This window comes from Acipenser ruthenus, chromosome 22, assembly GCF_902713425.1.
Source record: "Acipenser ruthenus chromosome 22, fAciRut3.2 maternal haplotype, whole genome shotgun sequence".
Taxonomy (NCBI): domain Eukaryota; kingdom Metazoa; phylum Chordata; class Actinopteri; order Acipenseriformes; family Acipenseridae; genus Acipenser; species Acipenser ruthenus.
The window spans coordinates 26528904-26650799 of NC_081210.1; the positions used below are offsets into that span (position 1 = coordinate 26528904).

Here is a 121896-nt window from a genome sequence, read left to right on the forward strand (position 1 = left end):
GAAATGCATGCAAACCCAAATGACCTTTTCAAACTGCATTTCATCTGAAGGGAACTTACCTGTAAAGGCTTGTACAGCATGTCAGCGAATCACATAAAAAGAACAGACTAGACTTTGAATGAAAACACCAAGTATGAACTGTGATTTAATATAGAAAATGGGATGGGCCTTTTTTCAATCTTTGTTCAGACAGCAAATATACACCCACCCAAAGAAAAAATTGTTCTATAAAATCGCCACTCACATTTATTTATTGTATAGGTCTCAAATGTGTAGGTTTGAAAGAAACACATTACAGCAATCATGAATTTTCATTTCAAAACCGGGTATCTGCTTCTACAATAGGTTAAAGAAACTCTGTTTGGAGGCCATGCTTTTCCACTGTTTTGTACTTCCTAGATCATTTCGCCTGGAGAGTGATCTTTTTAAATGTCATAGTGTTACTTATTTGCACAGAATGTGTCTACATTTTTACACTCCAATCTCATAAATGCATATCTTTAATTGCTAAACAGGAATGGTTACTGCTAGCTGTTTCAAGCATGATTTTTTTTTCTCTCTCTGTTTCACTTTAAATATTTCTTTGACCTTTTGAGTACTCCATACCATTCAGGGGTTCGTAATATTCATGTTTTCACATACGTTTAATGGTAAATTCCTCAACATGGGAAATTACTTGGGTCTTTAAAAAGTAATGAGAATTTGAGAGCTCGATGGACGCAATATATATCAATTTCTGGGAGACAACTATAATAAATGACCAGCACGGAGCAGGTGAGCCTTCTCATCTGCTTTCCAAAGGGAGACAGCGCATTGATAATACATTTAACTATTTTGGAAACAAAAACACATTCAATACACAGACATTTAAAAGTCAGAACAAAATAGAATGAATCAGAAACAGAATTCTTTAAGCAGGACATATATCCGCTGCTTACTGCTTACTACTAAAATTCTCCTGAGACAAAACTAATAGTCCTCCTACAATCAATATCTGAGCTAGACTGTACAGGAAATAACATCATATCACCTTAGCAAAACTGATGCTGACACAAGGAAAACAAAGTAAACACATCTTCTAAAATGGAAAAAGCCTTTTGTTGGAGCCAGTAATGGGAATTTAAAATGAAGCTATGCTTTTACCCTTCAGAGGCACAGTTTTGTAATTGAATTTTCTTTTTGAAATAGAACGCTTCAATTATATGAATGTTGGGCCAAAGTATTTGATGTTCTGTTTCTTGCATCATAGAATATACAGTTAGTTATAATGGAACCATTCTAAGTAAGGATTAAACAATATTGTAAGTTATACCCCCATTAGAACCTTTTAGTGGCAAAGAGACATACATATGCCAAAAGTGTAGTGTACTGGGTAATGAGTTACCATTTCAGCCCATTGAATTGAATGTAAAGGCAAGGGATAGATGAGAACTGCAGACAATACAGTTTGAAGATGATCCTTTTACCATTTAACTAAAGAATAAGCTCTATAGACAAGAGGTAAGTACAGGTCTTGTGTTGATATCAGTATTATTAAGACACCAGCTGCTGGGAGGAGATTCGTTACAACTGCAGAAAAAAGAAAATAAGATTCTGAACATAACATTCCTTGTCTGTTTACATAAATGCCAAGTGGAAAATGGAAACAGCTAAATTTGACTAAATGTGAAAGTTAGAGATGGTTTGGCTATGCAATACGAAATGCAAGATCACTACATTCATCTTGATATTAAGCTGAAATAGATTAATATCAAGACTATAACAGCCCTTAATATTCTTTAACTAATTCTATTTTATTTCGATAAGCTGCAGCTAGATTGACATTATGTGTGAAGTTATCTCACCAAGGAGGATTCCTCAGCTTTATATCCCAGTTTCACACAAACCATTAATAAGATATTCAAGTGCAGCGCACCCTGGAACAGCTTAAAGAGTAGAACCTTTTTCTGAAGTCCTAAACAGAAGTTATTAACAAGTCAACCTCCAAGGATTAATGGAATCAGTAAATCCCTAATCCTAACAAATCTAATCTTGAAGTAGATTTTAATCAGCTATTACAAGATGTGTCATATTGCTTCTTTACACCTTCCCTCAAAACAGTACATGACTTTCCGAGTCACATTGATCCCACTGTCCAGGGTCCTCCCGGAGATGCTTCAGGAAGTGTACATCTGTCAAGTGCATTCTTCTTCCGCCCCAGGGCACTCTTTCTTAGACATCAAGCCCGTCGCGTGTAAGAAGAAACAGTCCACTTCATGTTTTGTCTTTTATTTCTTTGTGTTGACCTTGTGATGAAACAGTTTACAGAATGGCAGGTGACTGACACCCTATATATAGACCAGTCAGAGGAATGGTTACACCAATGTGATCAACCAATACTGCATTTTTTATAGCATTGTACAGTACAAGGAAATCCATCTGGGTTGCTTCCCGTTTTTTGAAGGGTTAACCACAGGTAAGTGGTTGATGAAACCTAGGGTGACTCACCAGTGCAGTAAAATGCTCTAAAATCCAGTCTTATCAAAGGAACCCCAATGTTCCATCAATGTATGAAAACCAACCGGTCATGTGTGGACCACATTCTAATGTAATATACAAATAACACAATCATATACAGCATCTAGTTTTATTATTATAATGTATTCACACATTAATCAGTATTAAATCAAAATTGATGCTTAAATGGTTACAAAAAAAAAAGCAATATGCTAAAACTTACTAAGTGTAAAATGCATGTGATTTCCATATTTACAGGAAATGCTGTATATACCATCAGTGCATTATTATTGTATAATATCATGCATTCATGAATAGGTGTAAGTGAATAGTTTGTGGATTTTATTTAAAGATTAACTCGATTTCTCCTGCAATTGATGTGCACAGTGGAGCCTCTGAGCTCCATACCAAGGTCATATTTAATGCTTTATTCAGTCAAAAGACATGAAATGTCAGCTCAGAAGGAAGCCCTTCACAGATAATTAGAGACATATTAGCTGGAAAAACTCGCCGGTGTCTCTTTATTGCCTCAGAGAGAGATTTAATTGCTATCCATATGCAGAGTCTGGGCTGATTGGAGCCCCATGCTGCTAACTTGACTGTGTTATCCAAAATGAACAACTCACATGGGCCATCTTCACCTTGATCTACAAGGGTAGCATAACATGTTTGGTCACAATCGAGGTCCTCTCTCGCAAAGCCTCTGGTATACGTGACACACATAAAAGTATCACATCAATATCCATCACTGCAGATGCGGGTAGTGCTGTTACATTTTGTAATGAAGTCGCATACTGTACCTGATATAATATGTCAAAAAATAATGTTATTCAGAGCAAAGCATTTTACCGTCTTTCATTTCCAGTATACATATATAACCATTCATTTAGTGAATGTTTTTCATTCGTTTGTAATTATTTGAAATGTGTTTAGAACCAGGCGGCTATAATGAATATAATATCAGACTGCACAGCCCCATTGCAGGACAATATCTTCAAAAAATTATAGATTTTAAGAGCCATAATGCTTTCGTGTTGAAAATATTAAATATCTGCAGTCCTAGATAGTAAATAATTGGAACTCCAACCATAAGAAAGCACTTGAAATAAAGAGAGTATACATATTACCCCATACCACAAATTAAAAATCTTTAACTCTACAGACTAAGAAATAAACGAGGAACAAGGTGAAAAATAATTGGTAATGATACCATGTTTCAATGTGTGAACTCTTTACTTTGTAGTAATTTTGTTTGTGTGGTAAATTCGATTTTTTTTTTTTTTTTTTTTTTGCCTAGTAGGGTAGAATCTCCATATAATTTAAGTAAGCTAAATAATACAGTAGCTCATTTTGACTTGAGGTTGTTCTGTACAAGTATCCAGCCAATATGTCTCTAATTGGATACCTGTTGACATCACTAGTCTTAATGGATATGCATGGTGGCATCGCTCTTAATAGCTATGCATGCTGGGATCACTCTTAATAGACATGCATGCTGGTTAGCTGGGATTAGAAGTTAGGTGGGCAATAGTATCTTGCAGGTTTGGTTGACAGTTGCATTGCTTATAGGCTAAAACACATGCAACTTGTTAGAGCAATGGTTTCAATGGTTGGGAAATCATTTATTGCATGTATTCCATTTGTTGTACATAACAGGATTAATATTTTTTCCAGCTGACAAGTCATTAAATGGGGACCAAATAGAGAAGTTACACGATCACAGTGGTCTGCAAACCCTTAAGGGTTGAGCTTCAGTGAACACTCAAGACAGTCTTCAGGGGAGTACACCAGACTGTGGCTCAGTCTTTCACTGCTCAGCTTGTTTTAACAAAAATTCTACTCAAACTCTGGTGCCATGTATTTAAATTTGCTTTGCACATTTTTAATGTTATGCAAATGTGCATGGGAAGTGACAGAAGAAATACTTGGGATATTTGGGATATCCAGGGTTAATAAAGAAAAACTGTTCCATGTTTCCCAGGAAAGGACTACATAGCTATGACAGCAATGCCAAATTAAAAGCGCAACTCAATAGAAGAAATGTTTGAGTATATTATTTTTATTTTAAGATAGGAATAAATAAAGGGCATTGGTATTGCAACTTGTAATTACAAGCACTTTCTGTAATTAAAAGCTGTAGTTCCCTAATGAGAAAAACAAACGCATCTCGCTTCTGACAACGAGTAGCTTCAGCAATTGGAAAACACGTAAATACACACACAAGGTGTTTACTAACCAGTTTGCATTTACTAAATAAGATTTTAGTTGAGTGAATTCCCCCATGTCCAAATACTAACTGGAGTATCCCTCCTATCCATCAATCTCGCTGCACTATTTTAAAGTCTTCACACACCTTCATGACCCATAACCTATCATCACATCTCAAAGAACTGGATTAATTTATAGACAGGACAGAGCAGGTTCCCTTTAAAAACAAGTGCAGTGCACAAGGGTCTATTCAAACAGCACCAATGAACACCTCATTTTGTAACTGAAAGCAGGCACAAATTCATTCAAGACTGTGTTTGTTTTATTTTTTTTTATTTTTTTTTAATCTTGCATCCAAAACTAGGTTAAATATTGGAAATGTTCTAAATGTTCTAAACTGTGTGCTTTTTGAAGTGCACGTCACTCCAGTTTATGATGAAAGCCATTTGGGTTTTGCATTCATAGTTTCAGATTGCAGGTAAGTCTGCAAATGAAAACAACCTAATGGGGCCAATTCTTAAATATTAGGGGAAACAAAACTTACACAATGCAATACAAATAAGTCATTCATTTGTGCAGGGCTGTTCATCAAATAATAAATAAATGACGGTGCTTGGTGCTGAAATGTAGCTTTCAAAGAAATGTTTGCTCCCTACATAGGTATCCAAAAGCCTCTGCATTGTGCAATGTTATCTCCAGAGTGCTGACCCATGCATTGTCTACTGTTGTTATTTCTGCATGCCAATTTACTTTTTAAAGTTGCAGTGACAGAACTGTGCCCAAATTCCTACATTTATTAAATAATAAAGCACTTGAGCAGCCATTACATCGCCCCCTGCACTACACGGCAATTCCTGGACATTATTAGTCATACCATTTTCAACGCTTGCTGGTATCATAATAGGAGAAACTGCTTCTCAGCTAACTGGAATACGGAAAAGCCAATGTACATTGATACCTAATACCTTATTCTTTTATAAATGGATGATATATTAACCACTACTTACTGTAAAAGCCTGTAATGTGTTTTACATTGTTTTATTCCCACATACTCCGAACTTTGTAATTATAACACATGTGTCAAGGGGTTAAGTCAAGGGGGTTGTCTAACACTATACATCTAAGGGTCTGTAATACTTTTTGTCTCTTTGTCTATGGGCTATCAAAAGTAAACGAATGTTGTCATTAAAACCACCATATTGTTAGCAGCACTCATAGCAACGAAAGCTACCTTCAAGGCCTGCTAAAAGAAACAGCGAGGTAAGGTTTTACATGGTATATATTAAGTCTTTATGGTCTTCATACATACAGCACTCCATGTGCTAGTAAACAAAGACAGACAACCCCAGCCTTTAAACTGTTACTACTATTTTATTACAATCATACCTACTACCCCACCACAGACTCACCAATAACATAAAATATGTCTGGTCTTTTATTGAGTTTACTGTAACTTCCATATGAAAATGTCTGGATGTTTAAACAACACATTTTAGTTGTTAGTTGTTGTTGTAGCACCTAACCATGTAATAGCATGGTGATAACTGGGTAACTACAAGGATTTCTACTCTTACATGGTAACTATTGGTGGAACTACAGTATATGGGGAGAAAGTGGTATATTTAGTTATACTAAAATAAACAGGGAAATAAAATGATATGACAAACGTATTTTTCAATGTCATAGTAATATTTGCAGAAAGCCCCACAGATAATGACAATTAATTCACATAAGCCCATAGCGAAGGTTCTGAACTTACATGTTGGACAAGTAAAGGGTATCAATGTATCACTGCAGGTCCAGAGGTCTGCTATGCTAAATAAAGAGAAAACTCGCTTGAATCTTTAGTCCTCATGAAATAAAACAGCTGTGGAAATAAGCATGCACTGTAAAACCTTAGGTTAATGATGCAGCATAAATTAGAGACAGCAAAGTCAGGAGATTTTACACTGCAGGAAAAATGATTGTGGACACTTTTATAGCATTTGTGTCCATGCTTCAATGGGTTCTGAGTAGCACTAGTGACAGCCATACAAATGAAATGTCACCATTGGCTTGTGAAAAGACACATATTCTACGGGGGTTTTACCTGATAATACACTCTAATGTGTGCCATTACTAATATCACCTCCAGAGGTGTCAAGGTAGTCCAGGAAAAAGGGAAAATCGGTTCAAATAAATATGTATAATCACAAGCTGTCTATGAGGAAGCCAAGAAAGTAATTTATTACCTGAGTGCCTCTTGCGTACAGCAGGTTATTGCTTGTGTGACATACTGACGGCCATATCCCACTAAAAACTGTTTACAGTTTATGTAGAGCAATGCCAGCTTGGTGCTAAATGCTATAGGCAATGCAAAGTAAAGTCCTGTGCAGTGTTAGACATCGGTATAAGTGCAATGTAAAGTACGGAGGCCAGGTTTTGTTTTTTATTTCAGGTTGTTGCATTATGTCAGATGTGCATTTTTTAAATGCATGTAAAAGTCTAGGATGGAATTTTCCCCAAAGGAAAAACATTTTATTTTGCAAAAACATTAGGAATAAAGTTAGAAGCAGACGTCAGGCTTTAAACTAACGTTTAGAGGGAGTTTATCCCCGTCGGTCACATATTTTTTATTACATAGGAATCTTGACATGGTACAATTGTGCACACAGTGACTGAAGGAGATGTTAACAGGGCATTGTGTACTGTGGCTCTAATCTGAAAAGTGTACTTGCAAACTTGATTTGATTGAAACATAATTATGGAAAGATGTGCATTTTTTCTTTCTTTCTTTATTTCAAAATGTATGTAGGTGTATAAGATTCACCAAAGTGGGCTGACAGCCTTCGTGCTATATCTTAACATTATTTCTTTTATATATTGTTTTATTTCTCAAATAAATATGCTGTGAGTTTTTCAGCTTTGGCTGTGAAATGATCTCCTATTGCCCCCTTTTGGTGTTCCTGCTCATCATTATAATACTTCTCAGTATGCGCTCAAAATGTTATTGTGTTAAATGAAATCCCAATGTAATCAATAAATACTTTTCCAGCTTAAATAATACAGTTGGTGATTACATTATGTCTTAAGCTATAGAAAATGAACTGGTAACCAGGGGATTATGAAGGTATTGGCATTGCAATATATATATTTGTTTTTTTAAATAGACCATGCTTAGTGGATTCTGTCTAATCGTATTAAATAAGAATTGTTTATTGGCTTTCTTGCACTGTGCCTTCAAAGGTATCACCTCAACAGAAATCTAATAGAAAGTATAACAGCATCTAAAATGCTTTCATTTTTAAAACAAAGATAAATGCTTTACAGGTGGTGCTAACGGAGAGGAGGTTTTGCTCATCATAAATATTTGGATTACGTGGTTGTTTTTGTTGGAATCGAGGTATTGGCAGATGAACAGCCAGGGAACATCCATCTCAGTTTGTGCTTCTGAATGGTCAATAGCAGTGTCTCCCAGGACACAGAGTGCTACTGCTTGGAAGGTTACAATCTGTAATCAAAGACATTCAATGCCATGCCTTCTTCAAAATCTAAGGACAATTCCACACATTGGTAACTGGCTGCACATTGAAGTGGAGTTGGAATCCTGCAGTTATCCCAGAGAGTTTTGGGTTCATGAAGGGGTCACAAGACTTGGTGACTATGGTAATGCATGGAGTGAAATAGATTTTCTAGGCATTAAAGACTGTGGAATTATTTTTAATGTTTGTAGAAAAAAATAGTTATTTATCAGTGGGCCACAGAATACATTTTGTCTTCAAATCAATTTGCTATTCAGCAATACTTTTGGATTGCAACGGAGGTTTAAATTATGAGCTTCCTTCAATATTTAGTGCACAGAGCAAGTTATTTCATCCATTGCTTCGGCCATGAATGCTATTTTATTTATATCTAAGCACAATTAAATGAAAGCAGGCTTAACATATTTTGAAAAGATCTGTTTCACACCACATATTGGGTTTACATTAATAAATATAGAAATTAACCTTTTTATTAGGCTTATTTTATTTTATTTTGTTCAGAATTTTGTTTTTACAACCTCTACTTCCCAGTACTGATCCTGAGCACTCCAGTGTAAAAAGCCTACACTGTGATTAGCACCATCCAGAGATCTGGTCCGAGCTTACATTTCAGCAGCACACTTGAAATATGTTTGCACAGCAGAAAGCTGTAATTTTCCAGCCTGTCAAAGTGCTCCCTGATGTGCCTCGGTTCTGTTTGCTCTAAGAATGGACCACAGGTGCACAGAGCTTCCTGACATGCTCGGTACTCGGCTTTGAATTTCAAATTTCCCTTCTGAAGAAGAATAGAATTTTTAAGAAAGCAAGCCGTGCTTCAGCAGTCTCAGTAACCCTTTACTTTGATGCTTCTCAATAAGAAACACCGTTCCATATCAGAAGGAAAACTGTTTTTGTCCTGTCTGTCGTCCAGCACTATACCAGGGTTAAAAGGAATATAAACCCAACCCTTGAAACACATAACAAGTGTCTGCCTGTTACTCTGGCTGTTCTATGCAGGGGTGAATGACAATGACACAAGTTTGGTTTAATTGCATTTTTCAATTGATCCATTTGAAGTGTGTGTTACTAGTGTCACTCTGAACCCTTCGATTTGTGATATGGTTACATTTCAATTTCCCCATGTAAATCCAATACCGATACAGTATATATATACCAGAGAACTCATTGAGGTTTCATAGTTCCAAGAAATGTCCTTTTATTGACTCTTTATTGGCTTCCATATTTATTATTTTGGGAATATGGGAATTGTTATAGTGGACATGGACATAAACTGACAAAACCCCTCAAAGCTCCAGCAAATTGGTAAACGTATTAGACTGATTTTAGAGGTCCAGTTATTCTTAATAAAGGTGTTTTATTGGCATTAGAAAGAAAGTCTTTTTTTCATTTTACTGTCGATCCATAACTGCTTTTCTGCAAGTAACTGTGACGAAGTGCCCGCCCCTGTGTGTATTTTCTGTTATATGTTGCGTGTGGTGTGTTAAATGTTGGTGTATAGTCATTGGTACACGGGATATAAACGGGTCTGTGTAACACGAGTGTTCAAAATGTATATTTGTATTTAGGCACAAGGATTGCACAGCACTTCACGTGCAAGTAAAAATGTAATATGTGAGCACGGGGAATTGCACTTTATTAATTCATGTGCAGTTGTACCGCGACTCCAATTGAATGATTGATTAGCAGTCGAATCTCGGTACAGCTGCATAAAAATAGCATCTTTTCATATACTCGGGTGGTGTGTTCGGTGAGTGGAGAACGGGATTGGAGACGGAGGTAATGAGAATAAATAATAAAATAATAATCATTAAAGAAGCTCACTGTGTTTTGTTTAGTGATAGTCCGTTTTGTTTATCTCTTTTGTTTGGCGAATGTGCCGTGTCCTTGTGTTTTTGATTGTTACCACCGTTTATTTTCTGTTCTGTTTATTTATTAAATGCTGAGCGAAAGCATTCGCTCAGCTTCACCAAACTCCACATCTCTCTCTGTTTATTTTCCTGTTTCTGATCTGACGCCACCCACTCCGGCCGTCTTTGTGACAGTAACGCATAATTACCATAATTATTTTAAAAAGTAGGACTTTTAGTAGCACATTAGAGATGGATTCACAGAGTCTTTCTACCATGATAAATGTGTCATAATATCAAGGAGGTCAAGTCGAAGGGGATTTTGAATCATGCACCAGTATGAGATCATAGATTTCAGGTGTTCCAAATAGCTTTTTATTCTTTGCATCATAAAAAGTAACCATATAACCTTTTGGAGCCTGTTAATTGGGAAAGGGCCCTTACTTATGCTTTGTAATTGATTCCAGATAGTTCCAAATAAGTCCTGCTCTGAGAACTGTGATTCCAGAGCACTCAAGTAGGGCATTCAAGCCTAGATGTATAATAACATTGTAGTAAACACATTTTTATTTGTATTTGTTTTGTTTTATACAGCAGCAATCCCAGGACAGCTGTTCAGACGCTTATTAAGGAAATAGATTCGGTCAAAAAGTATTAAACATCGGTGCCATTATAGAAAATTGCCTTGCAGTGTGTTCTCTAAAGTAATTTAATTGAACCTAAACGTTTTGTTGATACTCATCGTACCTACTTTCAATTTATTATCTCCAGCATACATTTGCAAGTTTAATTATTACTTCATTATAAATTTTTGCTCTTGTATTAGTTTTTTTTTTATCTCAGCAGAATTGAAACAAGTTTCTAGGGTACCAAAAAACTGTACATGTAAAATTCAGTTGCCATAGGTTACACAAATGCTAAGGGGCTGAACAGAACACAAAAGATCCTTCTGTTCTTTTCTGTGTTGACAGAGCCGGGTAAAATGAAGCTCCCGTGTATACTTCATGATCCAGCAGAAATGTACATTTGGTATTTGTTGTTCATGTTTTTTCCTGTATTAGAAGCCATAGATAATAAAACAGAGAAAATGTTGAATTGCATCACCAATATGTTTTGAATGAAGGTTTTATTCACTGTAAAAGCAATACAATAAACTACTGTATATAAACTGCCATTCTTATTCGTTATGTATGTTGTGCAAATCCATTTTCAATGCCATGGCCATTTAGTAATGGTGTCATGGAGTTTTCATACAGGTTGTTGGCCTACTAAAATGTATTTGTTTTTCACAAAATTATGTATTGTGAGTATATTAAAGTTACTTTTTTCCCCAAAAGAGACTACAGGGAAATGGCTCACTTGTATACTCAGATGGGTGTTGCAATTCTACAGTAGGTGGATGGTTTCTTTGTGTGTTTTTCTGATCATCACATGTTATGTTTTCCCCTTCCCTAACATTGCAAAGATGTGCTGTTCTTCAGAATCCCAAGCCCTCACTCTAGCTGTGTTCCCATCTCCAGGCTGTGCTATGTTCACTTTATACCTGGGTAAACAGAATGCTGGAAAGATAACACCAATTAACAAACACCAATGCTCCTACAGTCCTTATTGACAGAGATCCTCTCAAGCACTGTGGGATTTGATGAAATGTATGCAATCCCTTTGAGTTACCTGGCAGACCCAATATAGATGCAATGTTTGGGATAACAAAGTTGTTTTATGATAGGTCATTCAATGTCACATGGTTGGAAAGGGATCATCCTGAATAACTTTTACTGGTAGGAACCTTCACACACAGAGGAAGTATGGCTTGCTCAGGACCACACAGCTGGTAGGTGGCCGAGCATTGATTTGAAAGCAGGGCCTCCTTGCTCGCAGTTATTGAATTCTAGCTGTTAATAGAGTATGTTGCATCGCAAGAGCCTTGAAAGCTTCGCTCTACTGGAGAGGTGACCCCTGATCTCTCCACTTTTCAACACATCTGGCCTTGAGATAATGACTCAGCAAGAGCACTGCTGCTCAGACTAGCTCTAGCAGGCATATCCATGGAAGGAAGTGAAATGAATCATTTCTTTTGTCATGACATGGTTGAACTGACAGTACTAATCCAATCAAGATCTACATTATTCAGCCCCTCACAACACCCTGTCATGCCATAATAAGTATAATTACAGTACAAGCTGTGAAAATAGCAACATATCACACAGATCATGTGATGTATTCTGAACTTAAAGGCTATTCCAATCTCTGTTACTGATTTTTTTTTCAGAAAATAGCTTATTAATAAAGTTTATTAACCCAATGCATTCAATGTGAATAGCTTTCTTTCACACTACACTTGAAAGAATATTTTTCTTTATGTGTATTTCCCAGTCAGAACCAGTATTTGCGATTACAGAAAAACAGGGGGGTGAAGTGGATGAAGTAGCACAAATAATACAAAGGAAGAGTAATGTCTGACTATTTATAATGTAAAGGATTAAAGCCCATAGAACTCAGACTCTTACATAACAGCGAATGAAGGACTACTAATGTAAGGTAAGATTATAATATTGTGCACGTCACTGTAGCCCTTCAATGCTTACTAGTACTTAATACATTGGAGTGGTAGCCTTTTATTGGTATTAATGGTAGCCTCACAGAAAATGCCCCCCCCCCCCCAAGTGCCTTCACTGTACAATGTTGAATTCACCCCCAGAAAAAAATCCTCAAGAAATTTCAGTTGAGTGTTGATCAATGGCTAGCATGCTGTTTTATCTTCAGTCGGCACAACTGTTGCAATTTAAAAAAAATAAAAAATAGAGAATAAAAACAGCTGACATGGACCAATGTTTTGACTTGCTTATGTTGTTGTCGCTCGATGTTGCCCTTCAGGACACTTGATGGTTTCTTGTAATTTGTATTGACATCTCAGAGATAGGAAGGGAGGCACAGTCTGACTGCCAGCCCCTGCTGGCGAGGTGGAAGTTGGAGAGGAGGTAAACAGAGTATTGGACTGGCACTCAAGGTTGACATGGGAATGACCTCTTTAGTCCAATGCCTACTTGATTTTTGGTGCTAGGTTGACTTTTGTTAATTGATTTTCCTGTCAATAAAATAATCGTATCTGTAAGTGTATTTGGAGTTTACTGCCTGAAACTTTGAATGTATTTACATAATGTGTGATGTTATGGGTTCACAAAGGTTTGGATGGATTGAAGTATCAGTACATTCCATACGTGCAAAACTTTTCTACACTATTGTTGACGAATCAACCAACAATTTAAAACAGTTTTCCGAATGTTTCTTTTTGCCTTAATGTAATCAAAACCACAATGAGTGCATGTTGTCCACCTTCAGCAAGGCCATCACATACAGCAGTATTAATAATGAACTGCAGGATAATAACCAACCAAGGGATTTGAACAATGTTCATTTGATTGTTAACCCAAAGGAATATTGAAGTGTTTTTTTGGTTTATTTTTTTTGATTAAGTACAGTGTGCTGTGTACTTTTATCAAGTAATGAAAGGATGTGCTTTAATAAAGTACAAATTTTAAAAAAAAGTTTACAATATAACATGTGTGGCTGGCTAAAGGTTAAATCACATTGAACGAGATAAAGTAACCGTAGCATAAAAATGAAATACATTGTGGGAGAAATTCGCAGTTGTACTTGAATGTACTTTATAAAATGACATTGTGATGTTAATTAAGTTTGTCTTCCACCTTCCTTCCCCCATAACATTCTAGATACTTCAAAAGACTAGATATTAGTAACAGAGGTTTGTAAAAATTTAAATTGGGGAATAATTGAGATTACCTACTGTGCTGATCTTTACAGGCTGGTCTAAACAAAGATAGCTGATTCGTATCTGTTAATTAAGAATGTCTGTCTGAAAGACAATATACAACTTTCTTCCTATAAAGGGTTAAAAAGTGTGACACATGGTGGATACGAGGTGCCATGACTTTTGCCCATGAAATAAATTGTTACCATGAAACATGGAACGTTTAAGTGAATAGAAATTCCTAATTTCCTTATTCTAAAAGTTAATTGAAAAACAATCCTTTACAAGGGTATAATATTGACTTGTTTAACAATCTCGGGGTTTAGATTAACAAAAACTATGAGATTCAAACGTAGTTTGACGAATAAGTAACAACTTAACTGATTTCAATTAATTTTAGAATCATTTTAATAACAAAGTTTAAGAGTTGTTTAAGTATGTTTCCCAATGACATTCATGTCTATTGTGTTTTTTTCTTAAATTATTTTAATGTAATTTTTGTATAACGTGTTTTATATGCTTCTAACGGTAATGTAGTCAGGAGAATGGAACTGAAATCTATATTCTTCTATGATCAATACAGCTAAAGTTAGAACAAAATGAAGTTTTGTTTTATAAATGTTGTTTTTCCTGTGTCCAGGTGCTGAAATTGACGTGGAGCTGTCCAGGTGCTGAACGCGGTTGCTGTCTCCCACAGAAAGAAAGACACCTCATTTACGAAGCGTTTAACGTAAGCCATAAGGTGTTAATGCGACACTGTGATTTATTTTGGTGTAATTGTAAGTAGACTAAGATAAAAAGAAAATATGCTGAAATAATTTAGTTTCAATTCAATATAATATTTTATTATCTACGTGTCCTACAACAATTTGAAGCCTACAATGCACCAGCGCGATTTGTTTTGTATTACATGTAGGATAGACAACAAAAAAATTCCTTCTAGGTATTCATTTGATTTTACTGCTGTACTGTTTAAGCCTATTGTACATATCTATACTTTTACAGAGAACACATCAATGCCAGTTTAATATGCCGTAGTGCCATAGTGCTGACTAAACAAACAGACCAAACCGACCTTTATTTCCCATACCTTACAATAAACACCTATCTTTATTCTTAAAATCACCCGATGGGATGAAAATGATGCACATAATAAAAGCATAAGTGAGTATAACACAATGCTATTTGTTTGACACAATGTTACAAGATCAATCACAGTTTTAATTAAACAGTTAGTAAAATTGTATACTAATTAGAATTTCTTTAGGGAAATACATTTTAAAGAAAACACAGCTCGTTTTAGATTGGCCTGATCCTCAGTTCATCTTTTATTTCATGATTAGAGGATTTCTGTATGGCATACATACTGTATAACTTGAATCTTTTGACTTTTGACCCTACCTTTTAAGAGTGACTGTAGTTGGCACATCAGTAGATTTAAAATATTATCTCATAATTGAAAGTAGCAAACGGCTGACCTACTTACAGCATATATTTTTATAAGCAGCACTCTGATGAAAAAAGGAGGCTGCTGTGCTTTCTCAATTGACAAAGACTCTTTATTAATCAGAATATAACAGATACTATTAAAATAGTTTCACTTAAGGTAAATGCTATTCTGGAGTTATATCTGGTGTTGCTAGGCAACCACTAAGGAATCTCATAAGAGCTAGTAATTTATAGACTATGATATTTTAGACTTAATTTGTAATTATTCTAAAGCAGAGATGTAATAGGTGCATTTAAATGATTAAGTACCACAGAACCTTGTTAGAAGTTTAATTAGTTTAATTGGAACTAAGGCCTGGACTGGAAAGGCAAAAGTTGCCTTCTCCTGTATATTTGCCTTAATACAGTGATCCTTTCACTGTTTAAAAATTATGTTTTTAAGAGCTAAAATCTTTTTGGAAATCAATGCAAATATATTGATATATATTTTAAAGTGAGTTTTGGGTCCTGCTAATTGCAGTTGTTATCTGCTAGGAATATTTGTTTGAGGGTATAATCTTGGCTGTTCTACATTAAAACGAATTAGCTGTGAAATAGTATGTCTTCATAATGCTACTTGGTCCATCAATTATTGTTCAAATGATTCCTTGGGATATTCAAATTGGGTCCTAAACTGAATATATGATATCAGTGATTTAGTTAAGAAATATTTTCAACTGAATTTATCTTATAATAATCAGATGTGCAGGGTTTTCAAGATGTCTTCAGTTTCATTCCTAAAAGCCATTAAGTAATAGTTCTTACTATGCAAGGGACTGTCGCCAATTGGTTTTGAAAGTATTATGTTGTGCATGTAGTGTAAAAAGCTGTCCAACATTCATCCTAATTTATGAAACATTTATAAAATGACTTACTGCTAGTAACACTGAGTTTAGAAAAAATGTTGCGCCACTGACAGAAATATGCTCAAAGGAGGGGTGACAGTACAATGTCTATGAAAAGAAAAATACAGTACAGGGTCAACTACATGGTAACTTATGTAAGCTCTTTTGAAACAATTTATTTTCTGATGGTCACTTGCCCTTATAGAAAGAACGAAATCAGGTGTTCCCTGTCAAAAGCTTTACCTTCCACTCTGAGTATTTCAAGTTCTGCCACAGACACATTCTTTCCATCTCTCTACCCATGATAAGGAAAGACACATGCCACAGGTAGCCTAGCTATATGTTTGCTAATGCAAGGCTGTCTAGAAAAATTGTGTATTCCACAAAAAAAACAGAAAACAGGACTTTTGTAAGTAACCCATTTTACAGCAAACAACACAAAGATGATTTGCAGTTAATCTAAGGGAGAAGATACAGAAAAATGAAATGATGTTCTCCGCTTCTAAAAGAACAAGCACACGCAAAGGTTACACAGCAGATAAACTCTTATATACAGCTGTCAGAACATGTTGTTCATTTCTGACTATGGAACACATTTTGTAAAAGCAAAGCAACCATACATTGATTTTTCTACAGCACCGTTTTTAAAAACAGTAGGAGCGTTAATTAATGTTCAAAGATAGGTAACAGTGTGTCCTGCCGGGCCAAGTTGACAAATAAACTGAGATATTAGTACGTCACGTGTAGAGTGTTGCTTGTTGTTGTGGAAGATGTCATCTGGTGCAGTTTGGGGTTCTGGCTGCTCAAGCTGTGCAGAATGACGTCTCTTATTATAAGACGGACACAGTAGACACGATTTTATAACCTCGTTGTTAAGGCTGCATTTTTTCCACGGTGAACACGGATTTCACAATTACTGTGAAATTTGTTGTAGTATAACTATAATAACTCAATTTTGAATGTGGCAAATGCTATTTTTTCTGCTGTAATATTACGCTTGATTGTGAAATATCTAAGTTTGTATTTGGAAACTATTAAACAAAACAACAAAGTTTATTTGTTTAATTTTTTGAGCTGTGCACTCTAGGAACTTCAGTCCACAGGATAGAACTCTGAAAAACCCTTAAAGGTGATCAAAATAATTGTGCAAAAATGCCTGTTCAAAAGGGTAGAATCTGAAATAATAGATCCAAACTTTGGAGAGCAAACTTTATTAGCCCCCCTCTCTCCTGCTACCATCAGCTCATGTGACCTCTCACCCTGCAGGAGAAAAGATTCATTCACACCAATCCCTACCCCTGATCAGCACAACACTGTGCAGTATGGATGGCAAAGGACTAAAGGTGTAAATAGCTTAGAGCTCACTTCCAACCCACTAATGGTGAAGGATGCTTGACACCAGACAATAGAGAAATCCAATCTGTCCCATTGCCTTCACAGCATAAGATGCTAGTTGCATTAAAAAGAACCTCTGTAGCTCTAAAGCTGTTTAAACTAACGTCAGTAAAAGAGAAACTGTCATCACAGCAATGGAGTAAATAGGCTAAAAGTAAGTCATGCAGAGTCACAGAGGCCGAAACAAATGTACCAATGTGCTATTGGAATTATTTGAGAGAGGAAGTTGCTTCGTCTAATGATACTTTTGTTTTTTATCTAAAATATCTATGAATTATTATTTTATTAAAGCAGGTCCTGTGTTGCGTGAATGTGAATGTAGGGAGATATACACTGAAGGCGAGGTTTAAGAACATATACATTCATGTTTTCCACTCCCCTTTAACTAAAGATCCATATCTTTGCATGTAAACAGCTCTTGGGAGCTGGAATTATATGAAGGATTCAGTGCTTCTGGGTATAGAATTAATGAATAAACCAACAGACCTCATGATTCATTTGTCACTCATGACCCCCAGCAAATGCGTTTCCTTGATTTTGTTCCTTGATGTATTAGGAATGTAAAATATCACCTGCCTGCCCCAAATACAAAGTTCTGAGTTTAATCATTTTGACATTTGAGTAAAAAAATGTAAAAACTTTCTGTTATATTGTGAAACCAGGTTTAACAGATTCAGACTGGCATGTGCACTCATTTTCAACTGAGGTTTCCAATTTTCCTCTTTGCCCCAAGATAAGGCTCTCTCCTCCCCTGCTCATATACCAGTAATGTCTTCTTCCAGCACCTTATCTACCCAGTTCAACTAGAGGTTTCCATGGAGAAAAGCTCAAATTGCATTCGGAATGAAGTTAAAGAAAGATTTATGTTACAATGATGTCCAGTACTGTTAATATCCTGATTTTAAGAATTATCCAAAAATGGCAGACCAGTTAGACAATACTAGTATTCTCAAAATCACTAATCCTTTTTTTTATTGTTGAGTTCCTGGTAAGCAGCGACAACAAACATAAAGCATATCATGAAAGAAGCATTGTTTAGCTAAAGGCATAGTGCAGATGGTAAGCTCAGCTCAATCTTTTTTTGAAAACTTGAACTTAAATCATTAAATGACCCTTTTCAGACGGCAATGTTCCTCTGAACCTTTCTCCCAATGACTGTGCTGCAGAAAGTACACAGTGACAAATCTCAGCTACAGTGTCACTATCACGTGAACACTGGGACAATCACACAACAATATATTGACAGAAATAAGTGTTGTGGGTTTTTTTAAGGGATTAGAGAAATATATTCATGGTTAAGTCATGTTTTTTACCAGGATTTATCCATGTAGAAATGCGTCCCCAAACAGTTCATATACCCGGCTACCCTCAAGAAAGCCTCAACATGTAAGTTATATTCAATAAACCTAACAACACTTTTCTATATTATATAGGATATTGAATATGGCACCAGTAGTGCTTTATTAGGTATTAAAATAACCCACTCATAATCCCCACAGTGTGATAGGCTACTTACTTTATTGCCACTATGGGCTGGGCACTCCATTTCATTAGCATTTCAATCTACTTTCTACATCCACAGTCTTTATACTCCCTCACATTTAATAGGATTCTTAATATCTATGTGAATGCCATTGGTCACTATGATTGGTCCACTGAAGTACTGTATAGCACCAGGGATATATATTTTTTCTAAGGGCAATATGACATTGTTAAGCACAACATGAGTAATACATGTATACAAGATTAAATCTTGTTCATAGCATCTATTCCAAACAAAAACTATTATACACAGTATGCCTGTATTTATACCACAGCTTACAGCTGTACTGGGAATATTTCAATACATGTTGGTACTATTGATGGGAATGTAATGTTTATTTTTTTGTTTGTTTGCTTTTTTATCAGGTGCAGAATTTGAAACAATTGTCATTAAACATGAGAGATCGAAACATCCTATTACCTTATAGTGGCTATTGCTTATAGTGCATTTCTTTCTTCATAAGAAAGTAATATAATTACTGCACACATTTTTACCTCATTTAAAGAAAATATATCCCTACAATGCTTTAAAGGTTTTTATAAAAGATTAGTCCAAGAGACACAAAGCCATGTTAGAAACATACACATTTAACAATATGCTAGCTAGAGACCTCATTTAGTTTAATGAGAACCATGATAATCAGCACAGTAGTGCAAATTGCAATCTGTTTACAGCCAGCACAGACCACCAACAGGACTGAAACCCAAGTCAGTAAGCCAGCTTGTTACTGCAAACCTTAAGATGCTATGCGGTTTCAATATGGTGTGTGAAAGACCAGACTCTCAGTTGATGAAGCAATGGATAAATACATCCATCTTTCTCTTCTGGAGGTCTGTTCTCAAAACCATCACAAGTGCAATAAGTTTGGTGACCTTGCCCCAGTTGCTGGTTGAGTGGCTGTGGAGAGCTTTCAAGTCTATATTGATGTTCAAAGGCAGAGCTTTTTCAGAAAGCTAATTTGGGGTCAGTCCAGAACTTTAACCAGCTGTAACAAGCTTACCATCTCTTCACATCTCCATTTTCATCAGACCTTAATTTCCAAACAACAACACAAAGAGGTGTGTCTTATTTAAACAAAGTCATCGCTTTATAAATCCGACAGCAACGATTGTCTGGAAAAACGTTTCTGATTTATCAAAAATCTGAAAATCCTACACCATATATCCACACTACCTAAACAATCTGTGATCAACACACTTTGAAACCATGTGCTTGCCATACAATTCATTCACAATCATGTTTCCAAAACATGATGATCGCCTATTACATAGGTAGTGTGAGTAGGATATCTGTAATACTGAGATATGAGGCAGCATCAGCTGACATGTTAATTAAATTAGCAATGCCCAGAGGAAGTAACATCTGTTTGTGGTGGGTGCAAGCTGGGATATGTTTCATGTCCTCAGACACTGTACTGAGCAAAGTAATTAAAATATTCAGGGCAAGAAGAACTTGCTCACCTCACATTGGGTCAAGCTGTGTAAGTGCAGATCATAATATTCTGGAGAGAAATGATACCGCATTATACTGTGTACTGTAGTCTACAAGACAGCCTTGGTCAAATCTTTTTTGTTTGGGATTTTTGGCAGACTTAGGTAATTATAATTCATTAATATAGTATAATGTTAAACCTAATACAAGTATTGCAGTTTTGCAGTTTGGCCCATACTTCTGAGTCTTGAAATAAAGTACTATTCCTCTGGGTATTGCCAGGCTGTTTATATGACTTTCTTTACCTCTCAATTGCCTCCATAATTGTTGATCTTTGGACAGCAGGAGGCATAAATCGATCATCTGCATTGACCTAATTTCAAAGTGCAATGGCCTTTTTATCTTGTATCCATGTCTGGTTGTTATACTTAGATATACTGTTTAAAAGTCAAAAGACAACATTCTATGATGGGCTGAAAGATTACCAATAACAAAACATGAACTTTTTATATAATTTTTTTTTTTTTTAATATCATGTTGTGACACACTCTGTCTAATATTGGTGACACTGGATATTGATTTGCATTTTTCTTTTAATGAACATAGCAGATGACACTTACTAAATTGTGCTTTACTTAACTCACAGCAGGTAAAGGCACCGAATTGCTCAAATTCAATGACTACTGGAAAGCAGTTATTTCGTTTCCCAAAAGACCCAGTAAAAATGAAATAAATGGGTGGTTAATTGCCAGCGAGATTTTATACCTAGCAGATGTTTCAGATTATGCGAGGATCACTTTGAGGCGAGCCAGTTTGAAGAAATCGCAGTCCCCTGCAGGAGGAAAGAAGCTAAGCCCAAATGCTATCCCTGCAGTATCTGATGTGCCTGATCCACCTTCACCCATCCCTATGAAAGAACTGAAAATAAAATTGGAAAATGCTGATGAGATGACCCTTGACGATCACGGTTATGCTTGGATGCAACAATGCAATGAAACCGGAGAGCCTGAAAGCAATGTCTGAAAACAATAAAGAACATTACATCTGTAGGAAGCTTGATCAGTACAAGGCACATTTAGAACAGCAATATCTGAACAATGCTATACTGCAAAGAGAGAGGTTGAAGAAATGCATAAAATAGAGGAAATCCTGCAAAATGTCCTGATTGAGGATCAATGGGCCCCCTCACACTAACAAAGTGCTCTAGTCATGCTGTGTGGTCAGGGAACATGAGTTTTTAAGAGAATTAGGCTATCCACTCCCTTCACTCAGGACTCTGTGTAACAGAATTTAACTTGTTATTTTAGCACCAACTGTGGTACAAGAATAGACGAGATTTGCGCTGAACAATCTCCTCTCACTTTCCTGCCAAGTTCTAGCCCTGCTACTTTTGCTGGGAGTTAGTGGTGGTAGGATGATACACTCAATCTAGACTTAGAGCCCTTAAAACACTGTTTTTTTTTAAAGGCAGTTTTGATTAAGAGAATAAGGTTTTTGATTAACTTTCTTGGCTGTTTCAAAGAGGCTGTGGTTTATATATGTGTTTTAACTCTTTAAATAGCTTGGCACCTACAGAGTTACAAAGAGAAAAATACATACAAGTGAAATTATGTAACATTGTGCTGTTGCTGAGACCTCACTGCTGCTCATGTTTTTATGCTAAGCTTTTATTTTTTTCTTTTATTGTAATTACTGTCACATCTTGGCTTGTGGAAATAGCAATGGATTTTTAAAGCTTAGCCATCTGTAAGTTAATATGTACAATTTACCCTGTCTATTATGGGCTGTTCTGTCGCACAGTGTTCAGTATAAAAAAAAGAAGTTAGATAATAAGATTATAAATGTTCCTTAAGAAAAACACAATAAACGTGTGGTTAGAAATGTAAGCTGGTTTGGTTTTTTTTTTTTTTTTACTGAATTATTCAGTTCATCTTCCTATGAGAAATGGTATATCAATGATGAGATATGGACAAAATATATACTATCTATCTTGCAATCTGTGTAAAAAAAAAAAAAAAAAGCAGGACCGTTTGATTGGATGAACTTCAAGCAATACACCTGATGGGCGTCAGAAATTATGTTGTGTAAAACAACTGTGTATAACTTACTTTTAGAGAGAGAGAGAGAGAGAGAGAGAGAGAGAGAGAGAGAGAGAGAGAGAGAGAGAGAGAGAGAGAGAGAGAGAGAGAGAGAGACTGGAAAATAAACTTGTCATTGAGGGGAGGCCTGGTTTCATCCTGGTTTCATTACGCTGTTAACAGTTTAAACACAAATTAAGTAATGTAGAATTACCAGCAAACAAAACCAGACCTTTGCACAATATCAACTGAGGAATAACTACCTTTGCTTGCAGGTGTACTGCCCTGTAGATCTTTGCTGCAGTAGAAGGTTATCAATGGCATATAGTTCAGCTCTGTTATTTTATATTTATTATATCATTGCTTGAAGTTATTTCTTTCTCAAACTTTTTTTTTTTATTTAGAAACATGGTTCAGATTCTTCTCTAGAGCTTTAGGCACCATATCTCAAAATGCATTGTTAAATTTCTTTCAGTGTGGGGCCTTTTGATCTTCGACTGCTGGAGCAGCAATTAATTATTGCAGTTCAAACTTGTGTCTGATTTAAATTTGATATTTTTTCAATTGCATCTGGCATTAATGACTGTCCACCTAAACTAAATGTTATAAATCAGTGAATTCTTCAGTGAAAAGGAATTCAAATAGAAGTAATAGTACATTCATTCGCTGAGATAATATAGTAACTTTTGACACTGAAATGATGCATACCTTTTCAAGGTCCTCTTTTGGAAGGATTATAGATGTGGATAAATATGTATTCTTAATCTGAAGCTTGAAGAGTTCGGCAGCAGCCAGCTTTGCTGCAGTTTAATTACTACTCTGCAGACTGTGCTAGGTATGTATATCTGCTCTGACTTATAAAATGGTGTTTTAAGTAACAGTTTTCTGCATTTGAAAAAAAAAACATTTTGGAAGAGTTTTGAAAATGGAGCCACGTTCCTCCGACTGAGGTATTGAATCAACACTGCCACCCTCAGGCCATATTAGGTACTGAAATGATCTCAAGGTTAAGTAAGAGAAATTAAAGGCTACACAGGACACAGAGATACACCTGTGCATGTAGTTAAATGAGAATGTGTAGGTTTATTTAGCTGTTTAGTTGTTAATAAAATGTATTAGTTAAGTGTTCAGCGCTACCTGCTGTACTTAAAGGTGTGCAGAACCTGAATCTAAAGGTTTAAGCAGGCCGAAGTAGGTCTGCTATAGGCAAGGTTTCAATCTGTGATTTTACAATGTCAGCCCAATCTGAACTGCTGTACGCAAAAGCATGTTCACTTGATAAAGGCAGCTGTGCCTTGCAATCAGTTTCATTGAGGTGTTTTCATCTCCGTTTCAATTTGTTTTGTTTAAAGCTCTTTTTTTTAAGCTGCATTAAGGATAGCGACACAGTAATTGGGATATTGCATTCGGATGTGATCCCCTCAGGATGACTAATTTATAAATGATTTGCTTAAACTTTTCATTCTCTACTGTTGCAATATAAGCAGGGTACACTGGTACGGAGCAATAATGGATGTTATTTATAGTTAATGTTTTATAAAATGCAGTCTTCTGTGCAGTAAGGATTAAAATGCTTACTTACAGATAATTATGCAAACCACCAGCAGCATATCATTCCTAGTAACTGTTTTCTCTTCTGTTCATTAAATGCAAACAGGATCAGAATTATAGCAATGAATCTGCTGCTAAATATACTTCTTAATCCTGCTTGCCTCTGCAGAGAGAAACAACTGTTGAAGTGATATTGCTGTTGACTTTTAAATCTGCATAACTTTTCATTTGGGCACTAACACTAAAAGGGCACTAAAATAAAGTGTTTTCATCTGTCACAGCTGATAAGAACATTAAACATCCCTTAAACATACATAAATCTGCTTAATGGCAGGTCTTTTTTGTAGCTGCAGTTGCAGTGCTGTCAGTAATCTTGGGGTCTATTCAATGGATCTCAACAGTGGCCGATTCTTGTTAAAAACCATCACTTATGTTTTCAACGATATGAAGTCTTCATCAATGTAATTGTGTATATGACTAAATAAAGCATTGGTTCAAGGTGCAATAAAAACTGAGGATGATAAACAAGTTCAGTTTAGAGCAGAACTGTGATGGCGTTACTCCACAGGTCCAAAATGTTATACACTGTGAACCTATCAAATCAAGTCTTAAGGCAGAAAAAAACAAAGAACTTACAAGGTTTCGGTCTTTATATTTACACTCCAATCTGCTATTCATGACAAACACTGCTGCAGATCAGAACTGTAACACCAGCATGAAGTTTATATAGAATTGAAGTACACTCGAAAATATTAACAGGATTTCACATCACTGCACATGCTTAATGGTTACAGTAGCACAACATTTGCCCACCAACATGTGTTAATGATTCCACTGATGAAATAGTTCCATTGACACTCAAAATAGAACTGAGAGTGTTAGAAGATAAAACTGGTGTGTAAATTTTGCAAGTCAAGACTTAAATTGACTTTGATCTTCATTTTCCAAAAAAAAACTGTCTATGATACTGACCAACTATTTTGTGACTCATTTTCACACATTTATGGGGTTGACAGCTTTAGAGAAAATCCTGTTTGTCTACAAACTGTACCCAAGGTGAGACTGGAACTAAACTTGTTTGACAGTGTGCAGTTAATTAGATTTTAGTTTAGGAAGTTTGGTTAATTGTCCAATTGCTGCCTTTGCTTATTCTTAACTTGATGATGTAACACAATATATATTTTTGGCTCTTAAACATGACATTTTAAAATGGCTTCTGACATGTGGTCTGTAAGGATTATTGCACTCTCACAGCCGTTTGTGAATATTGTCTTTCATCTCTTTAGTCTTTTATTGCGGCTTCATTCAGTGTTCATTTAACTAATCATATAATATTATTATTGTTTATTTATTTTTTTCATATTACACATGTACTATTATGCATTGCTTTTGTTTGTTTTGCCATGTAAGGCACTATAGAAAAGTAATGTTGTTGTTGTGAAGCACTGGGTGAGTCTTGCTATTGAGAGTTTGCTGATCCAATCTTCTAGGCACAATTCACCTCACTTTGCTACAGTGACCCCCGCTGGTCAGATGACCAACGAGCCTAGCAGACTTCCCAGACTGGGTCTTGTATCCAGAGGTCACTAGCTTTTGATCTGCAGCCCTCCTAAATAAGTAAAAATAGCAATCAATATGTAAATAAATCAAATTAAATCCTGGCCAAACACATGCAGTTTTATGTATATGTCAAGTTTTATCTTTATAAAAAAAAAAAAAAAAAAATGCCCTTTTATTTTCTCAGAGAACATTTTGGAGGATTAACAAAATCCATTTTAATCCTGGCATTGTTAATCTTTCATAAAGGCAAGATGAAGGTCAAGAGTGAATAATTAGCTTTTGAGTGTGTATAATGAAGACTCTTAAATCAATACTGTTAGGATTCTTGCTGAGTTTCAGTCATCACTTCAGGCAGTAATATCCCTGGACCTGATTGGCTGATGATTTCGGGGTGCTAGTCTGCTAGGACCTGGTGTACATTATAGGCTGAATTTACTGTTGGAAATCTGAAGTAATCTGAAGGCACCTTTTAAGATAATGGAAATAATTTGCTGACATACTTAAGTAAAATCACTATCTGAAAAGATGGCATGCAAACTGAACTTTCTTTAATCTAGTACCAGAAAATAAGGTGTTCGTAGGAGCTATTAAATTAGTAAAGTTCTTAATTAAAGCCATTACTTAACTGTTTTGTAACATTTCTATATTATTATAATTTTGTATTTAGTTTGTTCACAGCAGAAACAAACAGCTTTGATCGATATTTCACATTGGACATCCTAGACAGGAGCCCCAGAACATGCATGTTTAGTACAGCATTTACAAGGTATTGAAAACCACATCACCCAGGTCCCTTATGTCTGGTTTGCATATTAGCAATTGTGGAGGGAGCATTGTACATGAGCTCAGCAGGTAAGAGATTTGGGTTGTGATTGTTGGTGGAGGCTGTGTGGTCCAGTGGTTAAAGAAAAGGGCTTGTAACCAGAAGGTCCCCGGTTCAAATCCCAGCTCAGCCACTGACTCATTGTGTGACCCTGAGCAAGTCACTTAACCTCCTTGTGCTCCGTCTTTCGGGTGAGACGTAATTGTAAGTGACTGTGCAGCTGATGCATAGTTCACACACCCGAGTCTCTGTAAGTCGCCTTGGATAAAGGCGTCGGCTAAAAAAAAAAAAAATTATTCACATTGTAAAGTATCTGTGGCTGCAGCTGGCTCACAGAATCCTAACTTCTAAAACATTCATTTGAAAATGATTACCAACTCATAGTTTATTGTGTTGTCATTTAGGTACATGTTGGAGACAGATTTCATAGAAGACAAATAGGTTAATGATGTCACAATTTGCTACACACAGCATACAAAAAGCTTTAAAAACTAAAACGTTTATGCATAAGCAGAACCATACAATGAACACACACTCCCATCCCCAGTATATGTACCAATATTACAAAGGCTTATCCAGCAGGAAAAATGAAAAAGATACCTTCCGGCTGTTTAGACCAGATTGCATTTCCCTTACCACTTTTCCAGAAAAACAGAGTTAAAAAAAAAAAGTGGATGGGTGGAGAGAGGTTGACAGAGTTATCAGAAAGTGCAACCTACTGAGCATTCTTGAATAAACTGACAAGTGACTGAGAAGCAATCAAAAAACACTTAGAGAGCACTGCTGCAATACAGCGTGACCAAAAGGAGGACCAGAGGCTTTGAGCTGCATTCATTGTCTTTTACAGTTTCAACGCATTAACACCCCTTGTGGTATCGGTTCATTTGTTAATAAGAAACATCAAAATGACTTTCAGCATCCTGCAATCAAATTCATAATTTACCTGCAGATGCAACAGGAAAAGACAGCTTCTGGTCACTTTTTAAATAGCTGCTTTATCTTAGTGCCATCAGCTCCATCTCCCAACAGTTACAAAGTGGAGAACTATCCTAGCTCTGCTCATGCTGTATGTATGTTCTTGTTTCCATAGCTTTCTCTTTATCTAGTTCCTAGTTTACCCATTCATATGTTCTGTTGGTTTGCCTTTTGCTCAAGCGTATATTGGAATACACATTCAATATTCGAAATCTCAGAAACACATTTTCAATCAGTGAATAGCTCCAAGTAGTCTTTTACTTGTTTAAAATGTTATCAGCTCTGAGTCTATCACCGCCTGAGCAGCTTCAATTGAAGACAAAGAGGAATGGAAGTAACATTCAAAGGTACTGGAGAGCCATCTGCTCAGAATTTAAATGAGACCATCCGGCACAGAAGCAGCGGCCACTGATCCAGTATCGCCACTCACAAGAAGTGTCCAGAATGTCAAAAGATCCAAGTGCCATACCTGGAAAGTGAAAAACCTGTATTTCAAGTTTAGACAGCAATTAAACACAAACTAACAGAAGCATCTTTGATACATCTGTAAAGCTCAGCATGAAGCAAAACCAGTTAGAGCTGCTGGTGCTGTTGAAAAAATTACAATTCAGATACATTCAGAGTACAGTCAAAGTTACATTACAGATCCACACAGAAACACGGTGCATTGCACAACAAACTAGACCCAAAAAAATGTTAGTTGTTTGTTTTATTTGTGTGTTTGTTTGTTGTTTGTCAATTAAAATGCCTTTTTATGCAAAAACCAGTTCAATGCTTTCCAAATGTAAATACAGTTGCTTTTTTTAGAACCAGGTAGAATAAAGCACTAGGATCAACAAGTTGCATTTTTCATGTTAGTCTTCAATATTGCACTTCTCTTCTGGGAAAACTTTGCATGGCTAAGATATCCTGACAGAAAATAACCTGACCACACAACTGTGAAAGAGCATTCCTGATCAGATGGGTCACTACAGAGCAAGCCAAGCAAATAAGAGTTCACCCAAGGCAATATAAGAAGGTCTGTTGAGTTCAAAGAGCAGCCTTTGAATGTGTGCATTTGGGTTGTTTTGATGAGTGCACACAGCTGAGTGTTGTCAGATCAAAGCATATAAGGATTCAGAATCTGATCATTTAACACATCCATGTTTTTGACAGGTTAAATACTGTTTTTGCTGTACAGTATACATACAAATTGAATAAACTCTTGCAACTCATCAGTTTCAACTGCTTAATATTTCTATCCCATACAGAACTGGCGATATTCTGGGCAATGAACCCAGAATATCTATATTGGTGTTTCCACTCCAGTGTTAAAATGTTTTAATCAAAACCAGCAACTTTCATTGCATGCTACCACTCAGGGGAATAACATTAATGGGCACTATTGCATATATATTATATTGTATAGTTTGACCAAGGGTATCAAGTCTCCATTTATACAATGTAATTACAGTAATGGAAAAGTAAAATACAGGTAAACCTGCCCAACATGCTGAACTAAGCGTTTTTTTTGTGGTGCTCTTAATGGAAAAGGCCCTGGCATCTTCTGTCTCCATAGGCAGTTACCAAGATGAATGCTCATATTGATGAGCCATTAAAGGAAATGACTGTTAAATAATCCTTATTGTCAGTAAATGTGGCATGCTAATCATTTTCAAGTTAAATCAATGAACACGTGAACCACTAGTTAAAACACTACTTAGAAAGAAATATAAACCATGCTTCCATATCCAGGATTAATGGATGCATAAAACATATGCAAGCACAATGCGCTTCAAGTCCCCCTGGGGGACCTTGATCTTTTTAGATAAAGAATTCCTGTAATAATGACTGAATTAAACAGAGGAAGGTTATATGGGGGCAGACTTATGACTGGTATAACTTCAATGATCGCTCATAAATCTGTTTCTTTACAACACACGGAATGGAGCTTTAAAACTCACAGAATTGTTTTTCTAAGGTATTGAACACTGAAAACCGATGAGACATTGAAACAGCTTTTGTAACTAGGATGTTATTTTGAATATCCTTCTTTCTTTAACATATTTGTTAACTTCTAAGTATGGAAATATTTTTTACTATAATAAACACTCATTTCTGTCGTAGCCCGCCTTCTCACTCTTTCCACAGTTAGGTATTTTTTCCTCTTTGAAGGAGCTCGAAACAAGTACTTCCTGACGTTTAGTTTTGCTTAAAATCCCTTTTTTTGTAACATTGTACAATAATACTTGTACTATAGGAGGCTGTGTGGTCCAGTGGTTAAAGAAAAGGGCTTGTAACCAGAGGGTCCCCGGTTCAAATCCCACCTCAACCACTAACTCATTGTGTGACCCTGAGCAAGTCACTTAACCTCCTTGTGCTCCATCTTTAGGGAGAGACATAGTTGTAAGTGACTCTGCAGTGGATGCAGTGTTCACACACTCTAGTCTCTGTAAGTCACCTTGGATAAAAGCGTCTGCTAAATAAACAAATAATAATAATGGGCCTAAAGCAATATCACAAAAAGTATATTTTTTTTAAATATGAGTTGGTGCGTTTATTTATTTATTTATTTATTTATTTATTTATTTAGAGAGCTTTTTATTTTTGCTGAATAAATACAGCCAACTTGGAGCTTCTGTATTTTTTTATTTTTTTTTACTGTGAGAACCCTGTTGGCAAATATAAATGAGTAAAGCTTTGAGAATCACCCTCTGTGTGTAGAAAGAAGCGTGGCACATGTTACCTACAGTAAGTTACCTTAAGCAGTAGCACGGTATTAAAGGAAAATGGAAATCCTGATAACACTAGAAATGATATACTTACAACAGAAATAACCCTAATATGGAACAGGCAGTGTTGTGTGATGCACTAACGAAATGGATTCTGACCCCTGAAAGTTTGAACTGGGGTTCAATGCTTAAGTACACAGGTAGTACAATGGTACAATTCATAACATTTCCTTTTAAAAAATGCCATTAGAAATACATCACGCTATTGTAATTGCTCTTTCTCTGTATATTTTAATGGTGAACTACATACTGCCCCTTTAAGGAAAAGTTTCTCCTTAACAATTGTTTGCTTATCAATTCATTGGAAGCGGAGTCTATTCATATGTACTGTAGAAACTGGAAAAGAAAATGATAACCTTGTTTAATCTGCCAATCAAACCATTGAAACAAGCCATCCTTCACAGCGATAAAACGATGAAATGTACACTCGATTTGCAGTTTAACGATAAACTGCAAGAATAAAGTTTCATAGCTGACCCATACATTTATGAGCTGGTTCAAATTTCTTCTTCTAGCGCTGTTGAATTACTCTTTTTACTTAAAGGAAAATGGAATACACTGTTTGTAGAATAATATTTTTGGTCTTTTCATCATTATAGAAGTGATGAGATCATTCAAGAGTTTGGGCAGTCCCCTCTACCACACCACCTTGATGACTTACTATGAATATATATATATATATATATATATATATATATATATATATATATATATATATATATATATATATATATATATATATATAATGGTTATATGGATAATTGTGTAATATCATAGAAACTCTACATGGAATGTTGACAGCAAAAGCTGCCTTGCCCAGATGCAGTTTACCTTTAAAGTTATCTCAGGTTTGTAACATGAAGGATATGCTGATCCCAGCCCTGTCCAGATATATTGATCTATTGATCTACTGTATGTATTGTGCCCATTAGTTTTATTCCATATTCACCTATTAAAGCTATTAATAGGAGGCTGTGTGGTCCAGTGGTTAAAGAAAAGGGCTTGTAACCAGGAGATCCCCGGTTCAAATCCCACCTCAGCCACTGACTCATTGTATGACCCTGAGCAAGTCACTTAACCTCCTTGTGCTCCGTCTTTCTGTTTAATGACCAGTTTTATAGTGAAACAACCATGGCACACAATAGATATTCCTCATCCTAGATGTGAACTGTGCAATAACAGAGATTATTCCAATTTGAATAATCTTGTTGTGAATGTGAAAGCATGAGCACAAACTGTAATTTGCTGTAAAGGAGTTCATTTCTCTTTCCACTGCAATGAAATCACAATGGGTTAATATGCGAAAGAACATTGGTAAATCATCAAGTAAGGCTACAGAAATAATACATACACGCAGTTGGTGCTTTGCCTTAGTAAGATACATGTACTAGGTTATATTATAGCGTATCACCACAGTAGCAGCAATGCAGTAAAGGCATCAGGTATAGGATTTGATTAGTTTTGCCACCAATGTCGATTAGGGATCAACCAAGGCCAGGTGATGGAGGACTATCGTCTACCCAAAAGTGAATCCTGGGCAGTACCGTGAGAAAACACAGTGAGAAAAAAAACTCTGGTGATCCAGACCTTTGAGTAATCACCAGTTCATGGTTCATGGTTCAAGGATGTGGTGAGGAGGTGGAGGTGAAAGACTTTTAAGATGTGTTCAGACTAGGCTGAAAAAACTCCAGACCAATCTGACTGTTCCGACTGACGTTCAGATCATTCTGAGTCCGGTCTTAGATATAACAGTTTCACAAGATCACTTCAAGAAAATTCTGAACAGACAGACCAGTTATATAGTAAATACCTGTCTGCGTATTTCAGCATATTCCTCTTTCACAAAGAAATACAGCAGACCATATTATAATATGAGCAGTTAATACCCATTTTTATGGTGGCTCATTTTTTGTTGCCATTGAAATGACAAGAGACAGACAGATTGATTAAACATGTGTGACCTTAATAGATCTGAGACTGGTCTCATCAGAACCGTTCTCAGCTGAACTGGTGTGAGATCTGTTGTCATCTGAACACAGCATTAGAACCTGTGGGCTTGATCCTTGTAAGTTTGGGTAGGAATTTGTAAAGGGAGCTGATGGAATAATCAAGTAGCAGCACTTGGTTACAGATGGAATATTTACACAAGGCCAGCATTAGTAAACACTTGTCATTGGGGCTGTAGCATAACTGCATGGCTATAAATACGCATTTAGCAGTATAGCAAGGTTGGTGTACTCTGGGTTGGGCTGGCTTTGCGGTGTTGCTACATAACACATAAATGGCTAGCTGTGCTCTGATTAGCAGAAAAGACATTGATTGTTGCCTATACATAAATAATTTTACATCTACTTTACTCCACGTGTCATTGCTTATGTATCTTAGTTGTTTAACATTGTATAATGATCAGTCATGCTGGATATCAAACTGGCACATGCTGCAATAATGCTGGTCTCACAGGGCTCCAAACCTGACAAGGCGTTCTCCAGGTTGTGTCAGGGAGCGTTAAATTTGAAATGTGCAGCTGAATGTAGGAAGCTGTCTTGAGCAGCTCTGTTTGTATTGCAGCATGTGGCTGTCACTGCTGCTTTTCACCACACGTTATGCCTCAGCGAGCCTTCAACATGTTAGGTCCCTCTGGAGCACATGGATAGAGCACAAGTTCAAGCCATGTCACTTGAGGCACCATTTATAATAAATGAGAAAAAGGAAAATACTGAATATCACCAATCAAGAGATCAGATATCTAATATTCTGAAATACAAATGGAAAAACTCTGTGTGCCAAGAAAGCTGAAACAAAACAAAAGAAGCATTCCAGTGGGGATGAAAACATTTACAAGAAAATAGAAAGCTGATATCTGAAACATATCCTTATATCCTTCAAATATGTCCAATGCGTTTCAAACTGTACTGAGCACTACGCCTTTAAATCTGGTCTTGGTCAATGATGGTTTCTTAAGGACGACAATGGCAGAATGTAGCTCAGGAGTTGTCTTGTGTATTGCTAGTTGTAAAAAGATTCAATTTCTTTCTTTCTTCCATTCATTTTATTATTCTTCTGATAGTAAACATTAAGATTGCACTGTGGTTTATAGTTTTTAGTTTTGTGTGTCGCTATGTTGATTTGCAACTGCAGTAACTAATTGTAATCATGTCAGAAACCCCATAACACTTGCATCTTGCGCCTGAATGCACAAAAGCTATTTCCATTTTAAACCATTTAAATTCACAGAAGTTCTGAGTCAACGTTAAAAAGGAGGTCAGTGGCCTCGAAGCTTGACTTAAACCACATCCGATGTTAATGAGCGTGGCTCATCCATTTAATTACCGCCATACTCCATCGGGAACTCTCTGTTTTATGAAACACCTGCTTTATCTATATTTAACTGGGGGGGGGGGCAGTGTGTTCATAATTAGCAGCAACTCATTATGAACGGCTTAAAAAAGAAAGGGTAATAAATAATGCATTTATTTGAACTTCAATGGTATTTAGCTGTTAAAAGTTATTTTGGGTGAGCTTAAAACAAACTTCCAACCTGACACATAAGAAATAGACAGGTGATCATCCATCACAATGTGAAGATCCTGCAGTAAGATTGCTAATGCTCTTTCATCACCTCCGGCTGAAGCAGCTATCTACTCCCTGTGGTCCAATGACAGCACACTCAAGGTGGTTAACCAGAAATGCCCTCATCTGACTGGCTTCAGAAACAGCATGTACTCTAATTGACAGTCACTCAGTGTTAGGTGAATCATATATAATTCATAAAACAGCAAACTCGTGAATAAGGAATAATAGTCAGCCGGGTGACACAGGGTCTTGCAAACAGCTGACGGCTCTTTTTGTTAAACAGAATAAGAATTAAAGGACGTGGGAGGAAGTGCTTCTATCACTGCACGGGTTTCAGTAAAATGATATATGTTTAGTCCCCACTCAACAGATGGGCAAGCGTTTTTAAAATTATTTATTTTGATTGGCTTTAATTACACTGAAAGAGCGGGCCAGAAATGTCCGATCTGTGCTCCGCTCCAGCAACTACCCCGTTGAACTCCCCTGCTCCATATAAAATTGCTGCGCTCCGCTCCCCACTCCTCTCCACTCACACTCTCTGTTAGGGAGTGGTCAGAAATTTAATTGGGTGGGTGGGCCTATGCAATTCTGTTTTAATGTTTATATATATATACAGTAGGTTATTATTCTACAGTACAGGCACAATAGGGTATAGTTTTGTATTGTATGTGTCTATAATTGTACATATTTTTTAAGTGAAAAATATGTGCACATGTGGTTTCGATGAACTCTTTGAACTGGAATATTTCTTGATTACACTTCCTTAGTTACGGCACCTTTAGGGTATGAGACCCCATCACTCCCAGCTTTTATACCAGGTGTATGGTTCCTTTTTCTGTCTTTTCAGAACCCTGACAATTGTTGAACAGCTGCTCTAACTGCATGGCAACACTGAATCAGGCTGACGTTCCACCACATTGAACAATTTATCAAAGGCTGTGTGGCTTGAGGGAAGACACAGTAGATACTGCACTAATGGAGCTGAAGGGTTGAGAAATCCTGAGCAACCTGTCCACATGAAGATCATTCATTACAGTATTGTCCAATCAGTACCTAGAGAGCTGGGGATGGGATTCGCTTTTGAAACCAGATCGGTCTCCATTCATGCTGTAAAAGACATATCCCACCCAACTCTTTGCAACAGTTTGTTTTACTAATATATTCTGTGGATCATGGCTGCTCTTTATAGCGATTTAGAGTTGTTGGTTTTCCATGCAGTCAGCTGATTTTTAAATTTGCACTTCAATCTTTTTTAATGCTGTTATCCAGATTGTTTTTGCTGGTTTCCCACTCTTGTGATCTAAGCCCATGTAATGTTGCGGAAATCTGCTCGGAAAAGTTAAATGTCAATATCATGAACCCATAAACATAGTAAAACCTTGACAGTGTACCATCCCTGGCTCAATAACTTGCTCAGAAACAGTTTTATCTCTCTATAATATTTTGTTTTGTATCTAACGTAATTGCTGTTACATTCTGAATGGTCTGGTTCTCTGCATGCTACATGTTATGGTTTTCCTATTGGCAACCTTTTATTTTTCATCCGTAGAAAAGAATACAACAGAAACTTTTATAAAGACGGATTCTGTTTTAAAATGTCATGTCGGCAACCAAAATGTAGAAACAACACCCTCCCTCTTTGACAGCACTCTAATTGACTCGAACCTTTCACTCCACACCTTGGGCTTGATTTGAAATGCACTGGTTAAAACATTTAACTTGGAAGCAACCTATTGAAATTAACTATATTGTCTGCAAGGGTAAACTTGTACATTGCACTCTGAACTCCCATCTCACACATGCTCATTATAATATTAACTATTCTTTTACATGAGGGGCAGTAGGATTCAAAACTAGCTGATGCCTCATAAACAACACATAATAACCCATTCACTGCCTTTTAAAATTGTCAGCTTATTTTACCTGTATAAAATAGTAACACAGCTTTGTTTTAAACAGATTGAAGCTTACATAACGCTTTTGCAGAACTTAAAAGGTTAAAGTTGTGTTATAAATCATAGGCTAAGACTTAAATTATCCCTGGCGAGACATATGCCATTGCTGCCATCTACTGAAAATCATTTCCAGTGCTGGTTCACTACAGAGATTAAAGTCCTCATGGCAAAGCTTTTAAAAACCAGCCAATACATTTTCTGCAAAATGCAATTTTAAGCTTGAAAGCCCACTTTTTTTTAATACTTAAAGTGCAATATTGTAGGCAATAAATAAGCACATGCTTCTAAAAAAAAGGGTTAAATTGACAGCAAAATATGAATTAAAGCCTTTAAAAAAGAATTGCATATACATGGTTCAAAATCCAATTATTTATTGAGTGTTTTAAGTTTGGAAGCATCTGTGTAGGAATTAGGAGCTACAGTACAGTATATACATTTAACTCTCCTTTCGAAGTCTTTGTACCAAGCTGAATTCACCTGCCCTGTGGACAAGAGTATCAAATTACAAAGTGTAAACTAAAATAATGCCAGTCACTAAAATAAATACGACAGCATGCTAATCCAAAGGGCTTGTTTGCTAACTAATAAGTATTATGTTTGGTTCAACTTCAGAAAAGCTTTACACCCTTACAAATAGTGTCCAGCTCATAAGCATCTTGTGCTACTGATGACATGTAATGTAACATCATCAATATTCACAGCAGCAAGTGGCATTTCAAAAAAGCAAAACGCCTGATATGCCCAGATATACAAACTTGAATTAGTGTGACCTCATGTCAGTATCAATGTTCTCAAAGGAAAAGGAAAATACACAATGTACTATGATATTTTTTGGGCTCGATTTTAATCGCATGCCAGTGTCCTCATGCCAGAATTCAGCATGACTGACACGCACCTATCTGATGAAAATCAATAACAGGAAAATAAGTGGTTTGGCACACTGTTCAATGAAAAGCCAGTAGAATACATGCTTAGTGTATATTCTACAAGCCTTTACAGAAATTAAAGGATCTAAAATTTGAGAGGATGCAGACAAGTTTACATGATATAGATACAACATGGATTTCAGCTTAAACTGCTAATTAAATAATTTCATCTCGGTAGATGGTGTGGTAGTGTGGGGTATTATTCAGAGCCAAGCACAGACAGACAGACAGACAGACAGACAGATGGCCCTGGTTTGTAACGTGAACTCAACTTCTGACTCACTGTATCACCCCTGAGAGCAAGTCCACAGGTACACAGTTTTAAAACATATGTCAGAAAGGAAAGCTAGATTTATATTGAACATGCTTCCGTTTAGACCCTGAATGTTCATCATATTTTCACTACTGCATTCCAGGACTTCCATTTAATAGTATATTTGAGTTTTTATATTTATGTACAAAAAAATGAATATTAACACAGACTTATATTTATATTTCTAATCTATGAAAAAAAAAACTATGCAGAAATGTTATAGTGTTGAAAAACAAATAAACCTACCTGTAATGGAACAAAATCCTTAACAACCATGAAAGATACAGCTTATTAATACCATAAAGTTTATAAGGGCACTAACCTTCTGGCCCGTATGCCACTTTGTATTAACACAGCTTTATGAAGAGGCATGTCAGGTTTCTAGCCTCAGTCACATAACATCAGCATCGCAATTATGCTTGCCTGTAAATAAAATACATATACTGTACCTACGACTTCACATTTTACAATGTCTGTGCGCTATGCACCATTAGCACTTTCTGATCTATGAAGCGACGATGTTGTGAAACTGTAGAGAACAGTGCCAGCAGGTGACCTCGTAATTAGTTATTCATTCTGATTGCCTGGCGTTTCTCTCCTCTTTATAAAAAGTTTTAAAAAATAATAATAATCTTTACATTTGGTTTGATATTTCGAAAGAAAAGGAAAAGTTTAAAAGTGCTAATTCAATAGAATTTTCTTTAATGGCCATTGTCAGTTGGTGCTTGTTTAGGTTTTACATCGTGGCACAAAACCTTGTTTTTATTTCTAAACTATTAAAAGCAACCCATGGCACTTGGGAAGCTATTCTTTTACCTTAAAGTGTAATCTGCACCAGTAGTAGTGGTTACCAAACAGGGCATTAGCGGCCATGTAATTACATTGTAATAACTGGATAACTAACAATGGCTTTTTCCCTTACAATGGTAACCACTGTGTGATTATAATAGCATGCCCATGCAGAGATAGATTTAAGGATAAGGGTTTAAGAATAGTGTTGCATAAGGCCGTGAAGTGTTCAAAGAATGATCCGAGTTTAAAATACTGTAGATCTATATACAGCATTTCCACTTAGTTGAAATGGAATTTAATACATTTCATTTTATTAGCTGTATGACTTTTTAAACATGTCCAGTTCTCTATAATATTGTAGTTGTGGGCATTCAGGCATTTCAAATGTGTTTCCCATTCCTTCAGTAAATGGATAGGTTATTCCACCATCAGCACAGAAACAGTTAACCAAGTTAATATTACCTTTGCAGTGAAGCAACATTAGATCATATGTGGGATGCTTATAAATTAATAAGAGTCATTTAAAACGCCTACATATTCCTTCTGTTTCATTGCTTTGTGCTAATGGTTTCAGGTTTTAAATGACAGTAGTTAAAGTAGTCATGGTTTTCAATGATTTATTAACAGCATGTACTCTGAAACTCTTAAAGAAACTTTAGCGATTGTGAAGACAACATACAGTCAGCGTTTTCACTGATTGTATGCACTGACTGTATGTTGTCTTCACAATTGGATCCATTAAATATTCCACATCGGATTGTAGATAATAAAAACATGAGGATGCTGAATAACATAACTCTTAGAGACTGACTTACAGAGTGATCTTTTGAACTGGGTTCTAAAATGAAAAAAAACCTGTTACATCCAATTAAAAAGACAGCTAGAGGTAAAAAATAAATAAAAACCTTGCCAGATCTGTTGGTCTGCTAGTTTTTCTGTAACACCAGACCCAGTCATACCTGTATTATCATTTTTTGGGGGGTTTTGGGTTTTGTTTTTTTTTATAAATATCGTCAACACAAAAGGTTAACAAATGGATCATGTGAATAGAAGAGGAGCTTCAGAAGTTGTGGAAATTTCAAATCTCCAAGAACAATTCGCTTTAATATTCCTTGTTTACAATTACCCACCGGTCAGAAACTTTAGATCCCAAGTTAATTAGCACCTCAATTTAATTAGATGACAGAGCTCTTGGGAGTGAATGTTTAATTACCTTGCTGTCAACAGGGTGCTGCCAAATAGATGCTTGTTTCACCAATTCAAAACTGTTGATAAATGTATACAACTTTATTGCAGGGGTTAACGTAACCTTTTTTTTTTTTTTTTTAATATTCCATGGGTGGCTGATCACACACACAGAGTGGTTTGTGACACCAAACAATGCTCGATGGTATACATTAGAAGACAATTATGTTCATGAAACCAGGGTAAGTAATATTCTATATGGCTCATTAAGTTAGAAATCATATCTGAAAGTGATAGGGACCCAAGAATTTTGGCAGTGATTCAATGTATTATTCTCAGTAGATAAGGTTTGTGGTTTAGTAGCATCTCGGTCAAGACTGAAACAGCAAACCCAGACATGGAAGACTGCAATTCAGCTCTTTCACGCACTTTTATTCTTTAACTCTCCAACAAAACAAAAGCAGCATCCAATCTGCGGATATCTAGGTGCACACACATGGAGCACAACCTGCTGCTCCCAGCCTTCTCTCTACACTGCGCTCATCCTTCTCTGCCCAAACAAACAAAAAATCCTGACATGTCTTCTCAGGTGGCTAATTGACTGATTGATCAGCCAACCAGGAATTGCGTGCCTAGCATTCTCGGGCTGATCAATCAGACAATCAACCTCCCCAGAAAGACACCACACCGAACCAGTTAACTCAATTACCATGTGGCAGTGCAGAGGATCTTAGCTCCAAGATGTTCCTCCCACTCCTGAGCCAAGATGGCTGCCAACCACAAAAACATATATTTTAATGTGCGGGGCCTCTGTCACAAGGTTGTATGTGCAGGACACTAACTGCTCATAATTTATGGAAAGGTCATCTTATAGCAGACCCCACAACATAAGGTTTCAGACATTTCTAGAATATAATTACAGTGTTAAAAGGCGTTAAAAGATAGCTGTCATTCTGGGGATCACACAAGCTCCTCGAAAAAAGGAAGTTGATTACTTCCTTCACAAGCACTGCATCTGTGGCTCACTGCAGCAAAGCAGAAGGTCGAAATGACTTCCAATCTCAATGCTGTTTAAAGATGCAGTCAGGTGTCCAAGTTTTGATCTATGTGATGGGCTAAAAATTCTCTTGAGGCACAATTGAGGATTATAACAGATCCTTCCCCATCAATCAGGCAGCTAGCTGCACATTTGAAAGAAGTGGGCAAGCAAAGGTTATAGAACAGCCAGTAGCTGTTCTGCAACAATAGGTCGTTCTTGTACTGCAGTTAAGCTACAGTAACCTGTAACTTTGGCATGTCCTAACTGGAAAGCCTGTTGTTTTGCAAGACTTTTTTTTCATTTTATTTTCATGCCTAACTGATACACACAGAGTTATACAAGTCTAAAAGAAACGTCCACCCTCTGCAAAACAGACATAGCCCAGTTTCAATGAAAACTGATAGAAATACAGTTTAGTCTTCTGGCGTGTTTCTGACCTGTCATTTCACAAGGCAGCAATGAGGTGTATTCCCACAGACACATTGCATTAAACATTGTTGACCGGACATGATTCTTTGGGTAGAAGGTAGGCTATAAAGACTCATCTTCAGCTCAAAGGGAAACATCCTAATGACGTATTCCTCTTCCCTTCTGAGCCCTGGGCTCTTTGTTAATATCTAATGGAAATCAGCTGCAAAATTTCTTTCCAGATTCGATTTATAATGCTACTGCTGTTTAGTTTCTTTCTCTAATTTAAATTTAGCATATTGGGGTCGTACCACATTCTTAGGGATGTTGAAAGCAAATGCAAAACCCTGAAAAACATTTTAAATGGTGTGGAGTTGGATGTCACAGTGCCCCTTTTTTTAAAGCTGAAGTGTTTGGACGTCTTTCTAACTGGCTTATGTGACAACGAGAGGCTAAAATGACTTAACCTTTTAACAAAATGACAATAACAAAAGATTCTGTCAGAATCTTGGTAATAAAAAATCGATATCTGGCAGTAATTTGCAAATCACCTCAGGACAAACGAGAATGAACACCTGAATGCAGCTGCAGATGGAAATGTTGTTTCTTATAAATAAATGTTATGCTGCTGAATAGGTCTTCTGACACACTGGGATCAATATCCAATAATGCAACAATCACCGTTATTGTCATTGCAGGTGTACAGAAAATGTGAAGTATTCCTTTAATTAGCAGTTAGTTTAATGTTTGCATGTGAAAAGGCAGGCTATACATGTAACAGGGTCAATACTACCCCTGCTATCTTTCATGTATATACTGTATTTGTCAGTTGTATCTTTTGTTTTTATAATTTTACTTTTTGATTTGATTAGTGCATGTTTTATATGTTATTGATTAACACCTTGTAATTGATTTATCACTTTTTAGTAGCTTCTCCACGCCATTCACCTTTTATGCCTTATTGGGTACTGACTAATTGAATAAATTACAAGAAACATACTTGTTGTGTGTCTGGAATTAATAAATGAACAAGTTGATTCAATTTGAGGCAGATTGAACAGCACTTTATTATTTTTCTCTATACTCTACAAAGTGTTTTTTTTTTTTTTGGAAACTCCATAAAGAAGCTTTAAATTAGATGTGTACCTGCAATCTTTGTAACACAAGTAATGTTAAAACTCGCTCATTCTAGTTAATGAAGTTTAACCCTAATATAATAATATATTACATTATTCCCAGACACAGTCTTTCCCTTTCTAAAGGTCCTGGAACAGACAGAAGCATTGCAACTTTAAAGAAATAACAAGTCTTTACTTGCAAGGCAAATATTGATTGGCCTGGTTTCTGGTAAGCAGGGCAGGTTGGTGGTTTTAAAGAGACACACAACTCTCGGTGGACAAATGGGAAGGAAAGTAGGTTAAGATGCACATAAAAAGAAAACTGGGAGGACAACTTGTCCTTTAAAGAAAGCAAGGTAAATTAACCATACAGTGTCACCTATTGTGAAGGTCTCCTGATTGCAGCTGAAATGTTCTGCAGCAGAACAAAAGGATTGGGCTTGATGAGTTTCTAAGACCTCCAAAATGGAAATAGAAAAATGTTTCTTAACATTTTTATAGCAACACTTCAAAATAAAAAAAGAAACTCCAGTGGGTCTATTTGGAAGCAAGTGGGAAGAAAAGGTTTTCAGTAAGGTAGAAAATAATATCGACAGTATAAATCTTCACTAATTCCTCCTTCCTGAAAGGCGTTTCTACCGTTACAGAGGTTTTATTTCATTCAGAGAATATGACTTCGCATTTGCTTCAAAAAAGGTCCTGTGTTAATTTCACTTTTGTTTCGAGTTTACTTATTATTGCTGTATGTATTTATAAAAGCTGCCATCTGAATTCACAGGAGCACGTATGTTTTGTGGATGTTTTGTGCTGTGACTCCCAGCAACTGCTACTGTTTAAACCTGCATTTCTACCACTGAATGAGCCTTCTCAATATTCAATTCAAATTGAAAGCCTACATCTAAAGGAAACAGTGGGTACGTGTTTTGCATAATAGGGTGATGCAAAGTAATACTGAGAAACACTGAATTCCTTTGAAGCTGTTTTTTCTTAGAAATAGCCCAAAGTAGCACCGCAGCATGGTGCATCAGGTGCATGTTGAGAGCCATCCTGAGGTATTAAGGCATTTGCTGAGAAAAGAAAAGGCACTGCAATATCAAAAGCAGTGCACGCTTACCCTGGGTGCCTAAAATACAGAACGCCAAAGTTTGCTTCCAAATGAATTAGTCTCTTCTCTGCATGCCTCCACATCTTCTGCATCCATGTGGAATAGTTTCATTTTCAACCTTTAGATTCTTTGGACCATTTATAAATATGTATTTAGTTTTATGCTGCTATATTTTTTTATGTGGTTATATGACATTAAACAATAAATCATATGGGTGACACATACCTTTTACATGCCATTGTGTGGGTGCTATCCATCTCAACCATATTATTATGTTTATGTATTCAGCTTATCAGATTATCAATATGGATGTATTGCATATTTCATAGCTAGTACCCAGAACAGGATTTAGATTATTCAAAGCTGTATATTACTTATGCATAGGCAATATTTAACTCCCCTTTTATTATTATTATTTTATCGTTGTGTAATATGTTAGAGAGTAATGGGGGCAAAAAAAAAAAAGAAAACATTTTTTTTTCTATGGGGTTTCATTTTCCCTGTTTCTCTGCATGAAATTTCTTACACATCTCCCCTAATTTGTGTCAGACACTGTCAAAACCCTACAAACGCTATGAATTGTAAGAGCAATACCATGCCTTTTGAAGCGGACAGCAGTGTTAGACCTGACCATTCTCTTGTTCACATTGCACTTCATTAAAACTGTATGGGTCCACTAATGGACAGACCCTGTTCTTCAGGCATCTTTTACATTAGGGCATCGCTATTACAGCATGACAGCCTCCAGGCTACAAGCAATAGCTGTAGATTTGTTTACATTAATTTAGAAATAGCTAGTCAGGGTGTCAGTGGGACAATCAGAAAACTTTTGGCTGGAGAGACCTGGGTTTGAATCTTGACTTAGTGAAGCGAGTATAGCAGCCTCAATCTTTAATACAAAGCTGGCACACAATTTGCCACAGCTGACATTGGTCCCCTGAAGGACAGACCTGAGGCCTGCATGAGGGGAAGCACACACTGAAACTGCTTACACTACTGTATCCCCTGCTCAAGAGAATCAAATACATCACAGCAATATATACTACATAAATAGCTTCCCATTATAACAAAAATGTACTTCTGGGCATAGTGTGGTGGTTATGAGACCAGAATATGGTTGAATCCAGTTAGCGTATGTAAGATAAGAAAGACTTTTTATTTTCTAATTTCTGCATTGCAATTATTTCTATTTGCAGTACCTAGAAGGACCAGATCATTTCTGCCCTGAGCTCAGCCACATGATTTTCAAACCTTCAGAGATCAGCATCTGAAAGTAAGCTTTAAAACATTGAAACATTTTAAATACCGTCCAACATGGCTCATCAGTCATGAGAAATGGTAAACTTCTAAAAGCTATTATTTGATGTTTTACATGTTCCAGATGAATAGTCTTTAACACTAACTGTCATATTAATTGGTGCGTGGTGCGCTGTGAGTTTGGCATTATCAGGCTAACAAGCTACTTGTTTAGCAAGAGCAGATTCCTGGAGCAACACTGCCATCTAAGTACTAAACAACATGAAGAAGAGCTGACGACAGTGGAAAACATTAATAAATAGTCCATTTAAAGTGTCTTTTTCCAGTATGTTTAAGAGCAACTTAGTATGAGTAGCAAAAATATCACAGTTAACTAATCTATTTTTCTTGCTTTGTAGAATCTATATATAATTTCTATAATACTGTAGACATGTAAAAAAAAAGCAAGATCTGTTGATTGAAATTTAAAGAGTGAATAATATAAAACAGAATTATGCTTTTGCATAAATACTCACCATGTAAAAACAAATATAGGAGACTAAACCCTATATGATTCAATTACAGTACTACAGCAAACTCCAGTATTGAATACCACTCCAGTACTAAATACCACTGTGTTATACATTGAATGGAGCATTTGATATTCAAGAATGATGTAATGGCTATCCTTTTTGGCTCCAGTGATATACAGTAGACACTTACTTCTCAAAGGCTTTGCGTACAAACAGCACAGGCTTCACATACAGACGTGCTCAAATTTGTTGGTACCCCTCCACAAAAAACGAAGAATGCACAATTTTCTCTGAAATAACTTGAAACTGACAAAAGTAATTGGCATCCACCATTGTTTATTCCATATTTAATAGAAATCAGACTTTGCTTTTGATTTTTTATTCAACATAATATTGTAAATAAGAAAACAAATTAAAATGGCATGGACAAAAATGATGGGACCGCTAACCTAATATTTTGTTGCACAACCTTTAGAGGCAATCACTGCAATCAAACGTTTTCTGTAGCTCTCAATGAGACTTCTGCACCTGGTAACAGGTAGTTTGGCCCACTCTTCCTGAGCAAACTGCTCCAGCTGTCTCAGGTTTGATGGGTGCCTTCTCCAGACTGCAAGTTTCAGCTCTTTCCATAGATGTTCGATAGGATTCAGATCAGGACTCATAGAAGGCCACTTCAGAATAGTCCAATGTTTTGTTCTTATCCATTCTTGGGTGCTTTTAGCTGTGTGTTTTGGGTCATTATCCTGTTGGAGGACCCATGACCTGCGACTGAAACAGAGCTTTCTAACACTGGGCAGTACGTTTCGCTCCAGAATGCCTTGATAGTCTTGAGATTTCATTGTGCCCTGCACAGATTCAAGGCACCCTGTGCCAGGCGCAGCAAAGCAGCCCCAAAACATAACCGAGCCTCCTCCATGTTTCACTGTAGGTATGGCGTTCTTTTCTTTACCTTTACCATGCTTGTCTATTATTTTCTTTCTGATCTCCTCAGACACATGTTCAGTGTGGTGCACACAATGATACCAAACAGCACAGTGACTACTTTTCTCCATTTAAATAGGCTGAATGACTGATTACAAGATTGGAGACATGTGTGATACTAATTAAAGAAACTAATTAGTTTGAAACATCACTATAATCCAATTTTTTCTAAGGGGTACCAATAAATGTGTCCAGGCCATTTTAGAATAATTTTGTAGAATAAGCAATAATTCATCTCTTTTCACAGCTTCTTTGCTTTATTCTATGACATACCAAAGGCATGATTGATGATTTCCATTACACGAGAGTAGATGTTAAAACTTCATGCTGATTTGAACTCGGCTCTCGCCAAGATAAGCACCAACTAAGACGTAGCTTTACAGTAAACTAATGTGATCCATATGTGTCTCCATCCATTTACGTTTCCTTCCATATGATGATGTAGATATCCTTCTGTCTGGTGTTAATGGCTGAAGTGTAATGCTGGCTCCAGGGATCAGCTTATTTTGCCTCCCTGGCGCATCAGCACACACAACGGCTGCGATGCTGGCTCCGGGGATCAACCAAAGTGCGGCCTCCCCAGCGCATCAGCATGACAACCGTCTGGATTGAGCTAAGTAGGGTACATCTCTGGGGTTTTCAAGTGGGCACCTTCCATCCTCAGTGTTTCGTCGACTAGCCCACGACACCTCAAGAGGGCTCGACGGTGATTCTGGCGTCCCAGCATCACCCCCCTCCGTCCCCCACTCAACTCAGCCCAGCTTACTTACCTGTCCCCAGCCAGAATCTTTCTGTCTCAACCACAGCCAGTTGCTGCTCCTCTCTGCTGCTTCAGATAAGTTCTTCACTGTGCGACGCAACTCTTGGCCACTGAATCCGACGTCTCTGAGAAACCGGGTTGTAGAGTGTGCCACAAATCCTCGACAACCCACTTCCACTGGGTAAACCCGAACTCTCCATCCTCGCTGTTCCGCTTCAGTGGCTAGTTGAGCATAACGCAGTTTCTTCCTCTCATACGCCTCATCTACAGCATCCTCCCATGGCACTGTTAACTCTACCAGGTGAACAAGGCGTGCTGATCCAGACCACAAGACAATATCTGGTCGAAGGTTAGTGGTGGCAATCTCAGGTGGAAAAATAAGCCGTTGACCAACATCTGCCAGCATATTCCAGTCTCTAGCAGCTTCCAGTTGTCCCGGGCGAGGATTGGTTTTAACACCTTTTCTTGGTGGTTGCTCTCCTGGGCGGAGGAATGTTGTCTTTTGTGTGTAATGTTTTGATGGAACAGGTGGCAACTTATTGGTCTTGTTACGCTTGTCTTCCAATGCTAAGGCCAAACATCGCAGCACCTGGTCATGGCGCCAAGTAAACCGTCCTTGGCTAAGAGCCACCTTACATCCTGTCAAAATGTGCCTTAATGCAAGTTATACATGATAAAATAGCTTTTAATTTCATCACTTTTCAGGAGGAATGAAGCATTATTTCAATGAGCTGTAAGGGTACCAACAAATTTGAGCACGTCTGTATATCTCTAAGGGATTCAAGTCTCTGACCTCATCTCTTTTTTTATATATCGAAATCATGTTTCCTGGAAATTCCAATTTAAGACGGATCTTGTTTTCAAGAGTGTCTTGGGAGACCTGACTGTTCAGAGCAATAGCATTGGTGAGGTTGCTTTATAGGTGCCACACATATAAAAAGAAGAATCATCCAATACTCTTCCTCAAACACACTGCTGGAAAAGTGGAAAAATAAATGAATATATAAAGGTGAGCAGACAGCTGGAGAAATTCATTTTGAACAAATAGAATCATTATTTATTTATGAAAACCTTGGAAATTCCTTGACCTGCACAGACACTTAAAAAAACACCTCAACAGAAACATATATGACCAAAACCATTCCTGCATGTACAAAATGCAGCCGATTTGGAATAAAGGGATCAGCCGTGGAAAGATGTGATGTCTAAAAGAGCACAGAGTGGCGAGGGTACACAATGGGTTACAAAGCCACTTTGTCGATGCTGAATCGTTGGGATCCTTTAAGATCCGACTTGACAAACTTTTTGGCTGAATCAGCTACTAGGAACTGGGTGAACATTGATGGGATGAATGGCCTCCTCTCATTCGTAAATGTTCATATGTACTGCCTTTGTGGGGATGAAATCAAACAGCCTTTCAATGTCTTTGCAGGTTCTTAGTGTGTACCTTTAAGCACAGAGCAGTTGCCAATGCCTATTCTTAAGTTTATGATGACCCCTACTGGCAGCAAAGATGTTGACCCGATTTTTGACTCCAGTGTATAGCTGTTATACCATTTTGTCTACGTAACTAAACTAATGGAAAAAAACTACTGAAAAGGCAAGTTTAAGGGTGAAGTTGTGATAGTTTTTCTATTGAAATGATTTTAATTAGTCAAGGTTATCCCAGAATATCCCCTGGCCTACTGCAACATTCAGGGAGGGCATGTTGTAACTAAAGCTGTTCCACCAATTATTCACCTATCAAGAACTGTGTTAGAAACAGTTACAATTATCAACCCATGGAACAAAATATCTGGTGACATAAAACTGCTGGATTAAGTGGGACACTTTTTTCTTCATGGAATATAGAAATGTAGTACCTCTACTTTACCACTGGGTGGTGCAAGTAGATCTTATAAACGTGGCCTTTTTTTAACTTAGTTTTTTCTCTCCGTTTATTTCAGGACTTTTCGAACAAATTCGCTTCTTCAACTGTGTAAAGGGAAAAGTAAACACCGAGCTGTAAACGTGTTGTTTTATTTATACCATATATTTATTTTATAATATATGTAATTTTTTCGGAATGTTATGCAAAACAAAGTGAAAACATGTAAGACATAATGTATTGTCATAGCTGAAATATAATCGACCTTACAATACTAAACAACACCTTCTGCAAAGCTACTGTCTGCCCTCCATGAATGTTGCAGAAATCAAATTATTTGCACAAAATGGAGCTTCACGTAACGAGTTCATTCCTGCGTCTGTCAGACGCCTGTGATTTGCGTCAGCACGCTATAACGTCTGTTTGTAACAACAGTACGTAGAAAAAAGTAGAAAGTGGAATGTGAGTTTTCTTAGTCATAATCGACTCAACAAATTGGTAGAAACATATTAAGCGGTTGTACGGAGTCACTGATTAGTATTTGTTAGCGTTTCCTTTTAGGAAGCGGAATATTTGGGTTCCAGCCGTTAAAAATAATTGGCAAAACAAAAAAGAAACTACCGGTATGTCTGTTCATTTTGATGAAAGAAGCGGTGTGATTCCTTGTAAAACGCCATGGGGTCTGTGGTACCAAACCATGGAGGACGTGTATATTGAAGTTAATGTCCTTCCAGGAACCTCTGCCAAAGAAATCAAATGCAATCTGGGCAGCAAACAGATATCACTTTCTGTGAAAGGACAAGAAATGTTCAAGGTAGGGTTTTCAATCTCATATACGTCATAGTAATTGTCACACCAAATACCAATAGTTCTTTGAAACCACATTCATATTCAGAACTATAAAGACGTCTTCTCGTATTTTATTTATTTTTATTATTATTTTTTTTAAAAACATCCATAACTACGCTTCAACAAAAACGAAAAAGTATCGGTACCATTTGTGTGTTTGGCTTAAAATGCCTCCACCCTAACAACGTTTTTCACTGGACATCGACAGCCTGTCAGAGCAGGTCAAAATGCAATTACCTAATGCACACTAGAATAGATCATCATGTATCACATACGCCACAACGTGTATTTTCTCTTGTTGTTGTTATTTATTTATTTATTTATTTATTTATTTATTTAGCAGACGCTTCTATCCAAAGCGACTTACAGAAAATTAAACAAGATATAAATGTATATAAATTACAGGAAATAAACAAACACATATATACAATATATACAAATTAATTCTAAATAAATACTAAAAGCTAAATAAATAGGAATTTACAAATAAGTTAATTGATAAAGTGTCATCGGAACAGCACAAGCAACCTACAAGCATTATATACTAATGTGTCACAATAACAAACAGCTTTCAATATGATATTTCAAAACTCGTTTTAGCTGCCAAACAAATGTCTAAACTCACATTGTACTTAATTTCCCAGGGGAAACTATTCGGTTCAACTATCGAAGATGAAGCAACCTGGACGTTAGGTAAGAACTAAATGAATACTACTGGGGTGTTTATTTTCATTTTGTAGTCGTTTTCAGTTGTTCATTGCAGTCTTGTTCATATTATTTCCCTACTACCAGAGGATAAGAAGCTTATCCGCATTTCTTTAATGAAGACCAGCCGAGAGGCAGGTAACTGTTGGACATCGCTTTTAGAAGGGGAGTATTGTGCAGACCCCTTGGTTCAGGAACAGATGCAGAAGAAGCTCACACTGGAGAGATTCCAGAGGGAGGTAAGTGCTGGATACATATTATATATAGGTTTTACTGAGCATCATGTAATAGTCTTTCGGTACACTCTTGCAAACAAGATTATTAATCTCAATGAGATTCTGCTGGTGAATTATTATAACATGCATATGTAAGATATACTAATCTATATATGCTAGATGTAAGGCATTTGACAGTTTCTTTTTGTGAACATGCCTTTTTTGTCATTGCAATCTTTTTTTTTTTCTACACAGAATCCTGGTTTTGACTTCAGCGGTGCCGATATTTCTGGGAACTACGCTGGAGGTGGACCTGATTTTTCTAATTTAGGAAAATAGTTGTTTTTAATGGAGTAATAACCAAGACTTTGATACTTGTTGCCTCTCCATTATTTTAACAACAAACCCCACCTGCGACTCGGGTAACTTGGGAGCTTTAAAACATGTTTCACAAACAAACTAATCTACAGCACAATGAGGAGTGGTGAAGAATGTAGATGCTTTCTTTTAACTCTTTAATGAGTGTAGGTGTCATGAAACAGACAGGTTCAGAAGACATTAAAGCAAAATTATTAGCAACTCTAGCCTGCCTCTGTGGTTTCTGGGTCTCGTGTTTCTGTTGGTGCAAGAATATCATTGCAAGTACAGCGCTACAGATAAACCCACTTCATGCTGACCCACAGGTTTTTAAACTGTTTTAATTTACTGATTTACCCGAGTTTTGGTAAATGTGTTTCGCACTGGAAATTGACCTAAACTACCTTCAGAGAGGAAAATTAATTATAAATGGGATGTCCAATTGTGGAGCAAAGAAAAAGGTATGCAAGTTAATAAAGATGAAGTGTGGCTAGTAATTTACTTACCAGGTTTTTGCATTTGTTTTTAGCTTACAAAGATGCCTTGTGCTTTCATTGGTACAGACCAATTTGGTTTCTTGCGTGGTCAGATTTATGTCTACTCTAAAATAATAAGCAGATATGTTTAGAAAAGCAGAACCAAACAGTTCTGTTAGCAGGGAGTCGATCAATCTAACATCCCTGCAGCGCAGTACTGAATCTTTCCAGTGCTAACTTCCCCGAAATCAGTCAGCCTTAAGAACAGCAGGGAGTTGCAGGTAAGTACAACATATATACAGATTGGGTGTGATTTGATCTGGTTTGTATTTATAAATTCTCATTGTACCAGTGAATTGTTTGTTTTATATTCAATGTGTTTTCTTCATAAAGAACGCTGTTTTACAATCAGTGCGTCTTAAATGTGTAATTTTGTGCTGGTATACTTTGAGGTTGAACACAGAGAATCATTCCACTTCCTGCACAGGTGGCTTTTCAGGATACAGCTGTGGAACAGAACGGGTGAGAACCAAGGATTTTAAACATTAAACACTTCCACTAGCTGTTCATTATTGTAGTGACTCTTTTCAGAGTTAGACCAGACAGGCCTACAGTAAGTCTTGCTTTTTAAACATTTTACCAGGGGAAAAAAAAAACCTATACAAAAAGTATTGCAATGAGCTTCCTGGTGAAATTGTATGATGAAATTCGATTTCGACATCACAATGTTCTTATCAGTCAAATAAAGAAACAAAATCAAGGGCTCACATTCCAATATTTTTATTGAAAGGTCACAAAAAAAAAAAAAAGCTTTATTAGTTCATGGCAGTCTTTACCATGAAAACAAAATAACTTCCACAAGTCTGCCACATTTCTCAGCTTACTGAACATAAATCGTAAAACTTGAATTCAACATTGCACCTCTTTCTAAATGAGCAAGACACCAGCTTTCTATTGTTTAAATTTTTCGTATTCTTAAATTGTATTTAAAAGGAATACTCTGGAATTTCAGCAAGATTAAGGCACAACAAAAGCATACATAACGTTTCAGTTTCATGTCTTTGTGGGTGTGTATCTTTATTCTCCGAATGCTCTTCATTCAGTAGGAGCCACAAAAAATTAAGTTTAAAGGCCACAGCATACTTTAAAATGCTCTTTGAATACTTTGATATTTTAAAATATTGTGCCAACAATTCCAGATCCTTCAAAATACAAAAACACTAAAAAGAAAATGTGCATAGCTCAATTAGTTTTGGGAAACAAACATTAACTTGATTGTAAAACCAGGTTTAACGTAAAGTATTTTATTGAGTGACTGATTACACAAAAAAAAAAAAAAAAAAAAAAAAATTGCTTCTAATGGCGTTGATCAGTTTCTGTGTAAACCAATTTACTATTCATCTTTCTCCAATTCATCATTCTATCCTATACAAATGCAAAAAAGGGGATTTTTAGCAAGATACTGACTAAACTTTTTGGAGATATACTGTACCTAAATTTTCAAATGTTAACAGTATTAATTGCAATAATCATCTAAATATAGATGCCTCTAATTTTATATTTCATAGTGGTAATGTAGGGGATAAAAAAAAAGTTAATAAAAAACACTCTAAGCTAGTCCGGTGTGACTAGCGTGATCTAGATAGGTGTTTAGATATGAGCTTTATAGAGGCATCACCGCAACATCAGCAGTATGATGACAATGCTTAGCAACGTGGAAAATAAAAGAAAACAAACAAAAACACACAAACAAAAAATGTTAAATGAATAGGAGAGTCTGATAGTACAGAAACAAGACCTAATCATAAGAGGCCCTTAACATTTTAGGATATTTAAAAGTTGTGTTTTTCATGTTAAACAAATGCAGGTGCTATTGTTTAAGCCATGCCTACAACTTGAAAACATGTAGTGTTGTAGGAAATAAGAAAAAATAGGTTGTCAATCATTTGGGGCACCAAGAAGAAACCGTTAGAGCCCATGTCACTGCTCTGTGCCCCTCATTATACCACTCTTCTGAGTGGAGTATTTCATCTGCTGTAAGGATCACAATTTAAATAATACCTTACATTGTTATCTTACCTAAAAGATAACTCGAACAACTATAACCTTGGGTAGGAGTGTGTATTAGGATTGCTCAGCTACCTAGGGTGGAAGTTTAAGGGTTTTGGGTTCAATTTTCTTGGTTTCCGATTTTCTGATCATTTAGCTCACAAAACCCTTCTTCCTCCTCTTCCACATAGTGGACTGAGGACCTAGGTGGTTCATAACTTTACTGCTCTTAAACCTTCACCAGTGCCAAAGGCGATGTAACCAAGAACCATGGCACGGATTAAAGTGAAAACATACACAAAAATAAAAGCCTTCAAAAATCAGTGAAACCAAAAACAAGGTTGAATAAATAAGCTATACCCATCACAAAAAAAAAAATTCTGGCCCAATAGTCTATTTTAATGATCTAAACTGCAGCAGATCCGAACACCGTCGCTCAAACTGCCAGAACTGCTCTATGGCAGACCTTTTTTTACTGTACTTTATGCTGTTATTAAAAGGGGTCAATTATAAAATCGCCATTGGGGGGGAAAACACACCTGTTGCCTTACAATATAAAAATGACAGTGGCATTTAGATCTGCTTCAGTGTAGATCATTAAGAAATAAACCCCAGTACAGCACACACTAAAAGAAAACAAAACCTTAAATATGACATCATACTGGAAAAAATACTTTATGAAATACTTCATCCATTTACTGCTAATGTTCTGATTTTTTTAAAACTAAAACCAACCTTGTTCTTCAATTTACACTTAATGAAGGCTTTACATTTAAAACAGCGAGCTTCTTCAAAAATTATATTTTAAAGGCTATTACCAGAGAACAGGCTTCATTTTTTCACATTTAAGCTGATGAAATTCATCCGAATATATACCACAGCTCATGGCTAAAATGGCCCATGTGCTGGTGCAGTATACAAACAGAACTGAGACTCTTTGTAGTAAAGAGTCTAACCATCATCTATACAATGGTTCTTCATCACAGCTGTTCAAAATGCTTAGCCCTTTAGTGGTAGTAGCCAATCTGTAGCATAATACAATAGTACTCAAAGTGCAAATACTGCAAAAAAACAAAAAGCATGTGGACAAACCAGTTTAAATTTCAATTCACTTAAGTTAAACTTCTGTGTCGTCAAACAGTTTTTTTTTTAGGAAGTAACTTTAAAGACTTTAAATTAAGAACATGAAATTTGCATGTTATGGAGACCATTGGATGTCACAGCTTTTAAAGGTAACTATCCAAGAAGTGTTTCACATACTGTAGGTTTATAGGGTGTTACTTCAAAATAAAAATTTGATAGGATGTATATTTTGGCACTTCTTGGCTGCATCAAATATGGCCATAATACCAACTTCACCATACACAGCGTTATCCAAAAGAAAAAAAAATGCAAATTCCTAATAGCTGCCTGTATTAATAAATTGTTCTTTAACAATTTCATTTACTACTGTTTTTTTTTTTTTTTTCTTTTAAGAAATGAATCCTTCAGGCATCAAGTACCACCACATCAGCACCTACAAAATAAAAAGTACAGTACCTATCAATACACAAGATGTTTAATATAGTGCTCCCTCATTCATTAATTAAATAATCATATTGGTAGTAAAATGTACATGCACCATTTGTGTCAGAGCTCTCAATATTTTGCCATTTGTTTTGTACAAGTCAGACAGCAAAATAACGAGGGAGCCATGTATGTATTTAGTTATAATATGCGTGCAACATTCAGAATACTTGATTGCGACAGACTGGGCTCTTTAATAAGAACCACAGAGATCTAGCATGCAGTGAAATGACAGCACTAAAAATGAGATAGTTCAGCAGCTAACCTTTCGATCTACCTATCATTAGCAGTTCAGCCTTAAGGAACAGCTCAGGGATTCTCTCTCAACCTGCAGTCGAACCTGCTAGGTAATTCTTCCATGCAAAAACTAGTACTTTTAAATCATTGTATTGTTTTAATAAACTTTTTGCACGCAGTGTACCGATTTGTGCAAGACAGGTTGGGATCTGGGGAGAATGCTGAATGTGCTTGGATGTTGGCAGCTATTCAAGGTTGTGTTCTGGTATGAGGAGTTATAAATCAAAAGGTCAGAGCAACCAGCTGTCACCTGCTGCTTCTTCCCAGACAATATAGTGCTTGAGGATGAAGCAAGTTTGGAAAAGAGTTAATGGAATAAAATAAGGTCAATTGGCGAGCAGGACAGTGAAGCTCGTGTACCCACAGGAAACATCAGGAGAGGCTACAGCCGCCCGACTTCCCAGGAGAACGGGTAAGATCTATTCTATTTGATTCTGGCTTAATAGTGTCGCTACTCTATTTCAAGTTAAGTAATGCAACATTTGTTGTTGACTACGATTGTGTTGGTGTCTTGATTATTCCCAATACGTTCCGGGCATGTTTTTTTTAACTACACGTTGGTAGTTTGAAATCTTGCAAGCGTGAATTCACTTTTTGATTACCAGGTATTCAGGCTGGTCCAAATTGATTTTGTTCATCTCTAATATTGTAATGGAGTCAGAAGGTACCTTTTTTTCTCTTTATTAAGCAGCCTCTGGAATCGTTGGAAGGTGCGCTATCCTGTAATAGCTGTGCTTCAGTTGCCGAGCAGTCCTCCCCGATACGATCCACCTCAGTTTCTGATTGTTTGGCTTGGCACACTTGGGTGAAGAGTATTCAGCAAGGCATTTAGCAACCAGCTCTCTCCAATAGAACAGCTCTCGGCATGAAATCTTGAAGAGCAAAGACATATACAGCAGCTGAACACTCTATCCCCAATTTACATGATTTTATAAAATGCACTGAAGACTGGCGAACAGGAATGTAAGAGACGAACATTGTAATATTGCAAGAGTGTTGAGTTAGGTGCCGTAAGTGCAAGAAACATCCAAGGTAATCCGTTCTGAAGCAATACCTTTTGTGTATAAAGACTTTAAATCGTAGACTATCAGGAATTGATGACCAGTGCTTAGGTGTCTACCAAAAGAGAACTACATTATTCTAATCTATTTAAAAGTTCCATCACTTTAACTTCTGGGGGAGGTCTTAAATAGTTGCATGGTATATATTTTACCAGTCTTTGCAAGCCTGGGTGTAAATCAGACTAGTCTCTGCAGTATCTAGTTTCAGACAGGTATGTCTGTTCCCTACAATACTTACATTGGACTGCTGCTGGAGACTCTGCAACAAATCTGCCAATTCATGAAGCTTCTGCTCTTGGATCTCCAGAGCCAGTATAGCCAGAGCTAGCACAGAGGGCTGGAAAACACACACACAGTTAGACAGAAGCATAAAGCACAATGACCATTTAGCTACTTCCATGTTGCATTCTAAAAGCATTACATTCTATGTTAACTCACACTTCAGTAATGGAAATGAAATTCGTTCTTTCTTACCTTTGCTTTTGAGAAAGCAAAGCGACAGTGGCATGCTTTTAGCTGAGCTTCAAGTCGTTCAATGTTCAGCAGCGTCTTGCTGTTAAGACAGGGTGAGAAAAGCAAAGCTTTAATATTCAAAACAGAGAAGTTAGAATTCCCACCTCGATTACTGCAAATATTTTGGAAGCAATTTGTACCCTCAAATGCCATTCAACATACCACTTATTTCCACATTTAATTGACAGTATTAGAGTGGACACCTCAAGGTTATTTTGGCTTACCTTTCAGAGACAGATTGCTCAGTGATGTGCGAGTGATACAGCCTCAGCAATTGCAAGGCAGTAGTAGATTTTATTTTCCAGTAGAGTTTCTCTATTATGATCTTCTCCATTCTCATCATGTCTGAAACAGTGAATCTGCGCTGGCTGATTCGGATTAAATCATTGGCAAGCGGGACATTCCTCTCCTCCTCCAGAGATTTCACAGCCAAGTAAAAACAGCATAGCCCAACACAGGATAAATGCTTTGGTTGCACCTGTGAAAAACAGAAATCGATCCATACGTTAAAACTAAACCAATGTACTGCAAAATTACAAGTTGTGGTAATCAATTTACAACTGTGACTTAATAACGATAATACTTAATATTGCCTTTTGAATTTGTATTCTACGTCCAAGTAAGAAAGCAGTACATCAATAGTGCCTTGTGCAATACAAAAGTCAACTAATTCTATTTTTAGGTTTACTGTAACACAGTATGGTTACCTACCTTCATTTGAGCCAAGAACCGATCAAGCAGGTTCACAGCAAGCGAGAATGTCTCTGCACTAAAGCTGAAGAACCGAGTTAAAGACAACAGATCTCTGATTTCAAAATCTCTCAGCCTGGCCGTCATTCTCAGGCCATTATCGTTGGCCGATTCAATTAACCTCAAGCCACACAGTTTGGGCTGGTATTTTGCCTCTTGATCCAACAGGGCCTTCAGCTGTATAGAGAACGGCAAGGCTTCCGATCCTGGTACAACTGTATCAATCATCTAAAAGGAACAGAAAAAGATACATTGAGAATAGCCCTGGAATTATTTCTGGGACCACAGTTCAGAAGGTTTCTGAAAACATGTTATGATCTGGAGTTTGTGTATCCTCGCAGACAGACTAGAGTAAACCGATTCTCTAACGAGATGGATTTTCGTACACTCAATCGGTTCAACGCGTTATGTGAATTATACAATGGACCTGCCATACTTGCTCGGACAACTAACTATTTGTTACAAACTAACTCGAATACAATAAACATTTTAATACATTGGACAATGTAATACGAAGTGGATGCGCTTCACGGCTTAGAGGCTGGGAACTTAATTTCCCAACGCATCCGACTGCATGTTAACTGAATGCGAGACATGTCTAGACTTGCCCTCGCCCATAGGAATGAATGGGGAAAGCGTATTTCAACTAATATGTATAATCAACTCTTAAGAAATCAACCAACACACCTAAACGACACAATCTAAACTGCTTATGTATTTATACGATATAGCACACTGTCAGGTTTTTAAATAAGTGATATCAATCACAGTGTGCTCGAACACTAATGAAGTTAACTTTGCCGATTCACCGGTATTTTAACTAAATTGTTAGAAGATGCAAGTACTTAACAAAAAGCTAGAAATCGCGAAATGAACTTACCTTTAAGACCACTGGTGAAATTGTTTTTAAAAGATGAAAACAAAATATAAACTCTTTATAAATAAAACAAAAGTTTAATCTTACTTTTTTTTCAAGAAGGTTTCTTAAAGAAGCGATCGCAAACTATGATTAGTATTAAATCTATAAATGTTTTAAACGTGTAAGTATATTCATCTAGGTTAAGCAAACTTGTTCCTTTTTTTTCCCCCTAACACACCACCCCGTACCCTTGGCTAAAAGCAAAAAATGTCGTGTTTGCACAACTATATAAATGCAGCTATAACAAAGCCCAACCTCTGCTGGCCTGTGATTGGTCACATAAAGTGAACTCTACAATTTTGCAGCGCTTGTTTTAAACCTTATTTGTTAATGGAGTTATCATTCAAGTTAGTGACCACGCCTTGTGCTCGAAGGGGGCGGACCTGACCGAGCGACATTCTCACGTGATCAACCACCGGTTTAAAGCAGTACAGACACTTTTCAACAGACTCTGACACTGCCAGTCTTGTTGTACTGGACTAATTTAGATTGTACTGTACCATGCTGTACTCTATACTATACAACCTGTACTCTGTAAAGTCAAGTAAGGTATACTACAAATTATGCACACAATTGACAGTATCATAAGTTATAATATATATGTGTTGTTATTAAAACAATAGCATGCATAATTCTTTATTTAAATCAATAGTGCATTGTTATTATTATTATTATTATTATTATTATTATTATTATTATTATGGAGTAGAGAAAACGTAGATAGAGACCAATATGTCGCATTGTTGGCACCCCTAGGTCATTAAATGACCACCAATGAATTGTGTTGTTTCAGGGGCGCTGTAAAATTTCAAAGTTCAAGTCAGTGTTGTTCACACATAAAGCGAATTGCTGTCGTAGTGTGTTTGTACACCAGATGGGTATAAGAAAACACATCTTTGGACATGTTTACCGACGTATATCTGGTAGTGGTTTCAGACACCGATTAGCAACTAATCTTGGCTTGGACTACTAAAAGTAACATTGGATGGTCAAGATTAGTGCTATTTGGTGGTCTGTAAAAGCAGCAACAGATGTTTAACCCTCACCTTTAACACGGCCTATCTGACCCATTAAAACAGTTTCAATTCTGTGTTTATATATGGCAGCTGCTTGATTGGTGTTCCCGAAACAACTCACGTAGCCAAAGTGACGTTGAATTGGAGGAGGAGCTGTGGGCTTTGAAATTGTATATATATATACTGTAATACCAAGAAAGAGAAACACCAAAAATATGTTCAACATCCTAGTTTGTTTTGCGCTATATTTGTTTTTGTATTTCTATAGTTTGGACAGCTTTTTATGATGACCCCACTGTTTTCGGTTGGAAGTGAATACAACGAAATATCGAATATCCTTTTTTTCATACAACAAAGGTGTTTTTTTTTGTTAGTTTTACCTTTGTTTAAAGCATAAAAATGGAAGAAAAAATGGTGTCCAACCTGATTTACTAAATGTGTCGTAGGTCAGAGACACTATTCGTGTTTTTGTACGTGGAGGTAAGAAGTTTTCTTTATTAAAGTAACAAAATATTGCATTCATTTCCTAAACTACTCTGTACACCGAGCGAGGTGTCCCGCCCACTAGCACTACATTAAAAGATTTACAACGGTTTATGTAGCTCATTTTGCGAATTACAAATTGTTTATTTTATCTTTTACTTAACTTTTAAATGTAGAATTTTGATGCACTTTTTTGTTTTGTTTTGTAAAAAAAAAAAAAAAAAACTACTAACGTCATATTATTTTGTTTTCCTGGCTACGTTGTTTCGCTTTAATGTTTGTTTTCCTAAATTGAAAGTAAAAAAAAAAAAAAGTAAACACAATTCCAAAATTCTCAGTTTCGATATGCCAGCAGTTTAACAGAGCATATTCATTATATGTACTATTGTTTGTGTTGAAATGTCCTTGCATTGTGAAATCTTTACCGAGTAATGAATTATTTTCCTACATGGGTGTTGCTAAAAAGTTTTATCGCCCAATTCCGTCTGACGCAATATACACATTTTAATAATATCAGTATTGTAGCGCTCCGATGGTGTAACCGAGTGTGTTAATGTAGTAATTCATTTTACAGTCATGTGGGGGGTGGAAATAAAATAAAGTGCACTTTTAAAGTTCTGCTAGTTGTGCAGTTTGTCAATAAAGACAAGTAAGGTTTAGGATTACATACAGTGCAGCAAACAATCCATTACAGGTTGTGAAATTAACAAAAAAAAAACTGTAAATTGGCTTGAGTGAGTACTTGTGCAACGCGGACGCTGAAGACGTGATGTTTTTCATTTACGGGAGGGGTTACGAGGGGGGGGGAGAGAGGTTGGAGATAAGGTTTACTCATGCTTTTATTCTATTCTTATCTATCGCTGAAAAGCCACTTGTTGCAAAGCTCATTTAATCATTGTACTGTTTACATTTTTTACTTTCAAATAAAAAATATTGTACACAAAGCCTGTGCAATATAGAACATACTACAATAGAGAAGTCAAGTACACATGTTTAGGTTAAGGCCTTCATCAGTGTTATGGGTCAAACTTGACGTCATTTGTTACCCCAAAACAGTTTTTCAACTTGACTAGCAGTTTATTGTATCTAAAAATACACACATTTTTACTTTTTATTTTTGCTGACATATGTACTATAATTTATTTTCCAGGTAGCGGGTCCCTCAAAGGAAACTGGCCAGTCTTGGAGGTGCTATGAAGTGTCCCAGGTTAGTGGAAAGTCAGAAGCTGGATTTCCAGCTGGGAGAGGCCCTGGCCAGGGAAACACGGCTCTGGAAGGCAGTCGTCTTCAAGAATGGCAAGATTCAGGTAAAACCAGATTGCTTTGTTTCTCACGGCTTCCCAGTAAAACCATGACAGTAGAAGCAGCCAAAAACAGGTTGTGTGATGCAGAATGTTTTCAATGAAAGTATGACTCAATCTTAAGCACCAAATGTCATGAGATTTTTGTTTTTTAGACTTCTGACATGTATACTGTCTATTCTTATTGTCATTAATGAGATTATTTGTGTTTCCTTATTAGGGTACAGATATCTCTCCCACACAGCATGATGAGGTGGTTTTGTGGCTCTTGGAGTTGTGCTCCCGGTTTCATTTCTACCCAGAAACCTTTGCTCTTGCAACCAGCATTCTCAACAGACTTCTGGCATCAGTCAAGGTGAGAAATTCACCCAGGTATTCTGGATGAATACCTATTCATATTTGATATTGATGATATATAGCGATTGATTGCTAGAGCATGTCAATTGTTAATTCATACAGTATTTAAATATTAATACATGTTTTCTAGGCACAGCTGAAGTATCTTCGATGTATTGCCATCACCTGCTTGATTCTTGCTGCAAAATCCAATGAGGAGGATGATGTAAGTTTTTAAATGAGAGTGTGAGGCAACTTTCTTATTTGTAGAGACCACTAACTCATAACCATAGTATACAGTATGATTAAGTTATGATTGTGCATTTAATACAAAAGAAGACTGCGGTTTGATGGAATCTGGCTTAGCTTTATTGTGTGTTTTTTTTTTTTTTAATATTTTTTTGTAATAGATGATTCTGTCGGTCAAGGACCTTGCAGTGCAGAGTGGATGCAATTGTTCTCCAGCTGAAATTCTGAGAATGGAGAGGATCATATTGGACAAACTGCACTGGGATCTTTACATTGCAACAGGGGTTGACTTCATCAACATTGTAAGCAATACAAAAAAAAAAAACAACTGAAATGCTAAAACACATCAAGGAATTTCAGAAGTCTGCTTTTAAATAAATGAAACCAATGTGGAAAAGCCACAGAACTGTGTTTATATAAAAACAAAAAAGGCAATTAGCTAGGTAGTATTTATCAGTACAAGCCAGTCTACTTTAATTGGGCTGTAAAATTTAAGTATAAACCTATCCCCATGGGGAAAATGACATCTCTGGGATATTTCCTAATGAAATATTTAATTAATTAAATAAATAAATAAATAAATAAATAAATAAATCAAATATAAAAATAAATTATTTGAGTCTGCTATTTTGCACTCGTTGAATATCTGTAACAACCTAGCATTTCTCACAACACTTTTCTTGAACCACAATTAAGAAATAGAACATTTCAGTGGAAAATATAGTTCCTTCTAAAAATCGGATTTCTTTTTAAACCAGAAATTTACAATTAAGTGTAATTACTGTGGGGATTTTTTTATGGCACCACCTACAGTATAAATGCATTCATTACATCATTACACCTGAACACGCTTCAGAAGCCACCTTGGTCTCTCTAACAGCATTTTTTTTTTATCACACACAAGAATGCACTAAGACACTTCTAAATCCTTTTAACATCTACATTCCTCATGAAAACAGGACAAAAGAGATGTTACAGACAGTGTTCAAATTGCCATTGTGGTAATGCCTACTCTAAAGTAAACATGATAAGGACATTGAGACGAACTTCCAGTGGGTTGAGTTATGGGCATCTGAAGTCACTAAAGAGATTAAAAATGACCATAATGGTAAAAGATTCCTGCAACTATTCTCTACAACTTACTGGTCCTTTTTCAATATGATCCTTAACATGTTCCTTATTTGTAAACATAACCCTTAATGGCTCATTTGCTACATAGTAAAGCTTTCAAAAGCTGCTAACAATGTTGCAAATACAGAACAGACAGCATGATAAGAGAAACAAGTTTGGCAACGACAAACAGGCTGATCAGCAAGACCATGTTAAAACCTCTTCCATTGTTCATTACAATAACAGTCTTGATTGGTCGATTCATATAGCAAAAGGGAGGACTTCCCAACAGCCCTGATATTTCAGTGTTGGGTGCAAGACAAGGAGCAAGCTTGGTGCTGATGGCGGTTCTAGGCGGTGGAATAATGAGAATCTCTGTTTGTGTTCCAGTTCCATGCCATGGTGATGTCCAGCCGACCCCATCTTCCAGACCTCCTAGTTCAGAAGAACCCTTCCCTCCACGCTGCGTTCTTGACCAGGCAGGTGCAGCACTGCATGGCCTGCCACCAGCTGTCACAGTTCAGAGGCTCCATATTGGCCTTGGCAATCATAACTTTGGAGCTGGAGAGGTTGGCTCCAGATTGGTTCTCTGTTTTTACTGATCTGCTAAAGAAAGCACAGGTAGGAGTGTATCTTAACTTCAATGACATTGAACTTGCACAAGATGAGCATATCAGCCTCAGTCTATTTATTTATGTATGTATTTAATTTCTATATTAAATCTGTGTCCACCAATATGTTTGTTTGATTTATCATTATAGGCTATAAAGCTGGAACCATACAGATTTAAACCAGATTTAGTTTACGTTGGGTCCAAGACCAAAGTGTACACAAAGGTATAAAATAAAACATATTATACAATGCACTCATTATTTTTTTTTTGTATTTTGCATTACAGATTGAAAGTATTGAATTAATCCGATGCAAAGAACTGGTTGACCATCATCTAAGCAGCCTTGAAATGTTCCCACCAAACGCTGTGTACATTTTCCATCCAGCGAATCAAGACATCATGGCCCACCAGATGTATTTTCATCCAAACAAACAAGACCTTGACCAGCCAGATATCCGCAGTGCCGTGCTGCATTCAGGGCTTCCAGATCTCTCAAGATGCCAGCCTGAAAAGGTCCAAACGAGTGGAAAAGCAATGGAGGTTGATGAGTTTTATGACTGATGTCGGATACCTCTGGAGTGAAGGGATTACATCTGAGGTTGGAAGAAGCAGTGACCATTCAAATGATGGTGATGTGTTAAAAACCCCTCTTTTGTAATTACTTTATATACACTTTTTAAAAAAATAAATACATTTGTATTTTTGTACAATTCAGAATTTGGTAGCTTTTAAAGCTCGTCATGTTTTTATATATCTCTAACTTTTTTTGCACGTTTATTTATGCTAATAACGATAATGTTTAACATTGCAGGTCTTATTGAAACTTTCAGCTTTAGCATTTCTTAATCTGCCTGCAATTTACAATTATGGGAAACTGATGTCTAGCAAAATATATAGTCTAAAATAAGTAGCATATACTGTAATGAGCCTTAAGTCTATAAATTGTATCTTGTGAAGTCATTGTACATGCTCTTAGGTTTCCCATCATGCTGCATAAACACATTTAATGTGATGCTAAATGTACCGGAGTGTCTTGATAAGCTAAGCCATGCAGACAGAGTGAATTGTGGAAACTCTGCAATGTGTTGTGTTTGTACGTGTGCAAGGTGTTTTTTAAATGGCAGCTGAAAGCCTGTTGTACACTTGGAAGACTGTACTATATTACCTCTCATAAGACATTCTTGCAGTGCATTTACAAGAGACTAATTTAGCAGGTCAACCTTGTCCATTAATTATATCGAAGTGTCTTCTCTTTGGGGAAAAAAGCACTTTCTATTTTATTATATTACTGTGAAACTATTACCTGTATTTAAATGACAGACATCGATGTTGTTTTACTTTGTTTTTTTACTTGTCATTAAATACAAATTATATTGATATACATTTTTTTTTAATGGTGTCACTATTCTCTCAGCTCTTTTGAAACACTGGTTTCAATATGTACACTTTTCTTTTCAACTTCTCTAATCATTTCAGCATCATACACTTGGTGCCTGTTGTGTTTCTATCAAAGGGTCACCAAACAGGATGTTAATGGTTTATAAATAGCTATAATACAACTAATCTCACCTTTTCCATGAAGAAAATTATATTATTCCAATAGAAAATCAGCCAAAATGTACTAATTGTAATTACTGGAAGTTTTGAAATGAGAGAATGTCTAAACTCTTTCTTTAAGACACTGTGCTGTATGCCATTATTTTAAGATAAACCAAATACAATTGAACACAGTTTAAAAAAAATCTTTATTGGTAACAAGCAGGTGTGATACAAATCTGTACCATATTTTTTTTTATCATTTAGTAAATGTTGGCTAATATTAGAAAGGAAACAATGTAGATGAAAGATGCTATATTCTTTTTTTGAACATGTTCTGTAATAGTTTTTATTATTTTATTTCAAAAATGAAAGTAACTTCTACTCTTATCTGGGGCTTCAATTTTAACTATACAAAACACTAAAATAGCAAATACTGTACGATCTTCATGTGGGGGGGGGGGGGGGGTGTGATTTAAATAGTGTTTTGTCAATAAACCTTTAGAAAAAAAATACAGCATCTTCAACAGAACAAATTAATTTACTATCACCTACAGACAGTTCTCTTCAAGAGACTTCTCTATCTACAACAGAAAAATCAGATCAATGAAGATTCACTTACAACACAGGTCTTAAACAATCATCCAAAAAGCTTGAACTAATGAAAGTTATTGTCAATTGTGTACAACAAATATACATATATGTAAAGTGCTTATTGCTCAGGAATGTTGGTATATTAAACAGGTTTAGGATAAGAAAGCTTACATCTCTACTGTTACAGCGCAAAACATTCTAGCACAAAATGAACAGCAATACAACAGCTTTAGCAATCAGTATTTAAGAGAGGCAACCGCTAAAGAAACATGTTAGCGTAAGCCAGTGTATACATTAGGAGTCTAATGCATTCCTAATAGGTGCTTGTAAGATCAAGCTTTAGATACACAGTTAATAAAACATTTCACAGCAAACTATATGTTGTCATGCATTAGCTTGCTTATTAGAACTGCAATGGGTTTGGCAATGACACAGCTTAACAGAAACAGCTCAGCAGCCGTTGTGCAGGATGCACTTAGAGTTTTGTCATGTAACACAAGTTTAAGTGGTGACTTTTGGAAGCATAAATTTGAAAGCACCAAAAGTTAATCCTTCTGCATGGGGTGTTTTGGCTTTTTTTAAATCTTCTAATTAAAATGTCTTCCTGATGTTAAGGAGCACGCACTCGGAAGACTAAAGAAGCTACAGAAAAAACAAAACAGCAAGTCAATGACTAAGACAGTGGTTACAGCTTGTTCAGTGCTAAACTATAGGTATCCATGGTGTATGTAGTACTTGATGATTAAATGCATGCTGATGTACAGGGCAGTTCATGTACAAAAGAACCTAAGAAGCAAAACGCTAGAACAGAACATGTCTTTTGAGTTTCAGGTTTACAAGTAGACAGTTCTGGTGGACAGGAACACGTAGAGTGGATGTGTGGATTACAGCTGGCTTGTCTTGTAATCCGGGTCTGTCAAAGCAGTTAATAGTATTCCTATATACAAATTATAGGCATAGTACTTGTAATATGTCTTCCAAAAGTATCCAAATCACAACACTGTCCAATTTGAACATGTTCTGTAATAGATTTTATTTTAATGTGGTGCCTTGTTTATGAATCGCCTGTGTGTGTGCATCTTTTGAAGGATACATTAAGAACTGCATGCACACTGTATCCATTGCAGGCAGGATATGATGTTGTGAAAGGCTACTGTCAATGCAATCTCATTGCAGGTTACAAAATTGCAGAATGAAGTTGAAATGCCTCGTTTTAACACTAATAGTTACAGTACAATCAAGCACTTTACACATAGTGATTTTCCGTGCTTTCTGAAGTGTCATACTTTATTTGACGACTTGTAATTTAGAAAGATGCATTGTTATGATAATGTTTATAAAGGCAGCATGGGGTTTTAGTAATGCATAATGGCTTGCTAATTAGCAATTTGCAAATGAGGCTATAAAATGGTGATAAGCAAATGTAGTAAATGGTTAAGCAAATGAAATGCCTGCTTTGGTGGCAAAAACAAATTGGTATTTCTCTTGTAAGTACATAATAATATGCACATCATCTGACAAAGAAAGGCTTTTGTAAATTCATTGTCTAGCTGTAAAGAAAAGTGTTAGTGGGTACCTACAAATATGTTTTAAAAAAAAATGGATAGATAAAAACAAAACACCATGGAGATCGGGATCAAAACATTTTGGTTGTGAACCTCCCGACTGTAAAAGAAAAGCACCTTCTCATATTCTTTTGCATAGTAAAGGAAGCCATTATTTCTCAAGATCACTTCTAACCCTTCAAGGCAAGTTACGTGGCTGTTGAATATAGCTGAAAGTTACAGCACTCAAGTATTTTAGTAAATCATGGTAACACACTTTCAATACATTTCCTTTAAATAGATAATAAGGACCAAGCACACCTTGTCAAAGTGAACTAGTTGAACTAGTATAAAATCATGGAATACATTGGTGCAATTGCATATGTTTAGTATCGGTTAGGTTTAAATTGTAAAACTAGCCTTTGATTAATACAGTGGATCAGCTTTGAACTGATAGGAGTAGACAGGCAGTAGCCAATATATGCAAACACACACTGGAAAGCACTACCATAGCAAAGACTGGAGATGAACTGGCAGAGTCGCTGCTTTTATAAAGACAGCCTGCATGATTCCACAGTGTCATATTAGAGCATTTGCTTTTATCAAAGTGTAAAAGGCCTTGACTTAGGTAGTGTCAACGGACTGGGTGCATTCTGTAAATGAAATCCTGTTGGTTAGGGGTATATTGTGTTTTTAATTTTGTTTAAAAATAACAACAAGCCACTGCAATGGTCTGTAATCTGGAGACAGGTTTTTAAACAGTTTCAGCAGTATCTAATGAACAATGCATGAATCAAGTTGTTCTTTACATTGCAAAGGCAAACCTGCAGTATAAATTGTATAAAAATGAAATTCGCTTTGTTCAGTCGCAAACTTCCAACCCACACACACACACCCACCCAGACACACACACGCACCCACATTACTAGCATTGCATCAGAAAGCAAACAGCAGTGAAGATGGATGAAACGATAACAAAACACATGAATGATTTATTCCAATGGGTGGTATTGTACAGTGACTGAACTTCTCACGATGATGAACCTTTACAAGGCAAATGTGGAAAGATGTTAAAATGTCACAAAACATCCATGAATGTATTGCTTTAATATCAAAATCGTTACATAGAGATGATTTAAAACAGTAAAATGGTACACAACAATAACTATTCATGAAATGACCATAACATGCACGACATCATGTATACACATTAAAAAGGCATATAAAACAGAGGGTTTTTTTCATAACATGAAATTGTTTTAGACTTTCTAGATTTTCAAACTTCACTGTATAATACTACTAAAAAAAAACAAAAAAAAAAACTTTGTGAACATTAAAGTAAATGAATGGCTATGAAGGACATGATTATGCCTTTTCAGATGATGGGGTTTCAATGACAAAAAACAAAATGCAAAAACTTTTGAAAAGTGGACATTAAAATACACCCCCCCCCCCCCCCCCCCCCATCCTCCCCCTGTACATCCTACAATAGAATACTGTATACAATAGACTATTACGAAAGTACATGATATAATGTATTAAAATGTGGTAGAATCTGTGCAACTAATTAACCCTAACCCCACCCACTCACTCTAGTCCTTCATCTGTAGACACAAATATGTTATTATGTTGCGATGACCAAGAGTACTTTGCTGCACGCCAGCACAAACATTAGGTACAAACGTCAACTGTGCCTGCCCTTGAGAAGGGGCACAAACCACACACTTGCAAAAGCAAGGGATGATGTTGCAACAATATTTGAATCGGTAAGATTTTAGACAGGACTGAAAATCCAAGATATATATTAGGAATGGTTTAATATAAAAGAAAAGACATACAGTACTTGAGAGTTTGATACTTAAGATAAACACCAAGACTAAGATTTTAAAAACTTAAGGAGCTTCGAGACAATGCATGTCAGCTTTATTGTTTTTGTCTTTATTCACCCTGATAATAGGGACGGTTTAGATGAAACAAAACAAGCTAGGTTAACTTAATACGATATGTTAATTATTCAATGATATATAACGCCGCACTTGTGATCAACAACCCCTATAAATACCATTTAAAATATATAAAACACTGCTATACAATTGCATTCTAAAGACTGAAGTACATTTATGGAAGACATACTGTAGTTTTGCTGGATGATTCCCAGGTTTGTCAGTCCTCCTCTGCCAGATAAACACTAAAAAAAAGAGGGATCCTAGCCATGATCCTTTATCTGCTGTACAGTGTTCATTACATGCTGGTCCGCTATGGGTTTGGTATTGGTCCTGTACTGATAACACTTAAAGGGCACCTTCCTTTTTTGACTACCTGAACAAAACTATTTTGAGAAACTACCTCCAGCGGTACTTGGAATACCTGAGCATTGTGTTCTATAATAGCATCGACGACTGCAAAAGTAAAAAAGCTGCGACAGTTGTGGAAGACTAGTCAAAATATTTTTAAAAACGTTTCTGTCCTCCTCAAGGCAAACCTGTATGGTTACATAATACTTTCAAAGCGAAGCCACTTTCATTTTCCTTTATAAAGTCAATAAAAACAAAGTTTAGTGTAATAAGGAAGCAGGCCATTTCTACAGTCTCAGAACCTTATATAGCAAAGCAAGCCAATGTGAGGTGTATATAATATGTAACTCTGGAAACGCTCACTGCCGTGGATTGTGTACAATTTGTCACGTACATCAGAATATAGACGTTTTATTGTCTAGAGAAACATTTACATCTGTAGTGGTAGTAAAATGTATTTAAATTATTCAGGTCTTCATTGGCTCAATTTAATTACTGATTACTGCAATTACTCAGGAGCTGCTGTTTAGTTTCTGTTGGAAATACATAGTTTGACTGGCAACTAGAACTGAACGCACAGTGAAAACACCGTAACACCATCGACAATAAAATCAGAAACCCAATTTGAACAAATTCACTGCAAGTATCTTAAAAAGGTAGAAGGAAAGGAATATATATATATATATATATATATATATATATATATATATATATATATATATAGTTTTTGTTAGAGACTCTAAAATACACCTGACCTTTCACTGCTAAGCACTTTATACAAGCACACTATTTTTATACAAAAGGAAATTATACAGATTCATGTAAAAGCCTAACAGCGGGCAGAATATGCACAACTCAAGTCCTTTATAATCAGTCATCGGCTGCAATATAGAGAGAATCAGGATTCAGCTACAGCAAGTAAAGTAGATATGGCTCTCTCATGAAACTGTATGTCCCTGCTAGTTATTAAATAAAAAAAGCAACCACATTTATTAAAATGTGTTACATGGACAGCCTTCATAAAACAATCCCACCCTCTTCACTGGTTTTTCTTTGGTCCACTTACAAAATGTCAAGAAACAGAATTCATGGTGATGGAAGAACAATCCTTTCCTGCTTCCCTGAATCATTAATTAACTGAAAGAAAACAAGAAAAATAAAAACAAAATGTAAAAACAAAATTCATGAAGGGAAATGGTAAAAATCAATGGAAAAATCTGGAGTGTGCAAAATAAACAGATATGAATTTAATGAAAATGGATTTGTTCAGTACTGCAATGTGCAGAACACACTGTTGCTTTTTACACACTCACACAATTAATATATAAAAATAATTTAAATAAACACATATATATAAATTATATATAAAAAATAAATATTTAAGTTGTTTGAAATGAAAATGAATTTTCTATACTTGGAATCTTGCTCTGTGTTGTAGCAGTTCTTCTCTGAAACCAGCCACCAAACAACAATGCTAAAGTCTCAGAATCATACAGTAGATGGCGACAAAACACTTTGGACATGGCAATAATTAAAAGTCTACAACGTTTAATTAAACCACCATGGTATATTATCTATATTACACAGTCTATAATTCAAGCAACACAAATCACCCAAAAGAATACATTTGTAAGAAATAAGGACAGCAATTTCAAGAGTGACACAATTTGAAATAGCTTAAAATATTTTAACTAGTGGCTTCTTGTTTTATTTAATTTATTGTATTTTTTCAGGTCTCTTCTGCCCAGTTTCCCTTCGCTTCCTGTATTCTCTCATCAGTCTCTTTATTCCCTAATTGACTTCCCCATGTTTGGCTCCTCTTCTCAGTTCTATAACTTGCTACTTTAGAAAAATAACTTCAGAAGACTACTTTTCTACTTTGGGACATATCTTATTTTGAATGTAACGCACCATGCACTGCCTATTAAGAATCGTTCATTCAAGGTAAATCTATTCTAGGCAACAAAAAGCATTTATTCTGGATACTTTCCAAACCAAACTTTAGGACAGCCTGCATAACAATTTTTTTAAAACAATGCAGAAACAACCTTATGCTTTATCTGCAAGAAAACTCTGACTACAAAATATCTCCAAACCTGGACTGTAAAACATGAATAAAACAGACTTCTGTAAAGAACACTACAAACCCAATGTTGTATGCGCTGTTCCGTACAGTAAGTGCACCAAAACACACTGTGGTTCAATACTTGAATCAGAATTTAAAAACTAAACATAAATAAAAAGCTATTTTTCCATTACATGGGAGATGACGGCATGCCACATGAAGTACCACTAAAAGCTACTAACACTAAACATCTGACTAAACCTGTGTGTTGAAGACTGGGGAATAAGACGTGGTAAAGAAAGGAATGAAAATGTAAAATCTTACTTTTTCTTGTCTTTGTCTTTTTTCAGCGGCTGCTGCGATGCAGCCTGTAGAGACTGCGCCTGGAGTGTTTCTGCCGCCACCTTCCGTCTGTTGAAGGCGTTCATCTCTTCCTCCAGGTCTCGCCTCTTCTCCTCCACCTTCCTCTTCTCCTCTTGGTGCATCCTCTTGAGCTGCTCAAACTTATCATGCAGCTGCGGGATGACAAGTCAACAATATGCCTTAGTGCAGTTACAGCGTGGGTTACTTTTAAATACCCAATATACCTCCCCAAAGGCCAGGACTCAGCCCAATCTATCCAGTCAGCCTGCTCAATATATCAAGAGCCTTCACTTTTCTAGCTGGCCCTTCATATAGTAAGGAAACACATTGCTCATCCAATCCCTGTTCTCACCATTGGACTGCTGCCAATGGTGTCAGCTCTAGCTTTTGCTCAGGCAGTGGTTAATATAACAAAACAGAGACCCACTAGTCCATAACGCATTTAACCCCCACCCCCATATCTCAAAACCCCTCTTGTTTAGATTGTCTTTATCATGATCAGCTAAATCTAGGATTGAACCCATGATGCAAAGCTGTAAGAAAATGACCCTTTTCACTCAGCCCTCCCATGCACAAGGCATACTTTCTGTTGCACTCTCACCTCTCGCTCCTTTTCCTTCAGTTCGGCCTCTGTTTCTTTGACCTTGTTGACAAACATCTGCCTCATCTCCTCCTCCTTGTGCTGCAGATCTCCCATGAACTCCTTCCTCTTGGCCTCATACGTTTCCTGTAGACTGGATCAACACACCAAGTCTTGAACATCAGAGTCCAGGGTTTCTGTTTTTAGAGCACGGTTTTTAATATATGGCAATCGGCACAGAGAAAGAGGCTGGAATATTTACCTGAACGGTTGGCTGTCAGGATCTGTGTCTTTGAAACCCATCTCCTCCAGTTTGCAGCGCCTGTACAACTCGTAGTGGCGAGCGTGCGTCTGTTCTCGGAGATCCTCCATATTGACCCGGATCAGCATCTCCCGCAGTTTCACGAAATCACAGTGACTCTCGTTCTCCACTGTTTCAAATCAAAAGAAAGTCAATGATGTTTTTACCATGCGAGTAAGATCACAGCACATGCAAAGCTGGACAGCTTGATGTTGGAGAAGTTAGTGGAGTTTCCTGGTTTACAAGGCAACTTGTGAGGACAGCCCATTTAGCTCAATGCCTTACATTTAAACAAAAAGATCAGGGATACTACAGCACTTTGTGACTTTATGAATCAGTAAACCAAAGGGGAATATAACTTGGCCGACAGATGGCCTACTGCAGCTAATGGATTTTCCAAGGTCCCAGAACTGCCAGCAGCTTTGGTGGAATCTCTGAGACATTTCCTGATCTTGATCTTAACAGGCAGGGATCTTTAGGGTTAAACTCAACGTTTGTTTGTTTGTTTTCCCCTCTCGCTGAAAGATAAGAAAACAACCCCTCCGTTCATTGCCAGCGTTGTCGGACTCGCTGCAGCGACTGGATTAGACTGCATAGAAACGGCTGCTGCTCTACCAACCTGCCTCACAGAACCAGAACCCCCACTGTGCTGATCAGCTGTATTTATTAATGGCTTTTCACTTCTAAACTATTTTAATTGGCCCACATTCCAGTGTCAGGAAGCAGAACTGTTTCCTGCTCAAGTTATAAACAAGTTCAGACAACATGCAGCAATCCACCTATGAAAAGGCTATCTCACAAGATGACATTGCTAAACTGTAACTTTAAGCAGTACAGTAAGAAATGTGGTGCCCAGCTGTGGACTATTAAAGTCTCAGCCAGAAGTCTGGTTTCTATGATGGTATATACGTTAATGGTAAATCTATTAAATAATATAATGCCGTATACACTGAAAGCATCTGGCTTTCATTTATTTGTTGACTGCTTAAGGAAGATGGTGCTGGACCTTTCGGGTCAGGAGACATCATCTTCTGGTTTTATGTTAATGTCGGAGAAGTGCCTCACATGAAGGGTCTGCTTGTACATGTGCAAAAATGACTTAGTTGCAATGGCCTAAAAAAAGCCAACATCACTAGGTCATTGTAGTCACTTGAGATTTAGTTGACTGTATTTTCGTAGTTAATGTCCTTTATCTCATTGCTTAAATGAGTTTATATTTTAAAATCATATCAGCACAAAGGTAAGATTACAATTGAATCACGTATGCCCCTAATTCTGCGACGAGTTATACTTACCCTGAACCACACCCCAAGGGTACTGTCTGGCTCGAACCAGTTTATTGCCCACTTTCACTTCTTCTGTGCTTCCAACAACAGCAAAGGGAAGATGGGCCTGAAATTAATTTCAGAAAATGGTTACAATTACAGATTTTAATATACATTGTAAAAACTCCCTCCGGCCCGCCCGCCCGCCCTCACGAAACTGAAGAGTTGTATAAATAGTAAATCTCTACTTACATTCATTGAAGCATTGATCTCTGTGACGGCCTCGTCATCAGTTGGAAACTGATAGATCTGAACTCCATTGCTAACAAGCTCACTCATTATCTTGATCTTAAACTTGTGCAGCTCGCTCTTAGAAATAGTATCAGCCTTTGCAATAATTGGGATGATATTCACCTAGGACATGGGGGGGGGGGGGGGGGGGGGAGAATCCTTTAGATCATCGTCACATCAGTAACAGATATCTTAAAACTCATTTGCCAGGACATCTTTATTCAGACAATGTTCACACTCATATCAATTTTTAAGCAAAATATGGTAGTATAGTTTCCATAGCTTTGATTGACAAAATAGTCATTTTATGTCCGATGATGTGAAACCAGGAGCCTGAGTCAGCTGCTTTAACATCAGCTTGGGCAAGACTCCAGCATTAGTGACAGAGGCAAAAAAGCTGCTTCATTACTGCAAGTGAATGAATGCGTCAGTTTGTTTGCCTTTGACAAGCCTACCAACCAGGGAATCAGAGAACACAATTAAAAATCAAGCTGCTGCTGATGCATCCACAGTGTGAAGCAGTACCAGGCAGTAACACATTCTTATTCACAATGGCCAAGTCCCATCACTCGACTCACTTATTAATCCAATGCCGAGTCCTCTTATTACATCTCCTATTTAGGGAAAACAGATTAACATACTTTGGATTTAAGATTGGATTCCTAATGCTAAAGGAAACGAGTCTGCAAACCATTCTAGACTACCTATGCTGGTCTGATTATTCCAGAATACAGACCAATACGCAGCAGCTTCATGTCCATACATTCTTAAAAGAGGAAATATTTACTTTTTGCTGCAATACAAACCTCAATTTGGCTGTGCAGCACAACATATAACACATCAGTAGCACACTCGTGATTGGTGCTACACATTCCCTTATTTGTTCTCTAAAATATATAGTCCTAACAGAATATGTGTTTCAGTAGACAAGTTAATGATCGTTATTCACAACAGACTTTACTTACTGAAATGAGACACAGGCCTGGATTCAATAAAAATGATAGCAGCGCCATATCCATTAGTACAGCTACTGCACTGCCATGAGCCTTGACTGCATGCAAGCCACAGACTGAACATCTCTCTAGACTGCCTCCACATGCTGCCTCAGTTAGTGTCTTTTTACACAAGAAATAATAATTCAGGCAAAGCAGCCCAACTGATTGCCAATGTGAATAGCTTGTATTAAGGATTTTAACTGTACTTGGAATCTATTTGACCATTTTAGTATTCAGCTGGAACCAAAACCACAGAACTGTAGGTGTTGCCATTCAACTAATGTTGTGTAATTTGACTGCTTTGAGCAAACCCATCATTTACACATAAATCTGCCCACATTTTAATCAGAACTACAAAATCCCTTGAAGAATTCAGAAAAGAGGACAGAATCCTCTAGCTACGGCAGCTCCATAAACTCGGATTAAATTCAGGCCAGGTTGCAGTGGAACATGCCACAGCAACAGCCAGTGCCCGCTATACGTTTGTTGAAAAAAATGTGCTCAATTTTCATACCTTGCTATCCAGCTTTTTCATGGTAACTAAGTCCAAGGATTTGAGGGAATGTCCTGTTGGAGCGATGAAGTAAAGGCAGATGTGAATTCTTGTGTCATGGCAGTTAAAGAGTGCACGCTTGATCTTCAGTTCTTCTTGCAGGTAGTTTTCAAACTGTGTGTCAATGTAGTCGACTATGGGCTTGTAGCTGGCGAAAGGAGAAACGTCATGAGAAATAAAAGCAGCTTCATTTTTACATGGCTTCAAATGCATGCACACAGAAAAGCTTTTAGGAATGTTTATACCAATTGCCAGGGATGGAAAATAAAAGTAACAGCTGGTACAATTAGCCTGTGCCTAATGACCAATGTAACTCAACCTCAGCAATCAAATCTGCGCTGTTTCATAAAAACATTATAAATCATCAGAGTCTACAAGTTCCAGGCATTTTAATTTTCCATTCTCTATCATACTGCCAACCACTTGGCAAATGAAACTGAAAAATATCAGATATCAAAAGCAAACTCCAGGCAAGAGAAACTCACAGCTACAGCTACCCACAATCCTGTTTGGTCATGTGATAAGACATCAGGCTAGATGCCGTAGATCATGGAAGAGAGCTTCTGATGAATAGATACAGTAACTCGCGCAAAGGTACCAGTGTTGCAGCCGTGACTCACAATGTAACCAAATCAGCAAGCATTGGAGGGCCCAGTTGTTTTTTTATTTTATACTTGAGACGGTCACAAAGCATAGCCAGTATAATAACAGTTATATCTTTCACTTTACTGTTATTCGGGTCCCTCAGTGGTTTGAGATGCTTTCATGAAATTCGCAGACACATCAGATGTCTGCTCCTTTTATATAACCATAATCGAGTCACTGGTACAACATTGGCCATGTTTACCCCCTTCATAATGAGGGCTTCTAAACAAGTGGTGGGTAACAGACTGCACTGTTTGAAGCTGTACACTTCAGATAAGCGGACTAGAAAAACAGAGCAAAATAGATAAATGTCTGCTGATGGAAGGGTACCCAGGACTTGCAGGGTAAGGACAGTGTATGGGGGGGGGGGGGGGTATTGGTATATTCAAATATATAAACTAGTTTGGGTAGTATTGGTAACCAATACTTTTAAAAATCCAACTTCACAGAGTTAATAAATGACGCAGGGAGGGAATTGGTGTGCAGAAAACGCTTCTGTATATGCGTTCCATAATTTACGGACTTGTTTTCCCCTTGTCAGTCATCCATCCCCCCCAAACAATGCAGAAGAAAAGGGATTATTCTTGTGAGTGGGATTCATTTTCCTTTCTCCTCGTTCTTTGCCACTCCTACTGCATTTCAATGGGAACAAGAACAATAGCACTTTTGATGTTAATAAAACTGCAGTTGCACCTTGATACAGGCTCAGTTTTGAACCAAACTCAAAGTTTAATTGCCATGTTAAAACTACTGTTTTGCTTGTCAAACATAATTGAATTAAAGGTTTATGCAACTACAGCTGCTGTTCTGTTCCTCTTGCTTATTGTATTTTACATAAAATGAGATGAGTTCACATTGATTACTGTTCATTCTTAAGACCCACAGGGAACATTGCTTTATACCAGAGATCTCACGAAATTTACTTTAATCAATATGACAATTCATTCAGACGTCTCAAGACAAACCTGTTATCTTTCTAATTATACACACACATATATATATATATATATAACAATATCTTTATAATACGTTTGTTAATTCCACTTCTTAAAAGTGGATAAAAGTCATGTAAAAACTAGATTCTCTTTTAAGATCAAGCCCCGTGTTTTTTTTTTTTTGTTTTTTTTTTGACTGACCAGCAAGTTTTCCAGTTCCTCAGAGATAATTTAAAAAAAAAAAAAAAAAAAAAAAAAAGACTGATCGTAATGGTCTCTTTGAATATCAAACTGTACAGCTGAAGACAGATCTATCTGAATATATATTTACATTTTTACCACCCCTGCTCCTTTCCTACACTCAATTCAATTAAGGAAAGCTAATGCATTAAAAGGCCAGCAAAATGTTTGTTTCCGACTACAGAATTGAATAACTGTATTAAAAGCACTGCTTGAATAACATTTAAGAAAGATTAACCTAATGAGATTTCCTTAAATTCATTTAACTAAAAGTATTAGCCAGAGAAAGCCACGGTTCCATTCAAAACCACCAGGAGAACAAAGTGGTCAAGGGCTCTATCCGTTACATTTCTTCTTGTGATCTTTTGTTTCACTGCCCCATTTTAAATTTACAGCTCCTAAATACACACCTCTGCTCTTTGTTGATCTGATCTCCAAACCCCACTGTGTCTACGATGGTCAGCTTCAAGTGGACGTTGCTCTCCTGCAAATCGTACGTCTTCGGGCGAAGGTACACCCCGTTTTGATAATGGCTGGCTTCTTCATTTTCAAACGTTGTGTTAAAAAGGGTGTTCATTAACGTGGACTTGCCGACGCCAGTTTCACCTGAGCAACAAAAAACGGAGCTGCGTGGTCAAGCTGGGAATTACATTGCACTTGTATACTGCCACTGAACTACAACTGCCTCCAGAGCTACAAAGACTCTGAAGTACACTAGAATAGAGAGGAGAGCAAGACTTTCAAAGGGTCCTTATGATCTCTTGTAATTTGTAAATGTAGGCTTTGCTTTTAATACGGCTCAGATTATTTATAGGCCGCACACTTCTAATGCTTAAGAAGCAAGAGAGACGTCTACAATAAACTAACTTAACACTAACAACATCATCATAAAATTACAACTTTACAGGTAAATTTGTCACAGCTATTTCCAGTACTTCAGTAAGTGTTGGGTACTCACCTACACAGAGTATATTGAAACAGAAACCCTGTGCTACTGATTTACTGACCAGCTGGTCAGGAAGACTGTCGAACCCGACATGGCCGCCTAGACTGAGATTCCGCTTTTCTTCATTCTGTTGAGAAAAATAAAACAATTTCGATTTGCATATATTTTCACACAATCTGTAGGGGTCTTTAGAGACTTCATGTTGTTTCGACTCACCACATTCCACGCATTGTGCAGATTACAGCAGAGCATGTGAATCAGCCTGTAATCACACAGTAATACGGGCACAACTGAAATGCATAATTCATTTAACTCAGACAAGCTATTCTGTTAAAAAGGAAAACCAGAAAATAAAAATAATCTTTGCACATAGTGAGAGATAGTGTACAAGGACTTGAAATAACAGGAGACAAAAAAAAACAACCACTTCCTCTAAACATGCAGAACTCATTATGCATTTCATTCTCACTCTGTATACTTGATGAAATCTCTTTGTGGCCCATAAACATGAGGAACAGCATTTCAGTCTGTTTTCATTAAAACATGAAAGACTGCACTGCATCTTCTAGCAAGCCATGTTTCCCCACTCCATTTTAATGACACACAGAGTGTATGAAACAGTTTGCATTCTTCGTGGCTGACGTAATGCTCTGGGCCTTCTGCTCGCCCGGTGCCTTAGCCGCTACTGGACCCATCAGAGTTCATTCTTCAAGAATATTCAAGATTTTTTTAATTCATTGTTTTAAAAACAATGTGCACAAATATTAGAAATAAAAAGGTACTGCAAGAAACTTAAACTATTCATTGACAAACATTTTGAATAATAATAATAATAATAATAATAATACCACCATTAAGCGTTTTAAAGTTGTGGGTGAAATACAGGCAGTATCAGTTTTAAATGAACGACTGGAAGTTCGAAAAAGCAACAGTACATTTTAGAGCAGGCAGATTTACAGGTATACTAAATACAAAACAAGCCAACCATTGCATGACCTGGACTAATTCGCAAGCAGGTACTGTATGTTGCATGGCCTAACACTGGTCCTAATACAACTTATTCACAGGTGCATCTATGCTAGCAAAACAGCAACAGAATGAATTGTCACAGACATGTCATGAACACAAGGTTTGCACTGGGATTATAACGGCAAACACTGTGAACCTTGTGTGTGGAAAACTGCTTTACAGAACACTCTAGACTATAAATAAAGGCATTATCATGAAAATGGTATCATGCCAGCAGTCTGGGAGCCTGGAGGATCTGCTTGGGTTGAGCAATCAAAAGAAACCCAAGAAAGATATTCAGCTGTGTTGCTCTAAATGAATGCTTTTAACCTGTTATTCAGTCTTCCCATTTCACACTTATTACACTAGGAGTGGCAATGTGTGTGATGAATGCGGGAAAGATCTGGGTATGATTTGATAAAGCTCAGGGGACCCCTAGGACCCATCTGCAGACAAGAAGGGTGAGGCACACAATAGGGCTCCTATAGGGGACCGATTAGGGGCTGAAGAGGACAAGCAAAACAAAAGAATAACTGCACTTGACAGACCTCCAGCACAACACTGCAGTTCAACAAGACTGCTAATTTCTCATGTATGAATTCCACCCTACAATTATCGCTTAAATAATAACCTGTCACTTGCACAGTGAGGGAGTGAGTTGGCAACACAGCCTCTGGCTTGCGGTCGGTCTCAAAAGCCTTCTGATATCCTGTTGTGCTTTTTCGTTTGAAATATCTCTCTCTGGCTATACCTCTGTCTATGCGCAGTAGCAAGAATAAACAGTGGTCAACGAGTGGTCATACTTCCACATAACCTCCGTCGCCTCCAGGGATGCTCTCAAGTTGACTCGGTAGACCGTGTTTTTTATATCTCATTTGTTCAGGATCCAAGAAAATATACCCACTCCACACAATACTGTGGCCTAGGGAGTGTGTCTGTTGTACTATTGCAGTGAATATTAATTAAAATTATACATAGAAACTATAAAAACTGACCTTACCTAAGGTAACAATAGGTAGTCCAATATGAGTGCTAATCAGGGTCAGAGAATTATTCACATTATGTGAAAAGGTAATTCACAAGAGAAGCATTGACAGTACAGGAGACAGCAGATATGGCACACACATACACATACAAGTTTGCAAGTGTGCCTGTTACCACCTGGTTCAATATCCAAATGTGTCTGAATTCTGTGCGTCTACCACGTCAAGTCCTGCCTAGAACGTACTTCATGTCAAAAGCAATTAAGTAATGCAGCACACTTCTTGATCTTAATCTCATGAGATGCAAGGGTCACTCTGGGATGAGATAACCCATTCCCAGAGGAATGAAGCCTGGCCCTCTAATCTCGCTCCCAGGACACAGCTTACTGCTGCCACTTGGGAAGAGAGCTACTCCACACCAGTACAAGCCACTAGCACCAAACATAAAGACCTTCCCCAGTCGAGCTCAGAAGGGCAGGGATCCAGTAAGCAATAAATTATTTAAAGTGTACTAAAGTGTTTACTCCAGTCTTTAAAAATGTTCTGGCTAATGCCTTCATCAGTGATCCAAAATGTTCATCTGCTTGACCTTGTTACTTCTCTGAATTGATGACTAGGTTTTCTGCAAGGCAAAGACATTGACATGAGAGACACATGGATTCCTAGTTCATGGATGGAAATAAGACTCCCATTGCATAGCAGTTTCACCCATTCCAGGTTTTATAGGTAACAAGGTCAGGTGTATCTTACTAAACTCACACCAGGAGTGGATCAAACTGTTACACAATGGGAGTCTTATTTCCATCCCTGCTAGCACCTACTGCATTTCACTGCATCCCCAGTCATCCTTGGGATATGAGAAGACTGGTGAAGCAAGTTTCTTTTCACAGTTTGGTCAACACAGATATGGCAGAGCATTCATTTTCATCGCTGACTTGTGTGAATGTACCATGTAATTGTTGCTCCAACTACAATTAGCCAACATATGCAATAAAGTGGTCGCTGGAGCTGAAGGAACAGGTTTCCTGGTTGGTGTTCATGCACTCCCTGTTCGTGCCTCATCTATTGCTCAAGTCATTAACACACACCCTGGGCACATTTCTTTGTGATGACAATACACTGTACAGTACTATTACCCATGAATGTAACAGTACAAGCTCAAGCGATTTCTAATCAACAGCATCAATGAACAAACAGCATTTTATTTGGGCATTTAATGTAAGCTGGAAAACACTCACTCGTATTAGGTCAGCTATGTGGAATTAATATGAGAAACTTGAGGCTTGAAAATTCCTCTGCATTATTTATTGGTACAGCGTCTCCATGCAACTTACTGTGCACATCTACAGCCTAAATCATTTTAAACAGTTGCACCTTACAGAACAATTATTAGTCCCTGCTGGGGATGCATATCCTAGGCATACAGTGCAGGTGGCCATACACAGGTCTATTTCACGCTACCATATCTACATGCATCTAGAGCACAGCTTATGAAACTTGCTAAGGGTTTCAGAACAAGTTTTTCAGGTATCAGAATCTGTGGGTATTTGGTGGCGTTCTGTTTATCCACACTGTTGTCTGTTACACATAGATGTTTACATAACTCCAAAGAACCAACTGTGATGAAACATGCAAAGCCATGCTTTAACACAAGTTACTGAAAGCATCAGAACCTAGGTGATTCGTGGGCATCCATCTGTCTGTCTATCAAAGTGGCAAGCGTATACGTATAGGGGGCATACCTATTTCCTTTTTTATTATGAGGATTTCTCTGATTTTATTTTTTACAGTCCTGGGTTCAAAATAAGAATCCGGCTCAGGTCCTCAGGTAAAATAGTTTGATGTCTTTGACATTAGCCATTGTTAATCCACACCCAGCAGGGGTCTCTGCTAGGTGTATCTTCAATGGACATTAAAGGTGCAGAGAAGTCAACAGTATTGATTTGGGCTTATTATTACCATCACTTTGATCAGCTTGTAACCATCACACTAAAACTTTTAATACACAGTAAATCACTTAATCTAATTTCTTAGGAATTGGGTATCTGGGACGCCAGAAGTTTCAATGTGACTTCCACAACAGTAATGTAGGGCAGCTCCAGGCAAAAATAACACACTTGCCAAACCTGAGCTAATTCAGCATTAAACAGAGCATATAGCTAGGACCGAAGAGGTCCCAATTTTCTACAGTTCCCAGAATTCAAGAGTGACAAACCACATGCTTACAATACTGTATTCAACCATATAGTGATAATCACAGCAATGTGAATTACTTGGCAGCAAAGCCAATAGAGATGTGCAATATTTTATCACAGTGCCCTACCAGTTTAATACTATGAATTTACAGCCATCACAAGAAAAAAACAGTCATCAGTTTCAATTGAAGCATTAACCTTAATCCAGTGCTTTTGAACCCTAATATGATCAAATGTTATTTACTGTACTGCGAATCATATTTTAGTTCTCACTCAGGCAGTGATGACTTGATGTGAAAAAACTGTTCTCTTATTTGTTAATCCCCCTACTAATTCTTAAAATCTATCCATTCATCAAATCCCAGTACCGCTAAAGTGAAAGCATGTACTATTGTATTCATTTCTGCATAGATTTCCTCTATATTCACCAAGTTTGAATACCTAAAATCAGCTGTACGATTTAAACTAAATATTATTATTTTTTTATAATCCATTTCACACATTACTAGTTTTTAATTTGTATTTTGTTTTATACAGACTGCAACACTAATTATATATTTACACTGATTCCAGAGTGTATAATATACATCTACAGTACAGTACACACGTTATTGACCTGCTGTACATTTAAGAACACAGCTAAAAACCTGAACTGCAATTCAAACTTGAGTAGCAGCATCTATACATCATTATTATTTATTTATTTACTTTTTGGACAATCAAATCGATATAGTTACTCACACTGCTGATAAAAATAAAATACCACATTACATTATCTCGAATATAGACCGATATAGGAACCGTGAGAAATCTGTTTTTACCCCCAAAAAGATACATACAGCATTAACTTACACTACAATATTTATGTTATATCCAGCAAGGGTAATATACATAGTATTGGTATTGAATAATTCGTTGATTTATACAGTAAATATAAACTGCACATACCCTAACATGTTTTAATACCACGCTTGCGTCTCATCCATGAGGTCTGTACGACACAAAGTGTTATGCAGATGCAGGACATGTCTGTAGAAATGGCACAATGTGTTTAGGAAGTGTTTGCTCATCCTGGGACCATTCAGAAATAGCCTCCAGAAAACAAAACCAAAGCCCTGGCCAGTGACACATCAACATCAGCATGAACCAAAAACCGAGCGAAGCAAATGAACCACTGCTAGTAATGTACAACAGGAAAACGCAATTATTAAAAAAAAATAATAAAATAGGTATTTCCCAGCCAATGCGTACAAAACATAGGTATACTTACTGAAGACTTGTCTATATCCGTGGCAGCCATGGCTCCTGTGTGTGAATATGTAATAATCTGGTTGAAGGCAGTCTTCCGTCTTTCTCTCTATGGAATGATACAGAGTAACCGCTCAATGAATCCAATATGGCTACTTCCTGGAAACTCCCACTTCGCTCAGGAATACCAGCCCTGGTCCTGTGTATACTAACCTGGACACGAGAATATTATGTTGCTAGATCTGTAAAACCGTATTTTTATATCGTTGCGACAGGTTTCGCGTTATGGTGTATGGTGTATGGTGTATGGTGTATGGTGTATGGTGTGGGGTGTGGGGTGTGGGCGTAACAAACACGCGAGCCACATTTGACTTTCTTGCGATAATTAGTAGGAAAAAAAAAACGTTTTCAGTATTGTTCCCAAGGGATTTTGCATCCAGACGACAGCGGTCCTGGGATTTGTAGTTTCATGACGTGGGACGTTTCTTGAACAGCAGTTTGCGACCGCTGTTTACAAGCACAGTGCATACACAAGTGTACCAAATTACCTGAAAGCAAATACATCCTGAATCCAATACAGAATGTAGTACTTTTTTTAATTCCGAATTTTTGTTGTTATTCTAAGAACAGTACTATTCTATAATTGCGCCTCAATAATCTTTTTAGGTTCAGTCGACTCATTAAACAATAGGTGCATTTTAACCTCTAAATGAAAATGAAATTCAACAAATACAAATGTTCTATGTTAACATTTTAAAATATCTAAAGCACATTTATTCCTGGTAATAATATGCACGCAATCTATTTAATATGTGCTCCTTAATGCGAATTGAACAATAACTTTTTGAGGCTGGAGACTTAAAATCTGGCGTGTTTAAACAATACTAGAACAAACAATAGACTACAGTTACCAGAAGACATTGTGTTTATCTCCTAACCCTCTCTGCACCCGCCTACTCAATGTACAATCCGCATAAATTATTCCAATTATGCCCAGATGGGCTTTCGCCCCGGAAACGAGAGCAGGTAGAATAGAGACACAAATAGCAACAGAGATCGACCGAAACTTTGCTATCGGCGGAGTTCTTTAATTGACTGATACTTCCATAGAGAACTACCTTCCACAGGTGGGCAGGATGGATTTGACGCAAGAGTCAGTTCTAACATTCTTGCTGAATGAAGGTGGTCAAGTGAAAAACTCCGAGCTGCTTAACCATTTTAAAAGTCTGTTCAATGTTGGTAATCCTGACGAAAGAAAGCAAAACCGGGAGTTGTTCAAGAGGTTTGTGAACAATGTTGCCGTGGTGAAAGACGACGAGGGGGTAAAATACGTTGTTGTCAGGAAAAAATACCTGCCTTTTGTGAAAGAAGTTTCGGAAGTACCTGCACAACACTCCGATCTGAGTGGGAGTTCAGAATTCTTAAGCAACTTGTCATCTGATATAGGTGGCGACCAAAGCCGTGAAGGTGAAGCAGGTAAGATCTTTCGTTCTGACCTTCATAACAATAACCTGGCCGCTTTTCCAAACTCTGCTGACAGTGTGTTAGGCGAAAAATCAAATGACAATGCTTTCAATGCAAACACGTCGGCGACATTAATAGGGAGAAGAAGCTCAGATACCGAGAATATTGGAGTTATTGATGTGGAAGAAGGGAAACCACTATGCACCACTCAAGCGGTGTCAGCAGAAGAGACTGTAGAATTCAAAGAACGTACTGTTCCTGGAGACCTGAAGCGCTTAGTTGACAAAAAGGGCAACGCTTCCATTTTTGCTGTTGTGGCAGTGCCTGATATCCCAACCTCTCAGTCTCAACCAAGCCATACCTGTGATAATAAAGTTGAATCAATGCTATTAAAGTACAACCAAGATGTGACATATAATAAAGGAGCCACAGCGCAAGGTGCCCAAAGGACTGCTCAGAAGCCCTACATGCTCCCGTTGAGATGCCCTCCATCTGAGGTGGATTTTAAAAAGCAAGTGGAAGAGCAGGTTATTTTACTACCGAAAGAAGACAAGAAGGCCCTTGTGAAGCTCCAAGCAGAGCGTGATGCTTACATGTCTCCCCGAATAAAAAGAAGACAGATCGAGGAAGCAACCAGTGCTAGCTCTCCTCATTTGAAAAGGATATCCAAGACTCTGAAACAAGGTGAGGAACCCAGATACTCTGATATGGTCCCTCTGGACTCTGTAGAGCATGAGTGGCTGGTGAAAGCTGCAGCAGGACATTGGAACCAGATTTATGGTCTTCTTCTAAGGGATACGAACTTGGCTGAAAAGAAGGACTTCATGTCTGGGTTCACAGCTCTCCATTGGGCAGCCAAAAGTGGAAACATTGACATGGTGACTAAAATCATTGACGTCTCCAGCAGAAGGAATACCAAGTTGGATGTAAACTCTAAAACCTATGGGGGCTACACACCATTGCATATTGCTGCTTTACATGGCCACGAAGATGTCCTTTCCATGCTAGTCTTGGACTATCAGGCAAAAAGCAACATAAGGGACTACAGTGGCAAGAAGCCGTACCATTATTTAAGTAAGGGGGCATCATTTCAGGTGAGGCAGCTCCTGGGAGACCCTCAGACACTCCAGCAGCAAAGTGCCCCCCTAAAGAAGCCCACAAAGGTGTCTCATTCCATTCTGAGCTCCACTAACTCTTTCCTGGGAGTTCTCAGTGAAGATGGCCACGTCCCTGAATTTCCTAAAGGCTTCAAGCCGCCCTCTTTAAGTAAGCTCTTCAATCCTCCCACAGTGACCAAAAAGAAAAGCAAGCCCAGGTCAAACTTTGCTTCTGTAAGCGAAGAACACGATGATGAGAAAGAAGACATTGTCAAACGCAGACCCATTTCTGAGTTCTTTCTCTGAGTTTAGGGTTAAGGAAGGCAGCTGTTTATTTGCTGAATTCTTAATGAGGAATTTTATATTGGTAACAGACTGTAGCTACATCATCAAATCAGGTCACCTGGAGTCCATTTACTGGGATGAAACTGGAGATATCATACGTTTTATATGTAGTCTTGGGGCGATTTTAATAGCATTTAAGGTTAAGTGCAGCTTATATGTTATAATACTGTATTATCATGAATTGAATGGCTAGTAATTGTATTTTCTACCTACTAGCCTGTGGAAGACCCATCTTTAGCTCTCTTGGTGGGTTTTTGCTCCAAGACCAGCAGCTTGTGGATTTAACTGCATTCCACAGGTTTTTGACTATTGAATAGCTATTAGTTAGTTGAATTTAGGCACCCTGAAGTTCTGTTTCTTACTATGTAAAATGGTGAGATGGTTGTGGGGAAAATGCACGTGTAAATGAATAATGGATGTTCTAATGAACTGTTTTTGCATTGTCTTTATTTTGTATATTCAGTATTTCTAGTGTTGATGTCACCAGGGTTCTCTGCTGAGTTTGTCACAGTGGTTAGATGAATGCTGTGTGTAATATGTTTACATCTAACACCTACAAGGAGCTTTACATAGGCATTCTGAGATTTTAACCCAAGCCTACTTCTGTGTAAGATAAATGAGAAAGATTTGTTTTATTATTCATGTTCAAAATATAACTCAGATGCACTTTCTGTCAGCACCGAATGATGCAAGTGCTGTACAGCAGTGTGCCTCATTTGAGGAAAATGGAAACTTTTTGTTTTTGAAGCACACATTTGCAGCATTGCCTGTTTGCAGATGCAGACATGTCCGTTACTGAAACTTTTAAATGCTGCTTTCCACACAAAAACGCTTGAATCTGGGTTTTTTGGTTTAGTTTTTTTAATGCATTTAATGGTACAGTTGGTTGCAAGTTGCACATCTGTGAGAATTTAAACCTTATGTAGTGCTTTTATAGGGAATGTGATTCATGAGCTGCTCAGTAGTGGAAACTGTTCTTGTTAGCATGTTGGTGATAAAATTGTTAGAACATGCAGAGGCACGTCGTTCTACATTAGGCTGGGTACTCCAGAACTTCTGTTAAGCTGAATTCTTGTCTGATTTATGTATGGATATGTAACACAGGAAATAATAATGTTTGGGGATTGGGTTGTGGCTAACACTTACTATTTGTATATGAAAATGGAGCCAACTGAAATAGATTTGAATCTCTGTATGTCTACCTCCTAGAATCAATAATAAAAATGTATCTACATAGCATGACTCCAGTCCTTGTTGGTTTCTTGTTGCAACACACACTGCTGAGTATATGTGTTGTAATTTAGATTATACTGTGATTCACTGTTATATTTAACATGCTTTCACAGATATATTTATATCTTTGACACATTCCACACATACCAATTTTAAGCCTTTAGACCCTTACAATAAAAACATCTATGAATTACGTCTTTAAGATAGTAACTAATCTGTTTTTTTTCCCTACCCCTAGCATCATATTTGCTTTCATGGCTGAACTTTTTTTTTTTAATACATTTTCTTAAATATCTCTGCAGGTTCAATGCTGTGCAGACATTTTAAATCGGAGTTGCCACAGTTTCAGGGGGCGCACAAATTTAAATGATGTTTCCCAAGTGGTCCTTTCTTAATCCACTTTAGTTTGTATCTTTTCCAGTGGTTGTAAAGGGATATTGGTTCAGAATGGGTTCATGGGAATCTAAGTGGGGAGCTAATATTCCGGATAATTCCAAAAACAGTGTGCAAAATCATTATTATTCACATGAAATGTGTTTTGAGGGTGTCTTTGCCATCCGTAGTAATACAGTAATATTGTTTGTAATATTGGCTTGACTAAAAAGGCCACAGTAAATTTCCCTTCTTAAAATAAAGCCAGTAAATATTTAAACTGTATACTTTTATAACTCCTGTTCTGGTTCCAGGTTGGTACATTATCTTGCTTGTTGGGAATAGGGGTCTATGAAACAAGAACAAGCGATTATATTATGTATCAAATGCAAACGTTAATGTGGTGTAATGCTGGTTCTTGTTGTGCATGCATCATAATAAACCCTGGGGGCTCTCTCCTGTCAAGTCCTGTACGTCTGTGTACAATTAACCCCGTACGTCTGTGCACAATTAACCCCGATTTAAAAACCAGGAACTCAAAATGGTATCCAGTCCTGCGTGGGTGTACGTGAATGAAGCCTACTTCAGTCAGGTGTTTATTTGCTATTTATCATCATATTGTCACTGGTTTTACTGTTGTTTTTAGCAGCATTTGAGGTTATAGGTGTATATTGGGTATATCTGAATTGTGATAGGGAGACATTCTCCCCCCCAATAGTCCTGTCACTTTATATAACATCGTCACTCCAGGGGCCTGGGCAGAGCCACAGCTGCGGAATGAATGTGGATACATTGGTGTGTATTGTCCTGAAGGAGCCTGGCAACTCCACGTGATATACAGGAACACTACATACAATATCATATTCAGTATTCATCAGCAGTGTTTCAGTAATGTCTGTCTAAGTTCAGGTAATGTATTTTATGTGTTCTGAAAACATTCACGGTTTTGAACAAACCCTAAAAAATGTCCCCTTTGGCTCTGATTTAGCAGAGGGAAGGCTGGGTACAGCCAGGAACCCCTTGTTACTTTTCTAGGATTTGCATGTCCACGAGACAGTTCCCCCATAATTACCGTTTTATAATGAGGGTCTCAAGTAATAGCCTCTCACACGAGAAAACAAAGACAGCATTCAAAGAAAGCACTAATGAGCAGAGACTAGATGTGAGGCCTCCGTTAGAACACTCTTCCAATGATTAAACGCCCAGTCGCTGCATTTTCTAGTTCAGTATCTCAGTTAGGATCGAACATGGTTTTTCTTGCAACACTCCAGCTCTATTATGTTTTTCTTCTCTTCATGGACTTTTCTGTTGTGCTTTTTTTTAACATTTATTTTGGACATTTTGACCAAGGGTCTAATATAATTAATACGTCATTTCCATTTTTCTTTTAAATCTCCACGGTGCTCTGCTTATTTCTTTAATTTGTAATTTCTCCCAAATATTTTCCTGTTTACAAAGTTTATTGAATTGGGCCCTCAGTGCTTGTCTGTAGTCCCCTGAGCATTTCTTTGTTTTGTTTGCAACAGTGAAGTTGAACAGATGGCCAGTGTAATTTGAGAGATTTTATTGTACACTTTCTCAGGCTCACTTAGCAGTTTTACTGGTCAAACTGTAGGAAGGTTCACTTATTCTCAGTTGCATATATTTATTTATGATCTAAAACAACGAGTCAGGAATATTCAATCTATCCACAAAGCTAATTCCATTTGTGTCTTGTTTAACTTGACCATATGTTTTTAAAAGGAAGCATGACTTGTTTAGTAAAAAACACACACACACTTAACTTTTAAGCAATCTGAACTCAAGGACTTTATTTATAGGTATACATAAATGTATGTAACCGCTGTTCAAAAACATAGTTACATCCATATGTTACAGGGATTCATAAACCCAGCATCACGAGGGTTCAGACAAACAGCAGCTGAATGATTAGAACACAGCTGAAGTGCATTTAGGAAGACGAATATGAATACACTTTCACAATGTTTCCAAAATCTTTTTTTGTGTGTCCTATAAATATGCATGCAAATCTTCAAAAGAGGAAAGCAAACAGGTCTCCCTGGCTGGGAAAATCAAGTTTAATGTATCTGTATTAACAAAGGACATTCTTAAATGCATAGTATACAGTTTTGTTTGTTCACAGAAATATCTCAAGTGCTTTACAAGGCAAGTGTGACTGCAGCTGGCCAACTGCCAGTTGTGCCAGTTGGCCACAACTGGCACAACTGGATCCGTGTGGACATATTGTGTTGTCCACACCGATCCAGGATGAAACCATAAACACTCAGTGAATACAGTTCTCTGGCAAGTCTCAAGATTGGACCTGGGTCTCGGAGGCAAAGCAGGTGTCTTTTACATTGACAGGCCATCCAGACCAATGCAGACATGGATAAACAAGGATGGTAATAAAAAATATGCACACCTCAAAGAACACAGTGGTTCAAATTCACTTAAATTCACACATTCACAGAGAACTAAACTAAATAAAAAACAATAAAATACTGTATATACAACACTGCATACTTATTTTACAAAATACATAAGCAACGGTAAAATATGAAATAAAAAAAATGTCTGCTTTCTTATGCTCCCCATGTTGAGTTTGTTGTTTGTGTTTTTGATTCAGAATATAAACTGATGCATACGATTACAGAGCTTAAAAGCCTTGGAATTAGTGAATATAACGATTACGATTCCATCATTTCATACGGCAGGATTAAACAGTTAACAGTTTATTATTCAGATCGTAGTTTATAAAAGCGATCTTCGTTTCCTGCAGCATCACTTGGATAAACTGTGTTACTGGGCAGATTTTCATGATTATTCCAAACAGTGCAAGCTCATTTTAAGGTAAGACTCCTATAACTAATTTTATCTGTGAGGTGGGAATTGAAACAAGTATTAAAAAAAAAACACCCTTGACTTTAACAAGATTAATGTGTGGTGATGTGTTTTGAGTTACGTAGTAAACCCCAATTTTGTATAAATAATTCCCACAGACATTATTGTGCAGAATATCTGTGGTGCAAGATACTACCTAACGAGACTGAAATGATTTTAATGTAGTTTAAACAGTAATGCACTTTGTTTGCATTGTAGGTATTTTGAAAACAGCGTGCCCTTGTGTCACCTTTCCCAGACGATTCCCTCAAAGCTATCGGGATCTGTGATCACTAGTAGACAAAAACATAGAAAGGGCCAACAAAACGAAACCACTCAAATTCTCGTATTTCTACACCCAAACCCAAGCACCCAATGTTAGCTTTCTTATTGTATATGTGGTTGAGCATGAATAAGTGAACCACTGCCACAGCTCAATATTACGCTGCAGCGGCGCGGACGCAGGTTGCTCATTTAGGAGGGATGCTGTTCTGAAGACTCTCAAGCTGTTCTTCACTGACCCGAACCCTCTCGTCAAGGTCTCTCTGCTCAATTAATAAGGACGCCTTTACTTTGACAAAGTGCTTATAGTCCTGGAGCTGCTGCTGGCTCAGATGCTTCAAGAGGATCTCTGAAACAACGCGCTCCCTTCGAAGCAGGTTTTCCTTCAAGTCCTTTGCGTCTTCATGCTGTCTGCACAGCAGCCTGTGCCTTTCATTCAGGGATTGCTAACAAACAAAAAGGAGAAACAAAAGAGGGATAACAACGTGTTTTATAGATGAATACCAAAATTAGAATTTGATCATTTCTAGATTTATACCAAAAGTTCACAAGCAAACAATATGATTTTGTTTTAAAGGATTTCACTGTCAATTATGAAATGTTTGTCAGCATATGTTCGCGGTACCCAAGAAAACACAATTCACTTAAAAAAATATATCTTTCTGGGCTCAGTTATAACATCCTACTGCTGTATGTAACAGCACGAGGGATGCCAATGTGGTTCAGTAAGCAGGTTTCAAAGAGGGAGAAGGTTTGTGCTGAAAGATCAAACTACATTTAAGCAATTTAAACATCATCAGATGTCATCAAGACCTGTTTTCTGGTGAAGGTCACAAATGGCAAAACTATGAAAGAGTGTAGTGACTATACACCAAGTGTAAAATTGAACATGCATATAGAACGCTGTACCTTTATATATAAACACAGGCATTTGTTTTTTGGAACCTTCAATGTACCTCTGTGAGAGAAGCCTGGAGAAATTTGCGTGAGAACGGATCCCCTGGGAAGATGCTGTCCTAGTTTTCCTTTCGCCAATTATACATTTTATTTTCAAAGACACCACAAAGGCACCGCATTTGAAAGAACGCTGCCTAAAAGGGTTGGAGTAGGGTACTTTCAAAAGGGTAAGGGCAAATAAATTGTGGACTACAATGTGTTTCTAAACCAGTACATGCAGACGACTTCATAGGGGAAAGGATTATTGTACGATATTTGATGCATGTGTTATGTTCAATTACAGTTTAAGACAAAGAGCAGCGCATTTTCTTAATGCCATTCACAAGAATTATTATTATCAGTAGTAGTAGTAGTAGTAGTATTTTTGCTTTATTAAAAAAAAAACTAACAAAACGCTTATCAGTGAACACAAACAAAATGTCATTTCTGCGTGATCTCCTATGCTGTCATCAGGTGTAATTTAGAAGTCCTCCTGTGTTGAAACTAAGGCACTGCAAGTCACTGAATAAACTGACATCTCTTGTTAATTTTCCTGTAAACTGTACCTAGAGCATGTATTCTAAATCTTTCCGATGGCCTAAATGAATACAACTAGGTGTCTCGTATTCAAGTATTCAGAGCACTGGCCCATGTGCATTGAACCGGAAACGAAAGCCCACCTTGTCCTCTGGGTCTGTGGCTTGGTTCACTTGGCTCAGAGCGTTCTCCACCCTGGCCAGCCGGGAGGAGAGGCAGAGCAGCAGGTTGACCACCTTCTCCAGGTCCCCGATGAACAGCGTGTACCTCTCGTACTCAATGGGTCTGCAGCTGTTCCTGACCGCTGTCTCCACAGAGACGCCCAGCACACTGTTCCTCTGGAGATCAGCCCCGAGCTCCTCCTTCTGCTCCTCGAGGCACTGCAGCTTCCACTTGATATTCACAATCAGCGCCTTCTGAGAAGAACAGTGACTGTAAAGACGGACCCATTTGTGCATTTCTGTGAGTGGCGCAGGTCTCAGAATTGCAGTTCTGAAACAAGTGTTCTAGCAAACGTCCATTTTTGTTTTATTTTAAAACAAGAGATCTGCTACAACATTAGGTTGTGTAGTACCAGACAAGCATCTGGAATCAAGAATGATTTGCAAACAGAGATTTGTGGTATAGTCATCATGTATTGTATACGAGAACATACGTTTCTTTTCCAATTGTTAGTTACAATCACTAAGTTGCAGGAAGTCTCTGGTTCAGTTAATTTAACCCTTTCACATACCCATAGGTCACACTTAAGGATCCATTTATTAGACATCTACTGTATAAATGTGTAATTAAAGGTTTGGACAATTATTGACAGGGATTATCTGTTAATTGCATTTTCAATACACACAACTGTACACATGTGTAAATCTTCATATCATATTAGAAAAAGAGGCAGCTACAATGGTGTTCTTGCTGCAACTCCTTCCATTTTTTATGCTTGCCAGGCGGCACTGCGGTCTACACCAAAATCTCATTATTTAAAAAAATAAATAAATGTATTACAAAACTGTTTTTAGCCACCAGGTGGCACTTGGTCATAATATTGGATTTTCTTTGGAGATCTCTATGATCCAATTTGTCTTTCTCAACCAATAAATCACCATATCCTGGTTTGTTCTTGCTTCTCTGTGTTTCTAAAAGACTATTAATAAAGTCAACCCAGGGCAATGTAACTAGTCCCTTCTCTAAATCATGATGTTACACAGGATGTGATTTGCTGGCAAACGGGATTACTTTACTGGACAGTACTGAGGTTAACAATTTGAAGCTGGAGCTAACTTACTTTCTTCTCTGTTACGTCACTGGGATCTCCTTGGGCGTCCTGGGTTGTTTTCTGTTCTTCACTTGTATTGGCCAGTAGTTCTGTCCCAGGGGTGTCAAGGGGGATTGAATCAGACTTCTCAGGGTTTTCATCGCTTCAAGAAAAATGTATAACTGTTATAGATCTGGACTGTATTTGAAGAATATCCAGTATGGTTCCATGAGGACAGGCAGGCAGATGATATGTTATAAACTTACTGCAGAGATAGACTGTGTTGAGCTTTATGCTTCTTTAACTTTCCTTGTATTTGTCAACTCTCCTCCACAATGAAAGCCTTGCTTAAAATAGATCTGGATTTCTTTTTTCTTTACACAGAATATAAACATATTAAAAACAGTGAAACTTTCTTGCAAAACAAATCTAGTATGGCACAGCTACTCCCAAAATAAAATCTGTTTATTGTACTGATAAACTATAAAAGCATAAAGGACATGACCAAACACACTTTTCCATTGAAGTCATGATGAAACCGGCCTTGTATCCGGGTAACTTCAGTTAAATCAGATTCTGTTTGCTAGACAGTAGCAATCTTTCTTTGAACTCTTAAAATAAATAAATGAATTACCTTTCCTTCGACTGCCGCCTTGCTTCCTTCCTCTTGTAATATTCCTCCGTCAGCAACGTGTCATCTGACAAAAGCTGTTCCATCAGCTTCAAAGTTGTTTTCCTGTTGGATTCTGGGACCAGGACTTCAGCCAGGGACAGATCCTTGGCGACTATTGCTGTAGCCAGCTCCTCCCATCTCTGCTCCACTGCCAATTTGGAGGGGGGTTTGGTGAGGGAGGGATTGTGTGGCCCTGTCTTATCTTCCATCTCATTTTCTGGTTTTGCTTTGTTTGTAATGCTGTTATCCTGAACAGGTTCCCCCGCTGGGGCTGTTAAGGGGACAACCGATGACATCTCCCCAGTCGGGGGCACTGGCAGTTGGGTGGCAGAGTCCTTTGCATTGGTACTACTGTTCAATGGTGGCTTTGCTCCTTCGCTGCGTCCCTCAGTTGCTGCGCTCTCTGCATGCTTTGCAGGGGAGGATGTGCTCGATTCAGTCCTGACTCCACTGTCGCTGGCAGGAGAGGATGCCTGAGTGGAATCCCAATACAAACAGTCCTGGTGGGGATCCCCCACACTGCCTGATTCCAAGCACTGCACTGGATGAGTTGTCTTCAACCTAGAGAAGCAACAACAACAGCAGATATACTGATGAAAAAGAAAGTGCATTTAAGAAAGAACATTCTATTTCTTACCCTACATGAAGAGCAGTACCATCTGCCAAAAATAAACAGGTAGTTATGTATTCAGCTTGTGCACAATAAAAACGAATGTGGAGTGAGCTTTAACTTGAGATTTCATCATTCCTGTATGTACTCTCATCCAGAACTCTGCTGCCCGCCTAGTGTTCTCTCTGCCTCGCTTCGCCCACGCTACTCCACTACACCGCTCGCTCCACTGGCTCCCGATCACCGCTCACATCCAGTTCAAGACTCTTTTACTAGCCTACAGCTGTCTTGACCAGACTGCACCCAGCTACCTCCAGACCCTCATCTCTCCCTATACCCCCACTCGACCTCTCCGCTCCGCCTGCACTAAAAGACTGGCTCTACCTCCGCTACGCTCCCCTGCCTCCAGAGCCCGCTCCTTCTCCACCCTTGCTCCGCAGTGGTGGAATGACCTTCCTACAGATGTCAGGACTGCCCAGTCCCTGACCACATTCCGGCGCCTCCTTAAGACTCACCTCTTCAAACAGCACCTGTAGAACTCCTCTGTTTGTATCCTGGGACACTATCACCCTTCATTTAAATGTGCTTTATTTTGCTCTTATCTGCCCCCTATTTTACTGCATTTAATCCTGTACTTCAGAATACTGTAATCTGCCAAGTGTTTAACCTGTAGTATTTTGTATTTAATCATATCCTGATGTAACTATCACTATTTAATCATATCCTGATGTAACTATCACTATTATCTGCTGTATTATTGAATTGTGGTTTGTCACACTTGAACAAAAGTTACTGTATTTCTTGCTCTTATTGTATTACTTGTATTGTAACACTTGAAATGTATTTGCTTACGATTGTAAGTCGCCCTGGATAAGGGCGTCTGCTAAGAAATAAATAATAATAATAATAATAATAATAATAATAATAATAATAATAATAATAATAATAATAATAATACTGAGCTGATCAGGACAAAAGGTAAGGAAACAGCATGGAAGTCATTTTATAATTATTATTTTTTTAATATTACCATTATGCCTTGAAGAGACGGCTTTCCAAAGTTTTGGTGTAACATTAACTACTACTACTACTACTACCACATGCCTGGCACAGATTCTTCAGCTAAAATTCCAACATTCTTAATGGAATATAGGGGCTTGCATAATTCTAATATATGTCAATTTTAATGCTTACTTTCCTGACAACCCCCACTGAGATCCACAACAGTCGCTCAATAGAACTTTGTATAATCTCTTAACACAGGTGGCAGTGGGCTCCACTCCTATGCATGATCACAGTTACTGTACCTGCCCCTTGGTTCATTCTCATCGGGTCCCTTCTCAGACCTTGTATGCAGGAGTTCAGTCGATGATGGTCCTGTGTTCGCCAAGCCAGGTTCAATCTCGGGAAGCTCCATGCAATCAAGTGACTGTGGTGAGGGATGATCGTTGAAGAACACACTGTCTGCCATAGGGGCTTTGCATGAAAGACCAGAATGGAGTGATCCAGACACAGGGGGCCCCAAGGGAGAGCTCCCCTGGGGCGGGGAGGGGGTCTTGCATGGTACACCCTGAAAGCTGAGGGTCTTCAAGGCATTTGGGTGTCTTTCAAAAGCACTGGATGCTTTAACCGGCTCCGGCTCCTCCTTGCTCCTTGGTTCAATCAAGTCTTTCTTAAAAGGAGGCACTTCACTTTCGGATTTCCTGGTCGTTTCCGGTACCTTTGCCCTGCTGCTTTGGTTTTTCTGTTCCCATCCCAAACTCTTCCGAGGTTGTCTGGGCATCTCTCTGCTCTGTATTTGGTCAAGCTGTTCAGAGCTTTTGCTCAGTACCGCGGGCCCAGAGACTGCGGAGATGCCAAGCTCCTCCATAGACTTTCCCCTTCTTTCACTCACAGTTCGGACTTGGTGTTCTTCCCGGCTGGTGTCCACAGGTTTTTTTACAATATCTCCTCCGTTCTTCTGTTGGTGGCTGAAATGAATTACTGTATATGATAAACCCGACTCATTTCACAGATGCATTAGATAAGCTTAATCAGTCAGATCTGTGCCCAGTTTGTGTGGCTGGATAGAGAGACACAATGTAAATATTTATACAAATGGATATGTAAATAATCCAAAAAAGTGTTTTTGCTTTCACGGCTTTTCAAAGCCAGTTATTATTTTAATTCATTTCTATTGGATCATTCCTGCTTAAGAAGACCAATGAGGGTTGCTCAACCACTTTTTTTGTTTGTTTGTTTGAAAGCCTATGTAACAAGCTTTAAAATGATCCAAACATTACTTGTCTACATTTGAGAACCTCTGGTTTAGGTCACCCCTGACTTGTAGACAAAGGTTGTCAAAATGGTCATTTTTCAGACCAGCTGGGCATGCGATAAGCAGCTCTTCCATTCCACTTGAAGTGGAACGACCCTATTACTTCAAAGCCCTGTGGATGTTTTTGAAGCAAACTTCTCTGCTGGTCGACTTATTTGACTAACAAATGCTGTTCTATTTTAACCTTGCATCACACAGGGTGTGCCATACTCACCTGTAGCTGGTACTGTCCAGGAGAGGTGAAGTATCAGGTGTGTTCTTGTCAATCTAGAAGTAAAGATATAAAGAATATAACACAAATACAGTATTTTCCAGTACTACTTAGCAGTCTAGAATATGCATCCGGTCTATTTAGTTATTTATTAATGATTGTTTTAATGCTATCAGCTGGTTCAGTAGTAATCTACATTACTAGTAAGGTATCATCGGTATTCCATTATTAGAGCTAATTTTGAGCTCTTGCCTCCCTTCACTTATCACTTAGCTTATTCTTCTTATTAAAAATATATTAATTTCAGTTGTACACACAAACCTGAACTGGCGAAGACGAAGACTTTGATCTTGCCCTCCATCCGTTTCTCTCCGGTTGGTCAAGCAGACTTTCCATGGAGGCTGATTTGCCAGGAGCTTGCGTGGCAGATTGTCTTCTATTGGGCTGGTTTTGGGATTCGATGGACTGGAAGCCTGGTGAGCGTGCATATCGAATGGAGCTCGAGGAAGAATCCAGCACTCTTCCTGCAGAAAGAGGTCTAGGCCTCTTCTGTTTCTGGGTGCCACTCCCTGTAGAGGAAGTCACCCCCCAGTCTGTGAGCCTCCCAGGTGTGGAGAGCCTCTGAGGGTTTTGAGAAGGCACTTGTTGGGGACCAGCGGGTTTCTGCCCGCTTTTGCGTTCCATGTACTCAACGAGCGCATTATGCTGGATCTGCTTCAGCTCATTCTTCGAGATGCTTGATACCGAAAGGGTTCGTCCTCTTTTTTCAAACACCTTTCTCCTGGAAGCCACTGTGCCCTGCTCGTTAAAATCCTCCTGGGACGGCTCTTCTTCATTCCCTGCAGGACGATGCCCTGACTGGCCGTGTAAATCCTCCAGCTGATTGAGCCTCTCGGGTTCAGAGTAGCACAGTTTCTTTTGCTCTGGTTTTAGTCGCTTTCTCGCTCCAATACGTGCTGGCTGGGGTTGAGAATCTTGGAGCTTTTTTTCTTCCTTCTTACCCTTGGCTTCTGGTCCTGCGTGCACAGGGTTGTCATTTCCAATGTCCGAGGCACTGGATAGAGAGCTTGCCCTAGAGTGTATCACGGAGGGTCTCACTGATGGTTTTTGCTTAATCCTGTGGGGCCAACTAAGCTGAAGGTCTTTCCTCTTGAAAGAGGTCTCCCGTAGGACCTTGGTCTGAGCATCTTTTAATTTTTCTTTGTAATATTTGTTGTACGAGTCGTCCACAGAAGAGCCTGAGCTACAGAGAGTGTCGCCCTGGTCCTGGTTTTCATCCTCAGCTCCTTCAGACAGACGGAAGCTCCTGGAAATGGGATGGGCCGGCTCGACCACAGATGCTTCTTTGTGCTTTGAGAAGGGGCCACTGCTCTGTCTTGCCGATTTCCAATTTCCCAGCTCGTTTTCATTTCTGGTTTTGTACGTGAAGGCACCACCACTCTCCCCAGTTAAATGGTAAAGCATAGGAGTCATTTCTTTGTTGATCTTATCATTGGCTACATCACCCAAAGGCTGCCGTTTCCCCCTGTCCCCGTTGTTACTAATGAACCCCACACACCGAGCAGAGCTCCCATCCTTGCTGGTTACGGGCTCCTTCTGTTTGGGAGGGTCACTTTCCTCGGGTCCGCAGTAAAAAATATGATGGCTGTTGCTGTGGTGCCGGCGAAATTCATAGCCAATCTCTCGACTCTGAGCCTTCGGGTTTGGCTCTGGGACTTCTGAGCTATGAGACCGAGGCACCTTTGATATTCTCGGGGGTGACGTTTGTGATGAGCTATGCGCACTTCCATTGCTGTAGCCTTGATCTCCGTTCCAAGCCTGCATGCTCTGGCTTTCATTGTAAACCTTCAGGCCATGTACACCTGGGATCTCATAACTGCTCTGCCGTTTATGTTGAGATTGATTTGGAAGATCGTTCCTGAAATTAAATGACACCTCTTTGTTTTTCAAATGTCCATGATCCTCTTTTGAACGGCCCTTACTCTCCCTTGCATTAACACCAGAAAGACTATCCTTAAGACTGGGTTCTGAAGGTTTACATACGCCAGTAACAAAATAATATTGCCCTTTGTGTTGGATGTTTCCATTAACCATGTTCTGGGTTGCTTGCGTCGAGTTCCTTGACTGCGAACTGGTCTGTTCAAACGCCTGGGCTGAGAGAGGACTCCGCTGTTGCTTTTCTGAACTGCTGGCCGCACTCCCAGTGTTATTCCTTAAACATTCCTGCCGGATAAATGACGGAGGTGATCTGCTTAAAATATTTGTGAAATTTTTCATTTCCAGCTTTTGGGAGGAGGCCTGATCTGCACCCTCGCAGCGGACATAGTCCTTGACAGGCAAGATCTGGTTTGCCTGAGATACCTTCCGAGCAGAGCCAGGTTTACAATAGACAATATCAGGACTAGAAACTGTCCGAGTCCTCTGCTGCAGCTGTCCCTCAGGACCCTGACACAGCTTGGTATTTTCCAGGTTTCTGATTGTTAAAAAACTATCCATGCGTGCCGGTGGTTGTGGAGGTTCCTTGTAACCCTGATTGGTGGCAGACTGGGTATTAAAGTCCTGATGGCATTGCATGTTGAATGTTTCCATCGATTTGTAAAGATGATCCATGCCTTTGGGGTCAGGGTTTAAAACATTAGGGTTAAAGACTGCTCTCACGTACTTATGGTCAACATACTGCAAGCTGTGAGAGTGCATTTCCTCAGGCAGACATGGAGAGGAGTAGTCTGGAGCATTGGAGCCCCCTGAGAAAGAGCTGTAGGCGGAATCTCCTTTGCCATGATGGTGGGTAAACTGGTCAATGCTGCTGGTGGACCTTGCAGGAGAAATCCTGCTACTAGACTGGCAGTTCAGGGGGTTCTGATCCAGATTGTTCATGCTTCCAAATGGAAAGTCATGATCGAAGGATTGGTTTTCAGCGAAAGAAAGAGGTTGCTGTTTGTTCCAGAATGGATAGCAGTGGTGTCTTCTTGCAGAACTGAAGTCCCTCTTCTCCTAGCACTGTCATGTTCTGTCCTTATCTTCAGCATATATCACACATTTTAAACACACGCCTCTTCCTTTCTTCTGCCTGTATAATATCAAAGACAGAAGAAAATAACCGTTACTTAAAAAAAATCACATTGTGGATGTCCTTTTATTCTACATTAAGAATATCAAGATTCAATTTCAGTGCCAAATTCCAAATAATATCTCAGAGCAGGATCACCTGCTTTAATAAGCCTTCAAGCTGTGGTTGTCTAAAATAGATAAAAATGTATGGAATGCTGTGTTGGTCGGGGAATCAATCTTTTTGGATTAGACAGATCAGTAGAGCTCAAGCTCCAGCAGGGGCTTATCAGTTCTGAGGCTGAAACGCACCCCACCCCCCCCCCCACAACCCCCACCCCCCCAATAAACTTCTGTGAAAAACTGCTGGATATGTAAAAAATGCATTCCAGAGTAATAAGCAGTCATCAGTGAAGAAACATATACACAGTGTGATTAATGAGCTGTAGTTTAGCGCAAGGTAGCTGGACTTATAAATGTTTAAACTAATCATAAGTAACGTTCATAATGGTGTTTGAAAACAAGCATGGTTTCTATTACACCCCACCCCAGTAAGACAGAACAATGTCAAATTATGTTTATGCAAGAAAGAGTAGGTGGTTTTAGGAAGATTAAAAAAACAGCTGAGATTTCTATCTTCACGGTATCACCCTGATCACCCAGCATTTTCTGCCTAGATGTGCGTGTCACTGTGCCACACATTTCAACACACGTGCAAGGAGAAAGCAATCTCTATCTGCTTGTCAGATACAAGCTGCATGAGGTGTATGCAGTGGAGTGGAAACTGCAGCAGAAGATGACAAATGCACAGAGCAGGTGACCCTAACATAGGTGGAAAGTTAATCTGCTGGCTGCTGACAGACACAGCTCAGAAGAGACTAAGCTTCTAATTTAAAAAAGAAAAAAATATGTTTGAGAATACTTTGCACAGATATCATTATGTCATTTTCCATGAACAAGAAACTGAATGCATTAAAACCTGTACTCTTCCACAACTTGGAGACACATTTCTTCAAACGGTTTGAACTGTCAAAACAACTAAAGAATTTATGGTGGTGTCTGTGCAATTATCTTTAATAAGAAAACTATTCACATATATCTACAAATGTTAAAAAGGATAAAGCACAAACAATTACTTCACTCGGCTATGTAAAGACAAGCACAGCTGTTGTTTCTAATCGGGAAAAAAAACATACTTGCTGAGCCATTCAAAGTTACAATATTAACCAATTTCCAGGGTGCACACTGGAGTAAAAACAAAGCTTTGACAAACAGGGTCCTTACAGTTTTTTAAACTTTTCTTGTGCACAAGTTAATAAAATGAATCCACTCTTGGACACACTATTAAGATATACTAATATATTAAAGCTGGTTTTACAGTACTGTTTTTTTAAGCTTTTCGATACAAAGAGTGAGAACTCACCGGCAAGCCTTGCGAGAGACAAGTGGAAACTACAGTGGCAAGCCTGTGACGTCTGCCCTCACATGTACAAAGAAAGCTGCAGAAGGCATATTTCACTGCTGATGCTGTTGTCTGAACAAAAAAGCCTTGCATTCCTGGCCTGCTTCAAAAGAAAGACAGACCTAGTATTATTCATTGAAGGCCAGGGTATAGATGGAGACCAGCCAAGCAGCAGGGACTGAAGCCCCAGCCTTGAGATTTACAAAGAGATGTAGTTAAAGACACAGGAGCCTCTTTCGGTCGCTGGGTCATTAATGGAAACAACACCACTGCCGTTTCCTCAGGTAATGGCAAACATGCCATCTGAATTCCAGATTGGTCTAAAGAAAAAATACCAGTAAGAAATAGCTTAACATCCTCAGTGGTTCTGCCTCAATCAAATAAAAAAAAAAAATTCTGCTGTTTGGGAAAACGCTAATCCATTTTCACTTTGTATAACAACATCTTGTAACAAAAGTCATCTTGTGCCTTGATTTAAGGTTCTGGCCCAAGCCCTGTAATACACTTTATGTGAAACGGACGACCATGTTGACAATGAACTATAAATTGCAGTAAACTCTCATGAAGTTGTTTTCAGCTTGCAACAGTTCAATAAATGTGGCAAATCAAAAGTTTTACAGTAATACCCTGCCTTCATAATGATTTTTGCAAATCTTTTCGGTTTCTCTTGGTCCTAAAACAATGCTGAGATGCCTTTTAGAAAACGCTGGATTGCAACTGTTTCAATCTGGAGGTGTTCAAGTTCAAAGAAGCCTTATCACCAGGCTCATTAAGAATTCAGGAGTGCGTTTCAACATTTTCCATTTCCCCCGCACAGCCCTGATGTGTTTCACAGCAGGAGAAAACAAGCCTGGGACTTTCTCTCAGTATATTCGCAATGGAATGAAAATAAACATAAACAAATCAGATTCTGCATTCACCATTACATGATCATATTGGCCTGCCCTTGAATACAGTACGTGCTATTCCCACTATCCCAGGTGAAATTTAAAACCACATTATTCGATTTTAAGGGATCAAATGTATCTAAAAATAGGATCACAAGAGTTTTTCACCTGAGACTCACACATGTATGAGAGATGTTGGCTTTCATAACCTTGGTACACATGGTCATCCCATATAAGGATCGAAACAAAGCCTGTTAAACATCTTTAATGATAGTGGGAACATGTAGAGAATGCAGAGAATGTAGCTAATGCTATTAAGATCGTGGTTTTAAAGCACTGGTTACAACTCACTGAATCATTGATTAAGTAAACTGGGAAAATCTGTCTCTAGTCTGGCATCACATGCCTGGGAACTTGAGAGCAGTGGAACTAATTTAAACAGATCCTCATCGTCACCCGGTTTGACTGTTTATTTAGGCATTGCTATCATCGATCGAAACTGCAATAGCCTGTGCAATGTGACCTTTGCCCAGGTTTGCACACCCTTAGACAATAATCAAATGAGCCAATAATATTATTCACAAAATATACAGTGCAAACTGAATGGAAAACCTTTTTTTTTGTTTTTTTAAGCACTCTGCTGTCTAGGGTTCTTTTGATTGTAACACAACAAACAACAAGAAGGCTAAACTCCTGCTATCACCGCTGGCCTTACAATCTGTTTGGAATTTTAATTCTTTAAAAATGTGCTCTTTTTGTTACTGGAAACCTCAGCAACATTTGTGCCAAAAAAGCGAAGGATACATGTTAGTTCATCTGAGAGCCGATCCATGTAAAATGATGCCTTTGTGCTCCTAAGCTGCTGGGTGTGTTAAGCAGCCACATGGAATGTCATTTCTGCGTAGAAAGCAGGTCTTGGCTTTCTTACAGCACACAGCTCTGTGACAAGCCATGCATATCAGCCAGGAAGGTACTGTTGTCATTGCAATGGTTTTTTTTGTTTGAAAAGGGTTGTGGGTGTTAATTAGATCACTGCTGTTCATTATGTTTTACATGCAAAATACAATAAACCGTCATCAGTACAGTGGTGCAATATACAAATACTGTATTATTTCCAACATACGATAAAAATGTAAAATATTGATAATTCATTATATATTCAGTTCACACAGACACACCATATAATTGATGTGCTAAACTTACTTTCTAATCACTCTGTATATACTGCAGACTTTTGGTAGTTTCAAAAACCCTGTAATACATATTTAGTATATTTTATTATATTAGACACACTTTTTTAAATATGTCTTGCTAGTAAAAATTCACACTGTAACAGTAAAGTTATATCTATTAAAAGCATGGCAGGCTTTTTTGCACATCCGGCACACAGCACTCCACTCAGTGAAATCAGGATCAAACAATAAGAGATTTAGCATTATGTTCATCCTTTAACTAAACGCACCAAAACAAGCTACTTGTGTATTTGTCCGTTTCTTCCAAAAATGGTAAATGCAGCTAGAAAGAAATCAATTGAAGAATCATAAAAGTAGGAGACGAGTGTAATGAAGTCACAGGACATGTTTCTACTCACATAAACTTGCGCTCCATGCAAGAAAATGATTAGAAATTCTTATCTAGCATATAACTACACTGTAAAACAGCCTAGATTAAGCATTCAGTCACCCTGGCAAAGCAAGACAAAGTAAAACATTAATAGAGCTAGCCACAGACCAAATATCTGTCTATTTAGTAAGAGTCATACCAGCTTTCCAGCTTTTACAGGATATTACTTTGAACATCTGGTACAAAGTTACCAGCACTGAATGGGCAGCTCAAGTAAACATACAGTGCCCTCCAAGACCCCTTGTGTGCATTACTGATGGTCTGGAATACAGTGCTTCCTCCACAGATCTATGACCAAAAAACAGCTGGTGATACGCCAGAGGAATGCACCATAAACCTCTCTAGTTCTTGTACTCTGTAATAAGGTTCAAGTTGGTGTTGTGCTGAAACAAGGGCCCTTGTTAAAGATTAGTCCTGTTTTTGTCACAGATTTCTACAGTTTTGTTTAAACCGTTTTAATATGTTAAGTGATTTTAATCCATTTAAGTTTTTCCCGGTTTCCTTTGTTTGTTCTGTTCACAACCTTTTGGGACTACACTTCATGAACGGAAATACTGTCTGTAGTTCTGAAAACTTGTGCGCATTGGTCCAATGAAAATGTATCTTATTTTGTTGATTTATTTGTTTACTTAACCAGGAAATGTACCCATTAAGACCAGGGCCTTGTTTACAAGGGGGTCCTGGAAAACAATACCCAGACAATTACAAGTACAAGCAACACAATATAAACATGTGTGCTTCAAACTTCATCAACAGCACACAGAGATCAAAGAACACAATAAACAGGACAGGTATCTGTTTGTTAATGTGGAGTGAAGGAGAAGCATTGGCAGGAGGTTCCAAGCAATACCCAAATACGATCTAACCAGGGAAAGAAAAATGATCAAATTCCATCTTCATACTACGGTGGAAACTATGTATTCTAAACATGAATAAATAAATAAATAAATAAATAAATAAATAAATATGCACAATGTTTTGGTTGCATTCTTAAAGATCTGGTTACCTAGTATACTGATGAGTGATGTGGTTTCTAATCGCCCTGTACATCACATACATTTTAATGTACGGTGTTTCAAGCTGCTAGATCTACTGTAAGGGCATTTGTTTTAGTGCTAATTACAAACTGCCTTCTCAGTAACCCTGAGGCGTCTAAAGCAACAACAGGCAGTGGGAATGGAAATCTGGTTTGAATACACAGGCAATAAAAAAGGTCATTCAATGTCAACTGAGCGAAAGAATAGCAAAGTTTTACAAAGTCCTCCTCCACTACCTGCACTTGAAATAAAGCAGGCTGCTCTCATGAATAGGTATAATAGGTGCATACTGTACACCTTTACTGATGAAGTCCAAAATTAATGGTAACTAATGAAACTCCTAAAATTAGCCTTTGTTATCTACTTATATTAAAAGATACCGTAAATTGAACTTGCTTGTACTAAAAGGTGATTTTTGTTATCACTTGCTTTGTGTAGTACTTTAGCACGGCGCTTTAATTTAATAGCATAAACTGCAAGTAGCAATTAGATTAATACATAGTTAACAAGTTTGGATTACCTTTTAATCCTGCCTAATACTCGGTTCAATTATTCCATTGCAAAGCAAAGCATTCTGCTGCACACGGTCTCAAACATATAGTTAAAAACAAGATGTTTATATGAAGTATTTCTAAAGATAAAAATAATTGTGGTTAACCAGTCCCGGTTTTATTATGGCCCTATATAATTATAAGACTGACAATCCCATCCCTGCACACATACCAAGAACGCAATTCACACGACATTCAGTCAAGGAATCCTTTGCCATATCACTACACCTAACAGGACTGGAGACATGAAGTGTGTTTGATCACATCTAATAAACCGCAGGGTTGGCCAACACACACCCAATGAAACCCTGTGCCACGAGTCAAAACCCGTAAAACAGGCATTTAGAACCTTAATCATTAGGCAAGATTTCAGTCTGTGGCTGATGTTCTGCCCTGGTGATAAAATAAAGTGTTTCCTTTTACGTCATCGAACCCATGCTTTACTTGAATACCGGGATCGTAACGCACTGGCAACTAAATCCACCCCATGCAACCGTTGAGTTGCAAAGCAACACCTGACAGAGAGAGAGGCCAGTGCTTGTAAATGACACATACTGTTCTCAAGTCACTGCCAGACTTGAAGTGGGTCAGCTATTACCACTAACATTTGTCTTTATTCCATTCTTACAATAGTAAGCAAGGATAAGCTGCTTTCATGTAGCCGATTTTCAGCTTATAAAATCTTTCCAAACGGCAGCAATTTCAGAAAATAAATAACACCAACTTCAAATTACATTGTGTAGCACCTGAAAGAGAAATATTGCAATTAAGCAATAGAGATAACATGCAGAACCACTTCAACCAGCACACTCTTAAATGTACCAAAGTTTGCTCCAATCGTTATAAACCTCGAACAGGTGTGATAAGGTTAACACTGGTACTAATAATTCACTTAGTTCCATACTTTAATACAGCACTGAAAAAGTAGGACAGATTATGCTTCCTCCCTGCAAGGATATCACAGTAAATTTAAAGAATGTATAGCTTATCCCTTGTTATTTTTTTAGCCTGGTGATAATCTATGACCCTGCTTATTAAAGCTTTATAGGCATAATGCAGAGTGGAGAGGAATTTGTGAGCTTTCTGACGTTTTCTCACATGCTCATCAGAAGCAGCACTTGACCTTTAAGTCTATAGTCTGCAGCACACCCAGATCACTAACTCAGCACTATTTGCTGAAAGTGCTGACCATTATGCAGGAATGCTAAAGATTAGGCTCCCAATCTAAAGCAAATAATACCAGTACATACTGTATGATGTCATGCGTATGTGCAAGACAGGAGAGCTACTTATCAGAGTTTGGGGACCAAAAGCAAATATTTGTCTGAATTCTAAACATTCCAGTTGAGCTCCACTGTGGACCATGGTACAAGGACCTGGGTTTTCAAACCGAACAAACCACTCTATTTACACTAAACCTGGTCAATTACTGTAAATAAAGATTAGCACAGGAATGTGGTGTATGGATTTAACATCTGTTTAACATTTGGTAACATTGGTATGTAAGCCTGTAACATGTTGTATTAGTTGGTATGTTTCCATTGTTTCTCTTCTTATTAAAAAAAAGCCAGCTATGTTTTTGTTGTTGTTTTTTTAATTACTTACAAAGAACGAGAGACAACAATGGGACGGACCGTTTTTGTTAAATGGACATCAAACCAGCAATGTAACTGGTAATTTTAATGATCCAAGTTCACCCATTAGTTTTCTAGCATTACATGGACCAGTGTTGGAGAGCCTAGAACTTAAGTGGTCTATCTATATACAATATACCGACTTACCGTGTATGCGTTACCAGGCATTTACACCTCTGAGAACTGCATTGGTCTAGCTGAGGTATTTTCACTGGAGATAATTACATTCTGTTTGGATCATGATCATGAACCTTGTGGTGCTGTTACTCAAAATAATAATGTGACTAAGCACAACATACACAGCTTTAAACTGAACCCACCAGTTTGTGTAATCAGCAGTCTCAAGCCAACAAACAAGCATACTGCCTTATATCCCAGTGAGTTTTACATTACATTACATTGTAATCTGCATTACCTTAAGAATGGGGAAAAAACTCTTAATGAACAGCTCTAAAATTAACCAAGTTTTCCAGTATTCAAGTTTCAAGCTTTACATTAGCTGCATCACATGGTTACAAATCAATATCACCTACTTCGTATACTTACGGGAGTAATCTACACAGAAGCTGGTTCCTCAGTCCTCAGATTTCATGTTACCTTTCATCAATATTCCCTCAATGAGACACTTCAGCCCAGTGTCTCTTAGCAAGCATGCAGCTGCCAACCCTGCACTCAGCAGAAACTACCATTCTTTCCTTGGTCAGGTTAATCGTTGACCAGGGAGATAATAAAATATTTGTTGCTGTTGTTTGCTTTCAGCTTTCCACCAGAGGGTATTGTGAAGCCTGTGCTGCTGATAACAGATCAATGTTATCAGCTCGTAAGCACATCTTAACCCTTTTCATAGGGAACGTGCATTTTATTTTATTTTTTAATAAATAAGATCTATATACATTTTCTTTCATACCTTCCCTCCCTTGGCAATGGGAAATGTGTTAACCCTGGAAACTTTTCCATTCCTGAGGCATGATCTCATCTCTTAAATAAGGTTCGACTCCACCATTGAAACATTTCACTGTCAAACACTGCATATTCTCACAGCTAGGGACCCTGTTAAATAGCTGTGTCTCCATCCAAGCCAGAGCATCAGGGCTCAGCACCAACGCCTGCTGAGTCTTTTATTGGTTTAAACAAGTTGGAGGCACTCGTCCCTAGATTCTGTAGATAAAGCTGCGGGCTTACAATGGCACAGTTGTGTAAGGCAGTGGACAGGATAGGAATCTGGTTTTAAAGCTTTAGCCCCAAAGATAATGGTAATGTTGCATTTGAGAGCCTTTACATTAACCCTGCATAATGGTCCACACTTACAGCACAAGGTTCTCCTAGTAAAACATTTACTGCACTGTGCTTACTTTTCGTTCTACACAGCTGAAGAAGGGCTTTTGTCCGAAACATCTTGAAATAAAAGATATATTTTTAAATTATTTAAACCTTTTGTGTACATGCAAATATATATATATATATATATATATATATATATATATATATATATATATATATATATATATATATATATATATAGACACACACACACATGTGTTTTCAAATATCCACTTAAAGCCAAGCTGAGAACACCAGAACTAAAATGGTGTAGTTCTGTTGTGTAAATCTGTGTTAAATGGTGATGGCTAGTGTCCTAATGCTGTATAGAACACAGCACACTGGGCATTTGATCAGACAGAAATACTTCAAACTCACTTCAAATGTACTGGTATTGGTGCACCCTGCACACGGTAGCACTTTGTAAACTTGAGAGAGCTTGGAAACGGCTGTCCTGCCTCACAGGACCTCAAAGTAAAGCAGTACTGTTCTGCACACTGCAGCATGCCTGGAATTGCAAACACGAGGTCCCCCGTGCTGCGGAAATTCAAAATGTCATTTTAATCACTCTCTGCACCAGAACCTGCCACATGAGTTTAAATTCAACACTGTCCAGCTGTATACAAAACCCAGAATCTCATCCAGTCATCGTGAGTCTAACCCACCCGCTATCTGTTGTCTAGCGTTTTAAGGTTTCTTTAGTTGACTTAAACACATCCAAGATACCAAAATGGTTTAGTGATAACATTAAAATGTCCTCATTTAGTTTTGAATGTTGAAAAATAATAGACACAACCTTTGCACTGAAGCAAAATTTGGCCTTTTGCAGATTCAACAACTTCCATTAAATTATACAGTTCATTACGACTTCTACCCCAGCAGTGTTTGTGAATGTTCATTCTAACGTACTTTACACTTAACTGTAGGTAATTAACTAAACCTACACCGATCATGTCAGTCCGAATGCACTAAAACCACCTTGCAAACCTACCTCAGTGCTGTAGCTTATGTTGGCCCCTTAAACATAGCTAACGTAGCATGTTGCATTACAGAAAGTCTGCTTTAAATGACACATACTGTATACATTTACAGAATGACAGGGAAGACATTCCATGCTTAACCATGAGCTTAATCAGTAACATCTGCCCGACATGGACACACTGCCTATGTCCTGAATCGCTGTTTTAAAGGGGTTTTTTCACCAGTCATTAGCAACAAAGCAATTCTGTTTGTAGACAAACATAAAGAAAGGTCTGAATTGTGCAGACGTTGTTTCTTTATAAAGGGTGTGAACTATGAAGCCTTTCTTTTTACATTTTATTTGCATAGATATGAGTAACGTTCCCCTCATGTCTCCATTACACAATGCCTTTTTTAAGCACAGTATAAATTAAAAATCAGCTTAAATGCAGAAAGAACAATTATTTACTCACAGCACTCAGTTTTAAAGTTAACATTTTATGGCCCTACAGTCAATCATTTAAATTGTTGCTGATGCACAACTGGTCGCCAGGCAACAGCAAAGATGCTAACTGGACTCAATCTATCACGTGTCTTGACACTATCTTCCTGTCAAGCTGATGTGAAAAACAGAAAAGCACAAGACTGTCATCAATTGGAAGCTCTGTTACTTAAACAGAATATAAAATCAAACTTATTTTTTTTAATTTCCTTTACTGTTCCATAGTCTCATTCTATAATTCGTATTTATAGTTTAATTTTGATGATCTAAACAGCGGTGAAATCTCAATACCACCGCCAGGTTTGAGAGGTTCCCAAAGTTTGCCCTGAAGATGGATTTTAAATTACAATCGAAGGTTGTAACAGCGCCAGCGGTGGTTGCATTTAGAGGACAATGCATAAGGTTTCAACCTTGGAGGAGACAAGCAAAGCGGAGGCACGGTGGTGTTTCTGCTCCTGTCGTGACGTAAGCGACAGTGGCTCCGCTGCTGCACAGAGAGGCAGTGTCTGTGCTGCAGCCAGCGAGCGATACAGTTTCAGGGTCAGGACAAAAACTCAGTGTACGGTTTCCTCCGAGACTAGCCAGAACAATAGTGTCGCTTTTTTTTTTTTTTTTCTCCCACTTTAAACATTCAAACGTCATTAGTGTAAATTATTTAACACGCTCTGCATTCTTTAAAATGGGTCTACACCCAGATCCCTGTTTCCCAGGTAACATCTTTTAGATTCATGATCTGTTGAATTCATAAGAATTTGTTCAATTTTAACGTCAGTTGTTGTTATACTTGAGATGTTTTTTATGCTCATTGAAATCGCTTCCTTTACATTGTTTGAGACCATTCTAACTGCCCAAAAAACTTCCCCGTTCCATTCAAATCATGTGACAAAGTGAACCCTTAACCTCCCCCCCCCAAACGGGATATCGATGAAGTTAATTACACATGCTTTCAGAGCCATACCAATGATATAAAAAACACGCTTCTTTGTGTTTGTTTGTTACGATGGAGACAAGTCTGACTACAGTGTGCTCCTGTTTCTTTTACCATCGCATTAGAATTTAGGAATTCTAAATTATAATTGTAGTTTTAATGTTGTTTTTAATGCTGTGAAAAACGGAATTCACAGATACCTGTATCCATAGCCACAGAGGCTGTGGCCATTTATAATATTTAGAAACAGGCCTACTAACACAAACGTAATACATTCAATGGAGTTTATTTGAGTATTCTAAATGTAGCACTATGGTGTTTAATAGTAATGGCGATCATTTATAATATAAAAGTTGTGTAATAAAATGTCAACTTTTTCCTCACTTTGATAATTACCCAAGAGACACCTGACCATATACTTCGACTAGCTATAAAGTATTCTAAATATGATATCATTTAAATTAAAAAGACAACATTGTTTGACATTATGTCACTTGGAAATAGACATTTTTAGACCCCAATCAATACCCATGCTGTCACTTTGTTTCAAATGTACCAGTTTTATTGATGTCTTTATATTAATAATATACGGTACTAGGAAATAATTTGTCAGTAGTTAAATCTTAATTTGCTTTATAAATATGTTGGTGCGTTCTTTGTGTATCGGTTACGCTAATTCATAAAAGTCAGTTAACTAATATATAACAAAAATCATTCTTTGTGTAACTGTGAATTGTACAAATGCAAAACTTTAGCATTCTTCTAATCATATGAAAAAGTAACAGAAACATACCTATACAAATGTACAATAAGAGAACCGTACAAGTTCAACCACCAGAGATAATTAATTTAACCCCGAAACACTCACTTACGTGTTCAGACTAGCAACACAAAAACACCTGACCAATAATTCCGTAAACACACCTGAAGTCTCCACAAACATGTTCCTCTGGTTCCTTTTTCTGTTCGCACAAAATCTCTAATCGGTTTTAATAAAGCACATCTTATTTATTACCTGTACATGTAGCTTGCAGAAGATTCTTTAAAAACTACACAACGAAAAAATTGCCTTTACTTGCTGTTTCTCAGATCAGCTTTCACCACACCTCTCTCAGTATTGAGACTCACGAAAAGGCCAATGAGCGTTGAGATGGGCATGTTTTTTTACAGTCTGCGCGCTGGTGGAGTCTGGAAGAAAAAAAAAAATCTTTCTCTAATCTAGGTTTCCTTATGCAAAACTGTGAGCAGCACACCGAAACCTGGAGGAAATGTTCATTTGCATTTGAACGGCAGGGAGAACCTGTTTGAAACTTTGAAACTACAAATTGACATCTGAGAGAGCATATGAGTAGTGCATGTACAGTAATTATTAATTCCCTGTGGGACTGCCCGTTTTCATGAAGTTCTAGAAGGTCATTAAACAGGTTGTAAAATGACATTTCCTCATGTTTTCATAACGGCTCTCTGTCGGGTGCGGTGCGGGTGGTTGCAGTTTCAGTCTCCCCTCACCCACTACTTTACCGCTAAACACTGCGGAACCGATTTCACGATAACAAAGCCATAGTTATAAAAATAGGCATTGTTACACAACACCTTCAAGGCCCTTTGGAACTAAAGAGAAGCAACTAAAAAAAAAAAGCTTGACTCAAAATCTTATCACCTATATACAATCAGTTTTTGGATTAGCATTCAGAACAACAGAGTACATCTGTCCAGAAACATTCAATGAAACAGGGAGACTGATAGACGCTTGTGATCATGATGCAGCCTTTCACTACACTATTATCAATAGACTGTACATGTTTAACTTAAGCCCATTGCACAGACCTGTATTACAGGAGCTGCTGTGATCTCCACAGGAAAACATCTGCTAGGATTTAACTTTGCATTTTTGGGGGCTGACAGATAGGCCTATCATAGAGGACTCTCTACCCAGCTCACCGTTCTGACACTGCCATAGCAGGAATGGAAATCTGGCACGGTTCCAGCTCACCAGAAACTGTTGCAGAAAGAGGGCTGCTGGGTTCAAGTAAGGCAGTCAGTTTAAATGAATAATGAACTACTATTTTTAAACTGCTGACAGTTTCTGGCTTGACGGACATCAACATCACTGCAGCTGGAAATGGTGTACAAAAAGGGTATCTTTATCAAATATAATTATCTCCAGCATACTGGGAGGGAAAAACGATGGGACAAATGTATCAAGGTCTTTACACCAGAATGCATTTTGCACACAATAGTCTTTCAAAAGAAACCCAGCTATAACATCCAGCTAGCCAGTGGCATATGCTCTAAGCAATAATTTAAGGAGCCACAATGACAAGAAAATTACATTATCATTGACAAGACTGAATATTGGAGACTGCTCTTTGTTTTATGCAAAGACTTTAACAGATACCTCAAACAGTATACTGAATATTTAAATAGAATCTGGTATTTGTTTTTCAGACAAAGATAAATGAAGCACTGTAGTAGTTTCATGTAAATACTGATTACACACACACACACACAAGCACACACGCACGCACACACACACGCACGCACGCACGCACACACCTATACACACACACACACATATACTGAATGGCAAGGGGTGTTCAGTCAGACCTAGACGTTCTGAATAATATTTGTTACACACCCTTCTTTCTACCAATAAACCCATGTTAAATTATAATACCACAGCACAAACCTCATATATATATATATATATATATATATATATATATATATATATATATATATATATATATATATATATATTAGATCAAAGAGCCAGCTGCCCTATGTATGTGTATATATATATATATATATATATATATATATATATATATATATACACGGTCTCAGGTCTTGTTGGGTAGAAAGTGAATGGCACACCTGGTAAAGCAGGAGGATATTTTATAAGGCTGGATTTGCTGGGGTTCCAGCTTTGGAAATGTCAGATGTTATCAAGGTAAAGTTCATCCCAGTCTTAGGTAGGTCATCTAGATAATGCAACTTTATTTCAGTCTATAGGCACCCTGCCAAACCCTAAGTGCTACTGAGCTTTTAATTAACTTTGTTATGAGAGAAAATACTTTGGCTTGACATTTTCAAATTTAATTAACTTCCTTTTTATCATGGAGTGATCTTGAAGGATACTGGGATGGTACATACATAGTATTATTGGGATTTTTGCTGGAGTGGCAACAGTGTACAAAGAGGTTATATGTAGTACAGACAGGAAATGACTGAGTTTCATAAAAGTATAATATTGCATCCATACACATCTACAAATATGGTAAATTCACAGTGAATTAAAGTTGCTTTTTGATGTAATTTAGTAAACATCCTTTATAAAGCCAGGTACTGTATTTGTGGACTTCCTGAAGGGGTGTTGCTACAGCTTAATACCTTCATGTTTGTTTTATATAACAGCTAGGTAATTAGAAACAACATGTGCAAACTCCATTATAATTCGGGATACAAAATGGAGGCAAATGTTTACATTGTTGCATTACTTCTTGAGATGAAAGAGAGCTTGGATATGTTGTTTATAGCCTTCAGCTGCTGCTCGTAGTAACAGGAGCAAGCAGCTTAGCTCAAAGAGTAACTCACTGGCAGGCAGGTTTTAAGACAAGAAGGGCAGAGTGAAGGGAATGTAAGCAAACCGAACTGTCAAAAAGGCCTGATAACGTACTACCATTTTTCATCACATTTTCAGTTAGAAATCAACTTTCCAAGGTCCTTTGGGTGCTTTCACACTGCCGGAACATCAGGCCTTGGAACCATTATGTGTGTAAGAAAACAAAAGGGTAAAATAATCTCACATTAAACTACCCCACACTCTCTAAGCCATCTTTGAAAAACATGAAAATAAAAAATAAAAAGTGTATTATTTATACTCTGTGCTGGAATAGTACAGAATAATCCCACTGCCACTATTCCCTTGTGTGAAAACATTCCACAGATATCTAAAAGTCAACAAAGGAACAAATATTAGGAGAAACAGTTCTGCACCTCTGGTTACAGTTTGAATGTATATTCTACCACAGAAACACACATATAGGATGTACTGCAATGCAACACAATAACGTCAATTTTAATTATCTTTACAGCAGCAGAACTTAGAGAGTAAGTAGCCGGGTTCCTAAAAATATAGCGTTACAAGTCCTCACGTGTGGCTCCAACTGTTTAAATATCATACTTGCAATTTTTCTTTCCATTGTTAATAACATCCTGACAACGTTTTACAATAATAACTTTAAAGTCTGTTTCAAAGCTGTTTTCAAAATGTAAGCTCTAGTGCACTGATAGTGTATGGATTATTGCCCACATTGTCAAACAGGTAAAACAGCAATTATGATGCATGATGTGGTACGGAACAGAAAAGCCAGAGCACAATTCTTTTTTTTTTTTTTTATATATATATCGCTCTTCCTGCAGTGATTTAGAGGACACATCTCAAACCACAGTGTATCAGAGCGGCCCTTTTGAAAAGAGCTTTGAAACAAGATGTTAACAATGAAAAGAAAAATGAGGTACATCCCAAAGAACGTCATTCTGATGCTTAACTCGTGGTTTAAGGGAGATGCAGAGTGTGCTGTACGTTATTGGGGGAAGAAAAATAAAATAAAATATGTTCGTCGCCGAATGATTGAAAACTTTTATGTCCAAGAAACCAATCAAATTCCTAAACTAATAAATACATTCTTGAACAAACATACATTGCTTTGGAATTTCAAGCGAGGCTGCAGCCTCATACTGCAAAAATAAATAAATAAATAAACAAATAACTGAAAAGGCGCAACTCTGTAATACTGTGAAAGGACATTGTATTAATATTCCTGCTTTCATCTTGCAACATGACATCACCGTGTGTGACGCATAAAACAGCTTCACTGATGCTTCCTTTATTTGATTAGTTAAGTGATTGATGACACCTGAAACTTTAAAGAGGCGCATGCACAGAGGCAACGCCTCCTTAGGATAGGCTTAGATTTCTCTGTGAAGCTGTATTCACCGCCAACTTGCAATGGGGACTGTAATAAAACTGTGCTTTTGTTTGTGTTACTCTGCTTGCCTCATTTTACCTTATGTATGTGGCTATCTTTATAGAACAAAACGAAATTCCGCGGTAGCCCTTGATAATGTGCCACCGAATTTTGAAGACCCTCATCATGGCAGCATACTGCTGTCTTCTTTGCTAAAAGCACTCTCTGACAAAGGCGGCTGGGAAGACCCTACCCCGCGGTTCAGACCCGATTCAAAGTATCTCCGGTACATGAAAAGATTGTACAGAATGTCTGCCACTAATGAAGGAGTGCCAAAGCTGAATAAAAGTCACCTGTATAACACAGTAAGATTGTTTACCCCGCAAGCCGAGTGCCTCCAGCAGATCAAAGGTGAGAGATGACGTTCATCACATTACATAGGTCAGTTCGATTATATTATGGTGCATGCTTTACTCCAGTTGCAATCTTGTCAGATAGATTTGATATGATTGTCTTTTAAATGTAGTGTCCCAACGATTTCAAATTGTTTATACATTTTTTTTTTTTTTTTTTTTTTTTTAGAAATGTAGCAACTTGCATTATGAAGCCATGGTGAAAATTATAAATGGTGTCAGTGTAAGAATATGGTGTGCTTCATTTGTTTAAATATATTTCGTATTCCTTCAGCAAAATCTTTCTGCTGTACCAGTACTATGCCTGTTTGGTACACTGTAGGTTATATAGTACTGTTAATAAATATCATCTAGGTGATGTAAGGAGATGTTTTGAAACTGTTACATTGGATTCATTTTCAATATCACACTAATGACAAGTACAATACTTAATGATATTAAATGAATAACAAAGCCTAGTTTGCCATTGGACTTGTGTACAAAATATACATTTATTTTGAGTAACCCTGTATTATATTGTCAAATGACATTTAAACTTGCAAAGCCATTTAAATGACAAGTTTATATAGAAATGATGTATTGTTAGATATTCAAATGTAATCATGTTAGGACGGAAATGTGTCCTATTGCATAGGAGTTTAACCCATTCCAGGTAACGCGCTCAGGTGTGTCTTATTAAACTTATTGGAAAACTAGGAATGGATTCATCTGCTATGCAATGGGAGCCTTATTTCCATCCCTGAAGAGCATGTCCTATAAAGCATGCACTACATCGTTTGATTTAAGTTGGATGCACTTAAAGCCATTGCCATTATTTGTGGGGCCCACAACATTCAGTTTAATGCATACATCATCTGTTTAATATTAGAATATATTGCATTCATAAAGCATTAGAATGTCACATATGTACTTGTCAGCATGTTAATGTTTTAATAACCCAGAACCTCACTTTCAAATGTATATATATTCCCTAATTGTTGGACACAATATATGTTTAAGCAAATAACATTTCGGCCTGAAAATAATATTCCAAATATATATTCTACATTTATTTTTCTGTTTCTTGCAGGGGTTTTCACACAAGATCTGTCTTACAGCTTGGATCGCGTGACTGCCCAGGAGCACCTGCTGAAGTCTGTTCTCCTCTACTCGTTTGAGAGAGCACCCATGGCTCCTGTTGTGTCTGTCTGTCATGTGCATCTCAGTGAGCAAGCGGCTCCTGATGAGCAAGTCTGCTCAAGCGCCCAGGACTCCTTCCGCTTCCACATCCGAATGGAGAGGAGGACCAGGTGCAAATGGGTAGAGGTTGATGTCACATCTTTTCTAAAGCCTCTACTGGGCTCTTATAGAAAGAATATCCACATCCTTGTCAATTTCACCTGTGTGGAAGACAGAAGACAACAGAGCAGTGCCCAGGAGCAAGATCATCAGCTGAACCGGACCCTCAAGGCTCCTTCCCTTGTCCTGTACCTGAATGATACCAGTGAACAAGCCTATCGGAGGTGGACACCACAGGTAAAGATGCTGAACTCGGGAAATCCAAGACCAGCATCGGATCCTGGTCATTTGCAAAGTCCAGTGAAGGTGATGGTGGAGAAAAGATCCTTGCGAAACAGAAGAAATACAGCTGACATAGAGCTAGATAAACAAAAATCAACGCCTGAGACTTTTAGTCTGGACGAACACTATAAACATTTTGAGTTCCCCACAGATGAATGTGAGCTCCATAATTTCAGGGTGAGTTTCAGTCAGCTTAGGTGGGACCACTGGATAATTGCACCCCCCAACTACAACCCTCGCTATTGCAAAGGGGTTTGCCCAAGGGCTATTGGTTATCGATATGGGTCTCCAGTTCACACCATGGTTCAGAATATCATCTACGAAAAGCTGGACTCCCCTGTGCCAAGGCCGTCGTGTGTCCCATCCCAATATGACCCCCTAAGTGTTTTAACAATCGAAAACGATGGTTCCATTGTGTACAAGGAATATGAAGACATGATAGCTACTAAATGTACCTGTCGCTGAACCAATGAGCAACTACAAAGATGGAAAATGTGTACTGTGGATGTGCCATTTTTCGATCGCATTATGAAGAACTCTGAAGGACTTTTCGCAGGACTATCCAAGTAGTTTTACTGTTTCTTGCATTAAGGTTCAAATGTATGATGGGACATCAAGATTTGTAATTGGTAACATCTAGAAACAACATATAAAGCCATTATCACTGTTGATAATTACAAAAGCAAAAAAAAAATGCTTTATTTTTTTCTTTAAGTCTATGCCTTTCTCATTAACTAAATGTAGTTAACATGTGAAAGGCTAAATTTATGTTTTGTTTTAGTTTTTGTGCGTTCATTTAATTTGTTTCCTTTTGATAGGCTGCGGTTGACACATTTTTTAAGCAGGAGAATGTTCTGGACACCAAAGTGAGATTTTAGTCCTCTTAACTATTACAAGATATTTTACTGTGGTTTTATATCTGAGGATATAAGCAGTTGTCTCGTGGACAACTGTTTTCTATTCATTATGTCCAGACAGAAAGTTGTCCTAAAATGTGGATGACAAGATTTGTCAATCTGCATTTAATAGTCTCAGCTATGAAATTACTGTAAATATGGTAAAAGTATTTAATTGTAACGTGAATAATATATGTATAATGTATGGTTTGTAACAACTGATTTTGGCTGATTTGTTTTGGATTTTGAAAATGTTTCAAAGATGGTTATATTCTGATCAAAAAAATATATATATATATTGCAAGCAGTTTTGCCTGTGTGTGTAGCAGACCCTTTATTCTACTTTGTTTGATCTTAAAAACAAAAGCTAATTTCTGAAGCAAATTCAAATCTATAATGGTCAAGTCAACAGGCTTGGAGAAAATAGCTGTGTGCTGTAAAATGGGTATAAGCTTTAAACACCCAACTTAACCAGCAGCCAGGAGATCAAGGATCACAATGTCATATATACGAAATAGGGCCATTCCATTCCAGGTTTAAAAGGTAAAATTAGATCATTATTACAGTAACTACTTTAGGGCCTGGACGGCGGTTTAATTGGTTCGATTAAACAATCTAGAACAGGGTTGGAACAAAGACCAGGACTGGAATGTAAACTTTGACCCCAATCCCATGTCTAGTAGTTTGTTTATTTTATTTATTTATTTAGCTGACACCTTTATCCAAGGCCACTTCCAGAGACTAGGGTGTGTGAACTATGCATCACCCGAAAGACGGAGAACAAGTGACTTGCTCAGGGTCACACAATGAGTCGGTGACTGAGGTGGGATTTGAACCCAGGGCCTCCTGGTTACAAGCCCTTTTCTTTAACCACTGGACCACACAGCCTCCCCAGTTTAATGCTACATTTGACTGATGAGAGAAGACAACAGCTGCAGAGGGTTGTGACGCAGTCTGAGACGTACTAAAAAGAACCTTTGTTATGCTAGTTCAAAGCCTCCAGAGGTCAAATAACAGGACAATAACCCACTGCACCGTTCAACAAGATTGTGTGGGGTTACCATACGACTCCATGTACACTAGGATAGTTGGAAACCGTTCAGGCTTTTCAACTCACACCCCAATGCATTCTGGTACGTGTAGTCCTGCTGTGAAAGGTACCTGAAACAGGTGAAACATACCAGAATGCATCTGCGCAACTAATGATGTCATTGTTTATGAGACATTTCCGTGTAATAAACATGGCTAAAAGAAATATATAGGTGCCTGATGAGTCAAGTTGATTTTGTAATGTTGATGAATAGTACATTCATAACAATGGTAAATAGTACATACATATGATATACATTTTTTATTTAATCAAAGTACAGTTGTATAATATTTTGTTATAAGAAAAAAAAATGTATTTTTGGTCTCAAAAATAAAACAATATGGGACAATCCGTATCCCCAACCGCAACTCGTTTCCCCACCGATCCCGAACGTCTCATCTGTGTGTTTTGGCACTCCAGGAAATGTCTCAGTAAATGACAAAGACGCATACACGACTCCTTAGACATAATTTACACGGGGAAGCGGAGGACATGTCCCCCTGACTTTTTCAATGATGCAGAAATGTCCCCCTCACATTGCAGGAGTACTAAAACTTTTATTTCACGATAATGTATTTGTATAATCGTTAGTCAGTATAGAAGTCAATGGGAAGAAAAATGGGATTAGAGCGCTACGTTGCTTTATCCAAAACACAGGAAAATTGTTTGAATTTGGAAGGAACCATAGCTCGTGTTATTTACTAATGTTCTGAGGCTTCTGTCTACTGACAGTTTAACTTCATTTTGAATTGATACACAATTATTATACCAAATTAATCACGCTATATTCTAGATTCTAAAATATGTTGCGTGTTTAAATACATTGCACAGACTCTCGCATTTCTATTTCCAAAAACTATCTTGGTCACATTTCTTGGTTACATTTTTAAACTAATAAATACACAATGACCATTACGAACATTATCGTATTAATCATAGTTTGAAACTCATTGTCTGGAGCTTGGTGTTATTTACATTATCGTCGATATACTGCGGTTTGAGGTTCAGCTACATCTGCATACTTTAAGTTTTACTGGCAGTTCAGGCTTTTCAACTCACAACCAAGGCATTCTGGCACGTTTTGCCTGTTTCAGGTGCCATAATTCTTTCCTTTAAGAGAAGCAGGACTACGCTTATCAGAATGCTGACCAGGTGAATAAGGAGCCATGGTCACCTTAAATCTGCATTCTGCCACATTCGCTCTAGCGCTCGCAGCGTTTAGCAGGGGCCGGTTGTACTAAAGTGATCTGATCCTAGATCCAGGC

At 37.7% G+C, this 121896-nt stretch overlaps 6 protein-coding genes across 15 annotated transcripts; 3 read left to right on the forward strand and 3 right to left on the reverse strand.

The window, feature by feature from the left end:
* Window positions 1-48497: 48497 nt before the first annotated feature.
* Window positions 48498-50445, forward strand: LOC117431394 (nudC domain-containing protein 2-like). Its single transcript, XM_034927151.2, has 4 exons — window positions 48498-48906; window positions 49586-49634; window positions 49734-49885; window positions 50117-50445. The coding sequence occupies exons 1-4, from the start codon at window positions 48718-48720 to the stop codon at window positions 50198-50200; spliced, it is 474 nt and encodes a 157-aa protein (XP_034783042.2). The 5' UTR covers window positions 48498-48717; the 3' UTR covers window positions 50201-50445.
* Window positions 50446-52013: 1568 nt separating this feature from the next.
* Window positions 52014-58051, reverse strand: LOC131699471 (cyclin-G1-like). Of its 2 annotated transcripts, none has more exons than XM_058996284.1 (7): window positions 57811-58051; window positions 56892-57158; window positions 56405-56658; window positions 56142-56220; window positions 55906-56004; window positions 55275-55478; window positions 52014-54259 (listed from the first exon to the last, which is right to left on the reverse strand). In XM_058996284.1, exons 2-6 carry the CDS (start codon window positions 57156-57158, stop codon window positions 55290-55292), a joined length of 888 nt encoding a protein of 295 aa, XP_058852267.1. In that variant the 5' UTR covers window positions 57811-58051; the 3' UTR covers window positions 52014-54259; window positions 55275-55289. The 2 variants fall into 2 exon arrangements, with proteins under 2 accessions (XP_058852267.1, XP_058852268.1); XM_058996285.1 differs by having other exon boundaries at window positions 57895-58050.
* Window positions 58052-61352: 3301 nt separating this feature from the next.
* LOC117431451 (septin-8-A-like) lies at window positions 61353-84068 on the reverse strand. Of its 4 annotated transcripts, none has more exons than XM_058996288.1 (10): window positions 83561-84068; window positions 78117-78231; window positions 77569-77764; window positions 75300-75486; window positions 73752-73913; window positions 73530-73626; window positions 72196-72364; window positions 71955-72087; window positions 71315-71505; window positions 61353-62947 (listed from the first exon to the last, which is right to left on the reverse strand). In XM_058996288.1, the coding sequence occupies exons 1-10, from the start codon at window positions 83588-83590 to the stop codon at window positions 62785-62787; spliced, it is 1443 nt and encodes a 480-aa protein (XP_058852271.1). In that variant the 5' UTR covers window positions 83591-84068; the 3' UTR covers window positions 61353-62784. The 4 variants fall into 4 exon arrangements, with proteins under 4 accessions (XP_058852271.1, XP_058852270.1, XP_058852272.1 ...); XM_058996287.1 differs by having other exon boundaries at window positions 61353-62950; XM_058996289.1 differs by lacking the exon at window positions 61353-62947 and adding an exon at window positions 64684-65729 and having other exon boundaries at window positions 83561-84060.
* Window positions 84069-84326: 258 nt separating this feature from the next.
* LOC117431380 (ankyrin repeat domain-containing protein SOWAHA-like) lies at window positions 84327-87683 on the forward strand. The gene has a single exon (XM_058996286.1). It carries the CDS (start codon window positions 84675-84677, stop codon window positions 86403-86405), a length of 1731 nt encoding a protein of 576 aa, XP_058852269.1. The 5' UTR covers window positions 84327-84674; the 3' UTR covers window positions 86406-87683.
* Window positions 87684-89833: 2150 nt separating this feature from the next.
* Window positions 89834-112843, reverse strand: LOC131699472 (protein Shroom1-like). Of its 6 annotated transcripts, XM_058996293.1 has the most exons (9): window positions 112624-112843; window positions 102219-102357; window positions 98069-100817; window positions 97751-97803; window positions 96527-97189; window positions 94571-95170; window positions 93967-94099; window positions 92828-93100; window positions 89834-91657 (listed from the first exon to the last, which is right to left on the reverse strand). In XM_058996293.1, exons 3-9 carry the CDS (start codon window positions 100622-100624, stop codon window positions 91400-91402), a joined length of 4536 nt encoding a protein of 1511 aa, XP_058852276.1. In that variant the 5' UTR covers window positions 100625-100817; window positions 102219-102357; window positions 112624-112843; the 3' UTR covers window positions 89834-91399. The 6 variants fall into 6 exon arrangements, with proteins under 6 accessions (XP_058852276.1, XP_058852278.1, XP_058852274.1 ...); XM_058996295.1 differs by lacking the exon at window positions 102219-102357 and having other exon boundaries at window positions 92828-93097; window positions 112715-112843; XM_058996291.1 differs by lacking the exon at window positions 102219-102357 and having other exon boundaries at window positions 112715-112843.
* A 3770-nt stretch (window positions 112844-116613) lies between these two features.
* On the forward strand, window positions 116614-120653 carry LOC117431139 (growth/differentiation factor 9-like). The gene is made up of 2 exons (XM_034051783.2): window positions 116614-117083; window positions 118155-120653. The coding sequence occupies exons 1-2, from the start codon at window positions 116714-116716 to the stop codon at window positions 119108-119110; spliced, it is 1326 nt and encodes a 441-aa protein (XP_033907674.2). The 5' UTR covers window positions 116614-116713; the 3' UTR covers window positions 119111-120653.
* Window positions 120654-121896: the final 1243 nt, after the last annotated feature.

What these genes read in the sequence shown, in the direction of transcription:
- LOC117431394 (XM_034927151.2), top strand. Translation starts at nt 48,718, where the DNA reads ATGTCTGTTCATTTTGATGAAAGAAGCGGTGTGATTCCTTGTAAAACG. An exon ending in AAGGACAAGAAATGTTCAAG is followed by an intron (nt 48,907 to 49,585) that starts GTAGGGTTTTCA and finishes TTAATTTCCCAG; the next exon opens with GGGAAACTATTCGGTTCAAC. An exon ending in TGAAGCAACCTGGACGTTAG is followed by an intron (nt 49,635 to 49,733) that starts GTAAGAACTAAA and finishes CCCTACTACCAG; the next exon opens with AGGATAAGAAGCTTATCCGC.
- LOC131699471 (XM_058996284.1), bottom strand. Translation starts at nt 57,158, where the DNA reads ATGATTGATACAGTTGTACCAGGATCGGAAGCCTTGCCGTTCTCTATA. An exon ending in GAGCAATCTGTCTCTGAAAG is followed by an intron (nt 56,221 to 56,404) that starts GTAAGCCAAAAT and finishes CTGTCTTAACAG; the next exon opens with CAAGACGCTGCTGAACATTG. An exon ending in GTCTCCAGCAGCAGTCCAAT is followed by an intron (nt 55,479 to 55,905) that starts GTAAGTATTGTA and finishes TTGCTCTTCAAG; the next exon opens with ATTTCATGCCGAGAGCTGTT.
- LOC117431451 (XM_058996287.1), bottom strand. Translation starts at nt 83,590, where the DNA reads ATGGCTGCCACGGATATAGACAAGTCTTCA. An exon ending in TTTCAATATACTCTGTGTAG is followed by an intron (nt 77,765 to 78,116) that starts GTGAGTACCCAA and finishes TTTGTTGCTCAG; the next exon opens with GTGAAACTGGCGTCGGCAAG. An exon ending in CCTGACAGCCAACCGTTCAG is followed by an intron (nt 72,088 to 72,195) that starts GTAAATATTCCA and finishes GTGTTGATCCAG; the next exon opens with TCTACAGGAAACGTATGAGG.
- LOC117431380 (XM_058996286.1), top strand. Translation starts at nt 84,675, where the DNA reads ATGGATTTGACGCAAGAGTCAGTTCTAACATTCTTGCTGAATGAAGGT.
- LOC131699472 (XM_058996291.1), bottom strand. Translation starts at nt 100,624, where the DNA reads ATGAACAATCTGGATCAGAACCCCCTGAACTGCCAGTCTAGTAGCAGG. An exon ending in CTGGACAGTACCAGCTACAG is followed by an intron (nt 97,190 to 97,750) that starts GTGAGTATGGCA and finishes AATTCATTTCAG; the next exon opens with CCACCAACAGAAGAACGGAG. An exon ending in GTGACGTAACAGAGAAGAAA is followed by an intron (nt 93,101 to 93,966) that starts GTAAGTTAGCTC and finishes TGTTCTTCTCAG; the next exon opens with AAGGCGCTGATTGTGAATAT.
- LOC117431139 (XM_034051783.2), top strand. Translation starts at nt 116,714, where the DNA reads ATGGGGACTGTAATAAAACTGTGCTTTTGTTTGTGTTACTCTGCTTGC. An exon ending in GTGCCTCCAGCAGATCAAAG is followed by an intron (nt 117,084 to 118,154) that starts GTGAGAGATGAC and finishes TGTTTCTTGCAG; the next exon opens with GGGTTTTCACACAAGATCTG.